The sequence below is a fragment of the Trachypithecus francoisi genome, unplaced genomic scaffold (genome assembly GCF_009764315.1).
Source record: "Trachypithecus francoisi isolate TF-2019V2 unplaced genomic scaffold, Tfra_2.0 Lachesis_group10, whole genome shotgun sequence".
NCBI classification, from domain to species: domain Eukaryota; kingdom Metazoa; phylum Chordata; class Mammalia; order Primates; family Cercopithecidae; genus Trachypithecus; species Trachypithecus francoisi.
Window position 1 is genome coordinate 28,177,645 of NW_022681455.1, and position 144,179 is coordinate 28,321,823.

A 144,179-nucleotide genomic window follows, 5' to 3' on the forward strand; every position below is an offset into this window, starting at 1 on the left:
TTATGTGGCACTAACAAAGGACCTGATGCAGAATGGCATAATGCTGTCCTCCCTCATATCAGCCTCAGCAGGAAGTTGTACACTAGCTTCCCTAATTTCTTTTAAAAAGCTATTCTAGGCCATTCTCATAAAACAAAAGTACCTTTACTTTTTTGTAATATTTTCATAATATATAACTTCATATACCAATCTCTACTACACACTTAGTGCTTTCTCTGTAAAGTAGACTTTACTCTTTTGTCTTAAAATTACCTTTTCTGAATCCCCTGGATCACCTGAAGCCATTTTGTACCCTCTTTTCTGTTCCCTTGTAATAGAAGCTACATCATTGACCTGATCTTTTAGACTCATCTAAACATTTTTATTCTTTAGTCCCTGTTGTCTTTAATTCAAACATTACAAATAATTCTAAAATATCCCTTAGGTCAGTCGTCTTCAGTATTACTTCCTCATTGGACCCATTACTTCTAACTTCGGTATGTTGGAATTTGTCCTGACTCTCAATAGAAACAAATTATTTTTCTCTTACCTATCACTTTCCACATGCCATCTTCAGACCTTCCACTCACTTTCATCCTCCTCTACTTTTGACACTCATTTTTACTCCCATTGCTCAACACAGCTCTCCTCTTGGCTGTTCCTTTATTCTGTCTCTTCCTTTGCTCAGTGGTTTGGACTGAATGTTTGTGGTCCCACCAACAACCCCCAAACAATTTATACATTGAGGCCCTAACCTCCAATGAGTTGGTGTTATAGATGCAGCCTTTGAGAGGTAATTAGTTCTTGAGGGCAGGGCCCTAGTATAATAGGATTAATGCCCTTTTAAAAGCAGACACCAGAGAGCTTGATATCTCTTCCATGCACTCGTGAAGGTAAGGTCTTGTGAGCACAAGAGCAAAAAAGTGATCATCTGAAAGCCAGAAGGAGAGCCCTCACCAGAAACCAACCATATTAGTACCCTGATCTCAACCTCCAGAACTGTGAGAAAATAAATTTCTCTTATTTAAAACCACCAGTATAGTATTTTGTTATGGCAGCCCAACTTAATGCCACTTCATGTCCCAATTCTGTGGCAATAATGTGCACGAGAGGTCTCCTTCCATTTACCAGCTATCTTATTCCTCACTTACAAGGAATATATTCTTAGAGATATCACAAGCAGGGAAGATAGTTATCTGCATGTAGCATAGCTTGCTTGCTTAAAGAAAAGGACAAAAGTATTAATAGTAGATTTTGACTGAAGAACCATTTACATTTTCTAAGGGCCATTTTTTCACAGAAAACCAGTGTGTGCTCCCAAAAGTATAAGTAACCCAATTTAGTATTTTATTCAAAGTGAAACATATACTTAGGAATAGAATTCATGAAAAATTTTAAAAATATAGGATGCATACTCCATTCACAGTGACTATATCCTAGAAAATCCCTAAGTATTACTCTGTACTATATTTCTTTCCCTTAATTTGGGGAAACTTTAGTTACCGAGATTATACCCTTGAGATACGGAGATCTTTACAATTCAAGACTCAGACTTAACTAGCCTAGTTTTCCTTTTCTTTATTCTGGTTCCCCATCTTCCAAATGAGTCTGTAGTTGGAAACTCTCACCCCTTAGGTTCCTCCCAATCAGCACCAGTTTGGGGGAGTTAAGGGATTATTTTTCATTTCCAGCTCTGGCTCTAAATAATGTGTCTCCAGCAATGAAAATGTAGGCCAAGATAGCTCTCTGATATGTAGCTCCTACAAAGGAACCCACTTCTCAGAAGCACTGAAAAAGGCAAATTATGAAGGTTCATAATACAATATAATAAAAATTCTTTAGTCATCCACTATTACAGATAATAAGCCAAATTTTAAATTCATACTGTGTAACAAATTTGAATTTAGAAATAATTCCTCTTTATTCTTTTCATTTCAACCCAAAGTTACTTACTGATATAGTTCAGATATGTGTCTCCACCCAAATCTCATGTTGAATTGTAATCCCCAATATTGGAGATAGGGCCTGGTGGGAGGTGATTGGATCATGGGAGTTGGATCCTTCTGAATGGTTTAGTGCCATCAGTTCTCCTGATAGTGAATTCTTGTGTGATCTCGTTGTTTACAAGTGTGTGGCACTTCTCCCTTCTCTATCTCTCTTGCTCCTGCTCCTGCCATGTAAGAATCCTGCTCTCCCTTTGCCTTCTGCCATAATTGTAAGTTTTCTGAGGCCTCCTCAGAAGCCAAGCAGATACCAGCGTCATGCTTCCTGTACAGCCTAGAGAACCATGAGCCAATTAAACCTCTTTTCTTTATAAATTACCCAGTCTCAGGTATTTCGTTGTAGCAATGTGAGAATGAACTAATACACTAACTCTCAAACATAACTTTTTATGTATCCACATCATTTCCTAAAATTTTGTAGAAGTCTTAAAATATTATATTTTAATCCCATCTTTCTCATCTGAAAGCACTGACATTCCATGTTTTTTCAAGAAAAAATATTTGGTTAGAAACACAGCAAAGTTTGTCTTCTGAGTATGTACATTTTATAAAGACAAAATAAAAAACCCTTTATAACATAAACCCTGGGAAAAGATTTTGGTCCATAGCCTAGAAACACATTTGTAATATGTTGCTTAAATGAGATTCATGACATTTTAACATGTATTTTATTATTGTTTATTTCTTTACTTATATGTCATATAATCTACTTTCCTCAATGACTTAAATGAGGACTTGGTTATCTTAGTTAAAAGACACCAGCTTAATTGGGTGAATATATAAATTCATGAATTAGCAAGCTTAGCAGATCAACTTTCTAAAGCTACTAAGAAAAAAGAAAATAACTAAGGCCTCAAAGAGGCCTTAGTTTGTAACTACGACAATTGACTAGTCAAACTAGGCCTTTTGAGAAAAGATGAATGATCCTCTTTCTAATGACAAAAGAGGCATTTGCTTCTATTGCAAAAAGCCTGGCCATTTTATTTATTTACTTATTTATTTGAGATGGAGTTTCGCTCTTGTTGCCCAGGCTAGAGTGCGATCTCAGCTCATCGCAACCTCCACTTCCTGGATTCAAGCGATTCTCCTGCCTCAGCCTCCCAAGTAGCTGGGATTACAGGCATGTGCCACCACGCCTGATTAATTTTGTATTTTGAGTAAAGACAGGGTTTCTCCATGTTGGTCAGGCTGATATCGAACTCCTGACCTCAGGTGATCCGCCCACCTCGGCCTCCCAGAGTGTTGGGATTACAGGCGTGAGCCACCGGGCCCGGCCATGCCTGGCCATTTTTAAAAGGATTGTGGAAAACTTAAATGACAGCAGGAACAACAAGAGGACAGGGCCTGACAAGATAAGTAGGGTTGCTTCAAGGACCAAAATGGGGCTTTCCCATTTCTCCAAATGTATCTTAAATCTTCATGAATGGAGAACAGACACATACCCTCAAAACACCAGAGCTACTTTTTCTGTCCTCTACCCTACCACCTTAAACTGTCTGCTCCCTCAGAGTAATGAAACTAAATGGTAGGGGTATCTAATCAACCTATTACTGTATGTAAGTCCAAAGCCTTAGAATTCCAGGTAGGCTTACTCAGTGTTGTTCCTTTCTGCTTGTTCCCTCAGCTCCCATATATCTCTTAGGCAAATATTTTTTGGAATTTCAAAATGCGCACATTTTCTTCTCTTGAAAGGGAGAAATGTATTTAAATTTGTAACAGAAGGAGCAAATGAACAACTACAGAATAAGAATGAAACTCCTAAGATTATAAAAAATATATATCCAATAATATTTTTCTACACTGGGACTAATAAATGCCACGGATAATTTATTGCAAACTTTGCCAGACCATTTATGGTCCCGATCCTCCACTGACATTGGTAAAATGTATTCAGCTGCCACCATTAAAGTGGAAGTAAACCCGATTAAATCCTTACCCAATATCAGCCAATACCCTTTGAATGTCTTGCTGGATTTTGCAGTCTCTTGAAGATATACATCTTATTTTTTATTTGAAATGTTAACATCCAAGGAATTAGCCAAGCAGCATTCTAGCTGAGATCCGATTTGAAAGAGTTAAAATTCTTTAGGCCATCACAAAATTCCTTTCCTCAGTGGATATGTTACCAGAAAGGGGTTCTGATCCAGACCCCAAGAGAGGGTTCTTGGATCTCGTGCAAGAATTCAAGGCAAATCCATGGAGTAAAGTGAAAGCAAGTTTATTAGCAAAGTAAAGGAATAAAAAATGGCTACTCCATAGGCAGAGCAGCAGCTTGGGCTGCTTGACTGATAATACTTGAGTATGTGCTAAACAAGGGGTAGATTATTCACGAGTTTTCTGGGAAAGGGATAGGTAATTCCCCAGAACAGAGGGTTTCTCCCCATTTTCTATCATATAGGGTAACTTCCTGATGTTGCAATGGCATTTGTAAACTGTCATGGTGCTGGTGGAAATGTCTTTTAGCATGCTAATGCATTATAATTAGCATATAATGAGCAGCGAGGACAATCAGAGATCCCTTTCTTAGCCATCTTGGTTTTGGTAGGTTTTGGCTAGCTTCTTTACTGCATCCTGTTTTATCAGCAAAGTCTTTGTGACCTGTATCTTGTGCTGACCTCCTATCTCATCCTGTGACTTAGAATGCCTTACCTCCTAGAATGTAGCCCAATAGGTCTCAGCCTGTGTTTTGCCCAGCCCCTTTTCAGGATGGGGTTGCTCTGGTTCAAACACCTCTAGCAGACACCATTAGCTCAGGGGAAAAAAAACAAACAAACATATATTAGAATAAATTTGAGTTATTTGTTTCAAATTATTTGTATGACTCTTGACATTTTGGGGTACTCATTTGTGATTTTTTTTTTTTTTTTTTTTTTTTTTTTGAGATGGAGTCTCGCTCTGTCGCCCAGGCTAGAGTTCAGTGGCCGGATCTCAGCTCACCGCAAGCTCCGTCTCCCGGGTTTACGCCATTCTCCTGCCTCAGCCTCCCGAGTAGCTGGGACTACATTAGCTGGGACTACAGGCGCCCGCCACCTCGCCCGGCTAGATTTTTGTATTTTTTTAGTAGAGACGGGGTTTCACCGTTTTAGCCAGGATGGTCTCGATCTCCTGACCTCGTGATCCGCCCGTCTCGGCTTCCCAAAGTGCTGGGATTACAGGCTTGAGCCACCGCGCACGGCCAGTCATTTGTAATTTTTTCTACTATAGGAAACTAAAATACTCCCCTCTAAAATACTGAGCTAGAAAAGGTAAAAATGCATGAGGACATTCTGCCTCCTTCCTTGCTTGCCTGATGGCAGGAAAGCAATTTTCAAAGACAAAGGTTTTCCTGCCTTTTCCCACCTGAAGACTAGTCCTTTTACAAAGCTTACATATCAGCTCAGAGACAGCCCCAGAGAATCTAGAAGCAGACTTTACTCTTCCCATAAATTTACTTTTCCATATTTTCCCACCTTTGGCACTACCCCTATAGGCACCTTTGGTTTTCCTGTTTTACCAGCTGTCTCTTTCAATCTTCCATTTGGCCTTTATGTGTAGGACATCAGCTGAGAAGCAGAGACCCTAGAGAATATGGCCTGACTAAAACATGGGTTGTATACCATTTGTGGCTTGCAAGAATTTCTTTCTTTGACATTTGAGGTGGTTCTGGGTCTTGTGAGGACTGCTTCGCACCTCTTTGGAGATTTCCTTGTGCATCTTTGGTTAAGATGCACAAGGCCTTAGGTAAGGCTTATTGGTTCAGGTGAGTCACTTGAAAAGGTATCTTTGGTTTAAAAGAAAGAAAAAAAAAAGCTTAAAAGCTAGGAATATTGGCTGTTTGTCCCAGATGAAATCTGATAAAAGATGTGAAAAGAATTTTATTAAGAGCTCTATGGTCAGAAGTCAGCTTAATTAAAAGCTGATAATCAGGCCTGTGTGTGTGTGTGTGTGTGAGTGTGTGTGTGTGAGTCTGTGTGTGTGTGCGTGAGATGTATGTATATATGGCCTTTCTGCTTTTTCTCTTTTGGATTCTATTTCCAGGAATTTTTGTTTGTTTGTTTTTTCCGTCAACATAAACCACCTTTTAATTATATGCTTGGTCCCTCGCTTTGCTTGCATGACTTTCTTTTTCTTTTTTTTTTTAATTATTATTATACTTTAAGTTCTGGGATACATGTGCAGAATGTGCAGGTTTGTTACATAGGTACACATATGCCATGGTGGTTTGCTGTACCCATCAACCCATCATCTAGGTTTTAAGCCCCGCATGCATTAGGCATTTGTCCTAATGCTCTCCCTCCCCTTGCCCCCAACACTGCAACCGGCCCCAGTGTGTGATGTTCCGCTCACTGTGTCGATGTGTTCTCATTGTTCAACTCCCAATTATAAGTGAGAACATGTGGTGTTTGGTTTTCTATTCCTGTGTTAGTTTGCTGAGAATGATGGTTTCCAGCTTCATCCATGTCCCTGAAAAGGACATGAACTCATTCTTTCTTATAGTTGCATAGTATTCCATGGTGTATATGTGCCATATTTTCTTTATCCAGTCTATCATTGGTGAGCATTGGGGTTGGTTCCAAGTCTTTGCTATTGTAAACAGTGCTGCAATAAATATACATGTGCATGTGTCTTTATAGTAGCATGATTTATATTTCTTTGGGTATATACCCAGTAATGGTATTGCTGGGTCAAATGGTATTTCTGATTCTAGATCCTTGAGGAATCACCACACTGTCTTCCACAATGGTTAAACTAATTTATACTCCCACCAACAGTGTAAAAGTGTTCCTATTTCTCCACATCCTCTCCAGCATCTTTCGTTTCCTGACTTTTTAATGATCACCATTCTAGCTGGCATGAGATGGTATCTCATGGTGGTTTTGATTTGCATTTCTCTAATGATTAGTGATGTTGAACTTTTTTTCTTATGTTTGTTGGCCATATAAATGTCTTCTTTTGAGGAGTGTCTGTTCACATCCTTCACCCACTTTTTGATGGGGTTGTTTTTTCCTTGTATATTTGTTTAAGTTCCCATAGATGCTGAATATTAGACCTTTGTTAGATGGATACATTGCAAACATTTTCTCCCATTCTGTACGTTGCCAGTTCACGCTGATGATAGTTTCTTTTGCTATGCAGAAGCTCTTTAATTAGATCCCATTTGTCATTTTTGGCTTTCGTTGCAATTGCTTTTGGAGTTTTCGTCATGAAGTCTTTGAAGTCTTTGCCTATGTCCTGAATGGTATTGCCTAGGTTTTCTTCTAGGGTTTTTATGGTTTTGGGTTTTACACTTAAGTCTTTAATCCATCTTGAGTTAATTTTTGTATAAGGTGTAAGGAAGGGGTCCAGTTCAGTTTTCTGCATATGGCTAGCCAGTTTTCCCAGCACCATTTATGAAATAGGGAATCATTTCCCCATTGCTTGTTTTTGTCAGGTTTGTCAAAGATCAGATGGTTGTAGATGTGTGGTGTTATTTCTGAGGTCTCTGTTCTGTTCCATTTGTCTATATGTCTGTTTTACTACAAGTACCATGTTGTTTTCGTTACTGTAGCCTCGTAGTATATAGTTTGAAGTTAGGTAGGCATGATGCCTCCAGCTTTGTTCTTTTTGTTTAGGATTGTCTTGACTATATGGGCTCTTTTTTGGCTCCATATGAAAGTTAAGGTAGTTTTTTTCCAATTCTGTGATGAAAGTCAATGCTACCTTGATGGGAATAGCATTTAATCTATAAATTACTTTAGGCAGTATGGCCATTTTCACAATATTGATTCTTCCTATCCATGAACATGGAATTTTTTTCCATTTCCATTTCTAGTTTCTTTGTCCTCTCTTATTTCCTTGAGCAGTGGTTTGTAGTTCTCCTTGAAGACATCCTTCACATCCCTTGTCACCTGTATTCCTAGGTATTTTACTCTGTTTTTAGCAATTGTGAATGGAAGTTCACTCATGATTTTGCTCTCTGTTATTGGTGTATAGAAATGCTTATGATTTTTGCACAATGATTTTGTATCCTGAGACTTTGCTGAAGTTGCTTATCTGCTTAAGGAGTTTTGGGACTGAGATGATGGGGTTTTCTAAATATACAATCATGTCATCTGCAAACAGAGACAATTTGACGTCCTCTCTTCCTATTTGAATACCCTTTATTTCTTTCTCTTCCCTGATTGCTCTGACCAGAACTTCCGATACTATGTTGAATAGGAGTGGTGAGAGAGGACATCCTTGCCTTGTGCCGGTTTTCAAAGTGAATGCTTCCAGCTTTTGCCTATTCAGTATGATACTAGCTACGGGTCTGACATAAATAGCTCTTATTATTTTGAGATATGTTCCATCAATACCTAGCTTATTGAATGTGTTTGTTTGTTTGTTTGTTTTGAGATGAAGTCTTGCTCTGTCACCCAGGCTGGCGTGCAGTGGCACAATCTCAGCTCACTGTAACCTCCACCTCCCAGGTTCAAGCAATTCTGCCTCAGCCTCCTGAGTACCTGGAACTACTGGTATCAGTTCGGTGCCCCTTGAGGTCAGAGATCCTAGAGGAAGGAGCAGGCACCCACTTTGTGCTCTCCAGCCTCCTCGAGTGACATCTCACGCTCTGTGTGCTGCACCCACTGTCTAACCAGTCCCAATGAGATGAACCAGTTACCTCAGGTGGAAAGGCAGAAATCACTCACCTTCTGCATTGGTCTCACTGTAAGCTGCAGTGAACCAGGTGAATAGGGCCTAAAGTGAACCCCCAGCAAACTGCAGCAGCCCTGCAGAACAAGGACCTGACCATTGCAAGAAAAACAAATAGAAAGCAACAACAACAGCATCGACAATAAAAAGAAAACTCCCCACAAAAACCCCATCCAAGGGTCAGCAGCCTCAAAGATCGATACTAGACAAATTCATGAAGATGAGAAAGAATCAATGAAAAAATGCTGAAAACCAAAAAGGCCAGAGTGGTTCTTCTCTTCCAGATGATTGCAATGCCTCTCCAGTAAGGGCACAGAACTGGACAGAGGATGAGATGGACAAATTGACAGAAGTAGGCTTCAGAAGGTGGCTAATAAACTCTGCTGAGCTAAAAGAGCATGTTCTAACCCAATGCAAAGAAGGTAAAAACATGACAAAAAAAATACAGGAGCTGGTAACTAGAATAACCAGTTCAGACAGAAACATAAATGACCTGATGGAGCTCACAGCACAAGAAGTATGTGAAGCATACGCAAGTATCAACAGCCAAATCAACCTAGCAGAAGAAAGGATATCAAAGTTTGAAGACCCTCTTGCTGAAATAAGGCATGCACACAAGATTAGAGAAAAAGAATGAAAAGGAATGAACAAAACCTCCGAGACATATGGGACTATGTAAAAAGATCAAACCTACGATTGATTGGAGTTTCTGAAAAAGATAGGGAGAATGGAACCAAGCTGGAAAACACACTTCAGGATATCATCCAGGAGAACTTCCCCAACCTAGCAAGACAGGCCAACATCCAAATTCAGGAAATACAGAGAACACCGCTAAGATACCCGACGAGAAGATCAACCCCAAGACACAAAATCATCAGATTCTCCAAGGTAGAAATGAAGGAAAAAATGTTAAAGGCAGTCAGAGAGAAAGGCAAGGTTATCTACAAAGAGAAGCCCATCACACTAACATCAGACCTCATTCAGGAGGAAGTTGTTCAATTTCCATGTAGTTGTGTGGTTTTGAGTGAGTTTGTTAATCTTGAATTCTAATTTGATTGCAATGTGGTCTGAGAAACTATTATTATTTCAGTTATTTTGCATTTGCTAAAGAGTGTTTTACTTCCAATTATGTGGTTGATTTTAGAATAAGTGCCCTGTGGCACTAAGAAGAATGTATATTCTGTTGATTTTGGGTAGAGAGTTCTGTAGATGTCTCGCAGGTCCACTTGATCCAGAGCTGAGTTCAAGTCCCGAGCATCCCTGATTAACATCGATGTGAAAGTGCTCAATAAAATATTGGCAAGCCAGATCCACCAGCACATCAAAAAGGTTATCCACCATGATCAAGTTGGCTTCATCTCTGGGATGCAAGGCTGGTTCAACATACGTAAATCAATAAACATAATCCATCACATAAACAGAACCAATGACAAAAAGCACATGATCATCTCAACAGATGCAGAAAGGCCTTGGATAAAATTCATCTTTTTCATGTTAAAAACTCTCAATAAACTAGGTATTGATGGAACATATCTCAAAATAACAAGAGCTATTTATGACAAACTCACAGCCAATAGCATACTAAATGGTCAAAAGGTGGAAGCATTCACTTTGAAAACTGGCACAAAAAAGGATGCCCTCTCTCACCACTCCTATTCAACACAGTATTGAAAGTTCTGGCCAGAGCAATCAGGCAAGAGAAAGAAATAAATGGCATTCAAATAAAAAGAGAGGAAGTCAAATTGTCTCTGTTTGCAGATGACATGATTGTATATTTAGAAAACCCCATCATCTCAGTCCCAAAACTCCTTAAGCAGATACACAACTTCAGCAAAGTCTCAGGATACAAAATCATTGTGCAAAAATCACAAGCATTCCTATACACCAGTAATAAACAGAGAGCAAAATCATGAATGAACTTCCATTCACAATTGCTAAAAACAGAGTAAAATACCTAGGAATACAGGTGACAAGGGATGTGAAGGATGTCTTCAAAGAGAACTATAAACCACTGCTCAAGGAAATAAGAGAGGACACAAAGAAATGAAAAAATTCCATCCTCATAGAAAAAAAGAATCAACATTGTGAAAATGGCCATACTGCCTAAAGTAATTTATAGATTCAATGCTATTCCCATCAAACTACCACTAACATTCTTCACATAATTAGAAAAAAACTACTTTAAATTTAATATAGAACCACAAAAGAGCCCATATAACCAAGACAATCCTAAGCAAAAAGAACAAAGCTGGAGGTATCATGCCTACCTGACTTCAAACTATACACTACAAGGCTACAGTAACCAAAACAATATGGTACTGGTAGTAAAACAGACATACAGACCAATGGAACAGAACAGACCTCAGAAATAACACCACACATCTACAACCATCTGATGTTTGACAAACCTGACAAAAACAAGCAATGGGGGAAATGATTCCCTATTCCATAAATGGTGCTGGGAAAACTGGCTAGCCATATGCAGAAAACTGAACTGGACCCCTTCCTTACACCTTATACAAAAATTAACTCAAGATGGATTAAAGACTTAAGTGTAAAACCCAAAACCATAAAAACCCTAGAAGAAAACTAGGCAATACCATTCAGGACATAGGCATGAGCAAAGACTTCATTACGAAACTCCAAAAGCAATTGCGACAAAAGCCAAAATTGACAAATGGGATCTAATTAAACTAAAGAGCTTCTGCACAGCAAAAGAAACTATCATCAGTGTGAACAGGCAACGTACAGAATGGGAGAAAATGTTTGCAATCTACCCATCTGACAAAGGTCTAATATCCAGAATCTACAAGGAACTTAAACAAATTTACAAGGAAACAACAACCCCATCAAAAAGTGGGTGAAGGATATGAACAGACACTTCTCAAAAGAAGATATTTATATGGCCAACAAACATAAGAAAAAAAGTTCAACATCACTAATCATTAGAGAAATGCAAATCAAAACTACAATGAAATAGCATTTCATGCCAGTCAAAATGGTGATTATTAAAAAGTCAAGAAACAACAGGCCGGGTGCGGTGGCTCAAGCCTGTAATTCCAGCACTTTGGGAGGCTGAGACGGGCGGATCATGAGGTCAGGAGATCGAGACCATCCTGGCTAACACGGTGAAACCCTGTCTCTACTAAAAAAATACAAAAAAACTAGCTGGGCGAGGTGGCGGGCGCCTGTAGTCCCAGCTACTCAGGAGGCTGAGGCAGGAGAATGGCGTGAACCCAGGAGGCAGAGCTTGCAGTGAGCTGAGATCCGGCCACTGCACTCCAGCCTGGGCGACAGAGTGAGACTTCATCTCAAAAAAAAAAAAAAAAAAGAAAAAAGAAACAACAGAAGCTGGTGAGGCTGTGGAGAAATAGGAACGCTTTTACACTTTTAGTGGGAATGTAAATTAGTTCAACCACTGTGGAAGACAGTGTGGTGATTCTTCAAATATCTAGAACCAGAAATACTTATTGACTCAGCAATCCCATTACTGGGTATATACCCAAAGGAATATAAATCATTCTACTATAAAGACACATGCACACGTCTGTTTATTGCAACACTATTCACAATAGCAAAGACATGGAACCAACCCAAATGACCATCAATGATAGACTGGATAAGAAAATGTGGCACATATACACCATGGAGTACTATGCAGCCATGAAAAGAAATGAGATCGTGTCCTTTATGCAGGGACATGGATGAAACTGGAAGCCATCATCCTCAGCAAACTAACACAGGAACAGAAAAACAAATACTGCATGTTCTCACTCATAAGTGGGAGCTGAACAATGAGAACACATGGACACAGGGAGGGGAGCATTACACATGGGGGCTTGTCAGGGGGTGGAGACAAGGGGAGGGATAGCATTTGGACAAATAGCTAATGCATGCAGGCCTAAAACCTAAATGACGAGTTGACAGGTGCCGCAAACCGCCATGACACACATATATCTATGTAACAAACCTACATGTTCTGCACTTGTATCCCGGAATTTAAAGTAAAATGTTTTTAAAAATGGTTGCTTTAAAGTGAAAGGCTTAAAAAGAATAATAAACTGAATGGATGCAGAAATTTGGGAATACAGAATAGGAAAAATTGTAAAAGGTTATAAAAAGTTTGTGGAAAAGGTTATAAAAAGTTCATGGTCAAAGCTAATGAGAATAGATGGATCTGTTTATAAGGTATTATTAAAATTAGGTTTAATTTTTTTTTTTTTTTTTTTGAGACGGAGTCTCGCTCTGCCGCCCAGGCTGGAGTGCAGTGGCCGGATCTCAGCTCACTGCAAGCTCCGCCTCCCGGGTTCATGCCATTCTCCTGCCTCAGCCTCCCGAGTAGCTGGGACTATAGGCGCCCGCCACCTCGCCCGGCTAGTTTTTTGTATTTTTAGTAGAGACGGGGTTTCACGGTGTTAGCCAGGAAGGTCTCGATCTCCTGACCTCGTGATCCGCCCGTCTCGGCCTCCCAAAGTGCTGGGATTACAGGCTTGAGCCACCGCGCCCGGCAGGTTTAATATTAATACACGATACAAAGTAGAATTTCATTTTCTTGCTTGAACAATATAGTATTAATAAGAGATATAAGACTGGTGTTCATCTTTTGAATAAACTGTTAAAAATTTAAAAAGGAGAGACAGATTCTTGTTTTGAATCTCCTCTCTTTCAAAGAGTAAAGGTTTATGCTTTTTGAAATATTTCAATTATCACTTTGGCTAAATAAATGATTATTATGACTTGTGATCTTATTTTTGATATCAAAGGTTTTAAGACTTTGATATTTGGCATACTTCCCAAAATCAAATTTCAAATTCTAAAATTAAGTATTTTCTATAAGGAATGCCTGATAGTCCAAGAGAGACATATTAGGCTTATTTGGCATGTTAAAATCACACAGGAAGCATTGTCAAATAAGAAATGGCATTTAACTTTCATTGACTAGAAGATGTGAGAAAAGGCAAAAACAAAAAGAAACCCCAAAACGTTCGGTCACATCTGTATAAATGTATTATTAACATGTGTTCCAAAATCGTATATTCTTAAATTCTGACGTGTCTTTGTTTATCAGTCATAATTATGATTATGGCAAATTTTATAGGCCACAGAAGTAACCAAATTTTCTTGTTAACTCTGTGTTTAACCATGGCTACTCTAAGCCTTTTGTCATCCCCAGACAATTATTGTCTTTCTTTACTTCTCAAAAAGTGATTTACAATTCGCTACAGTCTAAAATTTTATTTTTCTTCAAGGAAATTCATGGAAAGGACACTACCAAGTACTCTTGAATGCAGGTCTCCGATAACTTTGGAAATCACACCACTGGACTAATTAAAAACTTTCAGAACTCTTAAAAAAACAAAACAAAAACTGATGGATTCATGAAGATTACAAACCCAACATCAAGCAGAACAAGAATAAATAACATGGGTCTAATCTGATAGAGGACTGCAGTGATCTTTTATGACTTTTTGTTTGAAACAATTCTGATTCTTTTTTTGTTTTGTTTTCCAGAGTCAAGAAAAACTTCATTTTTACTTTGAGCCATTTATGGTTACAGTGATTGGGAAAAGTGTACTTTTGTGAGAAAACTGAAATTCCAGGTATGTGGACAGGGATGAAGTGGGGGAGGTTCCCGCCTGCCGACCCGAGCGGGGAGGACTGACGGACTTATCGCTGCGGAACTGGCACTCAAATCCTTTGTTTGGGATGAGACAAGTTGTGAAACAAAACCCCATGCCTAAGTGACCCGATTTACAGACTCCGCGGCGCGCACTGGGGACCTCACACGGTGCGCACCTCTTTGAAGCCTCTGGAAGCTGGGGCGCAAGGCCGGAAGGGGTTCGCAGACGCACTTCCGCCGGCGGCCAGGCAGGGCGCAGAGGAGCTAGTTCGAGCTGGGCTGCAGCGGCCACTCGGCCCAGGTAGTAGGACTGGCGGGAAGTGAGCAGGACGCCGCCGCCCGAGTCTCCCAGCTCAGCCAGGTGCAGGCGGGAGGAGCCCCGTGTTTGCTCATCCCCGCGCTGGAAGCGCAGTCCGGAGACACTGCACGGGGCGGACTGGTGGGCGTCCCGGCCCTGGCACCGCTGGGTTGCCCTAGCCAACCGGAGCCCAGCTCCCCACGCGGCCCAGACGTTTCCCCAGACGTTGCGAAGTCCGACTCTGGTTCACAGATGCCGACCTGGTCGGTCTATGCGGACCACCCTTTTCTCCAACATGACCGCCGACTACTGGAATTTTTTTGGGATCTGTCAGGCCCTGATGGCTTAAGGAACATAGCCAGATCTTGTCGAGTCCGAGGCTCGTTATGGTTGTCCACTGATGATCTGCCATTTCGTTTATGTTACAGAGTAAACAGGGAAGGTGTTTGCAGTCTGGTTGGTTAACACTGTATTTTGCCTTATTCTTTCAAAGATCTAAACTAGTGGAAGGCAACCTGTAGAACCCGCTTCCATGTCCTTTATCTTGAATAATTCCTGAAACAGCCTTTCTCCAAACCTGCTCCAGAAGCCCCTGAATTAATCATTAGAGCCCAGGAAGTGAAGATATCTTTCAGAGATGCCGATTGCGTAACAGAAGTTAAGCACAGAGAAGGCAGTAGAAGGCGTTATTGCGTGGTCCTAAGTTGTGTGCCAAAAAACAGAGAAGTGTCCCTGAGCACCAGGTGTGGACTCCCCTGCCAGCCCCTGGATGACCAGGTCATAGCAATAACGGCAGTCCTTTACTGAGGTCTTACTAAGTGCTAGGCACTGAGTCTAACGCTTTCCAGGCACTGCATCTAATGCTTTTTGTAATTTTTCTAAAAGACAACCCTATATTATCAGGTTTGTGGTTTAATCACATTGTACCAATACTATTTTTTGGCCTTGCAATTGTGCTATGGTTATGTAAGATGTTAATATAATAGGAAGCTGGGTGAAGGATATAGGGACTATTCTATACCTTTTTGGAAATTTTCTGTAAGTTTAAAATTAGTTCAAAATAAAAAGTTACAAACAAAATTAGAAGTTTGTTTTTAACAGCGGAAGGGGAATAGAAATTTAGAGAGATTAGGCCACTACACATAAGAGAATGTGACAAGATTCGAGCCCAGGACTTTTGGAATCCTCAGCCCATGCCCTTAACCACTGCCCACCATGTTAATCCTGGGTAACAGACAGGCCCTGCCTAAATCAGTTATTACTTGGAAAATTGGAAACGCCTATACCCACACACAGCCTCTTACCTACGTTGGCATAATTTTACTATTCAACTGTCTTTACTAATGTGATACTACTATTGCACTGTCTTTATCAACATGACTTTAGCATTCCAGGACATTATTGCTGTAGGAGATAAAAATTGCAAATATTTTTGTTTCAAGAACTTCCCCCTCAAAAAATCTATTTAAATGAACATCACATTCTTCAACTTTAAATAATTAGCGTCCAGACTTTTTGAAACCCTCACCTCAAAACCTTCATCTTAATGAATGTGTCCATCAATCTTAAATTATTGTATCACCATCCTTGCCCAGTCCTAATTCTGCTTTGAAAGATCATCATTAAACCTTTCAAATCTTGTAAATATCCTGACTTTGCCTTCCTCCCTCAGAGATGCTACTAAGACTCTGTCAAGGTAGTGCTTTTTATTACCCACAAGAATAAACTTCATTTTGCCTTACCAACATTGTTTCGTTGTTACTTTTGGGAAACAAGCATCCAAAAATTTTCTCAGGACTGTGAAAACTGCTGTTTCTTGATGAACATTCCTTCTATTTGAGAAAAGGTTTGAACTGCTTTACACTTTTATTTTTTCAACTATAGTTTCTGTTACCTTAGGAGTGTGCCTTAACATAACACTTACAGCAGCAATCCTCTTAGCCCACTGGAGCTAGAATGCCCACTGTGTCCCTTTCATGGGTTCCTGAAGAGACAAAGCAGCTCTTTGAAGTAAACAACAAAGAAAGCCTTGCCATGGAGCAGGGATCCAGCCCAAAAAGGAGTAGCCCAAACAAACAGGAGTTATTCTGCCAGCACTTCTGACAGTTCTGATACAAGGAGACTCCTGGACCCTGTGAGGCCTTGAGCCAGCTCTGGATGCTCTGCTGTGAGTGGTTAAGGCCTGAGATGCACACTAAAGAGCAGATGTTAGACTTGGTGCTTGAGCAGTTCCTGGCCATTCTGCCCAAGGAGCTCCTGCCCTGGATGCATGAGCATCATCCAAAGAATGGAGAGGAGGCAGTGGCTTTGCTGGAGGTAAGAAAGGGTCCTATACACTTAGGTAGAACAGCCTGGAGAGGGTATTCAAGCTAGTCCTTTGTGGGATCTCTGGGGATCATGTACACTGTCGCCCCTTCAGATGCCCAAGTGAGCCTGCTAGTCCTCAGGTCCATGTGCAGGAAGTGCTTTCTTTTTTTTCTTTTCTTTTTTTTTTTTTTTTTTTTTTTTTTTTTTTGAGACAGTCTCACTTTGTCGCCCAGGCTGGAATGCGGTGGCACGATCTTGGCTCACTGCAACCTCCACCTCTCAGATTCAAGCAATTCTCCTGCCTCAGCCTCCTGAGTAGCTGGGACTACAGGCACATGCCACCATGCCCAGCTAATTTTTTTGTACTTTCAGTAGATTTCGCCATGTTGGTCGGTCTGGTCTTGAACACCTGACCTCAAATGATCCACCTGCCTTGGCCTCCCAAAGTGCTGGGATTACAGGCGTGAGCCACTGCACCTGGTCAGGAAGTACTTTCTGAGACTTCAGTACCTCTCAATCCTTCCATGGAGACTCAGCTTAAAAGTGACTCTCAGGACTCTCAACAGCAAAAGGATTGTGGTTAGTGTTGACACTTGGGTCATATGGCTCCCCTGGAGACCTTAGAATCATCCATCATTTGGCAAATATATATTTACTTTTTATGTGCTAGGCACTGTGCAAGGCTCTAGGAATAGTGAACAAAGCAGACATGATCTTTGCTTTCATGGAGACAGTCTTGTGACAGAGGTACTAAACACACAAATAAATACACTGTGACAGATTGTATATGGGGAGAGAGAGTAGTCAGGGAACGCCTCTTTGAGGAAGTAATATGGGAGCTGAATCTTAAAGGTGGTGTAGAAATTAGCTAAGTGAATAATAGAAAGGAAAGCATTCCAGACCAAAAGAGCATGTGCAAAAACTGGAGTGGGAAAGAAATTGGTGGGTTTGAGGAATTGAAAGAAAACCAGTGTGACTGGAGCATGGAGGCAGAGCCCCAGAGAAGAGGTGGTCAGGGACCAGGACATGAGAGCTTCGTGGCTCCTGTTAAGAAGAAAGAAAATGTCAGCTACTCAGGAGGCTGAGGAAGGAAGATCGCTTGAGTCCAAGTGTCTGAGACCAACCTGGGCAACACAGCGAGACTCCAGTCCCCCCACCAAAACTTCACTAAATATGTAGCTTTCACGGTGTGTAAAACCTAGCTCTGGTTTCTATGAGGGTCCCTGCCCTAAGGGAGTTGGGTACCAATAAAAAGATTGCCTCATTTGAGGCAATGAATGATTGCCAAATAAGAGATAACAGTTCTGAGAAGGGAGAAATCTGTCTTTTCAGGCCCTGGTGGTAATGTTAGTGGAATGATTGGAATTTGAACTGGATCATAAAGAACTGGTAACATTTCACTGGGCAGACAGTATCAGGAACGATGTTCCTCATACTTATCCCTCTTCTAGCTCTCTGTCCCTCTATTATCTTCTTCTGTCACATTAAGACTTATAGTCATTCATCCCTTTTTTCTTCTCAATGTTTCTTTCCTTCCCTGTCCCATCAGACCCATGGTACGTTTCAGATTTTTGCATCAGACCCATGGTACATTTTAGGTTTTTGCAAATATGGCCAACATTTTTCTACCCCACTGCCACATACATGTACACACACACTTCCACCTTGTTGAGCTAGTCTTGTAAAATACCACCTCTGACCAAACCTTCTCCATTGTTCTGCCAACCCAATTCATAGCTATTCTTTAAGATTCAACTCAGCTGTCACCTTCTTTAGGAAGCCTTTCTTGATACCCGCCCACATGTTTGAGTTATATGATGCATCTTGTGCATACTTCTGTCATAGTATTAGCATACTGTATTACTGCTTCACTTGTCTGAAGTTCCTGTATATCCCCTGCAACTGATATGTAGAAAATGCTCAGTAAAGGTGAATGATGAAGTCTAAGCAGAGGAATACTGTGGAAAAGTACAAACAATGATAAAAGGATATGAGTGTATCAGTTTGGCTGAGACGGAGTAGCCAATAGAGGAATAATGCTAACAAGGTAGTCTGGAACAAAATTGTAGACAGCCTATTTTTCTTTTCTTCTTGACATGGGGGTTGATTTGAGCAGTTGGTTTGGCTCTGTGTCCCCACCCAAATCTCATCTCGAATTGTAATCCCATGTGTCCAGGGAGAAACCTGGTGGTAGATGACTGGATCATGGGGGCAGTTTCCTCCATGCTGTTCTCGTGATAGTGAGGGAGTTCTCATGAGATCTGATGGTTTTAAAAGTGGCAGTGTTCCCTGTGCACTTTCTCTCTCCTGCCACCTTGTGAAGAAGGTACTTGCTTCTCCTGAACTTTCCGCCATGATTGTAAGTTTCCTGAGGCCTTCCCAGGCAGGCAGAACTGAGTCAATTAAGCCTCTTTTGTTTATAAATTACCCAGTCTCAATCTTTATAGCAGTGTGAAAACTGACTATACAAGCAGGAACTAACATGTGCCCTATAAACTAGAGATGAGCTGTATTGCAGAGGGAGGAGAAAAAGGACCACTTTGAAGACTGTTGCTATAGTTCCAACTCAACATTATGAGGGCCAACAGTAGCACAGTTTCAGGTGGTGGATGGAGAGGGAGCAAGAGATGTAGCTAGATCACTTGTCCTAAAGCTCCTGAGGGTACTGGAAAGAGGACAGAATGGCTCTTTCTGACACCTCTCCTGGCTTCAGTAAGGATCCAGGTATCAGGGTTGGAATCTTCCTGTGTCTGATGGGTGGAAATGATGCTCACTTTCCCAATGGAAATGAAGAACATCATTTTTGGAAATAGTGTCATCTAAAAAATATGAGCTATGCTTTCTTCATTATGGTCCTCCTCATTATACCTAAGGAGGACTTTTAATGACTGTAGAATAATCTTACCTATAGGGGTATGTTTGTTCATTCTGGTATATTGTGAAATGCATGTTTTCCAAATTTTCTAGTAAGAGCATTATTAGAAAATAAGGTGTTCTACATGCTAGGGTTTCCCTAAATAACTGAAGCTTGCCATTTGTTGGTCAAACTTTATTATTTAATGGTCATCTTACTGAGATGTATAACATATTCTTGGAGTAGGGTGAACACAAATGATCCTTTTCATGAAGATTTAAATTAATTATAATTAATTAATAATAAAACTATTGTTCATAATTTAGAAATTTTTATAAATTATGGACATGAGTGCTCACTCTGGCCTGCAAAACACTGCTGCCCTTAGAGGCTCTAGGTAGGTAGGTCTATCAGATTTATCCTAAAATGGTATTAGACTGCCATATTAATAGATAGCAGATGTAGAATTTAAATAGCCTGTCTCCAGAGCCCATGTTCTTAACTCTATAGTAGAGATGGAATGTAAAAATGTGAGAGAGGTGAAGAGTTAGGAAAATGAAATTGGAAAGGTAGGCAGGGCAGTCTCACATCAGAGTGATGTGATTGTGCATCTGGATGACTTTAAAAACTTATCAGTGGCTGGGCCTCACCCTCAGAAACTGGATTTTCTTTGGACTACAGTGGGGCCCAGGCATGGGCTTACTTTTTCTTCTTAACTCTCCAGGTGTAGCTAGGGTCGAGAATCCCAGTTCTAGGATCATGAAGGGCTTGTATGCTCAACAGATGAGTTCTTTAATAGTAAATTAAATTTTTTGATAATTTTTATCAAGTTCTGAGGTTACCATTCTTGTATACTAACACCTTTCCTCTGGGTTCACTCTTTTTGAAGTCTATCCTTTAAAAATTATTTTAGTGAGGTTCTTTGGGTGGTAGACTGAGCTTTTGCATGTCTGAAAGTTCTCTTATTTCGCCTTTCCTTTGAAATCATGTAGCTGGGATAAAATTCTAAACTGACATTTTTTTTTCCCGTAGCATTTTGAAGATACTATTAATACTTTACTCTCTTCTAGCTTCTATTGTTTGCTAGCAAAAAGCTACTAGTAGTCTGCCTTTTTAAAAAACAAAAAAGATTCCATTTTTTCTCTTTAGTAGCTTTTTAAATTTACTCTTAACTTTTATGCTCTGAGTTTCACTAAGTATGTCCAATACGGTTTTATCTTTGTTCAGCTTGCTTGGCCTATAAATGCACTTTTGCTCTAATACCCATGTTTTTCTTCAATCTGGGGAATTCTCAGCTATGAGTTCCTTAAATAAGCATCTTTTTTATTCCTTATATTATCGTCTGCTGGAGCTTCCAACATGTACTCATTAAAACCACTTACCAATCATCGATGCCACTTAACTGCTTTTTCATGTTTTAAGTCTTTGTCTCTCTGTGGTACATCCTAGTGGATTCCTCTTCTACTATCTTCCAGTTTATTCTCCCTTTGACTGTCTTCGGCTTATCCATCCCACTGAAGATTTTATTTCAAAAACTATTACTTCTAAAATTTCTCTTCAGTTTTCATAGCAATTATCCTTGTTCTGCTTATTTCATTTCATAAATTTATGTTTATTTGCCATGGATGGTATGTTATTTATCTTTTTTCCCCATATCTTTAATCTATTAATTTCATCAGGCTGTTTGATGAAAGCAATTTCATCTGGATTGAATTCATCTTCCAGTTGGTGATTTTGTCACCATCTTTCTTAGCATTCAATTCATTCGTTTTGAAATTTCTATTTCTAGGCTCATTTGGAGTTCTGGTCATACTTTCTCTTCTTCTTTGTTTACCAATTCTGTTGTACCTTTACCTGCACCTCCTCCCCCAGAACGAGGTTTTATACAGTGATATTTTAGAACTCCTGTTCCCTGTGATATCACAAATATCATCAACATAGTCACAGGCTTCCAGATGGCTTCACATGGTTCTTGGTCACAGAGTACTGTCTTGCTCTGTGCATGTTAAGGTACTTGTGTATGTGGGTGCCTATCTGTTCCACCTAGCCTTTGGCACCATGCAGTGTGATGGTGCCAGTCCTTCCTCTCATGGAGCACTTGCAGTTCTCCAGGTTCCCCTGGTGACAAGACTTCAGTCATTTTGTAAGACCAGGAGCCCAGCAGGCCCAGAGCTTCAGCTATAGCCACCATTCTGTGTTTTTGCTTCCTTTCTGGTACACAGAAATGTTTATCTTGTTGGGTTTTTTCCTTTTCCTTTTTTTTTTTTTTTTTTAGCACAGATGTGTTTACAGATTTTTAATTTTTATCTATTACTTTTTGTATTTGGAGGTGAAGTATGAACTCTGTGGGGAAAAGAAAGAGAGATCAGCCTGTTACTGTGTCTATATAGAAAGAAGTAGACATAAGAGACTCCATTTTGTTCTGTATTTGAGATGCTGTTAATCTGTGACCCTACCCCCAACCTTGTCCTTGCAAGAGACACGTGCTGTGGTGACTCAAGGTTTAAAGGATTTTGGCCTGTGCAGGGTGTGCTTTGTTAAACAAGTGCCTGAAGGCAGCTTACTGGTTAAAAGTCATCACCATTCTCTTAATCTCAAGTACCCAGGGACACGTACACTGCCAAAGGTGGCAGGGACCTCTGCCTAAGAAAGCTAGGTATTGTCCAAGGTTTCTCTCCATGTGATAGTCTGAAATATGGCCTCATGGGAAGGGAAAGACCTGATCGTCCCGCAGCCTGACACCCATGAAGGGTCTGTGCTGAGGAGGACTAGTACAAGAGGAAAGAAGGCCTCTCGGTGGTTGTTGGCGGTTGAGATAGAGAAAAGCATCTGTCTCCTGCCCGTCCCTGGGCAATGGAACATCTCGGTGTAAAACCCGATTGTATGTTCTGTTTACTGAGAAAGGAGAAAACCATCTTAGGGCGAAAGGTGGGACTTGCTAGTGCAATGCCGCTCTTTATGCACTAAAAAGGTTTATGAAGATGTTTGCATATGCATATCAAGGCACAGCATTTTTCCTTAAACTTACATTACAGAGATCTTTATTCATATGTCTTACTGCTGACCTTCTCCCTACAATGATTCTATTATCCTGCCACTTCCCTTTTTCTAAGATAGTAAAGATAATTATCAATAAATACTAAGGGAACTCAGAGACTGGTGCCGGTGTGGGTCCTCTGTATGCTGAGCGCTGGTCCCCTGGGCCCACTTTTTCTTTCTCTATACTTTGTCTCTGTGTCTCATTTCTTTTCTCAAGTCTCTCGTTCCACCTAACAAGAAACACCCATAGGTGTGGAGGGGCAGGCCACCCCTTCAAACTCATTGTGCCATCTTGACTGGAAATACACCATTTTCCTCAACCCTTTTATTCAGTTACTAATTGAGTTTCTATGTTGTGCTTCTTTTTTATAATAATCCATATATTTTCTTCTGATGCTAATATGGATTTTAGTTACTATATCTGTAGTAGTCTTTTGGATGCCATCTATGATAGTCACTTTTTTATCAGCTAATGGTTCTAAAAGACTATGTTCCTTTATAAATGTGTATCAGTGCAATTTGCTTTCAGATTCTGCACACAGATATGTTTCAGGTAGCTCTATGGTTTGAACCTGTCCCCAGAGTTCACATGCTGGAAACTCATTCCCCAGTGCAACAGTGTTGAGAGGTGAGATATTTAGGAGGTGACTAGGTTATGAGGGCTCTGCCCTCATGAAAAGATTAATGTCTTTATTGTGGGAGTGGGTTAGTTATCATGGGAGTAGGTTCCTAATAAAAGGATGAGTTTGGTGTGTTTTTTCCTCCAACACCTCTTTCCCCTTTTCTTTCTCTTCCCCTCCATCTTCTGACATACGATGACACTGCAGGAAGGCCCTCACCAGATGTCAGCATCTTGATCTTGGACCTTTGAGCCTCCAGAAGTCAGGAAATAAATTTCTGTTCTTTATAAATTACCTCATCTATGTATTCTGTTATAGCAGCACGAAATGGACCAAGACAGGTAGCTGTAACATAAAGTTTTAAAGTACCCAAAGACTTTAAGATAACCTTAAATAGCCACTAACAGTGAGGGGTTTTTAAGCAGTGTGGCAAGCTGGTATGGTGAGATTATTGCAGGCTCTGGTGTAAAACAAGGCTCCCAGAGAAGGTTGATCTCACTCTTGGCAATGTGCTTTCTCAGCTCTGCCTCATCCCCTGTTCCTGCCCTTTGCAGAAGTTCCAAGACCCAGATGAGAGTCATTTTCTCAGACAGATTGCTTAGTGAACTTTATTCCTCATCCACGTTCTCAAAGATTTGAATTCACTGTCTCACCATGGCTCCTTCTCTTCTTCATCCGAGTCTGTTTAGTCAACACATTTTAGCACAATGAATCCCACTGCCTCTGCCTAGAGTTAGCTGTGACTTGTCCGTGTCCTAGTGCTTCAACTGTCTTCATGATTTGTTTTGATTTTTTTCCATTTAATGTTCCTTATCCACTCAAAACACTGCTTTTCTCTGTGTTCTTCCTATGTAGTTACAAATTCTCCCCTTTACTCTGGGTCCTAAAAATGGGATTAAGTTCAGGCAAATATGCCTTGGGTATGAAAATCTCATGCTTTCAAAAACTATAGATTACTGAGGATATGGCCACATCTCCTGCCCTGGAGAAATGAGGGTATTGAGACCCTGCTCAGAGGAACCTCTCCAGAAAAGATAGGCAGAGGAATTATAGGAACATGGATCCCCTGGGCAAAGACAGATGCAAGTTGAGGGTCTGTTAAAGAACCTTCTCTCTCTTAGTGACTGTTAGCCGGGGAAGTCTGAAATGACCCACAGAATGCAGCTTCAAGCTTGACAGATCCCCAGTGTTCTCTACAAAAAAAGTAGTGAGGTCTTTAGGGACCAAAGCAATTTCTGTTCTATCCCTGTGATAACATCTTGTTTTGTCTAAGGTGCCTAATCTGTTTGTTCTGCACATGGGAAATGGGATACTTCCCTGTGCTCCGATTCCCTGATTTTTTTCGGTATTCCCAGAGGCCTTCAGGGCAACCTGCACAGAACTATTTCATGGCACTCGTGGGGTATCTGCCACTGTTGACTTCCTGTCTCTCTTTTTATTTTTCTCTACTCAACTTTCAGCCTTTCCTGGTTAACATATTTTTATCTTAGATCTCTTCTGTTGTTTACTGTGCTTGCTCATTGGATCATGATTATCATTCCTCCCTATTTTTCTCCATTCTTTTCTTCAATCATGCCTTCGAAGTTCTGTCCATCCTCTCTTCCATTGCCATCCCCCAATTCCCTCCTCAAATGTTTTAAAACCATTTTGTTGGTATATTTAAGCCATCTACTTCTAGTATATGATTTTAGTTCCTGTATACCCCAGTGACATTTGAATGCTCTACTTTTGATTTCAGATTATGTTATCAGAATCAATAACATAGAACTGATTCAAGGGCAGGAACTTACTGTAGATATAGAATCCCAAGAAAATTTGCCTGGCAAAATCAATGGAAAGGCTTCTGAATGAGGAGAAACCCAAGAACATGAAAGATGGACAGAAATATATCAGATAGCTGAGCACAGTGGCTTGTAATCCCACCACTCCAGGCAGAGATGGGCGGATCACCTGAGGTCAGGAGTTTGAGACCAGCCTGGCCAACATAGTGAAACCCCGTCTCTACTAAAAATACAAAAATTAGCCAGGTGTGGTGGTGCAAGCCTGTAATCCTAGCTACTTGGGAGGCTGAGAGGAGATTCACTTGAACCTGGGAGCTGGAGGTTGTAGTGAACTGAGATCGCACCACTGCACTCCAGCCTGGGCGACACAGCGAGACTCAGTCTTAAAAAAAAAAAAAAAAAAAAAAAAGCAAAGAAGTATATCAGAGAAACACCATCAACTGAGAGAAAATATAAGTGAAGTGTGATAAATGTGGGAAAACATTCACTCAAAACTCAAGCCTCATTAGACATAAAAGAATCTGTACCGGTAAGATGCCCTGTTCATGTATGTAATGTATGTATCAAAACTTTTACTCAGAGCTCACAACTTACTGACCATCAGTAAATTTTAGTTTAGCCAAATAAAACCCTATCAGTGTGATGAGTCTGAAAGTCTTTTATTACACTTCATATCTTATTCAGCATTGAAGGACCCACACAGGAGAAACATTTCCAATGTAGTGAGTGTGGGGAAGTTTTTCATGACAGCTCAGATGTTATTTGACACCAGAGAACTCACACGGAAGAGAAACTATACCAGTGTAATGATTGTGGGAAATCCTCTCTGAGCTCATATCTGAGACAACATCAGAGTTCATACTGAAGAGAAGCCATAGCAGTGTAGTGAGTGAGGGAAAAGCTTTAACTAGTGCTTGGGCGTCTTCTGTCACAAGAAAATCCACAGTGGAGAGAAACCATATGAATGTGACAAGCATGGAAAGGCCTTCAGATACAGTTCAGCTCTTGTTGGACACCAGCGAATCCATGGTGGAGAGAAGCCCTATAAGTGCGATGTGTGTGGGAAAGCTTTCAGTAACAGCTCATATCTTTTGGGACACTGAAGAACCCACACTGGAGAAAAGCCCTGCAAATGTGGTGCATATGGAAAACCTTTCCAGCGGAGCTTACACCTCATTTTACATCAGCAAATCCACACTGAAAAGAAGCCCCGGTGATGTCAAGCGTGGTGCAACATTGTTCATCTACGCTCATTCCTGTGGAACATCAAAAAAGCCCAACTAGGAAAAGATGCCACCAATACAATCTTGTAGGGAACTCTGCAATCACTATTGCAATTTCAGCACATTTAAAAATATAGCCAGGCATGGTGGCTCAGGCGTGTAATCCCAGTAGTTTGGGAGGTAAAGGTGGGGGATCACTTGAGACAAGGAGTTCAAGACCAGCCTGGGCAACATAGAAAAATTACATATAACAAAAAATTACATACAACATACAAAAAATTTAAAAATTAGGTGGACATAGTGGTGCATGCCTGTAGTTCCAGCTACTCAGGAGTCTGAGGTGGGAGGACTGCTTGAGCTCAGGAGTTCAAGGCCACAATGAGTTATAATTACACCACCATACTCCAGCATGAACAACAGAGCAAGACTCTGTCCCAGAAAAAAGGAAAGAAAATACATGTGAAGGCTGAAATGGGCAAGCACCTGCAGGCTTGCTAAACAAGGCTTTCTGATTCTCTGCCATTAGGCACATCACCTGATAAACTGGGACTCTGCAGGGGCTTATTCCATACTCTCAAAATGTCTCTAAAGCAAGTGGCTCAGGAAATCTAAAAATTCTATTAGACATATATTGGAGGTTTTAGCAATTACTATTGTTCTCTTTCCCCTTCCCTTTTTCTCCTCTTCTATTTGCTTTCTTTGAAGTTGGAGTAATAATCTTCTCTAGAGTGTGAAATTAGAACATCTGATCTACATAAAAAAGCCCTGTATTTTTTTAACTTGATAAAATACTATAGCTTTTTACTTACTTACCCTAAAAGCATTGTGAAATACAAAAGCCATTTTTTTTTTTTTTTTTTTTTTTGAGGCGGAGTCTCGCTCTGTCGCCGGGACTGGAGTGCAGTGGCCAGATCTCAGCTCACTGCAAGCTCCGCCTCCCGGGTTTACGCCATTCTCCTGCCTCAGCCTCCTGAGTAGCTGGGACTACAGGCGCCCGCCACCTCGCCCGGCTCGTTTTTTGTATTTTTAGTAGAGATGGGGTTTCACCGTGTTAGCCAGGATGGTCTCGATCTCCTGACCTCGTGATCCGCCCGTCTCGGCCTCCCAAAGTGCTGGGATTACAGGCTTGAGCCACCGCGCCCGGCCGGACAAAAGCCATTTTGTAATATTAGAGTGAATTATTATTTACACAGGTAGGATGGTTCAGTGAGGGTAAAACAAGATTCATCATACAAATTCCCAGTAACCTTTCACATCTTACACAAGGCAAACAGTCCAAATGGGCTGTATTTGGCCTGCACAGGCATTTCCCCCCAATGCAGTATTTTAAAAAATATTTAAAACTATTGCCATTATTTAAGAATCTGGAGATTTCACATAAAATCTAACTTTCCAGATACTCTTACAAAAATGCATGACGTGACTACACTAGACACCACATTCCCACATGGCAACAGTTGACGAGCTGATTCATTCTACTCTCACCTAGAACATAAAGTACTAAAAATACTGCATTGGGTGGGGAAATGCCTATGCAGGCCAAATACAGCCCATTCGGACTGTCTGCCATCTTTAAGATGTGAAAGGTTACTGGGAATTTGCATGACGAATCTTATTTTACCCTCACTGAACCATCCTACCTGTGTAAATAATAATTCATTCTAATAATTCATTCAAATTCATTCTACTCTCCAGGTGGACACGGTCCTCACTGCCACACAGCTTCTGTTGCTTTATACTGTCCCCTTCATTCACCCATTTAAACTGTGTACCCTAAGGATTTCTTAGTGAGGCTTCAAGGACTCTAGATGCTTTACCACCCAAACAGCTTCACTTTCATTAGTTTTATATATTAGCCTTCCAATTAAAGTTTTCTATGAAGAACAGGGTTTTCTGCTAACAAATCTGAAGATTTAGATTAAAAATTTTAAATATATTCTTTGATCACCTGAAGTTAGAGGAAAGCCACTTCGAAATTTTATTTGGATAGAATTTGTAGGTAATCTATGGGAAGTCAACTATAATAGCTTCTAGGAGACTTCTTAGAGACTAGTTCTTTGGGTAAGATAAAAAACACATGAAGGGGGTCAACATTAAGTGTAACAGTGAAAAAACACTGGCCCAAAAGCAGGTATTAAACTGAGGTGAGAATCATTTACATTTGAAGTATTTAGTATTAGGAGCAGTTGTGAAAAAATGGTAGAATGGGGCCAAAGTGGGAAAATGGAGAGGTAGGGGGAAAAAAGCAGCTAAGAATAAGGGAAGGATGGGAATAAACTCTATGAGCAAAGGAAAGTGAAGAGAAATTGGGGGAGGGGAGGGGAAAAAGTGGTTTAAAAGGACAAGGACATGACAAAAACAAACTGCAAAGAGGAAATGGAAGCCAAGCCAGTGAAAGCATAGTAGGGGAGAACGCAGCAACCTTTAGAGAAATGTGAGATGGAAGCTGAAGGTCTCTGGAGGTAGGAGTACTTTATGTTCTTTTTATCACTGACTTCAGAGTAATAATCAACCTTTTATTTCCAAGCCATGTAGGCCAAATGCCTTATATGAAGGATCCTAACCCAAATCTAAGTTTACTACTATTCCTTGAGGGCCACTCAGGATCCTTGTCCTGTGTTAGTCTCTGAGTGTTGACACAGGATACCTCTCCTGTCTACCACTCTAGGCCCCAGTTTGTTGAATCCTGCCCAGCCTAGATGCCACTTCAGCAAAAAGGGTTCTCCTGAGGAGCAAAAATATATGCTTGGCTTCTCCAGAGGCATCCAGAGTGCTCCTTTGTGGGAAGAAGTGTGTCTATTCCCCCTCTCTACCCTGCAACAGGATTTTCTGAGATAATAATACTCATTCTGAATTAAATAAATGATACATGCAAAAGGAAAGCCCTTATAAAGTATAGCAACAGTAGCTGCCATTTGTTGAGCACTTACTGTGGTTCAAACATTGTACCAAGCACCTTATATATTTAATGTAAACTTTCCAATTCTTCTTTTAGGTTCTATGTATTTTCTTAAACAATGTATAGATATAAATTATTCTTATGAAAAGTTTATAATAAAATGACAAGTTTTTATTACATTAAAATGTCAAGTAGCGGGCCGGGCATGGTGTCTCACACCTATAATCCCAGCACTTTGGGAGGCTGAGGCGGGTGGATCACGAGGTCAAGAGATTGACACCATCTTGGCCAACATGGTGAAACCCTGTCTCTACTAAAAATTCAAAAATTAGCTGGGCATGATGGTGTGCGCCTGTAGTCCCAGCTACTCGGGAGGCTGAGGGAGGAGAATCACTTGAGCCTGGGAGAAGAGGCTGCAGTGAGCTGAGGTAGCACCACTGCACTCCAGCCTTGGGAAAGAGCGAGACTCCATCTCAAAAAAAAAAAAAAAGTCAAGCAGCATAGCCGTGCTTGTGTTCTTTTCATCACTGAATATATTACATAATATAATCACAACTATGTAAAATATTTAAAATATTAAAAATTGAAAGGAAATGACAACAAACTCAACTGTATTTAGGTGATGAAAATAGAGTGATTTCCCCCTTTTTCTTCCAATTTCTGTATATTCCAAATGCAAAAGTTAGAAAGAATTCATCACACACATGTAAATGCTTTTGAAAAATTAAAATGCTACAGAATTATCTGAGTCCAGAGATTATTCTTTCATAACATTTTCAATTATTGTCTTTAGGGTAGGGTTGGTTTTAGATTTTTCTACTTCTCAAATGAATTTTGGAACTAATATTTTTTCCCAGAAAATCGCTAATTTCATTGAGATTTTCAAAAATGTTAGCAGGCTATTTTCCTCTGCTATTTGTGATTTATAATGTTTAAATGTTTTCTCTCAATTGGATTTACCATAGGCTTGTTAACAAAGATTTTATTTTTGTATTTATTTATTAATGTCACTATTTTTCTATTTCCTAATCCATTCTCTTCTGCTTTTACTTTATTTTTTTCTAGCTTTTTCCTTGGGGGCAGGGGAGGCTTTCTCCTTTTTGTAATTCCTTTAGTTGGATGCTTAGTTCATTTATTTTCTTTCTTTTTTCTATAACGAAAGCAAGTGAGAATATACATCTACCAAGTACTGTTATTTTTTAAATAGTCCACTGTGGGGATTTGTGTGTGGCAGGGGTGAGAAGGTTGGGGCTTTCTGTTTTTATAGTTTTGGAAGATACAGGGGGAGGAGAGGAAGGTCCTGCTTGTCATATACCAGACTGTATACTTAGACCTTAATGAAGAGGTCAGAGAGGCTTTATCCTAGTACAGGAAGAATACACCTAAGCTGAGGATAGAGCCAGGATTTTAACAAGATCTGCAACAGTGACTGAAATCCCCCTTTTGTCTGGTGTTCAGCCACTCACGTTACCACAGCAGGTGCTCCAAGGTGCTAGCCAGTTAATTCTCCGAAGTTGGATGATGAGCCAGGGGCACATTTGAATATTCTGGGCTATTTAGGAAGTTCAGGAAGGTTGACCTGTGGCAGGTGTCATCCACAAAGCAGGCTGGGCTTGTGCTTAAAAACCTGATGAGATCATTTAATTCAGTACGATATTAAATAAAGAGAGCAAAACATACTGGTAATACACTGTGCACTAAAGGGGAAGCAGGATATTACTAAGCATTGTCTGGATTTTTTATCTGTTCAGTTGCCTATGAGGGACATGTTATGTCACAGTCAAAAAAGGGACTTTGGCTTTTGATCATGTACTTCTAATGGAAAGAAATGCAGGGGTTATCCTTTTTCTAAAATTTTCTTCCCAGAGTGGAGAGTGTTCTAAAGCTTATTTGAAAATTATTTATATCTACACTTTCTAAATGTTCCACACAAATTTATTTGCTCACTTATATTTACTGTTTAAAAGCACAGGGAATTTGAATCTGATTTTCATCTTAAAGGGTGTAATTCCTTTAAGATGAAAGGTATATATCTACAAAAGGTATATATCTACGGAAGGATATACATTTCACAAAAAAAATTGTCAAACTAGATGCTGGGGACATTTATTATTTTTAATAAATTTATGTGAATGCATTACTTATCTTTGACTTGTCAGGCAAAGAATTTCAGAGGAGGAAAATAGATATTGATGAAATTCTTCAAACAGGAAAATTTTTTTGTAGGTTGTGGAGAATAAATAGGGTTTTAAGAATAATTAGCTTTTCCCATTTATACCAGTAGCAAATCTTCATAAGAAATTGAAATATTCCAGAAATATACAATGTATAAAATGCAAGTTCTCCTTAAGATTACCCCCAACTGATACTCACGGTGAATTTTATTTATTTATTTATTTATTTTATTTTATTTTATTTTATTTTGTTTTTCCTGAGACAGAGTCTCACTCTGTCACCAGGCTGGAGTGCGGTGGCATGATCTCGGCTCACTGCAACTTCCACTTCCTGGGTTCAAGTGATTCTCCTGCCTAAGCCTCCTGAGTAGCTGGGACTAACAGGCACATGCCACCACGCCCAGCTACTTTTTGTATTCTTGGTAGAGACGGGGTTTCACTATGTTGGCCAGCATGGTCTCGATCTCTTGAGCTTGTGATCTGCCTGCCTCAGCCTCCCAAAGTGCTAGGATTACAGGTGTGAGCCACCGTGCCTGGCCAACATTTTTAAGATAATAATTTTCACAAAAACAATCATACCATATCTTTTGTAACTTTTTATTTTACTCAATATACCTTTGGCATCTCTTAGTTTCTAAAAACTGGGTGGTATTTTAATGAATAGACATATAGAAATTTAAATTCCAAATAATAGGCATTCAAATTTCCCAATTTAAACAGTGCTTCTTTGTATATACGTTCAAACATTTAAGTAAGCATTTCTATATGGATAAATCCAAGAAGCTAAGTTTTGAATCAAGGGGTATGGACAACTTCTCACCTTCTAAATAAGTCTTACCTTCTAAAAATGTACAACTAAGTATGCCCGTATATCCATACACTTCCTAACACTGAATATTATAAATTGTTTGTCTTTAGCAATCTGAAAGATTTTTAAACATCTTTCTTGTTTTATTTAAATTCTTATTAGTGAATCTTTTCATATTCATTATTCTTAGTTTTGTGTTCTATAAATGTCATGTGAGTTCGTGTGAAGAGAGTCCACCAACAGGCTTTGTGTGAGCAACAAGGCTGTTTATTTCACTTGGGTGCAAGTGGGCTGAGTCCAAAAGGAGAGTCAGCAAAGGGAAATAGGGATGGGGCAGTGTTACAGGATTTGGGTAGGTAGTGGGAAATTACAGTTAAATGTGGTTATCTCTTGTGGGCAGGGGCAGGGGTCACAAGGTGCAGGCTGAGGAGATCATAAGACTCATTGTCAGGGGTGGGGGGAATGTCACAAGGTCGACTGATTAATTGGGGTGGGGCAGGAACAAATCACAATGGTGGAATGTCATCTTTTGTGGTTCTGCAGTTGCTCCAGGTCATCTGGATGTGTACTTGCTGGTCACAGGGGTTATGACGGCTTTGTATCATATTGTCAGAGGCCTGACAATAAATGCATGTAGGTTAAGTACTTTGTCTATTTTTCTATTGGCTTGTTCATATTTTTATTTTTTTGGTAAGATAAAAGGTCTTTGTATATAAGGAAAATCAGCTGTGTCTTTTAGATGTGTGGCATATTTTACTTTTAGTTTATATTTTATTTTTACTTTTTTCATTCAGATATTTTAATTTTACAAGGCCAGTTTCATTTATCTTTTCCTCCATGGCCTTTTCAGTTTTATGTCTTTAGGGTTTTGTGTTATTCTTAAAAAGGCCCTTCCCAGTCCAGTTTTCCAAACTGTCTCCCTGCTTCTGCCCTTGCCCAACCCCTTCACATTCAAGTCTACTGTTAACATAGCAGCCAAAATAATAATTTCAATACCCAAGTTTAATCATGTTACTTCTCTGCTCAGAAATCTCGAATGAGCCATGCTGTGTAGCTTACACCTGTAGTTCCAGCTAGTCAGGAGGCTGAGGCAAGAGGATCACTTAAGCCCAGGAGTTTCAGGCTGCAGTGAGCTATGATCACACCACTCACTGCACTCCAGTCTGGGTGACAGAATGAGACCCATCACTTAAAAAAAAGGAAAAGGAAAGAAAAGAGAAAAGAAAATAAACTTTCAGTAGCTTAGCATTTTATCATTTTAGAGTAAAAATACCCTTGCACTCACAGAAGGTTCTCACTATCTCTCCACCCAATGCTCTTTTGCTCACTCAGCTCCAGAAAAACAAGTATCCTTCCTTTGCCCAGATTACTTAAAACACACCTCACTCCAGGCTTTTGCATTTGTTATCCCTCTCCCTGAAACATCTTTATCCCTGATGGCCCATTCCCTCAGCTCCCTCAATCTTTGCTCAAATGTCAATTTACTAGTCAGGTCCTCCATGAATATCCTGTTTAAACTGTATCACTTCATTCTCACCCCAAATTCTCTATTTCCTTTATTTTCTCCTTAGCACTAATATTCACCATCTATACACTATTTTTTTTTTTTTTTTTGGTTTATTGCCTGCCTTCCCACCACACACACACACACACGATTATAAATTCCATGAAAGAAAGGGCATTGTTTTGCTCAAAATTAGTTCCAGCTTCCACAATAGTGCCTGGCATAGTAGGTAAATCAATATTTGTGGAAGAAACAGGAAGAGGGAGGAAAAAACTAAGAGCATTTTTCAACCATCAGTTTAGCAAAGATCAAAATATTTTATAACACTGTGTTGACAAGTATAGGTAAATAAGAATATTGCTAGTAGATTCTATGATTGGTGATTTGGCATTAACAAAAGTACAAATTTCCCTCTTCTATGCTGTAGTAACTCCCTTTCTAGAAATACAGACTATGGATATATCCTTACACTGAAAAATGTGAGTTCACAGTAAGTTATTGCAGCAATGTTTGAAAAAGAAAAATTGGAAACAACCTCATGATCACCAATGGGGTAGTTTATTAATATATTATGGCACATAATACACAGTTGAATGATGCGCAGTTGTTTAAAAAAGACCAAGATCAAGGAAATACTTATGTACAGTCTTTACCAAGACTACTTGGTAAAAAGAAAAATAAGAAAGTTACAGAAATGCTACTCTTTATGCAGAGGGGGAAAAGCGCGGACAATCTATAACGGTGTAATATATCTATGGAAGGATATACAAGTCACGAAAAATACTGTCAAACTAGACGCTGGGGGACATTTACTCTTTTTAATAAATGTATGTGAATGCATTACTTATCCATATTACTTATTTAATAACTAAACCGGAAAACATTTTTAAAAAGTAGAAATAAGACTTGCTCGCAGGCGCTGCAGTCCCATCAATACGAGGCGTAGAACCCGGGTCCTCCACTGCCTAGGGCTGAGGAGGCAAGCCCTAAAGCTGCCACAGAGGCGAAGCTTCCTAGAGCGGCCCGGAAGTGCCCGGCTGAAGCGGCCGGGCGCTGATTGGTGTCTTTGAGTCTAGTCTTTGTTCGGGGCTGTCCAAAGGACACTAGCTATTGCACCTGTTCCTCCCCGCGTGTAAGGTGAGTGTCTCCCGGCTCCCAGGTGGAGAAAAGGGGACAAGGCGCAGCTGTGGTCAGCAGCAACACCCTCCCCACACCTCCCTGTCGCGGGCAGAGTGTAATACTCCTCTCCCTCCCTCCGTCCCCCAACAGATCTACAGGAGAGGAGTTGGCCCGACCTTCTGGGAGAGGACGGGTGGAAGGGGGACACTGGTTGCGGGTTCCTTTGCAGAGGCATCTGTCTGATCCCCTTCCAGGGTTGGCACACATATCCTATAACCAGTGAATCCTGGGGACACAAATGGCCCATGCATCTCATGGTAACAGAATGAAGAGCCTTTTAACAAAGCAGTTAATAATACTTGGCGTTTATTTAGTGCTTACTAGTGCCTGCTGCCATGCCAGAGACGTTGCATACGTTCTCATGTAATCTATGTATCAACCCTGTAAGACACATGAGAATTGTACATGAGGATCTGTAGTTCTAGTCCAGATAAATAACTTCCTCTAAGTTACACAGATTCAAACCATGTCCCTGTGTCACTGTTTATTGTTTTGTTGTTTTCAGCTTCCTATAAGACTGTTTTCTCTGATTGACTTCTGGTGGCTTGGCTTCATTATGATGTGTTTATGTTCACAGCAATTTTTGTAATTTCTCTATGGTAACAACTTTTTATGCCTTAGGAGTGTCTCTGAGGCAGGATTCTAAGAGATTCTCTTTGACTCAATCCCAGATAGAGGATAAATCTCCTGACAAAGCCCAGAATGACCACAGCCCTGGAACCTGAGGAACGAAAAGGACTTCCGATAATTAAGGCAGAAGACCATTACTGGGGACAGGATTCCAGCTCACCAAAGTGCAGTCCTCACAGGAGGGAACTCTGTAGACAGCACTTCAGGAAGCTGTGCTATCAGGATGCACCTGGACCCCGTGAAGCTCTTACCCAGCTGTGGGAGCTCTGCCGTCAGTGGTTGAGGCCAGAATGCCACACCAAGGAGCAGATTTTAGACCTGCTGGTGCTAGAACAGTTCCTGAGCATTCTTCCTAAAGACCTACAAGCATGGGTGCAGGCACACCATCCAGAGACTGGAGAGGAGGCAGTGACTGTGCTGGAGGATCTGGAGAGAGAGCTTGATGAACCTGGAAAGCAGGTGTGAAGGGGCAGTTATCTGGCTGTGAGTGATCAGGGCATATGGACAGAGCCAAAGCAAAACGCATATGAAAAAACATCTCAAAATATTTATACTCTAAAGAACAAGGCATAGGAAGGGACCTGACTACCTATGTCAAATAATTAAAGTGTGGCTGGGTAAAGAGAAAAGAGTCACTAGACTGATTCTAAGCCTGTTTGGAAGGCTAAGATCAGTGGGAAGTTACCAAAAGGCAATCAGGTATCAGAGGAAAAGAAATAATTTTCTGCCATTCATAGATACCCATAAATAAAATAGGCTACCCCATAAGAAACTCCCTTTCCAAATAGGTATTCAAGCGGAGATTCAAGTAGATGTCAAGGATATTGCAGAATAGAACTGTCCAACAGAAATGTAATGAAAGCTGTATATGTATTTAAATTTTCTAGTAGCCACATTAAAAAAACAAAAACAGGTGAAATATATTTTTAACCCACAATATTTATCTCATTTGTACTAGCCATATTTTAAGTACTCAGTGACCACATTTTGCTAGTGACTACCATGTCAGACAGCATGGTTATAGAAGAAATGCTCCCATTTGCTGGAAGTTGGGCTAGATGATTTTTAAGCTACCTTCCAAATCTCAGTGCTCTGATCCTGGACTTCTGCAGATCAATGAAAGAAGAGACACTGAATTTTACTCTGTAGTGTCCTGAATTGTAGAGATTAGCCTCTGTTCCTTTTCCTAGCCATTATTGCTATTTACAATGAAATGAGAATTTGTCCCCCCTTCCTATGTCCCTGGCAGATGTTTCATTTGATTGTTTTATCTGAAGTTACTTAAGTTTCCATAAAGTTCACCTTACACACCTCATTTTCCCTAGGTCCCAGGCAATTCAGAAAGACAGGACATACTCATGGACAAGTTGGCCCCCTTGGGAAGGCCATATGAATCACTGACTGTCCAGCTCCATCCCAAGAAGACCCAACTGGGGCAGGAAGCTGGGAAACCACAAAGGAATGGTAAGCAGGAACAGCTCTTAGTATATGAGGGAAGTATATGAGGGAAGAGGTGCTTCCTTAGGTTAGGGGAGAACTTTCTCCTTTTAAAGATTCCCTGCTTGTCCTCCACCTCACTATGGATAATTTTATCCTCTTATTACCCTTGCTCCATGATGGAGTTATATTTTAGTTTCTCACTGGACAAAAAAAGCTGTTATTTGGCCTAAGGGATGAGGATGGAGTTTATTTAATATCCTTATAATTCTGTTGTTATCTAATGATTCTAGTTCCAAATCTCCCTAAATTTCCATTTTGAGACAGGAGAACTTATGGCACCCTGTATTGGTCAGCGAGGCCTGCCATACAAAGTATCATAGACTTATGGGTGGCTTAACAATAGAAATTTATTTTCTCACAGTTCTGGAGGCTGGAAGTCCAAGAAGAAGATGCTTACAGAGTTAGTTTCTAGTGAGGCTTCTCTCCTTGGCTTGCAGACTTCTTGCTGTGTCTTCACATGGCCTTTCTCTGTACACACACACTCCTGGTGTCTCTTCCCCTTGTAAGGACACTAGGACTACTGGATTAGGGTCCTACCCTTATGAATTCATTCAACCTTAATTACTTCATTAAAGGCCCTATTATCATATACAGTAATGTTTGAAAGGGGTTAGGGCTTCAATGTGTGAATTTGTGGAGGAAGACAAGTTAATCCATAACACATTCCCATGATGAAAGAAGTAGGGAAGAGAGACAATGGTCAGTCAGTACAGCCAAGTTTCTTGTTTTTATCTGCATGTCAAATTAACTGGGTTTGGTCCCCCATCCCAGCTCCCTAATTACAAACGAGGGTGTCTAGTGTATCCCCCAGGCTACATTAAAAAGCAGGTGAATTTTAAAATCCAGTTTGTCCAAACCCTACCTTTTTCAGTGCTTACTGCCCTTTCTCTAGAGGCTCTCATGTCTAATAATGCCTCTCAGGGTAGTTCCTTATACTCCAGCCTATTTTGTATTCTTACTACTTAAGTTTTACCAATATAGTTCTCCCATTTTGTAGGATCCCTACCAGATGATTTGTCTAATCTGAAAAATTATTTTGAGTGAAGATGTTCCTAGCTGCTATCTGGACAGGATGACATTTAATTATATGTAACATAAAGAAGCCTTTAAGTGCTTTAACTCTAGGAGTGGAGTACTGGTTACTGTTTAACTTTAGAAGTGCGATTGAGAACCTCCTATCTGTTCTTTTTTATTTTTATTTTATTTTATTTTATTTTAGAAGAGAGGTCTCACTATGTTTCCCAGGCTTGTCTCAAACTCCTGGGCTCAAGTGATCCTCCCACCTAAGTTTCCCAAAGTGCTAGGATTATAAGCGTGAGCCACTGTGCCTAGCTCAACCCATCTTTTGATTCATTCATCTTTCATTGAGCATTTACTAAGTAGCAGCTATATGCCAGGCACTATACTAAATCTAAGGAATCCAAAGGTAAGACACATTACTTCTCTTCAAGAAGCAGGAGAGGGAGCACTTACAATGTATAATAATTACTGTACTAGAGATACACTGTGAACTGCAAAGAGGATAGCTATCCCTAAGGTGCACCTGCAAAAGTATCACAGAGTAGGCTTGCTTGAGCTGAGAAGGTCATGTGGGAACTGAAAGGGGGTGACTTTTGTTTTGTTTTGTTTTGTTTTGTTTTTTTGAGACGGAGTCTCGCTCTGCCGCCCAGGCTGGAGTGCAGTGGCCGGATCTCAGCTCACTGCAAGCTCCGCCTCCTGGGTTTACACCATTCTCCTGCCTCAGCCTCCCGAGTAGCTGGGACTACAGGCGCCCGCCACGTCGCCCGGCTAGTTTTTTTTTTTTTTTTGTATTTTTTTAGTAGAGACGGGGTTTCACCATGTTAGCCAGGATGGTCTCGATCTCCTGACCTCGTGATCCGCCCGTCTCGGCCTCCCAAAGTGCTGGGATTACAGGCTTGAGCCACCGCGCCTGGCCGAAAGGAGGTGACATTTTAGGCAAAGAAACAGTGAAAAAAATAGCATCAGAGAATAACATTCTAAGAATAGCAACTGCTCTGAGTTTGATTCTGATAAGGAGTCATCTGTGGGAGGGAAAATCAGCAATCTGTGTTTTAATAAACCATCCAGCTGATTCTGATGCACAGTAAGGTTAGAAACCACTAAGCTAGGATTTAGACAGGAGGAGATAACAGCAAGAACATCAGTTTCAGGAAAAAAATATTTTATCCAGCATATACACTGACTATCCATTGTCATTTCCTATTCCTTTTCATTCCTCTATTTACCCTGACCTGCATGTTGTCACCCTGCTTCCAGCTATTATCCTTCAAACACACGCCTCTCCTTGGATGGTTCCTATTCACTGTATTCCTCTCAGACCCCAAATCCCATTATCCTCTCCATTCACTTTTACTTGATTTTACTTGCCACCTATGTTTCAGGCCCCTGCATGTTTCTCCCAAACTTTTACCTCCATCCCCATCTCTGTTCTCCAGTCTAATTATCCTTGGCATATCTGTAGTCCTCTCATTTATCCTTCTTCCCTTACACAGTATTGCTAGCTTATCTCTTGAACTCTATTTTTGCCTTGTCTTCTTAATCTACTCTCAAACAACTTCTTCTGCTGATATCTTCCTTCTTAATTTCTTCCCTCCATTGTGACTCTGTGCTACAATGATACCAAAAATAAGATGGTACCAAATATTTGATATGCGTGTTGTTATGTTGACTTCTCATTATTTTATAACACATTTATAACATTTACATGTTCTTTTTTCCATAGGCTGTTTGCTTCTCAAACATACAATAGGACCCGTTTGTGTACTGTTTGTTTGTTACAGGTGATAAAACTAGGACTAAGAATGAAGAGTTGTTCCAGAAGGAAGATATGCCCAAAGACAAGGAATTCCTTGGGGAGATAAATGACAGACTGAACAAAGATACTCCTCAGCATCCTAAGTCCAAAGATATTATGGAAAATGAGGGTAGATCAGAATGGCAACAGAGGGAAAGAAGACGATATAAATGTGATGAATGTGGGAAAAATTTCAGTCATAGCTCAGACCTTAGTAAACACAGGAGAACTCACACTGGAGAGAAGCCCTATAAATGTGATGAGTGTGGAAAAGCCTTCATTCAGCGCTCACATCTCATTGGACATCATAGAGTACACACTGGAGTAAAACCCTATAAATGTAAAGAATGTGGGAAAGATTTCAGTGGGCGCACAGGTCTTATTCAACATCAGAGAATCCACACAGGTGAAAAACCCTATGAATGTGATGAGTGTGGAAGACCTTTCCGAGTAAGTTCAGCTCTTATTAGACATCAAAGAATTCATACAGCAAATAAACTCTACTAATATAGTAGTGATATCAAAAGTTCTTTAGACACTCAGGCCTAACTAGTTATCAGAGAATCTAATTTAGAAACCTTGAGTTTCCTCAATGTGGTCAAAGCTTCAGTCATCATTAAACTACTCTGGCACCAAAGAATCTACCTGAGTAAAATGTCCTTTTATTTCAAATTAGTTCAGTTTTGAGGGGGAATCAAGAATTCTTTCAGAAAGCCTTGTCCACTGACAACACTGGTCACCTGCAGTCCAAGATCAATGGTTCCTGGATGAAAGACAGTGAATTAATTCTGTCTTTGCTCTAGATCCTTTTAGTTGACCATTCACTGTCTGACTTTAGGCAAGACATACAGTTTTTCTCTGCCTTCATTTCCCTTTCTGTACAGATGATAATGGAAGCTCACCAGGTATGTTTTGACAAGTTAAAACAGATGAAAACTACTTTTGAGATTAAGATATAAAACAATGCTAATTATTTGTTTTCCATCATTACTCATATAATATCCTAAATATCCTTTTATCTTAAAATGGGGAGTATGATTATTTTTTGGAAATTTTTGTTTGCCAGCGATAAAGAATAAGCCATCAGAAGACAGGAGGCCAGCCTGGTCAACACAGCAAGACCCCCACCTCTACAGAAACTTAAGAAAAATTAGCCAGGGACTACAGGCATGGTGGCACACACCTGTAGTCCCACCCAACTATTTAGGAGGCTGAGGTGGGAAGATCACTTGAACCCAGGAGTTCAAGGCTGTAGTGAGACGTGATTGCACCATTGCACTCCAGCCTAGGCAACGGCAAGACCTTACCTCAAAAAGAAGAAAAAAAGGAGGCTGAGGAAAACAAAATGGAGGAGAAGGCAGTCTGTGATCATTAGGAGTTGCTGGGGAGAGGAAAGGATCTATAACTAGATAAATAACTTCTTTTCTGGATTTCAGGTTATTTTAAACTGAGGGAGATAGGAAGGGGTTGATCTAACTTGGTCCAGTTTGTCCAGATTGGTGGCCAGTACTCACATTAACTCAAATAAAATGGAAAATTCAGTTCCTCACATTTCAAGTGCTCATAGCTACATGATAGTGGCCACTATATTGGACAGCACAGATATACACTTTTTTTGTCTTTTTTTCGCCCAGGCTGGAGTGATCCTCTGTTCACTGCAAGCTCCACCTCCCGGGTTCAAGCGATTCTCCTGCCTCAGCCTCCTGAGTAGCTGAGATTACAGGCATGCACCACCATGCCTGGCTAATTTTTGTATTGTTAGCAGGATTTTGCCATGTTGGCCAGGCTGGTCTCAAACTCAAGTGATCTGCCCACCTCAGCCTCCCAAAATGCTGGGATTAAAGGTGTGAGCCACCGCACCTGGCCACATCTCTAATTTGAGAATCTTATAGCATGACAGGAATTGTGGCCAAAGGCCTTGCACATTCAAATTCACACCACCAATCAAACTGCCCAGAGCAGAACTCTGGTTCTTTGCTTAGTTCTAGGAATAATGATCACCAAAACAATCAGGAAAGAAGTGATCTAATCTCTTCAAATGTCTTGTTTTCAATTAAGAGATTTCAATTGAAGATATCTATTAAGAACACCTGCTTTATCGTTGTGTTTAAGATCAGGAAAACTACAAGAATCATTTTTATGTCTACAACTATAGGAACATGAATCTTTAAAATAATAAAGAGTTTAGCTTCATTGTCCAGGCTGGAGTACAGTGGCACAATCATACCTCACTGCAGCCTGGAACTCCTGGACTCCAGCGATCCTCCCACCTCAGCCTTCCAAGTAGCTGGGACTACAAGCACACACCACTGTGTCTGGGTTTTTTTTGTTTGTTTGTTTAGAGATAGGGTCTGACTATGTTACTCAGGCTAGTATTGAATTAATGGCCTCAAACAATCCTCCCATCCTCCTCCCAAAGTGCTGGATATTACAGGCATGAACCACCATGCCCCGCCAAGAAAATGAATCTTGAGGTATTTCTCATAATGCCCTAAACATAAACTGAGCTTTTATGTCCCTTTAACATAATGATCCTTTTAAAAAAATGTATATTTAAATATCTTACATCAACACATTTTTTAAATGTCAGGCTTCACACGAATACTTGTTTTGTGACTTACTATAATTACCTGAGCAATATTTCAAAGTATTTGAAACAGTCGAAGAAAGGATTTTCTTTAATGGTCCTGAAAAGTAAAATACAAAATATTTAATATTAGTATCAGAAACATCCTTATTTTAAAAATAAAGTTAGGTGCTTTCTGAATAATGGCTTTTCCCCTTTTACCTTTAGTCTTTCTGAGAAACACTACAATGCTTAGAAACTGTTCAGATCTTTAAAGGGGAAACTCACGTTTCTGATCTTATCCTTCCTTGAATTTAGGGAGGCTTCTGCAATGGTAAGAAAGATGATTTTGGCTACCCCAAGATTAGATTTCCTAAAATTGGTAAACACATGACAGACTGATTTTCCTTATCCTCTGTATCAGCAGTCCCCAACCTTTCTGGAACCAGGGACAGGTCTCGTGAAAGACAATTTTTCCAGGGACAGGGAAGGGGGTATGGTTTCATTTATCATTGGATTCTCATAAGGAAAGTGCAACCTAGATCCCTCGCATGTGCAGTTCACGATAGGGTTTGCGACCCTGTGAGAATCTAATCCCACTGCTCATCTGACAGGAGGTAGAGCTCAGCTTTGCTTGCTCACTGGCCCCTCACCTCCTGCTTTCCTGGCCATGGCGGGGACATGAGGACTCCTGCTATATATGACAGAACATTCCATTCAGCTAGTCGTTTTGAATACGTATTATGTACAAAGAGCTGTTCTAGTCTTAGAGTTCTGCACCCTTAAAGGCTGAGTGAAGAGTAGTCTGGAGCACTACAACCATTCTACCCTTTTTAGATTTTGTTGATTCCAAATTGCCACCACAGTGCCCACCACAGGTTTGGTCTAATGTTAATCAGAAGGGTAATGGTAAGAGTCAGGGAGGGACAGAAAGACATGGGGCCAGAGACAGCCTAGCACGATGTAGGTAAGAGAAGAACAGTCAGTGGGATCTAGGATAATTGCAGGCAAAAGGCAAAAGAGGCATGAGGTCAAAGGAAATCGAAGTAGTTGCTGGTACTATGGAGACGCAGGCAGTGTCTTAGTAAGCATGTAGAAACCCCAGAAGAAACGGGTGGGAGTGCAACCAGTTGGAAATAACACAGCTCAATCAAGCCACATTTCTTGGAAGAGGAGGTGTAATATTTTGGACACTGTATCAGTTCTAGAAGAGAGCCATCCCGAATGGACAGCACCTGGTCTGAAAAAAAAAAAAAAAACAAAAAACCCTGAACATCGAAAGCAGTTCCTCAGAGAGTTGTGTCAAAAGCAAATGTGTTGTTGTTCTTCATATCTTTCTGGAGGGTTTTTTTTTTTCTGGGGGAGGAGTCAAGAATTTATATTTTGTAGTTTCATGGACTAACAAGACAGTAATTACAACAGACAGCTATAGGGAATATGGGAGTCAGCTCTCTCAGACACAGATGGGTTGGTAGTGAACTGGCAGTTCTAAGTGAGGGTGTCAACAGGTATGAATGGAACAAATAGATAAGTGTTGAGGGAGGGTCTATAGGAGGTGTCAGTGGGTATTGATGAAGAGGGGGAAAATGAGGAGAAAGGGATGAAAAGAGAATAATTTTTAAAAGAGGGCAAGGGCATAGGGAGAGGAACAACTATAAAACAAGGGATGGAGATAGGAAAGATAGACAAGTGATTCTAATATATTGGCATCAATCATTGTTGGAGACAGTGGATCATCTGATACAAGCCATATAAAGGTAAAAAGACTAGCTCCTGATCCCAAGGTGCTTTGAGTCTTATGTGTACAGCACACACTGTATTAGCTTTATTAAATGGTCTACATTCTTATCCTGAGGATGAAATTATTTTATTATAGTCTCATCACAAAATCCATCAACAGTGGAAACAAATGGAAACAGAAATGCTTCAAAACAACCTGTTTTTCCCATCATAATATTACAAGGGAGTTAGGCTGAGGTTTTAAAAGAATAGGTATCTCAGTCTTTCTTACTCAGATCCTCTAGAGCAAGGTTTCTCAACCTTGAGAAACTATTTCTATTGACATTCTGGGCCAGACAATTCTTTGATGTCAGGGGCTGTCCTCTGCACTGTAGGATGTTTAGCAGTATCCCTGGCCTCTACCCACTAGATGTTACTAGTACTTCCACTTGTGATATCCAAAAACGTCTCCAGGCAATTTGGTGGGCAGGCTGAGTGAGGCAAATGTCCCCTGAGAGGCAAAATCACCCCCAGTTGAGAACCCCTGAACTATAGGAAAATGATCAGATTTCTATGACTGTTCCACATCATATACAATAAAATTCTACTTAGAAATGCTACATGTGTCCGGGTGCGGTGACTCACGCCTGTAATCCCAACACTTTGGGAGGCCGAGGTGGGTGAATCATCTGAGGTTGGGAGTTCCAGACCACCCTGACCATCATGGAGAAACCTCGTCTCTACTAAAAATACAAACTTAGCAGGGCGTGGTGGCGCATGCCTGTAATCCCAGCTACTCAGGAGGCTGAGGCAGGAGAATGGCTTGAACGCAGGAAGCGGAGGTTGCAGTGAGCCGAGATCATCGTGCCATTGCACCCCAGCCTGGGCAACAACAGCAGAAACGAAAGGAAGGGAAAGGGAAAGGGAAAGGAGGGAAAGAAGGAAAGGAAAGAGATGAGGGAAAGAAAGGAGGGAAAGGAAGGAAAGAGAAGAAAGAAATGCTACATGTGACCAGCACTACTGGACCCGTTTCCTACCCCAGAAAATTATTCCCAACATACCTAAACTCAGTGCAGCAATGATGCTAAAAAGTAGTCTACTTTAGAAAGCCTTACCTTATTTACTAGTGAGGACTAGTAATGTGACTTCAATGTGACTTGCATAAAGAGCTTACACTGCATTTTTGCAGACCTTCCCCTTCCCTCCTTGCCACACTTCTGGTGCAATTTTCTTCTTTGCCCCTTGACCCAAACATGAATATAGACATTTTATCCTTGATCTAAATCTGTACTGTCCAGTGTAGTAGCCACGAGGTACATTCGGCTCTGCAACTGAGGAACTAAATTTATAATTTTAATTAAACTTTAAAACTCATAATTCACTAGATAACTTTTAAGTATATTTGAAATAATTTGGATATGTGAATCTATTTTTTCCACTTTAAATTTTATGTAATCTCAATATAAATTATTTATGAAAATGTAATATGTGAATTGAGATGTCCAATAAGTATAAACACACTGGCTTTCAAAAAATGGAATACAGGATATTAATAATTTTTATAATGATTAGATGTTGACATAGTAATATTTTGGATATGATGGTTTAAACTAAAGATAATTTCACCTGTCTTTTTGTATTTTAATATGGCTATTAATAAGAAAGTTTTAAATTACATAGGTAAATCCTATTATATTCCTATTTATTAGACAGAACTGACCTTCAGTTCTGCAGAAGACCATTCCACACAAAGGGGAGAGGTAATGCAAAGTCTCTGATTAGGAATGAATTTGGTGTGTTACAGGAGCTGAAAAAGGTCACGTGTTGAAAGCACTGGATTAAGGGGAAGGTAACATAAGATTAGGTTAGAGAGGTGAGCAGGGGCCGGGATGTGTATTCTAAACGTGATGGGGAACTACTAGAAGGGAGGAACATAATCCAATGTTTGTTTTTAAAAGATCATTCTGGCTCCTTAAAGAGGCAAGAATGAGAAAATAGCAGAAGGAAGGAAATCAGTCCAGAGGCTACCGTAGTAACCCAAGTGAGAGAAGGTGGTGGCATGGACCATGGGTTTCCAGTGGGTATAAAGAGAAACAAACAGATTTAAGGTACATTTTGGAGATGAAAATATAATCTTGCTCATTGTTGTAGATTCCTAAATTCTGCTTGAAAAGATGTTTCTGCATTAGGTTAAACAAATGAAATCCCTGTTTTTGTGGGTCAAAACGGTTAAATACCAAAAAGGTAAAATGATTTAACCCAATAGAAACAAATAATGACAGAGAAGAATCAGAGGCATGAAACTGGAGAGGGGACATTGAAATGGGGCTTGTTTATTAAAACGAAAATTTTTATTGTTCTCTTCTCCTTAAATCTCTCCGTGGAAGGCACCCTTGTCAAAAAAAAGAACAAGAAAAAACAAAAACAAAACAAAAAAAACCTTTGTTTAAAGACAAATTGCCAACAGACCCGATGAGATTCAGAACACTGCTGCAATAACGTATCTCTGTAGAAACATACTTTCATCTGGACAGCAAATTTCCTAAGCTGATAAAACCAGGTTATCAATGAAAGGCGAGAGTACAGAATTTAAAGGAAGAATGCCTGGATATGAATCTTTGTTCTGCCAGTTACTAGTTATATGACCTTGGCTAATACACTTATTCTCTCTGAAACTCAGGTTCCCCATCTGTAAAACAGTATTATAATGATATCTACCTCATAAAGTAGGAATTAAATGAGTGACCAAATGTGAAAGGTTTAGAAGAGTGACTGGCCCATAATGTTATAAAAGTCTTAGTCCCTAACATTAGCGCACTTAGATCTTTTTGTTAGCCTTAAATTCAGCATTTTCTTCCTATCAAAGCTGCTTAAATCAGTTAACTGACATTTGATCTTCATGGACTCATTGTATTGTTGCTGTTGTGTGTATTTTTAAATAATACTCGTAATCTTAACAATTAGCATAATTTTGAACCACTCCCTAATACTTAACCCCAATCTCAAACCGGATGGTCGAGCCTATCCACCGGCAGAGAACACCACCCAACCTCGCCCTCACTCTGACACTCACCGGCCAGACCTTTTCTTCCGTCCGTTTTCTGCCACTGGCCCAGGGCCCAGCTCACGTAGCGTTTTCGTGGGCTGCTTGGGAACCGTTAGCAACCGGAAGTGGCTAGAGGTCTCGAGAGAACTGAAAAAGGGGGCCGGTCTTTCCCAGCTGCCCAAACACTTGGGTTCCGGCCTGGAAGGAGGCCCAGGACTCCCACAAGTAGAAATTAGGGACCTATTTGGATGGATCCGAAGAAAAACTGTCTGGCATCTGATTTGAACGAGGCTCGCCGCAGCCGGGCCCTTTTCGCAAAGCAGGCCCACTGCAGACCTGTGGGAACCTCCGGGATGCCTGGGGACCCGCATCTGCCGCTACCCGCAATTTCCTATCCCGACCCTCTCTGCAGTTACCGACCCCAGCCTAAGGCTTTGAGCGTGGAGTCCCGCAAACCCTGGCACCGAGGGGGCCGAAGCCGAGGTATCTTGGGGTAGAAGAGTGGTCCTATAGAGCTGCCGCTTCGGGAGAGCCCCCAATCGACTGCTGATGGGGAATGGGGGATTTTTTTTTTTTTTTTAAGATGAGGAAACTTTATTTTTTATTTTTATTTTTATTTTTTTGAGACGGAGTCTTGCTCTGTCACCCGGGCAGGAGTGCAGTGGCCGGATCTCAGCTCACTGCAAGCTCCGCCTCCCGGGTTTACACCATTCTCCTGCCTCAGCCTCCGGAGTAGCTGGGACTACAGGCGCCCGCCACCTCGCCCGGCTAATTTTTTGTATTTTTAGTAGAGACGGGGTTTCACCGGGTTAGCCAGGATGGTCTTGATCTCCTGACCTCGTGATCCGCCCGTCTCGGCCTCCCAAAGTGCTGGGATTACAGGCTTGAGCCACCGCGCCCGGCCGGGAAAGGGGGATTTTACTGTTTTAGTGCAGCCCGCCCCCGGAGAAAGGCGAGCTCGGACGTTCTTGACTTTAGGATAGACTGGGGAGGGGCGCCGAGGAGCATTCCTCCCTTTACGTCTCGCGGTCGCAGACTGTATTTGCCGGTGCCCTGCTCACTGTGAACTGGTAGGACCTTGTGGACTTACGGAAACTCAAAATATTGAGTTTCTCTGGTCCTTAGGGGAAATGAGTGTCTAGAGCGAAATAGGTGCAGAGTGCCGTCACTGGAATTCTTTAAACCTGGATTCAAATTCGGACTCCACCACTCTCCAGCTAGGACTTAGGGCAATTTATTTTTTAACTTCTTCAAGCCTCTGTTTACTCGTTTATGTAAGTCAGGCTAATAACGTAGTGCCTATTTCATAGGGTGGCTTTGACTATTAAGTGTGAGAGTGCATGTAAGAACAGTCTAAGGGCATTTCCCTGCCTTTCCCCTTGTCTGCTGTCACTCTCATCCAAGTCAGACAAATGGAATTAATTAACCAACTTCCGCTTTTCTGAAGCACGGGTGAAGAAGAGTGAAGTGCAGGACTTGGGTAAAGGAAAAACCAAGAAGGATACAAAAGATGGATGGATGATCCACAGAGGTGCTCATCCCAGCACTTTCTCCTCACTTGTCGTCTGTCACATGGTGGGTGCTTGATAAGTACTTGGGTGAATGAGGACCTACCTAAGAAGGAATTATTGAATAAGACTAGAATTGAAGGAAGAGGATGAATCAGATTGATTAACTACTTGACAAAAAAAGGCAAACCACTTTTCCTGTCAGAAATGTATGGCACATCTGCATATTTCAAGGACTGCCACTTACTAGAACTAGGAGGGAGATCTCAGAACCCACACCTCAACTACAGAAGCTTTAATCTATTGACAGCAAATGTAACAATAGCAAGTAATATAAGACAGAATGTGATCAGTGCAAAATCGAATAATAAAGTCTTGAGAGGGGGTTATTAGAATAATAGACGAGTGTTTAGATTGAGTAGTGAGCAATGAGGTAAGTCCTTTGACTTGGGGGTACAGAGGAATTGTGACCAGGGGTATGGGATAGGGAGAAGGTCATTCTGGAAGGCAATAAAAGGCAGACTGGACGCTACTGGTATAAAAAAAGGAAAACACTTGTTTATCAATGTCTATCAATGGGGGAAGAATTGCATATGACATATGCTATTGAGGAATACCTTTCAACCGTTAAAATGATAAATGATCAGTGACAAAAGGAGTGTCAGAACAATATATATTCCATTTTTGTTGAACAATTTTGTGTATATAGATGTAATTTGTGGGGTATTTGTACAGGAAAAGGATGCACTCCAAACTTAACAGTGATTACCCCATGTCGAAAATTGTGAAACTTTTACCCTACTTTGCAAGCTAACAATTTAACTTGCCATAAAACTTGCCAGTTTTATGGATACTAACAGAAGACACTGGACTCCTGTGTCAGAGACATAAGACTTTATTACTTAATAACATAGGCAACATAAGCTTTATATTCCCTTGTTCCCAAAGCTTATGTTTCCAAAGCCCACAGAGTGGCCTAAGCTTGGCATTCCTCTGTTAGGATGGAACAGTGGGTTTACAACCTAACAGAGGAATGCCAAGCGTAGGAAGCCCATGCTTTGCTTAGCCTTGCCCCAGAATGAGCCATTATCTTTATTCTGGTCAGGAAACAACTGTGCTCTAAAAGGAGATACAAATATCCTTGAAAAGCTAACCTGAAAGAAAAATCTACCATAAGACTAGGAGTAATTTGAGAGACCATTAAAGAATTATCTCCCAACATTCTAGGTAAATACCATTTGAGGGTAGAGATACCAGCTTTTAATAACTTTATATAATATTAATTTGTATCATGTTTCATTTATTTTTAAAAATACAAAAAATAAAAGGCAAGCAGAGAAGTTTAAATTTTACTTAGAGATAAGGAACCACTCAGGGTTAGTGATTGGAAGAATGATAATGATATTTAAGGACCACGTCTTGGATAGTTAGGAAGACTATCTCAAGGCTGTTGCAGTCACATAGGTATGAAGTAATTAGAACTGAGGATGGTGGTTACATTAATGGAGAAAAGTAACATTTCAAAGGAGAAATCTGGTGCTGATAATTTCTCCTTTATCTCCATATTTCATTGAGTAAGCTAAGGAAGCCTCTCAAGCCTGGATAACTTAGAAATTGGTGATATTATCAACCATTCTAATGGATATGTGGTGGTAACTCATTGTGGTTTTAACTTTGCATTTCCCTGATGAATAATTATTACTTTTTAGTGTGCATACTGGCCATTCTTTTATCTTTTGTAAACAAAGTGTTCAAATATTTTGCCTATTTGTGTTGAATTATCTTATTCATTTAATTGTGAGAGTTCTTTATATATTCTGGATAGTTCTTTGTCAGATAGATGTATTACAAATATTTTCCAGTGTATAGGTGTTTCTTCACTTTCTTAATGGTGCTTTTTTTGAGAAGATTTAAATTCTGATGAGAATTTAAATTTAAAATTTTGAAGTCAAATTTATCAATTTTACCGTTATAATCAGTGTCTGTGTGTCCAGTTTGAGAAAACTGCCTATAGCATGATGCTATTTTACTTCCTATGTGTACACAATTTTATACATAGTATGTGCAGTCATAGTTGTGTGCACATTGAATTTGTACAACTACATATGTGCACAACTTCAGACTTAAAAATTGTTTGTTTATTTAAGATGAGACAGGGTCTTGCTCCACTGACCAGGTTGGAGTGCAACGGCAGGATCTCAGCTCACTGCAGCCTCTGCCTCCCAGGCTCATGTGATTCCCCTGTCCCAGCCTCTGGAGTAGCTGGGACTACAGGAGCCCACCACCATGCCCAGCTAATTTTTGTATTTTTTGCCAAGATGGGGTTTTGCCATGTTGGCCAGGCTGGTCTCAAACTCCTGAGCTCAGGTGATCCTCCCGCAGCTTCCCAAAGTGCTGGGATTACAGTCATGAGCCACCTTGCTCAGCCAAAAAAGTTATTTTTTAAATGTAAAAAAAGAAACTGAAAGTAGAGTTCTAGTCTGTCACCAGTTACTTCCAGTTACCATCCCAGGTGGAAAGCAACAGCTGTGAAATAAAAAGCAAAAATAAGTACTTTGAAGGAGTCCAGAAGCACTGTAGCTTCCTAGTGTTTATTATTATTTACTTGTTTTCATGTGATAATTAGATGACAAAACCCTTAAATCAAAATAACTTTGTCAGTACACAAAATATTGGGGAGTTAGTAATTGGGAAGGGATAGAAACGGTGGTGGTAGCTACCAGCAGGAGCAGATAAAGAGGGAAATTAAGGTGAAAATTGGAGGAGCCCTGATAACTCAATAAATAGGTGGTTGGGAAACGCGCTGAAGGAAATAAATACATGAGACCTAAACAACAAAAAATAACACTTGCCACAACCTCCACCCCTGAAATCCTATTAGTCTCAAAAGTTAAAAAGCTGTAATGCAACAGGTCTGTTCATTACATAGGGCCAGGGTGGTGGCTCATGCCTGTAATCCCAGGACTTTGGAAGACTGAGGCAGGAGGATCACTTGAGCCCAGGAGTTCAAAACCAGCCTGGGCAACATAGTGAGGCCCCCCCGCCCACCCCGTTTCTACAAAAATTTTGTTTAAAAAGCGAAGTTGGTGCACACCTGTAGTCCCAGCTACTTGGGGGACTTAGGTGGGAAGATTGCTTGAGCCCAGAAGGTTGAGGCTGCCGTGAGCTATGATCACACCACCACACTCTGCAATACAGCCCCTGTCTCAAAAAAAAAAAAAAAAAAAAAAGACTAGCAAAAAAAGAATGAACATAGATTTGTTCCCCAAATTTTGTGGTATTAAAACTAGGGTCTACTCCCCAAGCTTACATCATAGGTTTAGCATTAGAACAGCTAAGCAGCAAAGCAGATGTAAGCGATTGAAATTCATTAAGATAGGAAAGAGTGGGAAATATGTAAAGATCCAAAAAGAATATATATTTAATTACGATTTTTTTAATACTTAATAAAGTATGCTATTCCTAAGTGCCATGCCATAGGGATTTCACAAAACTATGAACTGTGATTAGCAAGAATTCCTCATGACGTTTGTACTCTATGTGGGAGGACTGGATGTATTTATGAATCGAGAACAGTAAAGTACAGGGTATGTAACGGGTCCAAACGCTAGTCCAGTTGGAATTCTAAGGAACCATGAAGTGCTCCCTCCTCCAACACTTTCCTAGCCTCCTGTACACAGCTCCAGCCTCCCCACGTCGGATATCTACCCCCAGGGGACCGTTACTATTGTCAGCGAACGCGCGGAGCTGCACGGGCACACAAGGCGGAGGGGACACCGAGGTCCGTTATTCCCCAGCACGTTCACTGCCCCAGCGACGGGGCAAGCCTGAGGCACGCGGACGAACCCGAGGCACAGCACACAGCAGGTGAGGGGCGTGGTACTCCGGTACCCTCAGTCGGCAGACCATAGAGCTTTTAGACCTCCAGGACTCCTAGAGAGCTTCCGGAAGTGCCTTTGGGGCAAGATGCGTGCTGGCCGGTGTAGTGCCTCCTCAGATTTGGAAGTTAGTGGCCGGAGGGGCCTAGTCAGAGTATAGTTTTCATCCCCTTTACTTCCCGACCTTTCTCCGGGTGTGTTTATCCGTTGCAGCGTACCTTCCCCACGCCAGGGCGCCTCTGCAACTCACAGTGAGTACGGTCGGACTCTGGGTCGGAGGAAAGTGGGTGCTTTGTGGCTGGTCCAGGCCGCAGCTGAGGACTGGCCTGAAGGGTCCGCATAGGGGCCTGTGCGGTGGTCGTTGCCGCGGACCGATTCCGACGCCTTAGTTGCTGGTGTAGGCAGAGTACGTCCCCACGCATTGCCCTCGAACTTTTTTGCGAGGGACCCTTTTATGAAGCTTTCTTTTTAGATAATCCTTTTGTGGTATGATTTTGTAGTCGATCGTGTTTATCTTAAAATGGGGAACTGACCCCCCCCATGTTATTTTTTATCCAACTATTTCTAGGGTCTGAATTGTTTTCACTTAGCGCTATTTTGCGTTTCGGGCACAACAAAATTCTCAGTTTTTAAAAAAGACATATTTTGCTTTTGGAAGCCCCAGTTTTCCATGGAAACCGATTTTTGCTGTTACTCTGCATTCTTTAGTGTTTTCAGAAATGGGTGGTGTGTTGACTAGATAATTGTACGAAACTTTTTTTTTTTTTTAATTTCAAGGTAATTCAGAATTCGGCGTTATCAGAATGCCTATTTCATTTGTTAAAGCAAACTGAAGTTAGCCAACGAGAAACTCTGGGAGGTCCTCATTTCCAAAACTCTGGTTAGTCATGAATAATTTTTGTCAGGCTACTTTGACTGCCACCACCACCTTAAAAAACATATTTCCGTTGTTTGTTAGTTCCGTTGAGTATATTTACGTACAGTCATTGTTTTAGCAAATACATACATGTTTGAATTTCTGTTGTGGTTAAATGTAAAATGTGATGTTAATTAAAACTTTCAGCTAATGCAATTTGAGATAACAAAGCATAATACTTGCTTCACCTACTTTTTCTTGGATTTTAAATCCTGGAAAATGTCTTTTTTGTTTTGTTTTCAGTTCCCAAACATTTCTCAAATTAGACTTAGTCTGAAGGAAGAATACATTCCTTCTACAACTATTGAAAAATTAATGCTGTTAAAATTGAGTTGTGCCTTTAGTATCTCACAGGATTACAGCATTTAAAATTCAGAGGAAGCTTTAAAGATGGCATATTAAACTCATGTAAACTTGACTAGGTGTTATTTAAGGAGACTAAAAATCAGTCTGTATCCACACAGTGCTCACCAACTTAATACAGACATGTACGCACAAAACTGAGAGGAAAGTACATAGTGGAGTAATTATGCACTGAGTTATTTATAGGTTGTAATTCTCAAAAACTAGCTGATTAGAGAGGGAAGAGACTTAAAAATATGGAAAATTAGCCACTAAATAGAATAATCAAGATGGGCAATGGGCAAGACCTGTTGGCCGATTTGGTATAAAAAATGAACAAACCTGATAATAGCTGGTTTTCATCAGTATACTATTGAGACTTTTAATACCGCATCAACAATATAAAGTTCTTGAATGCTGCACACTTCACATTAAAATATTTTATAGCCTCCTGTACTGGTAAATGGTGGGATTGCATCTGTGAATAGACACTGCACTCAAGCCTGAGCAACATAGCGAGACCCTGTCCCTAAATAATAATAATAATTATTATTATTTTATAGCCATTATGGATGAGGATTGTTCAGTAATAGATGGCCAGCTGTTCAGTAGTTAAAAATGAACCTTGGCTTTAAGGAAATTTACAAGAAAACATGGTAAGACTATCACTATATAACATCACATTCTAAACAGTTAGAATTTATGTCCCATGTAATGACCTTTCAGTTTTTTAACATTAACCCGTAAGTAGCTATTTTAAGGAAATTTAAGAGTTTGTTTTGATTTGAAAAATTAAATTATTTTAAAATGAGCTAAGACCATTTTAAAATAAATTATCTTAAAATTATAATTTATTCAAACAAAAACAAATAGGTAATTTGTTCAAACCAAATTGATTACCCTTTCTCAACAAAATCTCAGCATCTTCCTTAAATTCACTCGTCCCCCAGATCTCACTATTCTAGCAAATTCCTCCACTTTCCTGTAAAGTCGTAATCAGTGAACTATATCCCTGATGTTAATTGATATATTTAACCATATCTTTTGCTCCTTGGTTCTTCTAATCTGTAGTTTACTCTCCACCCGGTTGTTCCTGGCCTTGTCTAACTTTAAAAATAATTTTCAAATTCGCTTCCTTTTCTGTACATACTCTCTATGTAGGATTTGTTTGTTTGTTTTTAACCTTTCTGTCATACTTAGATGGGCTTTGAGTCTGTGAACCCTGCTGAAATTGAATGTACAATTTTGTATCTGTGGACATTTTGCTGGAAAGAAATTCTGTGTTTTCTTTAGGTTGAAGAGTCTATAAACCAACCCCCACCCCCAACCCCACCCCCGGCCACAACTCCAAAAACTAGAAAGATAAGCACTGCCTTGATGATCCGTATGGGGAACTATATGTACAGTAATCTGATTTTTTTCCTAAGTACCTGTCTCTTCTTTGTGGACTATAGATCTCTAGTTTTATCTTGATGTTAGCATCTTATGACAACTGGTTTTGGGTATGCTACCTTTACTTACACTCTTCTTCATTCTCTACAGTGTTTCCTGAAATACAAAGCTAGTGATCACCTCTGTCAATAAACATTTGCAATAAGGCTATGGCCACATTCTCACAATGTGATAAGTCCTAAATTTGGACCATGTAAAAAATGCTTAGGTAGGAATGACAAATGGCAGGGGGATGACAGAGAAGAACTCATGAAAAAGGTAATAGATAAATTATAGTTAAGAGTTGAATGGTTTTAGGCCGGGTGCAGTGGCTCACACCTGTAATCCCAGCACTTTGGGAGGCTGAGGTGGGCGGATCACGAGGTCAGGAGATCAAGACCATCCTGGCTAACACGGTGAAACCCCATCTCTACTAAAAATACAAAAAAATTATCCAGGCGTGGTGGCAGGAGCCTGTAGTCCCAGCTACTTGGGAGGTTGAGGCATGAACACAGGAGGCAGAGCTTTCAGTGAGCTGAGATTGCGCCACTGCACTCCAGGCTGGGCGGCAGAGTGAGACTCTGTCTCAAAAAAGAAAAAAAGTTGAATGGTTTTAGCTAGACCAAGATTTATCAACCTTGGCGTTGACACTTTGGGCCAAATAATTCTTTGTGGTGGGGGCTGTGTTGAGCATTGTAGGATCCCTGGCCTCTATGTATGAGATAATAGTAGCACCCCTTCCCCCCAAGTTGTGATAACAAAAATATTTACAGACATTACCAAACATCTCTGGGATGGGAGTAAGGACAATATTGCCATCAGTTTTGAACCACTGAGCTAGAGTAAAGAACTCTGTAGTAGAATGGAAGTATGAGAAAGCCACAGCCCAAAAAGGCTTTATGTGAGTTTAAAGTAGATAAAACCAGCCAGGTTTACATTCATAAAGGGCCTTGCATACCATGCTAAAGAATTTGGTTCCTACTGAAATATTTTCAGAAGGTGAGTCATATTACATATTTTTAAAAAATCTCTCTGGCAGTATAGGGCTACTGTAAAAAAAAAAAAAGTATCATAAACCTGGTAGTTTAATACAATGGACACTTACTGTCTCATAGTTAGGGAGGCTAGATGTCCAAAATCAGGGTGTCGCCAGAGCCATGCTCTTCTAGCTTCTTGTCATTGACAAATTTTGGCTTGCGCTGCATAACTCCATCTCTGCTTCTGTAGTCACTTAGCTGTCATTCATCTGTGTGTCTGTGTCTTCACATGACCTTCTTTCTGAGAGTCTCTCTGTGTCTTTTCTCCTTTTAAAAGTGTGCCAGTCTTATTGGCTTAATGTCCTACCCATTCCAGTATAACTTCATCTTAACTTGATTACATCTGCAAAGCCCCTGTTTCCGAATAAGGTTACATCAACAGATACTAGAGGTTAGGAAATCAGCATATCTTTTTGGGGGACATATTTCAACCCACAGTAGGCAATACTGTAGAACATGAATGGGAAAAAAGCATAGCCAAAGTTACCATTGCAATTCTAGGCAAGAGATAATGTCTATACCAAAGATGGAAACCATAGACATATTTCACAAAGAAATAGGATCATGAAATTGAACTTTTTTTGGACATCAGGTCTTGTTTTTAAACCTCACTCTTATAAGAAATATAAACATGTTCTGTGTTTGCTATTGTAAATACAGCTAATGTTCTTCGATTCTATCAATAAGATAAAGATACAGACCTTTGCCCATGGGGAAAATACAATTAAGTTACAAAGTCAGAATTCCTTTACAACTAATAAATATACAGTTATGGGAAAAGTCACATTAAAGCAATACACATTTTAGTAACAGAGGTATAGAATGAGAGGAAAATAATTTAGAATTGGAGACACCAGGAAAGGATTTTAAAGGCAACAGTATTTTATCTTGTCCTTTAAGAAGGTAGTGTCAGTACTGATGAAAGAAGTCAAAGAAGACTTCAACGGAGAGACATATTGTATTCATGGAATGGAAAACTCAGTATTGTTGAGATATCAGTTGTCCCTAAAGTGAGCTATGGATTCAGTACAAATCCAATTCAAGAATTTTTGTAGAAATTAATACACTGATTCTAAAATGTGTATCAAAAGACAACAGAACTAGAAAAGTGAAAATAATTTTGAAAATGAACAACAAAGTTGCAAGACTCACACCTACTTGGTTTCAAGATTTTAAAAGTCACACAAGACTATTCTGTATTGGTGAAAGAATAGATGTATAGGTCAAAGAACAAAATAGAGATTCCAGAAATAGACCCTTATATATACATACATATAGTGAGCTGATATTTGACAAATATACAAAGAGAGTTGAGTGCATAAAGGAAAATCCTTAAAATGAACCTCCATCCATACCTCAAATTCTATACAAAAATTAACTCAAAATGGATCATAGGCCTAAATGTAAAACTTAAAATTATAAAACTTTTAGTAAAAAACAGGAGAAAATATTTGTGACCTTGGATTAAGCAAAGATTTCTTAGATATGACACAAAAAGCACAGTCACTAAAAAAAAATGAACTTTTTTTCTTCAAAAGACCCTGTGAAAAGAATGAAAAAGAGTGAATACTTGCAAATTACATATCTCATAAAGGACTTGTGTCCAGAGTATATAAGGAACGCTTAAAACCTAATTTTAAAATAACTAAATTAAAAAATAGGTAAAAGTTTTGAACAAATACTTCACTAAAGAAGATATACAGATGTTAAGTAAGCATAGAAAAAGATGCTCAACATTATTGGTAGAGAAATGCATACTAAAATCATACGAGATGTTAAAACCATAATGAGTTGCCACTACACATACACCTATTAGAATATTTAAAATTTAAAACAAAAACAATATCAAGAGCTGGTCAGATTGGTGAGCAACTGCAGTTCTCATATACAGGTAGTGGAATGCAAAGTGCTTTGGAAAACAGTTTCGCAGTTTCTTATAAAGTTATACATATATGTGTTTTATGACACAGCAAGTTTACCTCTGAATATTTGCCCAAATAAAATGAAAACTACACTCACACCAGAACTCATGCAGATGTTCATAGTGGCTTTATTCAGTGATAACAAAACAACTCAGATATTGCTCAACTGGGAAATGCATAAACATTTAAACATTCATCCACGTAAGGAACAAACTGCTGATGCATCATTGATTAAAAACAAATGTATTATGCTATGTAAAAGGTGCCAGACTCAAAAGGCTACATACTATATGATTTTATGTGAGATTCCCCTCCAGAATCTCACATCAATAAAATCATATAGTATGTAGCCTTTTTAGTGTAGGAGTAGACTTTTGGATTGTAGGTGTCAATAGGGCATCCCGGTTCCTTGGAGTGCTCCATAGAGAGTTTTTGAGTTGGAGGTCACATCCATAGTAGAGGAAATTAACCTTGAGATAGGAGGAAAGATGGGGGGCACAGGTAGGATAAGGAATGTTGGGTGGAGAAGAGCAAAGTGTTAGGAAAGTTTTTGACAATACCTTGAATTAGATTATATGGAAATTAGTAAGGGAAAGGTTGAGAGCTGAAGTGTGTAGAACCAGGTTAGTACAGCTGGTGTAACAAAGGCTAAAAGGGGTTAAAGGAGCAGCCCTGAAGGCTAGCTGAGATTGAACACTGAATTTCAACTAGACCCAGTCTACATAGTTTCCTGACTTTGCTTAGCCGTGTTCCACATCCCCAAACATGGTGATGAAAGCAGAAGAAAGGGGTTTTTCTGTGGATGGGTTTGGCATGACTGGCATGGCGGAAAGTTAAGGAAGTAAGAAGTTATTTCTGGAACAGTGGGGAGGATCATTTAGTTGGCTGAACCGTGAAGTCCATGTCATGATAAGGAACTTGTTAAGATACCATAGTAAGTTACAGTGACTTTTGACTTGCCTTAACACTATCATATTTTCTTCATGAAGAAGTACCCTTAGAAAGAGGCCCTCGGAAGAGTCTTAAGAAGATAAAGAAGATAGTGGAAACGAGCCTACTGAACTTTTCAGGCTCTAATGGCTGAAGAATCAAGAAAGCCGTCAGCCCCATCCCCACCAGACCAGACTCCTGAAGAGGATCTTGTAATCGTCAAGGTAGAGGAGGATCATGGTTGGGACCAGGAATCTAGTCTGCATGAGAATAACCCTCCTGGCCAAGAACTGTTCCGCCTGCGCTTCAGGCAGTTATGCTACCAGGAGACACTAGGACCCCGAGAAGCTCTGATCCAGCTACGGGCACTTTGCCATCAGTGGCTGAGGCCAGATTTGAACACCAAGGAGCAGATCCTGGAGCTGCTGGTGCTGGAGCAGTTCTTGACCATCCTACCTGAGGAACTCCAGACTCTGGTTAAGGAACATCAGCTAGAGAACGGAGAGGAGGTGGTGACCCTATTAGAGGATTTGGAAAGGCAGATTGATATACTAGGACGACCAGTAAGTAGAAGGAGGTGTGCATGCTGTGACTGTGGGAGTCCTGGAAGCTTGGTAGAGGGACATAGGCATCACAGTGGGAGAGCAGATGCTTAGCATCAGTTTCTGTTGGATAAAGATGAAAATAGTTTTAGTGTAGTATGACTCATACTTGTAGAGTTCTTCTTATGTTTGTAAAGGATATAAATCCATTTTTTTTTTTTTTTTTTGTCGTCATAACGTCCCTACAACTGTGTTGTTCTTATTTGCCAGATGGGAACTTGATGCATAGGAAGCTTATGTTACTTTTTCAGGGACACTCAAATAATTAAAGGTAAATTTGAGACCAGAAATCAGGCTTTCTAGTTCCTTATTAAAAGATTTTTCTACTGCATAGCACTGCTTTAAGTTTGTTATTTTCCTCCTTCCTCTGCCTTAGGAGCACAAAATACTGGTGTTCTGTGTAGCAGGGAAGGCATCAGCAGAAGTCTTTTCCTTTAGTACTAAGCAAAAATGATGCCTTTCTTTCTGTGCTCATCTACATATTGGTGTTCCTTACTGTCCCTAAGGAGTAAGGGAGAGTCTGCTGCTTCCTTCCCCAAGCATATATCCCTATAGATGTGTTCTTCGTCCTCTTTCATTGTTCATTACATTTCGCAAAGGAATTTCTTACTATCCAACTGTCTGTTGTTTCCAGGTCTCAGCTCGTGTACATGGACGTAGGGTACTCTGGGAGGAGGTAGTACATTCAGAATCTGCACCAGAGCCTCCAAATACTCAGCTCCAATCTGAAGCAACCCAGCATAAATCTCCAGTGCCCCAAGGGTCACAAGAGAGAGGTGAGTAGCCAGATTTCATTGATAATAAGGAGGGGAAGTAGAAATAAAAGTCCATTTGGGGCCGGTGTGGTGGCTCATGCCTGTAATCCCAGCATTTTGGGAGGCCGAGGTGGGCGGATCACGAGGTCAGGAGATCGAGACCATCCTGGCTAACATGGTGAAACCCCATCTCTACTAAAAAAAAAAAATACAAAAAATTAGCGGACACCTGTAGTCTCAGCTACTCAGGAGGCTGAGGCAGGAGAATGGCGTGAACCCAGGAGGCGGAGCTTGCAGTGAGCCAAGATCGCGCCACTGCATTCCAGCTTGGGCAACAGAGTGAGACCCCGTCTCAAAAAAAAAAAAAAAAAAAAAAGTCCATTTAGGATACATATCTCGTTCCTGAAGAACCAGGAACTAAAATCCTGTTTACAGACCATTCCCAATGTCTGTGTTTAAATGTTTAGGCTTCAAATATAGATTATTCATTCTAGTGGTAAACTCATGGACAAATTAAATAATTTGGCTATTTTTTATGTAGTTACATATTTCTGTTACCCCAGTACATTTACAACACAGGCGTTTTTGAGGTTATGCTGGTAGTGTCATGCCACTTCATTTGGAAATATTCAGTATGTGTATCCTCAGACAAGAGCATTTCTTAGGTAACTTAAATAAATACATTCCTAAATTTATCACAATTAAGAAATGTAGTATTGCTACAATACCAGCCTAGGCCACAGTTCATATTTTACCAGTTGCCCCAATTATGTTCTTTCTGGTTCAGAGTCTAGTCTGGATTCACACTTTGCGGTTAGTTGTCATGGCTCTTTAGTCTCCTTTAATTTGGAACAGTTCCTCAACCTCTCTTTTTTTTGAACAGTACAGGTGTGTTATTTTGTAGAATGGCTGCAATTTGCATTTGCATGATGTTTGATCATGTTTACATTGAGGTCATATATACTTGGCAGGAACACCTCACCCTGCCAAGGATACAGGACCTAAATCTTAACAAGAGATGTTGTACTCCTTCTTTTTTTTTTTTTTTTTTTTTTTTTTATTATACTTTAAGTTCTAGGGTACATGTGCATGACGTTTATATCATGTATAACTCCCCAATGCAATCCCTCCCTCCTCCCCCCTCCCCATGATAGGCCCCAGTGTGTGATGTTCCCCTTCCCGAGTCCAAGTGATCTCATTGTTCAGTTCCCACCAATGAGTGAGAACATGCGGTGTTTGGTTTTCTCTTCTTGTGATAGTTTGCTAAGAATGATGGTTTCCAGCTGCATCCATGTCCCTACAAAGGACGCAAACTCATCCTTTTTGATGGCTGCATAGTATTCCATGGTGTATATGTGCCACATTTTCTTAATCCAGTCTGTCACAGATGGACATTTGGGTTGATTCCAAGTCTTTGCTATTGTGAATAGTGCCGCAATAAACATACGTGTGCATGTGTCTTTGTAGTAGAGTAATTTATAATCCTTTGGGTATATACCCAGTAGTGGGATGGCTGGGTCATATGGGTTGTACTCCTTCTTAAGGGTACAACAGGAATTTGTCCTATTATTGGTGGTGTTATCTTTGATGACTTGGTTAAGGTTATTCTTGTATAGTTACTGTTTTTCCCTTTGTAACTAATAAGTAATTTGTAACTAATAAGTAATAAATAATTTGTGGAAGATACTCTTGAGTGTATTTAAATATCTTAGTCCTCATTAAACTTTTGTTGCTAGAACACTAGTTTTAGTGTTCATTGGTGCTTCTTGACTGACTTAGTGATTACTGAAATTGTTATGAAATAGTGGTTTTCTAACTGTCATTTCTTCTACATTTCTTTATTGTAAAGGAGAGTGTTCCCTTGTCCCAATTTTATTATTTTTTCTTTATCAGTATGGACTCATAAATTCCTATTTATTCCATAAATATTCTGTTACTGTCTTTATTTTGTTTTTGTTTTGTCTTTGAGACAGAGTCTCACTGTCATCCAGGCTGGAGTGCAGTGGCTCACTGTGATCACAGTGATCTCAGCTCACTGGACCCTCTGCCTCCCAGGTTCCAGCGATTCTTATGCCTCAGCCTCCCCAGTAGCTGGGATTACAGGCACACGCCACCATGCCTGGCTAATTTTTGTAGAGACGAGGTTTCACTATATTGGCCAGGCTGGTCTCGAATTCCTAGCCTCAAGTGATCTGCCCACTTCAGCCTCCCAAAGTGCTGGAATTACAGGCATGAGCCACTGTGCTCAGCCACTGTCTTTATTTTGCTAAATCATCTCAGATTTGGCCACAGAAGGCCCCTTCAGTCTGGCTTTTGTATCCTCTTGACATTTTCCCATCGGTTTTTGAGAATTTTTTTTACTTTATCGCAGAATGAGATGTTCCAATCTCATCTTCCCCTGCATTTCATATTTTTTCATTTATGTGATTTAGCTTATAAATATGAATTTTTAATATTTCTAAAGAAGCATAAAACACTCTTAATAATTCTTGTGTAAAGTCCTAAAGCTTGTTGCCTGAGATACAGTAATCTATATTTTAATAATAAGTTGTTTGATACCTATAGAAAGCAAATACTGGAAGCCATAGTAGACATTTCAGAAAATAATGAATTAATAGAGATTGATTGATTCTAATACTTGGTTTGCCAAGAGAACAGGACCTAAGGAAATACTGTATACAAGCACAAAAATAGAAGTAGTTTTGATGGTAGAGAAAAAATTGAAAAGTGATTCCTGTTAGGAAACCAGTATACTTTCTATTTTTGAGTGTAACTTCAGTCTGACTTCAGGGACATTGGAGTGCATATGTTTTGTGGGCCAACCATAGATATGGGCCCAGAATCCAAGATATCAGCACTTCATGTGCAAAATCTTTGGCATACACGTATATCTGCTGAAATACAAATAATTTGGAATTGGTGACTGCCAACTCCCACAACCACGGGACAGGACTGGTCTCATTCATAGCTCCTTTCTCCTCTCAGCCATGTCTACTTCCCAGAGTCCTACTCCTTCCCAGAAAGGAAGTTCTGGAGACCAGGAAATGACAGCTACACTTCTCACAGCAGGGTTCCAGGTGAGTTGTGCTCCTTCTCACTGAAACCCCATAGCTGTGCTTGTCAGTGTTTGTGGCATCTGCCCTATATCTAGACTGTCTAGTTTGTAGCAGTACCTACCCAAAAACTTGTCCCAAAAATTCTTTTGCCTAGGGACAGATCAATCCTAAATTTCCCCCAATTGATCTCATGCATTTTCCTCTTCTTCCTGTCTATTCAGATCCCTTTACATAGTACATTTCCAAGTTGTAATCTTCTCCCAATACGAGTGGATCTCCCAAGCTCTAGGTTTGAGCTATGGAAGAATCACAGTCCCCAAATGGGTATCTTGTTTTGTTTCAGACTTTGGAGAAGATTGAAGACATGGCCGTGTCCCTTATTCGAGAGGAGTGGCTTCTTGATCCATCACAGAAGGATCTGAGTAGAGATAACAGGCCAGAAAATTTCAGAAATGTGTTCTCCCTGGGTAAGGAGAGCTGTGGTTATTATTGTCATTTTAGATTGTTTGTTTGTTTGTTGTTTATGTATATAGTAGCTACAGCCTTTCTGAAAGACATAGTTGAATTTATGCTCAGGATCCAACGGAGGGATATAATGTTTAGACTTCTTGAAATCTTACATGAAACTTCTGTTCTCCTGTCCAGAACTTCCTTATATTTTGTACTAGGGTACTGGCGTGTTTGCCAGTTGGAAATTGACATCTCACAGGTGCTCTCTGAGTTCATACATTTCTTCTCCAAGTTGTCATGAGATTCCTACATAGACTTTTCTCCCATAAATTAATTGTATCTCCTCCCTTTTGATGACTGTTTGGGGCATTTTCCCATTTCTGTCCTGCTCATTAGTTTTTTTAGTAGTTTCATATTCGTCTCCCCAGCTTTCATCTTACCTCAGTTGATCCTTTCCTGACTTTAGTTCCCCTTCCAATTAACTCTTTTTTTTTTTTAATGGTACCTCTTTCCCAGTTGACTCATATTAAGCAAGGTCACTATTAAGAAGCTGTTTTGGAGACAGAAGTTTTGTGTTTACTTATAGCTGTTCATGTGTACTTTCCTTTTCCCCTATCTTCAGTTCCTTTCTCCTACCATAAAGAATAGGATGTGACATTGGCTTGATGTTTATTTATTACATTTTTATTTCAGGTGGTGAGACCAGGAGTGAGAACAGGGAATTAGCATCAAAACAGGTAATATCTACTGGAATCCAACCACATGGAGAGACAGCTGCAAAATGCAACGGGGATATTATCGGGGGTCTTGAGCATGGAGAAGCCCGAGACCTTCTGGGCAGATTAGAGAGGCAGCGGGGAAATCCCACACAAGAGAGACGACATAAATGTGATGAATGTGGGAAAAGCTTTGCTCAGAGCTCAGGCCTTGTTCGCCACTGGAGAATCCACACTGGGGAGAAACCCTATCAGTGTAATGTGTGTGGTAAAGCCTTCAGTTACAGGTCAGCCCTTCTTTCACATCAGGATATCCACAACAAAGTAAAACGCTATCACTGTAAGGAATGTGGTAAAGCCTTCAGTCAGAACACAGGCCTGATTCTGCACCAGAGAATCCACACTGGGGAGAAGCCATATCAGTGCAATCAGTGTGGGAAGGCTTTCAGTCAGAGTGCGGGCCTTATTCTGCACCAGAGAATCCACAGTGGGGAGAGACCCTATGAATGTAATGAGTGTGGGAAAGCTTTCAGTCATAGCTCACACCTCATTGGACATCAAAGAATCCACACGGGGGAGAAGCCCTATGAGTGTGATGAGTGTGGGAAAACCTTCAGGCGGAGCTCACATCTTATTGGTCATCAGAGGAGCCACACTGGGGAGAAACCCTACAAATGCAATGAGTGTGGGAGGGCCTTCAGTCAGAAGTCAGGCCTTATTGAACATCAGAGAATCCACACTGGAGAAAGACCCTATAAATGTAAAGAATGTGGGAAAGCTTTCAATGGGAACACTGGTCTCATTCAACACCTGAGAATTCACACAGGGGAGAAGCCCTACCAATGTAATGAGTGTGGGAAAGCCTTTATTCAGAGGTCGAGTCTCATTCGACATCAGAGAATCCACAGTGGTGAAAAATCTGAATCCATAGGCGTTTAGGAACAACTTCAGTTACAATTTGAGCATTATTCAGCATTAGAGAAACCACACATTAGTGAGAGGTCTTTCAGTGTACTAAAAGGCAGAAAGGTCATCACAACTTTAGTGTCAGAAATTATAGTGGTGGCAAAATTAGGATAGCTCTTCAGTAATTTGGGCCCAGTGCCTTGGGGTTTGATTAGCTTGACTGTCTTTGAAAGTATCTGATGGAGCTCCTGATGACCTAATGTATCCTTTAGAAATTTAAAATAGCATTAGAGCAAGTTGCTTGTCATGGCTTGAGGCGCTTAAGTTTGTCTTTTGGGTGAGTAGCTATAGGTTTGAGAGAGGCTGCTACTCCTAGTTCCTCTGCTTCTTCCCATCTCCTGTGATCCCCCTCTCCCATTTATTCCCTTGAAGGTGCCCTTGTATTCCTAATCTGATCTAAGAAGCTGCTTTAGAGTCACAAGTAGCTTCTGTGTGAAACTTATATTTGTATGTAGCTTTCTAGGAAAATTTTACAGACACTTAACGTATTTATGCTTAAGTGTGCATTTTTTTATTCTAATATTCCTTCTAGTCAGTGGAAATTTGTATTCCCATACAAACTCAGAATGCTATATTTTTAACAGCACTCCAGCATTTTTCTTCATGTATCACCTTCACTGACTCCATTGAGTCATTGAGCATCTATACATATCCTTCACCACCCCCAGTCTCAGTACCTGTGTCAGCAAAGGAAGTGGACACATTAGTGATGGTTATGGGAGTAATACAGAGAAAGAGGTGAGTGGAGACTCAGCCCAGCTGCTCTTGAGCTTGGATAGTTATACATTTTGCTGACTTCTGACTCTCCTCCTACCTCCCAACTGTACACTGTGGTACAAATAGTTTGCACTATCCTAGTTATGGCATCAGGTAGGAGAAGGAGACAAAAATGCTTTAGGAAGATAAAAACCTTACAAAGAATGTATACTCATCCTTTTTGGCCCATTACAGTACTGCTTTCTCAGGTTTTATCAGCCTGTGCAAACTCCCTGACTAGATGGTCTGTCACTCCTATCATTACCTTGCACCCACCTCTTTAGATGGCCTTAGCACCTCACTCGTTATTCTCCATTTGTTTCTTGCCATTAGTTTATGTGACTTTAATATCCACAGTGGTAATCTAATACCTTACCTCACAGTTTTTCATTCTTTTGAACTCTGGTGCACTCCATCTGTAATCCATGTCTGTAATCTACCAACAGAGATGTACTATTAAACTCGGTATCACCAGGCACTATATTTCATCTTTGAGGCTTTCATTATACCAAGGAATACTATATAAAGTAATGAGACTGGTTTAAAGTAACATGCCAGAACTTATGCATCCAATGTGGGTTGTCACTTGTTATTCCCAAGTACTGTTATTCCAATAGTACTACTGTATTCTTCCAAATATTTGGAACATTCTTAGAATCCCCATTTAATAAACCATATGAGAAAACCCTCTATTACTCTTACACTGTAGTTTTACCATTTGAGTAGCCACTTATTTACCAGAGTTGGAATTAATTTTGGGCTTTCCAAAATTAACCTTCAAACTTAAAATTGATTACTTAAGCCTATTCAGAAAAAAAAATATATAGGTTCTGATGAAAGCTTCATAATTTCACCCTATGACTATCTTGAAAAGAAATAACAATCATATTATTTTATGATTGATGGGTCAAAAATAGCAATCAAAATCTTATCTCATAGAGGACCACCTTTTGGATCATAAATTCTTTCCCTATAACATTCCTTCTCTGCCTCCCTATGGCCCACTTTGACTACTAACAACATCAGAATTACCTACATCAATTTCATTGAGCTATTGGTGAATGAAGGCACCCATCACTTGTCATATTGGTTTGCAACAGTCCTTTTCATTATCCATTATTTTATTATCCTCCCTTCTCTTGTTTCTTTTTTTGATTTATAAGTTACCATTCCTAATTTCTTTGTATTCGAAATTTTAAGAAACCAGAAACGAGTAAATCTGGTTGTATCTAGATCTTCGCTCTGTTTCAGTTGTGCCTTACCCTCTGTAAGATACTGATTCTTCCTGGGGCCAGTACTACCTTGTATGCAGGTATTACATATGATAGGTACATTGTCAGAGGGAAAATACATGTGTGTACACGTGTGTGTAGACACACACACACCTGCCATACACTTTAGAAGAATGCTTCTCTTCTATTCCAATAAAAAGCCCTTTTAGCAAAGCAACATAGTAACAAGATTGGGTGCATTCAGGGTGGTATGGCCATAGACCAGAGCAACATATTGAAATGTGTACATATGTACTAGCTAAAGTCTCTTTATGTGTCAATATTCAGAGTAATGTGTAGCCAGATGACTTAAATCTCAGAATTACTAAGCATCTGGCATAAATTCGAAGAAAATAATGACTAGAAAAATTAGTGTTATATTGGGTGTGAGAAAAGACTGTGTCTTGAAAGAATTATCAAAGCTGATATAGCACATATATAGAATTAGCCAAACGGTATAAGACAATAGAAAAAGGCTGTGGATTCTTTGAGGACATCACTATAAATCATTCTTTGTCTCAAGTTCCCACTCTTAGCATAGAATATTATTGACCAGGTTGTGTGTTATTTTGAGCTCTTAACTATGAATGGCATTCATTAAGCTCCTTTATCCTGTAGATTCTATCTTTATGTTATCTGAAATGAACTATTCATCAGTACTTTTTCCTCCCATCCTAAGCTGCTCATTTTAGGAACTGACATGATGAGGTGGTTCTTTCATAACTCTAATGCCATCCAACATAGCCCTGGGAGAGGCATGTTAGGTTTCAGAGCTTTTCTCCGTGGAGCAATGTGCAGTGCTAGAATATGGTGGTTGATTCCCAAACAGAGCAGTTAACTTTACTGTTGGTTCTGAGTCTCCAGATAATAATAGCCGACATTTATTGAGCACTTACTGTGTGCCCAACCCTGTTATGCCTTTCTCAGGCTCATGATAAGTGTATATTAGTCTGTTCTCATGCTGCTAATAAAGAAACATACCTGAGACTGGGTAATTTATAAAGGAAAGAGGTTTAATGGACTCACAGTTGCATGGCTGGGGATGCCTCACACTCATGGTGGAAGGCAAGGAGGAGCAAATCATGTCTTATACATGGATGGCAGCAGGCAAAGAGAACTTGTGCAGGGGAACTCCTCTTTATAAAACAGTGTGATCTCATGAGACTTACTATCACAAGAACAGCACAGGAAAGTTCTGCCCCCATGATTCAATTATCTCCCACTTGGTCCCACCCACGACACGTGGGAATTGTGGGAGCTACAATTCAAGATGAGATTTGGATGGGGACACAGCCAAACCATATCAATAGGTGTTATTTTATCCCCCATTTTATAGATGAGGAAACGAAGGCTTAGAGAGTTGAGTGAGTTGACCAATATCACACAGCCAGTATGTGATAAAACTGATTCTGACCCACACAGTTTGATTCTAGGCTAGAGCCTGTGCTCCTGACTACTGTGCTATGCTGTGTATAATGTACATGGTAATCTAGTCAGCTGTTTAAAAATATGTAGCCCTTGTCATGAGAGGTACTGGGGAAAAGAATATGCAGTAGAGTGCAAATACATTACAATTACTGGAAAATTGGTTGAAAATGCCCTTTGGGGTTATAGTTATATCATTTTTAAGTGCTGATGCTTTGTAGTACCATAAAGCTAAATTGTGCAAACAAAATATATTTAACAGAGTAACTAGAAGGATACAGCAATAATAAATTCAAATATAATTTTTCTCTAAACTGCCAAAGGGAAAGTAGAATTGTGGAGGGAAATGAAATATCCATGTACCAGGCCAGGCAGATGGTCAGTTAGGATAACAATAGTAAGTTCATCTGCAGCATAAAATGTGAAATGCTTTCAACCTCATTGCCCATTTCTAACTACCATTCTATTTCTCCTCTGTTGTTCATGGTTTTTCAAACATGTCTTCCGTTTTTCAACCCCCCTTTTTCTTTAATCTGTTCTTAAAACAACTTCTTGCTGGCTTTCATACTTGGCATTCCAGTGAAATGTTTGTAGACTCACCAGTGGGCGAATAGTAAGGCCTTTTTTTTTTTTTGATGTCCTTTTTGATCTAATTTATATTTTATATTGTTGAATTCTCCCTCCTTTGGCTTGTGGGAACCTTTTTGTCTAATATCTGGCTTTCTTTTTTCAACTGATCTTTCCACCCACTCCCCCTTCTCTTCTCTGCTGAGAATAATCTCCCTGTCTGTCTTTTATTCACTTCATTTTCTATACTCCTATTTATCCATTTTGATTGTTTATACCTACTATTTGTATTCAAATGACTTCATTTTTCCCACCCTGTGGGTCAGTTTGTGACTTTTGGAATTTTCCACAGGTACCTGTACAACTTGATATTTGAAAATAGGATTCATCACCATATATCGCCAACCCCCGTTTTCTTTTTAAACAGGCCTCATTGCCTAATTCCTTTGCCCTGAAAAGTGTCACCACCTTTCATATTTTTACCCCAGCCTTGGAGTTATCTTTTTCTGCTCTCCATTCTCCATGTCCAAAAACTTGCTGTCAGTCTAGTTTTTCATCAGTTTTCTCCCTGAGGCTTGATCTCCCATTTCTCACATCCCATTATAGCCTTTCATGTAGATCTGAGGCCCAGGTTACTGTAATTATTTTTTTTCCAATTTCCTTGCTCCCAGGATCCCATCTTGTATAAAGTTTCCAAGGTGGTCCTCCTCAAACTCCATTTTTACAATATCTGTATTGTAAAATTTTCATTTTCACTAAGTAACACCCAGTAGATAATTTTTCCAAGGCAATCCTCTTCAAACACCTGTTTTTTACAATATCTCTATTGTAAAATATCATTTCACTAAGTAACACCCAGTAGATAATTCCTGTGGAGCAGTGGTGTTCCAAATTCTCCATTACCTCTATGCTTAATACTCATCAGCCTTCATTACTCTCTAGCATATTCACCTTGATTCAACAGATTCAAACTTCATACAGCCTTCTACTGATGTCTTACAAGCTCTTGCCTCTGTGCCTTTCTCATGCTATTCTTTTTGCTTAGATTGCTCTTTGGTCCCAGCTCATGTTCATCACTCCCTTCAAAGCTTGTCTTTATATCTTCTGAGTTAGCTCTCCCTGATTGACATCACCTCATGTGGTGACCTCCCTCATTCTGTGCTGCCTCAGCACTTATCTTTTGAGTTTATACTGTGGTCCATGTACTTACTAATATGTTGCTTTGTAATTATTTTCTAGCACTCTGTGTTATAGTTTCATATTTGTATTTATTTCCAAAATTAAATTGTAAGCTCCTTGAGGGCAGGAATAATAACTTTTACATTTGTATCTGCACCCCCGAGTGCCTAGTATAGTGCTGAGCACATAGTAGGCGTTTAATAAATGCTTGTTGAAGTATTGTGTGGATTATTTGTGGTGGTATCTACAGAAATTTTTAAGCTGTTTTCAAGAATGTGTCTTACCACTTTGGGTGCTCAAAAATGTACAGACCTATTTTTGTATGCTAGTATAGTATATCAGGATCTGCCTCTACCTAAGAGTAAGGCCAAAAAAATTCAACTTTAGGAAATTATGTGTAAAAAGCTGAAGCTCTCCATTTGGCCAGCCTTATTGGTCAAGAAAGAAAATAAGAAGCACCAAGACTACTGTGTTAAGGTTATAATTCCAAAAGTGCTTGAGAATAGGCTTTGGTATATGAGATTAGTGATTCTCTTTGGGAGAAATTTGGCAGTGTTTGGGGACATTTTGGTCATACCATTGGTGGGCAGCTGGGATGCTACTGGCCATCTAGTAGGTAGAGGCTGGGGATAAGCATCATGTTTGCACAGGACAACCCTGTCCCTCCACATTGCCCCACCCCTGCCCCCGCCCCACAACAAAGAATTATCTGGCCCAAAATCCTTAATGCTGAGGTTGCGAGACTTGATATATTTAAGGTAAATAGGAGAAAGAGATATGAAGTACTGGCAATACAATTAGAAAAATTAGCTATGCCAAGCTTTAAGAGAATCCTAAGTGTGTGCATATTTTGTGGTTTTTAAGACTACAAAAGAAAAAGAAGACTTAGTGTTTGGCATTCACAGCAACATATGTCAGGGTATTGAGAAACAATAAAGTTATCAATGATGTTTTAAGGTTGTTTTCAGCATCAGATCTGCCATCATCCCTATGCCAAGTGTTTCAGCATACAAGTGTTACAGAAGTACTAGTTTTAGTCTTCCACATCTTGATTCATTATAGCATCAAAGGTAAAATGCTGGGGGCTGTCTCTTTAGCAGAGGGGCTATAACATCAAAGATTTATGTTTGAGGTCAATATATGACCCTCAGTCCCTTGGACAGCCACTAGGCAGGAATTACCAGCACGCCAAGGAAACCACAAGCCAGAATATTGTCAGTTTGCTAAGTAAAAGTATTCCAGCTTTACTTGCTTTTAACATAGTTTTTAACATACTGTGTTAATCCTATTTAGGAAGGCAAATATGTAGGAGGAAATGTGATTTCCTAAATTAAATCATTAAAAAGCAGGCCTTTAGAAGCACTAGCTTCCTTTTGCAGTTCAGTGGTACTTAATCCAGCAGGTTTAAAAAGGTTCAACCCCTGGGTGCAGTGGCCCATGCTTGTAATCCCAGCACTTTGGTAGGCCAAGACAGAAGGATTGCTTAAGGCCAGGAGTTCAAGAGCAGCCTGAGCAACAGCAAGACTGTCTCTACAAAAAAACTTAAAAAATAAAAAAATTAATCAGGTGTGGTGGGATGCGTCTGTAGTCCCAGCTGCTCAAAAGAATATGGTGGGAGGATCCCTTGAGCCCTTGCAGTGAGCTATGATTATGCCACTGGGCGACAGAGATCTCAAAAGTTTAACCCAAGTTAGAAAATCAGTTTACATGTGTAATACACCAAAGAAATAACTGCTTGTTCTGTCATATTTAAATATTCATAGTCTAGAATGCTAAGTTTAGTGTTCCAATCCATTATTCTGTAAATGGAGGCTCAAAGAGGCCACTTGGTTAGGTTTCCTGGGCCTTTGCCCATTCTCCCCTAGTTATGCTCTCAGGTGTGACTCTTGTATATTCTTAATTCACGCTCTGCCATAAGATGGATTCAAACTTTGTGCCTCCACCTCTAATGTTTAGTTTTACGAATTACTCCTTTTATCAGCTTTATATTCAAGCCAGTATATTTACTGACTACAGTGTTTTGAGTTAAAATCTTTCATAAATAATTGAATAGCCGGATAAATTTTGCAGTATCACAGTCATGTTTTGAAAAGATTGCTCTTGGTTCTTGTCTCTAATCTTTGAGAAAGCACACAGGATATAGTGTGTTAGCTTTCAGATCACTATTAAGACCAGATTTCTGTGGCCCCGTTTGTCGGTTTAAGGGATCCTGTAGGACCCACACGAGATATTTCACCAGCTGCACTATCTTTAAATTCCAACATACACGGGTGGTCCTGCCCTGGATAAAACTCAGGAAGCAAAAACAACCTTCGGGAGAGGTGAGGTAGGAAGTCATAGCATTGCCGACGGTCCAGAGCAAATCGCTCCCGGGCTAGATCCCGCCTGCACCACAGCCGGGACAGGTTGAGGTTTCAACCCCTCTCTGGCAAACTCGGGCGCAGCCAGGCCCCGCCCAGAGATTTCCGGGGCACGCCCCGGAAGTGCTGAGAGGGACTTCCTCCCTGCGGCGAGGCCTCAGAGCCGGTTGCTGCTCACAGGCAGAGAAACGCTGGTATGCATTTGGGTGCCGCTTGGGTGTGTGTTGCACAGCTGCAACCCCTTAGACCTCCTCTCTCCGCGCCTGCCTGGGTGGAATGTGAGCAGGAACCCCAGGAGAGGCAACCCCTCCTGGGACGGTGGGGATTGTATCCAAATGCAGTCTTCCAGGAAAGGGTTTTTCCTCGAGATTTAGTGCTGCAGAGGCCCAGAGTTGGGACTACTTCCCTTTCAGTTACAACCCTGGTCTTTACTGCCATCTTCAGAACTTCATTGAGTACCAACTACAAGTGTGCTTCTGGTACCAATTGGTATCACTGCCCACCAGATCTTCAGCTTTTTCAAACAAAAGGGGGAAATTGCAAATAATTGGAAATAAGTGTTCGGTGCTCGAAATTCAGGAGAGGCTTCTTCCACCACTTGATTGTGCCCGTGACATTTCATTTTGAATGCAGAATTCGTTCTCTCTGTACTTCAGCTTGGCAATAAATGGCTACCCTTCCCTTTAACAGTCACCTCCATCCACGCCAGGACCACCTTACAGCAACCTTAATGCTGTTCTCTCATGAGCCCTTCCACTATCCCAACCGGTGCTCATAGGCAATGGGGAAGATTACCACTGCAGACCTGCTGCCCCAGCATGTGATCTGAGAGCCCTTTGCAAATTAGCTCCTTATTTAGCATTGCACTTCTTTCCCCCCATAACCCTTAGTAGTGTAACACCTATGGCAATCTGCTTTTTCTTGAGTAAAATAATGTTTCTTTTACAGAAGTGTTCCTGAAGACTTCAATTACAGGAAAAGCCGCTTGACTGCATCTTTAGAGGAGTTGGTTTCGCTGGTTCCAAGGATTCTGTTAATGAGAAAACTCCACAGGCCAGCATTCTGTAAGCTGGCTCCAGCAGTCCAGTTGACAGTGACTGAGACCAGTTCCTGAGTCATCCTATCTGAGGAACACCAGGTCTGGGATAGGGAGCAGCACTGACCAGGGGAGGGAGGATTTTCCTTGGGGAAGTGGCTAAGCTGGATGATTTCAAGGAATTGAGTGAATCCAGACAGCAGGTGGGGAGAGATATTATCAAGTTATCTTAAAACTTTTGGTCCCTTAGGGATTCTTCCCTTTCTTCCTCTACTTTTTAAGCACGTAAGTCAGAAGCCAGACTAACTGTGATTTTGTCCAAGTCATTTTATCTTTCTGTGCCTATATGCCATCTGTCAATGGGGATAATAAAAGCACCTGCCTAGAGTTGTTATGAGGATTACATGAACAGTACCTACTACATAGGAAGTGCTATCCAGGTATTTGTTGTAATTATTTCTTATTCTCCTTACCTCCCTGGGATTAGCCTGTTCTGCTGATTTATTCATTTCTACAGCGATTCTTTCATAAATTCATGTGTTTATTTTTTTTCTGGCCCCAGCTCTTAGATACAGTCAGGAAGTAGGCAAGAAATGCCAGCTCTGGAAGCAGAGGGAGAATAAGATATTCTCTAGTGCCACCCAGGAATATGCCACTGAAGTGTCAATGACAGACTCTTCCCTCTACAGGAGAGCTGTGCTAAACTTGACGTTTTGTGGTCTTCTGGGGATTCTGGAAGTAAGGGACCTGAGGAGACTTAAAAACAACTGCTATAGGACAGGATCAGGATAAGTGAGTTGTGAATGCTTAGCAGAGTCTGATTAAGTTCAGAGTGAGACTAGAGCAGGAGAGAATCCAGCTCAGATCTGCCATTGCCACGTTTTTTATCGTTCAGGAGCTTCATCTTGGCTGCCAGTTTTCAGAAATAGAAATTGTAACTATATTTCCATTTTTTTGTCTTTGACTTTGCTTAAAGTGCTTTTGTTTGTTTGTTTTACCTCACAGTTGTTTTTATTCTATGTGGGTCAAGTTTATCAATCTTTTCATTAATGACCTCTGGATATTGTCTCATAGAGGGGGGCCTTTCTTTTTTGAGATGGAGTCTCGCTCTGTCACCCAGGCTGGAGTGCAGTGGTGCGATCTCTGCTCACTGCAACCTCCGCCTCCCGGGTTCAAGCAATTCTCCTGCCTCAGCCTCCTGAGTAGCTGGGATTACAGGCATGCACCACCACACCCGGCTAATTTTTGTATTTTTGGTTGAGACGGGGTTTCACCCTGTTGGTCAGGCTGGTCTCGAACTCCTGACCTTGTGATCCACCCACCTTGGCCTCCCAAAGTTCTGGGATTACAGGCGTGAGCAACTGTGCCCGGCCAGGAGGAAGGCCTTTCTATTCTGAGGTTATAAAGGACTCACCTCATGTTTTCCTCTGGTACTTTTATGGTTTCATTTATAACATTTAAAACTGGTTTATTTGGAATATATCCTAGTTTATAGAATAAGGTAGAAATCTAATTTACCATCTTTCCAGATGGTTATCCAGTTCTCACCATGCATTTGAAGAGTTCACTTTTTTTTTTAACTTATTTGCTACCTTTATCGTATGCTAAATGTATGTGCCTATTTCTGGGACTTCTGTACCATTTTCATGAGTACTACACACTTTAAGTATTAAAGCTTTATAATATGTAAGTTCTTTAGGACAAGTTCCCTTCTTTCTCAGTTTCCCCAGGTAGTCCTGCATGTTTAGTCTTCTAGGTGAACATTAAAATCTTCTAAAAAGTTGATATTTTCATGGAAATAGTGTTGAATTTACAAATTAATTTGGAGATTACTCTCTGAGTACTAACCCCTGAGGAGCCATAAAGTGGCTTAATCTGGGAAGCAAGCCCTAGATTGAAATTTCATCTTGGCTGTTTTAACAGGTGCCTGACCTCGGAAAATTTATTTGCTTCTCAGTTTTTATATATATGCGAGGAGGACTTGAATGTCTGCCCTGTAGGATTAAATGAGATAAAGAGCATAAAATGCCTTCTTGGGAGTAAGCGATCCTTTCTTCACACGGTCCATTCTGGCCAGCTCACAAACCACTGAGAGGGAAGCCTCCAGGATCCTAGAGTAGATGACCAGATGCCCAGGCGCGGGATCTGTGGAAGGGAAAGTCAAGCTTTCTAGGCCAACAGCTGTCCTCAGTCACTTGGTCAGATAGTCTAATCGCAGTTTTTCAGGTGAGTTCCCTCTTGACTTTCTTCTAGGGTTTTGCATGTGCCCTGCGGTGGACACCCTCGGAGAATGGGAGAAACTATGTACTGTGCCAGGTCGCCTCAGGCCTGCCTTTTCCCTCCATCCTTCCCCACCCCTCCCCTCTTCCACCCACTTTCTCACACTCCTCCTCTTTTCTCTTTCCTCCCTTTTCCTCCCTCTCCATCATCCTCCCTCTCATATTTCTTTCCCTTCACTACCCCATCTCCTGCCTGGCCCTTCTGCACTGGCAGAGTAGACCCTCAGAAACCTGGGAGAGAGGATGGCTGGGGCAGGCTGATGTCTTAAGTCCTGTCCTTGGCTGTCTCTGAGGCTCTTAAAACTCCTAATTAGAGGAGTGACTCTGACTTGCTTTTCTGACAGGGCTAAATTTGTGAGAGTGGGGTGCAGGAATGGAGACCTTATTTTCTCTTGGTCTGGATCCTCAGTTCTGCTTTGTGTTGGTTTTTGTTGTTAATGTTGTTGTTTGTTTGTTTTGTAGAATATCATTCAATTGGGATTTAACTGTTTTTGTCATTATTATACTGAGGTTATACATTCTGGGGAGGAAGGCCACAAAGTTGAAGTGCCATTCTCATCATATCAAGGGTGCATACTGTTAACTTATAACTGTTGAGACATAAAACAATTTGTAAGGTGGAAAAAAGCAGAGAGGCGTTATTAGTGTAATTTGAGTTGGGAGCAAAAATTTTATCAAGTTTGGACACAAAACTGGATTTGTTCCCAAGAAAGTAGCAGCCATCCGTTTTCTTTGGAGAGGTGAAGGGTTTATTCTGTCACAATTCCAGCAGAGACAAAGCATCCCTGTTGCTGAGATACTGTTTATCATAGCAACAACAGCTGCAGAAATAGTAGTGGCATAGCAATGAACAGAGCTTTTTTCATCCCCATGTCTCTCTTCCATCTCAAATAGTATGGACTCCTGTGGGTGGTAAAACATACCTGTTAATGGTGTTATTGTCATTTTTCCAAACTTCTTATCAGTTGAATTTGTGTCTATTGCCATTTCTATTCCCATACTCCTTCATCTGCTCTATCTGCAAATCTCTTGAGTTTCTGTCTTGTTTTCCAATTTAATTAAATATGATTCACCTTTAAAAGTAGGAACTATATATTATTTTTATATTTATTTATATTCCAGATTATATGTGTATGTTTTAGATGCCTTTATAGAGGATATTTTATTTATTAATGTATATTTTTTGAGACAGGGTCTTGCTCTATTGCCCAGGTTGGAGTGCAGTGGCGTGATCACAGCTCACTGCAGCCTCAATCTCCCAGACTCAAGTGATCCTTCTGCCTTTGCCTCCCAAGTAGCTGAGATGATAGGCGTGTGCCATGAAGGTATATTTAAATAGCCGTTTGAGTCAGATATTCATTCCAGCAGTTCTTTGATGTTATTGAGACATGATACAGGCTGAATGAAAACATTTTAGGTGAGTACCATATGATTGGCGTGTCCTGGGATTACTGAACGTGTTTGAGAGCTCTAGTCTGTGTCATATTATATTGCTTTAGCAACAGGGAATAAAGCACATTTCAAAGGTCTGTTTATTATTTTAGGATTCAAGGCCAGAGGTGTGAACAAGGTGTCAACTCTGAAGGGCTGAAGGGAAGGTTTTTCTAAGGATGGACCCACACCAGAAGGTCCCTAGCATATATAATGGGGATACTTTACAGACTCCTGAGTATGAAAAAGTCTCTCAGTATGAGGACCAGTTAGAAAGGCATGAGGGTAGGCGCATGGAAGAAAGACGGTATAAATGCAATGAATGTGGAAAGAAGTTTGCCCAGAGCTCAGGCCTTGTTCGACATCAGAGAATCCACACTGGAGAGAAACCCTATGAGTGTGATCACTGTGGAAAAGCCTTTAGCGTGCGCTCAACCCTTACTGTGCATGAAAGAATCCACACTGGTGAGAAGCCTTATACTTGTAATGAGTGTAAGAAAGCCTTCAGTGTAAGGGCACACCTGATTATACATCAGAGAATCCACAATGGAGAGAAACCCTATGAATGTAATGAGTGTGGCAAAGCATTTAGTGTGAGCTCAGACCTTATCAAACACCAGAGAATCCATACTGGTGAGAAACCTTATGAGTGTGATGAGTGTGGAAAAGCTTTCAGTGTGAGCTCAGCCCTCATCAAGCATCAGAGAATCCATACAGGAGAAAAGCCGTATGAGTGTAAGGAATGTGGGAAGGCCTTCTATGTGAACTCAGCGCTTATTAATCACCAGAGGATTCACTCTGGAGAAAAGCCCTATGAGTGTGGAGAGTGTGGAAAAGCGTTCAGCCAGATCTCAACCCTTATTCATCACCAGAGAATCCATACTGGAGAGAAACCATATGAGTGTGAAGAGTGTGGGAAAGCTTTCCGTGGGAGTTCTAATCTTACTAAACACCAGAAAATACATGCCAAAGGAAAGTGTCATCAGTGATTTATGTGGCAAATATATTCCAAAGGGCTTTTGTTACATCAGAAGATACCATCGAAAGAAGAGTGTGGTTAAAGTTAATCCCTTAATTGACACTTCATCCTTGAAATACTGAAATGAGAAATCACTGAAAAGTAACTCCATCAGCATTGTTTCTAAGGCTCTAAAATCACATCTACTTCTGAGAATGTAATTTTGCAACTCATAAGGTAAAGCCATTTAAAAACCATATAGTATATAATGTAGTTTATGTTGGCTTAGAGCAAACTAGCAATTCAAACATTTTCCTCTTATGAGCAAGCCTTTTGTCGTTGTTTTGTTGCTGTTGCTGTTATAGATAAAACATTAGATTTTGACATGGGAAGCAATTGGTGAGAGAGAAAGGACATATCCTTAGTTGAATCTGGAAAATACCAACCCATTTATCTTTCTTTGCCTTTGATGTACCACTGTGCTCTTAGGATGATTAGATGTGTTTGTGGCTTCTTGGCAGAAGGTAGAGCATCTTTTTAGGTAGGAAACCCAACAGATAATTTTTCAGGGTGATTCTTGCATAGTCAAAAAGCCTTAAACCTTTTTTGACTTACTGACTCAATAAGCTTTTGAGTTTGACTGAGGTTCCTCAACCAACGCAAACAAAACAAAGACGAAAACTTCCCAAGGAGATTTAAGTGTTTCTGACTTCTGACCCTTGCTCATAGCTGATCATAGCTCACTGCTATGTGTGGTGTCGTATATGCAAAGGCTCAGAGGTATGATAATGGGACATTTGGGGAATTTTCGAGGTCGGTGTTGGTTTTAGGATGACTATGTGAAGCTTGATACCTAGTGTCAACCAAGAGTACTCAGATTTGAGAGGTGAGTTTGATTTTGAAAATGTTTTTGCTTTGTCTATGGGAATCCCACTAAAGCTGTCCACCAGACCATAATCTCACTTCCTTACCCTAATCTCCAAAGCCTGTATTTGCACATGTGAAACTCAGGAGAGAAATCTGGACTTTAAAATTACTTTGTTACTATTTTTCTTTCTTTCTTTTTTTTTCGTTTTGAAGCAGGATCTTACTCTATCACCCAGACTGGAGTACAGTAGTGTGATCCCACCTCACTGCCGCTTCAGCTTCCTGGGCTCAAGTGATCCTCCCATCTCAACCTCCCAAATAGCTGGTTCTACAGGTTTGTACCACCATGCCTGCTAATTTCTTATTTTTTGTAGAGACAAGGTCTTACTTACTATGTTACCCAGGCTGGTCTCCACTTCCCCTGCTCAAGCGATCCTCCTGCCTTATCCTACCTAAGTGCTGGAATTACAGGCATAAGCCACCAGGTTAGGCTATTTTTCTATTTTAACAGTGATTTCTCCCTCCTGAGTAATAGTCCTAAAATTTTTTATTCCTGAAATTTAATTAATGTGAGGTTCAAGATTAATATGCCAAATTGATAGAAATTACAGATAGCTTTGGTGGTTCACATTTGAAATAGATTATAGAGAACGCTCTCTGGGAAGGTGAAATGTTATTCACTTCTCAGAAAGAAGCTCTGTGTTGCAAAGGGATGCACAGTTTCCATGAATTATCCTAATCAACACTTCAGGCAAGTCAGCTGTAAAACACACTGGACCTCATGAAGCTCTGAGCCAACTTGTGGCCAGTAGGCACTAAGGTCAGAGATGCATGTGGAAAAGCACATGATGAAGCCTCTGGTATTGCAGTAGTGCCTACAGCCCTGCCCAAGGCCTGGATATGGGGATTGAAGGCAAAGAAGATCATGGTTCTGGAGCTCACATTGAGGAAATGGACCTTACTCAGGGAATGGGGCACATTAGAGAAGGTAAAACACATACTGTACTTATAGCAGAAGTGAAGGGCTTCAAGAAGTTCTCTTTGCTTTGCTGACTTCATGTGTGAATTCTTTTGCCCTGCTTCTTCCTGTCTTTGGCAATTGAAGGAGACTAGGTTTTCCTTGATTTGACCTGTCACCCCATTTCTGTGCTGTTATCTTCAATGTTTTTAGTGTTTACCTTTCTAACCCCAGCTATCTTGGTTTGTTTCTAGAACGGAGGTTAACAGACAGAGACATCTGGGTGGAGGACACCCTTTTGGGATCAGCACTGAATGTGATGCCATATCCCACTCCAAACCAGCACAACTATAAATACTAAGCAGTGAGTGGTATTCTGAAGACTTTGAAGGAGGAGCTATTTCTGAAAATAAATTTATTTTGTTGAAGAATTTAACCATTAAGCAATCAGGATATGTGTACTGTGGTTATTCCTTTTGAGCTCAAAGTAAGGTACTAGTGATTATTTGTTTTAGGTTGGGTCTTGTGCCAGGTGCTAGGAATACAACAATAAGTGAAAAAAGCACCCTAATCTCAGGGGACTTGCAGGTTATTTGGTGACAGGGAGAAGAGAGTAGATAGAAAACAATGAATACTGTGATAAAGCCACTGGATTTGTAGAGTATTTTGCACTGAAGAAGGTTTAACAATGACTCACGAAAACAATTGAAAAGGCTTTGGAGGAGGACAAAAGTTTGGAGGAAAAAAAATGAGTTCTTGAGCCACATGATAAAGAAGAATGAGGGAAGGTACAGTGAGAATAGCATGTGAAAAAGCACAATGCATCTGGGAATAAAGAAGTTTTCACGGACCTTGATTATATTTCGAGAATCATAGAATATGCATATGAAAGTAGTATATTATGACCAGACCATGACATTCTTTGTTCTGCTAAGAAATGTGAAGCATATTCTTTAGACCAGTGTTTCTTCAAACATTTTGTGCAGTAAGAAACCCATTTTATGTTGTAACTCAGTGTACCATTTTTGGGAGAGACCATCCTCCTTGGGCCTTGCACTCCTACATGTCTTGTTGGGTGTGCCAACATTGCAAGGGCATAGCAGCTCTTACTCAGGCCACTTTTTATTGTCATGCAGCTAGTAACCTTGAAAGATGAGGTGACCTCTCTTTACTAAGAGTAGGTTAGCTTGCTTGCTTACTTATTACTGTTTGGTATTCTTTTGAAAAGTTCCTGTTCAATTTTTTTTACATGTTTATAGGAATTATTTACATATTCTGGATATGAGCTCTTTTCATAGAGGATGCAAATATTATCTCCATCTTTATAGCTTGCCTTTTATTCTCTTAATGGTGTCTTTTGATGAATATGTTTTTAATTTTAATATAGTCCAATTTATCAGTCTTTTTGTTTCGTGTGTGTCTTGTGTCTTTTGAATAATTCTTTCTCTCCCTTAAGATCATGAAGATAATCTCTACCACTTTAAAAAGTTTTCTAATTTGCTTTCTCATTTGTATCTGTAATCCATTTGAAATTTATTTTTCTGCCTGAGTGAGGTAAAGTCTAATTTCATTCTTTTCCCATATGGATATTCTTTTCATCCTTCATCACTTATGGGAATGCCTGTTATTTCCCACTGTTATACAGTGCCAATTTGTCATTAATCAATTTTCCAAAAATGCATGGATCTGTTTCTAGTTTCCCTGTTACATTCCATTGCTTTATTTGGCTCTCCCTGCATCAATACGAGATTTTCCTAATTATTATAGCTTTACATTGTTCTGGTATCCAGTGGAGCAAATCATCCTACTTGAAGAGTCAGACTCCATGCCAAATTTTATGTGTCATTTTTCAGGCCCAACCATAGGCAGTTACAAAGTCCGTACACCTCATGAAGGAAAGCTACGCTCCCCATGCCAGACTTGGGGCACAGCCAATGCATTGCAGTCTCTGAAGAAAGTTGCAGTCAAGGACCCAGACCCCTGGCCCAGCCATGCTGTTAGGCATATCTGCATACCTAGTCCAAGCACCTCTATTTGGAGGTGTCTTTATTGGTGGCCTCCTCTAAACAATTCTGAGACCTTTTTACTGGGATCAGGAACCTTGATGCCACTTGTCTTCACTTTCAATATTTAGTACTTTTCCACTCCTAGCAATTTTCCCTCTTTCTCCTCCCAGCCCTTAGGCCCATAAAATGGATGGAGCCTTTTATTCAGGTTTGTCTTAGTAGTGAGATGATCCCCATACTTTGCTGATTCTTTTGACGCTTGCTTGACTCTGTTCCATGGGTAAGAATGTAACACTGCAGGAGCCAGCACTTTTTCCTGCTGAGCCTCTTGCTAATGCTACTGCTGATCGAATGCTACTGCTGATCGAATGCTACTGCTGATCGAATGAAGGCTTGACTGATACCTTATCGTTTTGGCATATCGTTTTAACTGACCACCACAACACCTGACAGCTCACTTCTTACTGCATCAGCTTAGTTCTTAACACCACCACCTTCTCCTACTTCATAAGTGTCTTGACTGTTCTGGTTCTTTGCATTTACATATAAATTTTAGGATCAGCTGTCAAATTTGACCCACTCCCTTCTAAAAAATTATTGGGATTTTGATTGAGAGTGTATTGAATCTATAGATTAATGAGGAGAATCAACATTCTTGCATGAATTTTCTAATTCATGAACATGGTATAGCATTCCATTTCTTTAGGGTCTTAATTTTTCCCAATAATATTTTATGGTTTTCTGTGTTGGTCTTAATGATCTTTATTAGATTTATCTCTAGACATTTGACATTGCTTCCATGTAATTGTTAGTAGTGTCATTTTTAAAAATTTCTGTTTACAGAGACTTAGCATTGATTTTTCTATATTGACTTTGTAGCCAGCATTCTAACAACGTATAGATATTTTTGGTCTTTACATATACCATTTGCAAATAATGACAGTTGTATTTCTTCTTTTCAAATCTTTATACTTTTGTTCCCCCTTATTACATTAGCATGACCTCTACTACCATGATAAAAAGAAGTAGTAATAGCTGGCGTCTTTGTCTGGAAGGCCTGCTGTGACCTCAACTGTAGGTTCCTTTCTCCAGTGACTCATCTTGAGATTACCCTTCTCTCATACCTCCAACATTTTTGAGACTTGGATATTCCAAGCCTTTGCTAACCATTCACTTCTTTGGATACACTCAGCAGAAGAGAAATAGAAGGCTGCCAACCTCTTAGACTCAAACGAAATCATTTTCCCATTTGTTACCCTCAGAAATTGGCTCTTCCCATCCACAGGTTCCACATCCATGGATTCAACCGTGTATTGTCAGCATTCAGAAATAATAAAAATAAAAAAACAAAAATAAATAAATAGTTATCTTGATCCTGATCTTCACAACCTGCCTTGCCTGAAAATTTAACATTTTTCACACTACCTGTGTGCGAGCCAACCAGCACTAGCTGAGAAGGGTTTCACATTTTCTTGACTCTGTTTAACCTGCACAAAAATAAGACTTTAGAACAAGTGTTACTTGGTGGTTGCACAGTTCATTAAAATATTTTAGGTTGAGCTCTGTTGGTAGATGATTTCTAAAATAATAGAACATTTTTAAAATATAGTATAGCAACTATTTACATAGCATTTTCATTAAATTAGGTATGATCAGTAACCTTGAGATGATTTAAAAGTATATAGGAGGATGTGTGTAGTTATATGTAAATACCATGTTGTTTTATATAAGGGACTTATGCATGCTGAGGTGTCCTGGAACCAGTCCCCAACAGATACCGAGGAACGACTATATACAGTCAGTTTGCATTACTTACAGTTAGTTGGGTCCTATAATGTTACCACAAACACTGAATTAATGAGTACTGAACTGTTGTTCCTAGAGTTAATGGGGGGTTAAATTCCCATGAGCCTGTAGTCATAATATTTTCATCAATCCATATGTCATTTGCATTGTAAACATTTGTTCGCCAACATCCTTGTAAAATAAACCAGTCCCATCAGGGTTTGAAAGCAGCTCTTCCTTGGCTGAGCAGGTAGGTGGCTCACACCTGTAATTCCAGCACATTGGGAGGACAGGGCAGGAGGATCACGAGCCCAGAAGTTTGAGACCACCCTAGGCACCATAACAAGACCCTGTCTCTAGAAATAAAAAATAAAAATAAATAAGGAAAGCAGCTCTTCCACATAACCCTTTTCTGTATAATACTACACAGGTGTTTTAAAAATATTCCATAGCCTTCTAATCTTTAGAACCTGTCTTGCCTGAAACTTTAACATTTTCCCTACTATCAATGTGGGAGCCAGCCAGTACTAACTTAGAAGGGTTTCACATGTTCTTGGTTTTTTTCTTTAATTAGTTGTCATCTCATGAATTCTCAATTTTTTTTTTGAGATGGAGTTTCACTCTTGTTGCCCAGGCTAGAGTTCAATGGTGCAATATTGGCTCACCGCAACCTCCGCCTCTCTGGTTCAAGCAATTCTCCTGCCTCAACCTCCTGAGTAGCTGGGATTACAGGCATGCGCCACCATGCCTGGCTTTTTCCTAGCTTCATCTCACACTGTAGATGTGGCTTTTTAGCATTTTCCCTAGTGACTTCATGTACAGATGACCAAATTTTCTCTTCCTTTTTCTGGATGTACTGAATTGTTGAATCATTAACATTGTATTTATAGCCAACAGCACTATCACTCATGCACGAATGAAGCTTATCTAACACACCTGTTTTCTCTGTAAGACACATGACAGTCTTGTTGCACTTAGGAACACTAGACAGCACTTTACCAGTATATTTGGGTACAATTTTAAACAAAAATTACCCCCAAAACGGGGCACTAGTTATGTCCCAAAAGGAAACTTGCTGATGAGAGCTAAAATGAAGGCAGAGTGTCCCCTTGTTTGAACTCTTCAGATGGTATTAGTTTCATAGGGTTGCCATAGTAGATTACCACAAACTTGGTGGCATGGAACAACAGAAATTTATTTTCACACTGCTCTGGAGGCCAAAAGTCCAAATTAAGTTGTTGGCAGGGCTGCACTCCATCTGAAAGCTCTAGGGTACTTCCTGGCCTCTTCCAGATTCTAGGAACCCTAGGCTTGTAGCCACATCACTCAAATCTCAGCCTTTGTATTCGCACAGCTTTTGTCTACTCTCTGTCTTCTTTCCTATCGCTTATAGGGATCCTTGTCACTGGATTTAGGGTCCACCTGGATATTCCAGGCTGATCTGATCTTGAGATCATAAACTTAGTAATTATCTGCCAAGACCCTTTTTTCAAATAAGGTCACATTCACAGATTCCAGGGGTTAGGACATAGACATTACTTTTTGGGGGCCACCACTCAACCTACTGCAGATGATAAATTTTTCTCTTCTCAGAAATAATTAATATGCTTGAGCACTGAAGTGGAAGTTTTCTGGCAATTAGCAAAAGGGAAAATAGGTTGTTTTATATTGTTTTTTATTTGCCTAACAAAAGAAAGCAACTGTCTTTGACTGCAGAGGTAAACTTTTTCCTGGAACTAAATTCAAATAAACATATTGCTTGAATCCCTGTGTAAAATATATTAAATAATAGATATTGTCTTCAACTATAGTTTTAAAAAGAGAAAAAATGGGTCATAGTGAACCCTAAAACAATCCCACAAAATCTTGTGTTAACTTCTATTAAATTACAACACACCTACAATATACAAATCATAAGCATACAATTTTATCACTTAAACTAAGTGAACACACTTGTGTAGCCTACACCCAGGTCAAGAAATAATATTTTCAGCCTTCCAGAAGCCTTTATCCCCATGATTCCTTGTAACACCATGATGAATTATGCCTGTTTTTGAACTTTGTGTATACCACGTAACTCCTTTGTGGCTGACTTGTTTCTTTTGACATTGTGAGATGGATCCATGCTATTGAATATAGTTTTAGTTCATTCTCCCATGAAATTTCTAACTTAGTGAAGCATTTCTACATGATGCTAAGAGTATGTTCAGGGATTTGCTTTATATAATCTTGATTTTGATAATCAAAAGGGTTCAACTTCAAGAATCTAGATGGAAAGTTAAATGATAATCAAGTAGTGTCTCTCAGATTTCACATACATTAAGCAAGTATTGGCTTAAGATTCATGATTGAATTCTGTGACAAGTATCTGATCACATATTCTTTATGGCTACCTCAGATTCTTTTTGTGATGATTTAGGGGATGGATGTGTGAATAGATAGCTAAACTTTATTCTTGCCCAGCTATAAAGCCAACCCACGTCAGCGTGAGCATGAGTAGTAGACGAATTTCTAAGTAAAGACAATTTATTCCTCAGGAAAAAACTCTGGATCTTCTACATCACAGTTTGGGTGCTTAGTTGGGATTCTAAACTTCTTTATCAAAAAGTAGGAAAGCTTCAACCTGGAAGATGTTTAGAATAAGTTGCACAGTTCATTAAAACATTTTAGGTTGAGCTCTATTGATGTCTGATTTCTAAACAAACATATTTGCATTTCTGTAACTACTTCCAATCTTCCCCTTCTTTCACCTCCCATAGCACATTGTTTCTTTCTTAGAACATTCATCTTCTCTTTTGCTTTGTTTGTTTTTTTTTGTTTTGAGCCAGTTTCTCACTCTGTTGCTTAGCCTGGGATGCAGTGGCACAATGTCAACTCAAGGCAACTTCCAATTCCCAGTTTCAAGCGATTCTCATGCCTCAGCCTCCTCAGTAGCTGAGACTATAGGCATGCGCCATCTTGCCTAGCTCATTTTTGTACTTTCAATAGAGATGGAGTTTCACCATGTTGCCTGGGCTGGTCTCAAACTCCTGAGCTCAGCTAATCCACCTGCCATGGTCTGCCAAAGTGCTAGGATTACAGACGTGAACCACCGCACCCGGCCCTGTTTTACTTTGTATCTGTCTCTCTTGTCCTGCTCCTTTGATTGTGAGTTTTTTGACTGCAGGGATTATTATTATTATTCTTTATGAATTCTTTGCAGCCCTTAGTATGGCTTGAGATTGTACAAGCCATCTTGGACTAATTAGGATCAATTAACTTTTTGTTATGTAACCAACAACCTCCCAAATCTCAGTGGCTTGCAATAACAAAGGTTTATTCTTACTGCACATCAGTTATGGGTCAGTTGCAGCTGTGCAATACATTGTCTCTATTCTATGATCCAGGCTAGAGGAGCAGTCCTACCTTGAATGTGTTGCTCTTGCAGCAATAGAAAAAACAGTTGTAGGACTATGTGATGGATTTAAATTAGCTACTCTGGAGGAGCATATGTAACTTCCACTTCATTAGCTAAAACAACTCAAATTACCAAGCCTAGTATCTGTGGGGTGGGGAAAATAATCCTTACAAAGAAGTCAGTATGTAATAACAATAATCTATTATTGAGATAGCATATCTACCCTGATAGCCAATATTTATGGTATGCTTTCTATACCAAGGCTTTTCCTGAATGCCTATATATAAATTTTTTTCTCAATGCATAACAATGCTATGAGACAGATACTTCTATATTCCCATTTTACAGCTGAAGAAGTTGAAGAACAGAGACATTGAATAACCTGTCCATTAGGAAATGGTAGAGCCAGGAATTGAAACCAGAAGTCTGACTTCACAATCTTTTCTCTTAACCACAGTGTTGTATTATGAGAGTTTTAATCTGAAGGTTTATGTCTATGTACCATGTTGGGCTTTAAAGAGTCATGAGGTGTGCTAGTAAAAACTCTAAAAGTGAAATTCAGGAGCCCTTGGTCTCATCCAGTCGTTACCTCTGAGTAACCATATTACCTAGGCTCATGCCCCATACCTGGGCCTCAATTTCTATATCCTTAAAAATGGGGTAAACAGACCAGATATTCTCTGATACCCCATCAGCTTTGAATTTCTTATCCTTTCTCCAAGTACATAGTAAAATACATTGTTGATGTTGATATGACCTCTTTCATCTTCTGCTTCCTATGTTATTATCTTCATAGTAGATCTTGTATCAGTATTGAATCTCCCCAATCCTCTTACTTCTATTTTACTTCTCCTGTTTTACTTTAATGATACTACTACTACTACTACTACTACTACTACTATCTACCATTTATTGAGACCTACTGTTTCAGAACAGGAAAATAAACCCAAAGAAAGCTTAAGGAAGAAAGTACTAAAGATAAGAGCAGAAATCAATGAAAAAGCAAACATATATCCTTATTTAGAGCCTTCATATATAAAGAGTGTGTTTTAGGTAGGTTCTCTCTGTAGGCTACTCATATATGTTACATTAGAATTCCCATTTCTGTCTCCAGTAAAAAGGTGCTAATTGCATAATCAACCTGTTCTTTTAGATGGTGACTCCTGGCCTTAAACAGGAGTCTGTTTCAAAGCAAGACTTTTCCAGAAGAAGTCCAACACAGAGTGATGTCCAGGGGACTAAATAGAAACATTTATTAGGGACCCAACACTGAACAAGTTCATGGGCTTCTGAATAGTTTTCCCAAGTGAGGGGAGATCCCCTTTGAAGAAGCACAACAGACATTGCCTAAAGCTAAGGAGAGTATCACTGATAAAGGAACCTGAGACACCTGGGAGAATTTGCTCTGAAATTCAGTCCTGCCAATGCTCTGAGAGTAGGAAACCCTCCTTTCAGTTTGCACATGATTTTCAACCTCAGCAACTGTAATAAAACAAGCAGGCTCTCAATGTAAAGTTAGTGGGAAAGTCATTTTTCTGAAAATATCCCTCCCTATTTAAAAAACCCTTAAAACACCAGCAGCCCTGACTTAAACACCAGCATGTCCAAACTGGAGGAAAGCCCTATGTTTATCCTCAACATGGAAGGACCTTCAGTGTAAACCCAAGTTCCATGAAACAACAGAGAAGCCATCCTGAAGAGGGCTTGCATGAGAGTAAAGAATGTGGCAAAATCTTAAGACACTGGATCTTGTCAGACATCAGAGAGCTCTTATGGATATCTTCAGTGTGGAAGGCCTTCTGTGTGAACTCAGTATTATTGAACATAAGTAAATTCATTTTGGACAAGAGCCTTATCTATATTCGTGGGTGTAGCAAAGCCTCAAAATGCTGTGACAGCCTTATTAAACATCAGAGAATCTGCACTGGAGAAAACCCCTATTGGTCTGAAGAAGATAGTAAAAGGTTCATTGTGGTTCAGCTCTGGTCACCCACCAGAGAATCCACACTGGAGAGCAGCACCATTATGAACGTAGTGTGTGAGGGAAGGCCTTTATTTGGAAGCTAGCACTTTCCAATCATCAGAATACCCATGCTGAAGTGAAAATTTATAAATGTAAAAATGTAAAAAACCTCAATCGTATACATCAGAAAATCCACACTGGAACAAATCTGTATGCATACGACCATAGGGAAGCTAACAGTATTAGCTCATTGCTTAAAGGGCATCAAGATTCCCATAGGGGGGAAAAGCTCTTTGTAAATTATGTGGGAAAACCTTCAGTCAAAGTTCAGATCTTATCCAGCATCAGAGTCCACACTAGATAGAAGCTTTATGACTTGGACAAATGTAAGAAAACATTTCGATGAACTCATCCTTTACTAAGCAACAAAGGATACACAACAAAAATGGACCTCAATAATCAAATATGTGGTAGAGAGATAGTAATTTTTCAATGTCATCTGTCATGATTAAGGAAAAGACCATTAAATAGAAATGGTGACAGTAAAAAAAATAGACCAAATGCATATTATCACTTTGACATTATTTTATGGAATTAAAGACAATTGTTATTAGAAAAAGATTGGCATGTCACTTCATGGGCAGAGTTGAGGAATTAATCTGTGACCAATCTCTATGGATATTTAACTGTCTTTGATACTATTAACTTTTTATTTTCTGTAGTAGAGGTAGAGAGTAGAGGGTAAGTCTTTATAACTAATCACATAACTATAACCTGGATAATCCAAACATTATTGACTACATTGTTGTTTGCTTGGAATTCATAATGCTCACTAAAATTTTTCTAAGAATGATTTTGACATTTATTCCTGGGACCCAATAAGTGTATCACTTCTTCCAGACTTACTCCCTTTTGTTTTTTATGATGTTAGTCTCAGAAATGCTGCAAATAAATATGTGTGTTTTGGCAAATATTTCCCAAAAATTCCTATTCCTTTGTTTAAAAAAAAAGGCGTAGAAATGTGCATAGACTGTGTGAACTTGCAGTATGATGAACAACAGACCTTATTGCCTTGTTCATCTTTGTGTATCTAATATACAGAATAATGACTGATACAGAAAAGGCCCTCAAAACATGCGTGTTGATTGACTACTCCAAGGGTTCTGTTTATGGGTTGGTCTCAATCCAGCCTACAGAGGGGCCTCTAATTATGTTTGCCATAGGATTCTACCCTCTTCCCAGACCTGATCAATGAATAACTTCGGGTACTCAGTGTGGACTGACTATGAACTCACTTCCTGGCACATCATAATCATTGGTCTGTGTGAGGCCTTGCTTTCATTATTACACACTTTTTCTCCTTACTTTCATCCCAGTCGTGTTTCTCCCATCTTTAAATACTTGATTTACAAAACTGGTCTTGTGTTAATATGTCTCATTTTATGCCATTCTGCTTTTTGAGGTTTATTCATGTTAATATATGAAAGTCTAGTTCACCCGCTTAACTGCTGTGCAATGCTTAGTCATTGATTCATTCCTCTAATGAAGGTGATTTTAAACAACTCTTTATAGTAAACAGTCTTGCTCTGAACACTTTTGGGAGTGTTTTTCTGGAGAACATACCCAGGAGTCAAATTGCTGGGTCACAAGTATGCACAGTGTCAATATCACTAGCATGTAATGGTTTCTGTTCTTTGTGAACTAAGAGACCTGTCTGGCAGCTTAGCCTGATCGTGATAGCCCCTTTTCTGCATGAATTTCTGAGAGCAACTGACAACTAAACCAGGCAGGCATATTCTCATCTGCTAGCAGCCCGGAGTGAGATGAATCTCCAACATAAAAGAATGAGAAAACCTCAACCTCAGAAATAATGCCTGACTTTTCAGGGTCTGGTGATGCAAACTGATTATACTACTTAAACTACAATGTAAACTAAGAAGGCACATATCAGACTATGCTATGAGCAAAGGGAAAATAAAATATTTTTCCTTTTTACCTAAGAGCATCATCTCAGAAAGGGAGTACAGCCATTGCAAAGATGCTGACATTGGAGAAACAGCAAGGCCAGTGAGACAGTAGTAGGAAATGAGGTCAGAGAGACAGGGGAGAGGGCCTGTAGAAATAGACTTGTAAGCAGGCTAGGCATGGTGGCTCACATCTATAATCCCAGCACTTTGGGAAGCCGAGGTGAACAGATCACTGGAGGTCAGGAGTTCGAGATCAGCCTGGCCAACGGGGTGAAATCCTGTCTCTACTAAAAATACAAAAATAAGTCCAGCGTGGTGGTGCACGTCTGTACTCCCAGCTACTCAGGAGGCAAGAGGATCACTTGAACCAGGAGGTAGAGGTTGCAGTGAGACAAGATAATGCCATTGCACACCACCCTGGGTGACAGAGTCAGACTCAGCCTGAAAAAATAAAAAAAAAGGAAAAGAAAAAGAAATAGACTTGTAAGCCAGTTTATGGACTTTTGAATTTTATCCCAAGTGAATTGAAAGTTATTACAGGATTGTAAGGAAAGATATGACATGTCAGTTTTTAAAAAGTCAAAACTTATAATAGACTATATGGGGCCAGGGTAAGAGCTGGGAGAACAGTTATGAGCTATTTAGGCTTTCTTTAGTTTTTAGTTTTTATTTGCATTAATGAATTAAAGCTAATCCAGAAAGGAAATGAGAATGGCTTAGATAAAGGTAGCAGAGGTGGCGAGATGTGATCAGATTCTAGATACACATTGAAGGCAGTGCCAAGAAGATTTTGTTGATGGATTAGACGTAGAGCTACAGAGAACGAGAAGAGGCAAGAATGTCTCTTAAGGCCCAGCTTGGTAGCTCATGCCTGTGATCCCAGCACCTTCGAAGGCTGAGGCAGGCAGATAGCTCAAGCTCCAGAGTTCAAGACCAGCCTGGGCAACATGGTGAAACCCTGTCTCTGCAAAGAACAACAACAACAAAAAAAAATTAGGTGTGGAGGCATGCACCTGTAGTCCCAGCTGCTCACAAGGCTGAGGGGAGGATCACCTGAACCCAGGGAGGTCAAGGCTGCAGCAAGCCATGATCTGGTGACTGTACTCCAGCCTGGGTGACAGAGCAAGACCCTGTCTCAAAATTATTTTCTTTTGACTCATTTTTATTTAGACTCTTAATGTTTTGGCACTGAGCAACTGAAAGAATGAAAGAATGGAGTTACTTTAACAGTGATGGGAGAATGCAGTTGGAGCAGGGATTTTTTCTATTTGTTTTTTATTTTCATTGAACATGTTAAGTCTGGGATATCTGTTAGTACCTCACACAAAGTTTGGCATTTAAGAAAAAAGGGAGGCCGGGCACGGTGGCTCAAGCCTGTAATCCCAGTACTTTGGGAGGCCGAGACGGGCGGATTATGAGGTCAGGAGATCGAGACCATCCTGGCTAACACGGTGAAACCCCGTCTCTACTAAAAAATACAAAAAACTAGCCGGGCGTGGTGGCGGGTGCCTGTAGTCCCAGCTACTTGGGAGGCTGAGGCAGGAGAATGGCGTGAACCCGGGAGGCGGAGCTTGCAGTGAGCTGAGATCCGGCCACTGCACTCCAGCCTGGGGGACAGAGCAAGACTCCGTCTCAAAGAAAAAAGAAAAAAGAAAAAAGGGGCATTCTTGAGACAGCTTCTGCCCCTCAGTCCAGAAGCATTCCCCAGCTACACCTGTCAGTCCCGGTGAAAGTTTTAATTACAGGCAATCCCCTTTTCTCTTCACCCCCGACACTGCTAAAGACCAAGAGTTTAAGAAAGCAATATTTTTCTCAACTGGATTTTTATTTTTATTTTTTTTAAGACAAGGTCTCTCTCACCTAGGCTGTAGTGCAGTGGTGCGATCTCAGCTCACTGCAGCCTTGGCCTCCCAACTCAAGTCATCCTCCAGCCTCAGCCTTCCAAATAGGATAATAGGCGCACACCACCATGCCTGGCTAATTTTTGTATTTTTTGTAGAGATGGGGCTTTGCCATGTTGCCCAGACTGGTCTTGGACTCCTGAGTTCAAGCTGTCCTCCCACCTTGGCCTCCCAAGGTGATTACAGGCAATTGCAGACTGGGATTACAGGCATGAGCCACTGCACCCGGCCCTCACTTGGATTTTTTAAAGGATTTAGGCTTAAAATGCTGAAGGACATTCTGAAATTATCTGGTCTAAAATTAGAGAATTTTTTCAAAATTGATAGTTTCTCAGGAAGAATTGCTTATAATATATTCTTTTTTAAAGAACTTTTAATCAAATAAGTTAAATGTAAATGTTTCCTTAAGTTAGAATGTCAAAATAATTCATAGGAATTGGAGCTGAAATCACTTTTCTAATTACATCTACCCTGCAAAAACATATGACCAGAATTCTGATTCTGATAATAGCAGACAAGGTACTATGAACCAACTCTTCCACTGAGGAGAAGTGGAAAAGCTGGGAAGAATGCTTTAAAAAAAAAAAAAATCTACCTAATGGCATTAGAGAACTAATTAGAGAGTGAAAGATTGCTAGATTAGAGGAGCATGGAGATAGACGGAGATGAGCCCTGTCTTTGGAGCCATTGTTTTTCTAGGTATCTTCTGATTCTAGGAGGGGCACCTGAGAAAGTGAGTCAAATGTTTGATAAGTTCACAAAAGAAAAAGACACCAAAGTTGAATTCTGGGAACTTCCAAGTTGTGGTTTGGGGAAAGACAGGACTGACTAACTTCCTCACTGATGATGTGGGACCCCAAAGGATGAGTAAGGGTGAACCAGACAGGCAGGCTTTCCCAGGACTGTAGCTCAAATTTGAATATTCTTCTGCAGTTGAATTTCAGTGATTCCATAATGCTATAGCTTCCTGGAAATCCTCTCTATGAGGAAATATTATCATAGCTCTCAAATTATTTCTCAAACAATTTTGCAAAACATTTTAAAAGCTAGGCATATGAGAAGAAAAAATGACACAAAGGAAAACCCAACAGAAGCAACAGATAATAGAAATACATTGAAGAGGAATATAGAATTATAGTTATCATACAAGATTTTTAAATAACTATGTATACAGTGTTCAAATATAAGTGACAGGATTAAGAAGTTTAACAGGTCAGGCGCGGTGGTTCACACCTGCAATCCCAGCACTTTGGGACGCCAAGGCGGTGGATCACGAGGTCAGGAGATCAAGACCATCCTGACCAACAAGGTGAAACCTCTCCTCTACTAAAATACAAAAAATTAGCCGGGCATGGTGGCACACACCTGTAATCCCAGCTACTCGGGAGGCTGAGGCAGGGGAATCGCTTGAACCTGGGAGGCAGAGGTCATGCCACTGCACTCCAGCCTGGTGACAGAGTGAGACTCCGTCTCAAAAAAAAAAAAAAAGTTTAACAAAATGCCGGGGGGAGGGGGAGGCAGGCAAGGGGGGCAGTTGGGGCGGACAATGAAATGGAAATCCTGAAATTGGAAAACAACTGAAATAGTAGTGGATGGATATAGCATCAGATGAAACAGCTGAAGACAATAGTTTAGAAAAAAATATCCAGAATGAGGCACAAGGGGACAAAGTATGGGCTATATAGGAAAAGGGTAAGACACAGAGAATATAGATCCAAAATATTTGTCATTAGGATTGCAGGAGAAATGAGAGGAGACAGACACAATATTTGCAGACAAAATAGGTGAGAACTTCCTAAGATTTATGAAGGGTATCAAGCACAGATTCAGGGACCATAAGAACCATATGAACCCCAGATAAGATAAATGAAAAAAATTATTTAGATATATCATAGTAAAACTACTAAAAATTAAAGACAGAAATATCTTGTTTTTTTCTTTGAGACAGGGTCTTGCTCTGTTGCCCAGGCTGGAGTGCAGTGGTGCAATCTCTGCACCCTTTACCTCCCAGGCTCAAGCAATGATCTCCTCAGCCTCTTGAATGGCTGGGACTATAGGTGCACACCACCATGCTTGACTAATTTTTGTATTTTTTGTAAAGACAGCATTTTGCCATGTTGGCCAGGCTGTCTTGAACTCCTGAGCTCAAGCGATTTGCCCACCTCGGCCTCCCAAAGTGCTGGGATTGCAGACGTGAGCCACTGCACCCAGCAGAAGTATCTTAAAAGCAAGAAAAAAAAGTACCTTAAAAGAAGCAACAATTAGATTGGCAGCTAAGTAAAAAAAAATCAGTGCCAAAGACACTGAAATTTGTGGAAAGTAACTGCCAACACAGAATTCTGTACTAAGCAAAACATTTTCAGAACAAAAGTAAAGACATTTTCAGATAAATAGAAGCTGAGATAAATCAACATCTATAGGTCCTCAAAACACTCAAGACAAAGCTGGAAACGGTACATATTCCCACCAGCAAGATGGAAGAATCTCCTAATTCACAAAGCACTGGGTAAAGTACTTGGAAGGGGTCTGCCTCAACAGTGAGTAATAGGTAGCTATATTAGTTTCCTATTGCTGCTACAACAGATGACCACAAGCTGTCACTTAACACAAGTGTATTATCATACAGTCCTGGAAATTAAAAGTCCAAAATGAGTATTACTGGGCTAAAATCTCTTTTTTTCAGAGCAGAAGAACTTGAGGGGTAAAATCAAGATGTCAGCAGAGATGCATTCATTTAGGGGACTTAATGAGGAGAGTCTGGTTTATTGTCTTTTCCAGGTTCTAGAGGTTGTTCACATCCCTTGGCCCTATTTTTCCATCTTCAAAGCCAACACTGAGTTGAGTCTTTCTCATGTCATATCATTCCAAGCTCTCTTTGGACTCCCCCTTCTACTTTTAAGGATACTTGTAATTACATTGGGCCTACACAGATAATACAGGATAATCTCCCTATTTTAAGATCAGGTGATAGCGAACCTTAAACTTCCCTCTTACCACATAACATAATATTCACAGATCCTAGAGATTAGGGTATAGACATCTTTGGGTGGGTGGGGAAATTTCTGCCTACTACATTTCCCTAGGCTAAAAATGTGGTTTCTGGTGAGGGTTGCCTTCTTGCTGTATACTCACGTGGCAAAAAGAGTGAGAAAGCTCTTAGGTGTCTCTTAATATAAGGGTACTTATAATCCCATTATAAGTGCCCCACCATCATGACTCCATCTAACCCTAGTTACCTCCCAAAGGCCCCGTCCCCAAATGCCACCCCAGTGGAGGTTAGGGCTTCAATATGTGAATGGGAGCAGGGGACAAAACATTCAGTCCATAACAGCATGTAATGGAAATACCATAAGGAGAAGAGAAAAAGGAACAGAAGAAATATTTGAAGCAATAATGACTGAGTTTTTTCCAAAGTTAATCATAAACACCAAGCTACAGATCTAGGAAGCCCAAGAGAATGTGAAGCAGAATAAACAAAACATCTACACCTAGGCATATCATATTCAAACTGCAGAAAACCAAAGAAATAAAATCATAAGCTAGAGGAAAATTTACTTCACCTATATGGAAGCCAGAATAAGAATTACATTGGCCTTCTCTTCAGAAAGCATGCAAGCAAGAAGAGAGTAGAGTGAAATATGTAAAATGTTGAAAAAAATCTCACCAACCTAGAATGCTATATTCAGCAAAATTATCCTTCAAAAATGAAGGAAAAAACAAAAGATTTCCTCATACAAAAAGTGGGAGAATTTGTCGCCCATACACATCATTTGCAAAAAAAAAGTTCTTTAGAAAGGAGCATAATGATATAGGTCAGAAACTGTAATGTGCATTGAAAAAAAAAAGAGCCAGCCAGGTGCAGTGGCTCACGCCTGTAATCCCAGCACTTTGGTAGGCCAAGGCAGGCAGATCACCTGAGGTTGGGAGTTCGAGACCAGCCTGACCAACATGAAGAAACCCCATCTCTTAAAAATACAAAATTTGCCAGGGATGGTAGTGCATGCCTGTAATTCCAGCACTCTGGGAGACCAAGGGGGGTGGATCACAAGGTCAGGACCATCTGGCTAGCACAGTGAAACCCTGTCTTTACTAAAAATACAAAAATTAGGCGGGCATGGTGGTGGGCACCTGTAGTCCCAGCTGCTTGGGAGGCTGAGGCAGAAGAATGGCCTGAACTTGGGAGGCGGAGCTTGCAGTGAGCGGAGATTGCGCCACTGCACTCCAGCCTGAGCGACAGAGCGAGACTCCATCTCAAAAAATAAAAATAAAAATAAAGAAAATAAAGCATTATATTCTACCACCCAGAGATTATGATTGATGACTTTTATATCTGTACATCTTTTTCCATGTTTATATATGTGTGTGTGTGTATATATGCATACACACATATACCTTTTACAAAAATGTATGGTATTTTATAACCGATTCTCTTCAGTTTATAATCTCCTTTCCCCGTCATTACATTTTTTTTTTTTTTTTTTTTTTTTTGGAGACGGAGTCTTGCTCTGTCGCCCAGGCTGGAGTGCAGTGGCCGGATCTCAGCTCACTGCAAGCTCCGCCTCCCGGGTTTACGCCATTCTCCTGCCTCAGCCTCCCAAGTAGCTGGGACTACAGGCGCCCGCGACCTCGCCCGGCTAGTTTTTTTTTTGTACTTTTTAGTAGAGACGGGGTTTCACCATGTTAGCCAGGATGGTCTCGATCTCCTGACCTTGTGATCCGCCCGCCTCGGCCTCCCAAAGTGCTGGGATTACAGGCTTGAGCCACCGCGCCCGGCCCGTCATTACATTTTAATGTTACCTAAATTCAGCCCAAATTCAAATTAGCCCAGTTTTTCCATAATGTCTTTAAAATTGATTTGCCCAAACCAGAGCTACATGATACCTATGGTTGTTATGCCTCTTAATTTTTTATTCTAGAGCAGTCCTACTGTCTCTTGCCTGCCCCCCTTCCCCCCATTAAACAGTCTTTTTGATGAGTCCAGGCTAGTTGTCTCACCCTCTGAAATTTTGTTTGTTTCTTCATTTATGTCACTTCCTTTGATACCCACGTTCCCTATATTTCCTATAAACTGCAAGTTAGATCAAAAGGCTTGAAGGATTCAAGTTAAACGTTTGGGGATAAAATTAATATTAGGTGATAGGAGACACTGATATCTGGGTGACCCACTATTAAATCACTTTCTTAGTATGATGAGAGTCTGATCCCTCCATTGAACAGCTAATTTTTCCCCTTGTTACTAACTTTGTGGTGTCACTTTGGCACTATGTGAATGGCCAGTTTCTCATCAAGAAAATACATAATGTTGGATAATCTTTTTATGGGTCAGTCATTTTATCAAGGGTGACAGAATGATTTTATAATTATTTCATTCCTTCTACATTATTAACTGACATTTTTATTTATAGTAGAGTTTCCCTCATCAAATATGTCAGTTTGGTCACTTCCTACTAGGAAGTTATGATTAGTACTTAGTTTTTTTCCCTTTATTTACCAATGTTTAGTCCAAGGAGTGGTTTAATAGGCACTTCAAATTGTGACATGAGATTTTAGGACTTTCTCTATGTTAGTATTGTAATAGAGTTACAGATTTTCATTGAATCAGGGTTTTAATCCACCATAGTCATTACTTTTTTTAATGCTCAAATTGACACATCTTTGGCTTGTGTAGACATCTTAAGTTTTGCGTCTACATCTGTTTGCCATGACCCTACTAATTTTTGAATGCTTGCTTTCTGAGCAAAATTAATTGTTCCAGGCTCACTTTGTACCTCCCCTGTTCTCAGATCTGGTCTCGAGCATTTCTGAAGGAGCTTTGGTTCTTTTTAATGGAGACTAGTACTGGAAAACAAAATCTGGGTGCTAGGGGTGTCCTTATCACTAGGGTAACACTGCTTTTAGGACATTTCCTGGACAGAGCTCAATGGACATTTCTTTTCTAAAAATTCATGAGTTCCTATTGATGTATTCAATTCAGTTTTAACATGATAGCATTTATTTTTCATATTTAATTTGTTTCTGCATTTATTTTAGTTAATTCCTTCCATGTGTTCTCCTTTGGTTCATTTATTTACATATTTTAAGTTGTAGTAGATTGTATCAGAATTGATTCCAGGAAGCACAAGGAGGGATTATTGAAACAGGAAAGGGGAAAAAAGTCAACAAAGTGTGCATTAATGAGCAGGCTATCTTGGATTATTCTGTTGTGTGTTTTTTTCCTAACTTTTAAGCTGGGTTGGTTTTATTCTCCCTCTGTTTCCACTCTCCCTCTATTACTGATTTATATGGTGCTATGAATATTTCCTTGAACACTGATTTAGATGAATCTCAAATGTTTTAAATGTAGTATTTTTATTATTTTCTAGAAAATATGAAATTTATATTTGTATTTTGCTTTTGAACCAGTAATTGGTTGAAAATTTTGAAATTTTTAAATGGAAGGACTTGTTTGTTTTCTGACTGTGTTATTAATTTTAGATTTGTTGCATTGTTATCTGAGAATATTTATGTTCTTGGTACCTTTTAGAATTTATTGTGGTTTTTTTGTGGCCAAATAAGTAATCAGTTTTCATTAATGTTCACTGTATACCTGAAAAAGATAATTCTCTATTTTTAGGGTATAGAGCTTGACATATGTAAATATTCCATGAGATTTAATTTATTGATTTCATTCACTTTTGTTCATTTGGTGTTTTTTTAGGTGGAGGACAAAGTCTATGTTTTTTTTATCTCCTATAATTTTTGCTTTAAGAAAGTTACTCCTGTTATTTTCTGCATAATTATTCATATCTGTTCTATCATCATTTAAACTGTATTCTTTAACATTATAAAGTACTCTTCTTTATCTCACTTTATTCTTTGGTCTTTTTCTGAAATTGAGATTTTGATGAATTCTTTCTTTTTATTTGTATTTGCTTAATTTACCCTTGTTCATTCTTTATTTGCAACTTTTCTCAATCATTTTATTTTAGTTATATCTCTTACATACATAATAAAATTGGGTTTTGTTCTGATCAAATCTAATTTGATCTAACAGGTAGATTAAGCCTATTTGCATTTATTGATATGACAGCTAAGTGTGATCTTAATATAATTTTCTTCTGCTTTCTGTTTACATGTCATACACATGCAAATATATAAACATAAGTATAAATGTATATACACACACATAGATATGTATTGTGTGTATGTATACATGCATATACATATATATGCTTTTTAATGTGTGGTTTGTTTTTCCTCATTTTTAAAAAATTATAGTTCTTATAGTTAGGAAACTTTGCATTTGTATACTAGTGGTGTATTAGTTATTTGTTGCTGCTTAACAAATTACCACAAAGTTAGCAGCTTAAGAAGACACACATTTATTATCTACAATATCTGTGGGTCAAGAGTCTGGGTATGGCTTAGCTGGGCCTTTTGCTTCAAGGTCTTTTATGAGATGTTGGCTAGGGCTGGCATCTCATCTGTTACAAGGGAAGCATCCATTTCCAACGACACATGGATGTTGGCAGGACCCAGTTTCTTGAAGGTTGTCAGATAGAGGGCCTCACTCTCCTGCTAACTGCTAGCCAGAAGTTACCCTCAGTTCCTTACAACATTGGTTTCTCTATATAGTGGCTGTCTACATCAAAGTCAGTAAGGGAGTATGTCAATGGAAAGAGTTTACTAGCAAGATAGAACTTGGAATCTTCTATAATCACAGAAGAGACATCCTATCAAATTTACCATATTCTGCTGGTAACTCAGCTGTGCTTTATTCTTTCTCACTTCCATACCTGTGTTACTACCATTCCTACTGCCTTGACTGACATATTTCTCTGAACTCCAAATAAAGAGACTATATAATATCCACTGTTAAAATTAACCTAACATAAAGACTGTCCTTTCTAGCTGTCTGTCTCTTAAACTACTATTTTTGCGTTGCTTTTTCTCCTCAAGTTTTGTGGTTTGTTGATTCAGATGATGATATGAAGACTGAGATCACAATGTTAGGCATGAAGCAGGAATTTTGTGAAGTAACAGAACCACATAGGGAGGAGTTTGATGGATGTAATGAAACTGAGTCTCAGCATGCCAAACATAGAAGAGACAGTGAGCCTAATGGCAATTTGGAATTGCACGATGAGGATGCCACAGGTGAAAAAATATATAAATGTGATGAGTGTGGGCAAACTTTCACCTGGATCAGAGGCCTTCAGATACATAGGAGGATCCATAATGGAGAGGAACCATACCCATGGACAGAATGTGGAAAGGCCTTCATCACACGTACAGAACTTACCCAGCATCAGGGGCTTCACAGCAAGAAAAAAACCCATAAATGTAAAGAGTGTGGGAAAAGCTTCAGTGAAAAGGACTCTTCCAACATCTTAAAATCCACCCTGGAGAAAAGCCCCATCAATGTAGTAAATGTGGCAGATGTTTTAGTTGTAGATCAGTTCTTACGAAGCATCAAAGTCTCCACACTGGAGATAAACCTTTGAAATGTATGAACTGTGGGAAAGCCTTCTGCCATAGTTCACACCTCACTGAACATCAGCAATTCCACAACAAAGAGAAACCTTATGAATGTAATGACTGTGGGAAAGCCTTCAGGCAGTTTTCACCTCTTATTAAATATCAATGAATTCGGCCGGGTGCGGTGGCTCAAGCCTGTAATCCCAGTACTTTGGGAGGCCGAGACGGGCGGATCACGAGGTCAGGAGATCGAGACCATCCTGGCTAACACGGTGAAACCCTGTCTCTACTAAAAAATACAAAAAACTAGCTGGGCCAGGTGGCGGGTGCCTGTAGTCCCAGCTACTCAGCAGGCTGAGGCAGGAGAATGGCGTGAACCTGGGAGGCGGAGGTTGCAGTGAACTGAGATCTGGCCACTGCACTCCAGCCCGGGCGACAGAGCGAGACTCTGTCTCAAAAATAAATAAATAAATAAATAAATAAATAAATAAATATCAATGAATCCACAGTGAAGAAAAGCCCTATGAATGTAAAGTATGTGGAAAAGCCTTCACTCAGTATGCCGGACTTAACCAACACCAGAGAATCCACACTGGAGAGAAACTTTTTGAATGTCCTGTATGTGGACAAGCCTTTAGCTGGAGCTCAGAACTAATACATCACAGAATCCACTCAAGGGGAAAATCCTATGAATGCGCTGAGTGTGGAAAAACCTTTAATGTGAGCTCAACCCTGATCATACATCAGAGAAGTCACACTGGGGAAAAGTCCTATAAATGTGATGAGTGTCTGAAGCCTTTAGTCAATGTTCAGGCTTAATAAACACAAGTTAGGAGGCAAGCATGGAAACCCTCCTGAGCCTAGAAAATATAAATGTGATAAGTGTGTAAAGACCTTTACTCAGTCAGCTGGCCTGAGGAACCACAAAAGAATCCACACTGGGGATAAGATATACCAATGTCCTGAGTGTGGAAAGGCCCTCACAAGGGGAGAGGATCTTACAGAACACCAGGGGATTCACAACAAGGTGAAGCCCTATCAGTGTCAAGTGTGTGGCAAAACCCTCAGTCAGAAGACAGGTCTTAGTTACCATCTCAGAATGCCCCCAGGAGAGAAACCTTTTGAGTGTTCTGAATGCGGGCAAGCTTTCTGCTGGAAGTCAGATCTCAACAAACATGAAAGAGTCCACTCTGAGGAAAAACCCTATAAATGTGAAGAGTGAGGGAAAGCCTATAGGCAGAGAGCAACCCTGGTTCAACATCAGAGAAGCCACATTGTGCCAAGACCTGGGAGTGGGGTGAGTGGTGGCAAGCCTGGAGTGGAAGCTCAGCCCTGATTAATCACCAGAGAATCCACTACAACTGAATACCTTGCCCATGTGTTTGGTGACAACTTCAAGTAGTATCCAGGATTTTTTCTTACTGAGATTAACTGTTTCTTGAACTTCATTGTTTAAGAACATCACAGATGCCACACTGAAGACTTTTTATAAAAGTCATAAATACGAAGATGGCCGAATAGGAACACCTCCAGTCTCCAACTCCCAGTGCGAGCGACACAGAAGACTGGTGATTTCTGCATTTTCAACTGAGGTACTGGGGTCATCTCACTAGGGAGTGCCGGACAATCGGTGCTGGTCAGCTGCTGCAGCCCGACCAGTGAGAGCTGAAGCAGGGCGAGGCATCGCCTCACCTGGGAAGCGCAAGGGGGAAGGGAATCCCTTTTCCTAGCCAGGGGAACTGAGACACACAACACCTGGAAAATCGGGTAACTCCCACCCCAATACTGTGCTTTAAGCAAACAGGCACACCAGGAGATTATACCCACACCTGGCCGGGAGGGTCCCACGGCCACGGAGCCTCCCTCATTGCTAGCACAGCAGTCTGCGATCTAACCGCAAGGCAGCAGCAAGGCTGGGGGAGGGGCGCCCGCCATTGCTGAGGCTTAAGTAGGTAAACAAAGCCACTGGGAAGCTCGAACTGGGTGGAGCTCACAGCAGCTCAAGGAAACCTGCCTGTCTCTGTAGACTCCACCTCTGGGGACAGGGCACAGCTAAACAACAACAACAAAAAAAAAAGCAGCAGAAACCTGTGCAGACGCAAACAACTCTGTCTGACAGCTTTGAAGAGAGCAGTGGATCTCCCAACACGGAGGTTGAGATCTGAGAACGGACAGACTGCCTGCTCAAGTGGGTCCCTGACCCCTGAGTAGCCTAACTGGGAGACATCCCCCACTAGGGGCAGTCTGACACCCCACATCTCACAGGGTGGAGTACACCCCTGAAAGGAAGCTTCCAAAGTAAGAATCAGACAGGTACACTCGCTGTTCAGCAATATTCTATCTTCTGCAACCTCTGCTGCTGATACCCAGGCAAACAGGGTCTGGAGTGGACCTCAAGCAATCTCCAACAGACCTACAGCTGAGGGTACTGACTATTAGAAGGAAAACTATCAAACAGGAAGAACACCTATACCAAAACCCCATCAGTACGTCACCATCATCAAAGACCAGAGGCAGATAAAACCACAAAGATGGGGAAAAAGCAGGGCAGAAGAGCTGGAAATTCAAAAAATAAGAGCACATCTTCCCCTGCAAAGGAGCGCAGCTCATCGCCAGCAACGGATCAAAGCTGGTCAGAGAATGACTTTGACGAGATGAGAGAAGAAGGCTTCAGTCCATCAAACTTCTCAGAGCTAAAGGAGTAATTACATACCCAGCGCAAAGAAACTAAAAATCTTGAAAAAAGAGTGGAAGAATTGATAGCTAGAATAATTAATGCAGAGAAGGTCATAAACGAAATGACAGAGATGAAAACCATGACACGAGAAATATGTGACAAATCCACAAGCTTCAGTAACCGACTCAATCAACTGGAAGAAAGAGTATCAGCGATTGAGGATCAAATGAATGAAATGAAGCGAGAAGAGAAACCAAAAGAAAAAAGAAGAAAAAGAAATGAACAAAGCCTGCAAGAAGTATGGGATTATGTAAAAAGACCAAATCTACATCTGATTGGGGTGCCTGAAAGTGAGGGGGAAAATGGAACCAAGTTGGAGAACACTCTTCAGGATATCATCCAGGAGAACTTCCCCAACCTAGTAGGGCAGGCCAACATTCAAATTCAGGAAATACAGAGAACACCACAAAGATACTCCTCGAGAAGAGCAACTCCAAGACACATAATTGCCAGATTCACCAAAGCTGAAATGAAGGAAAAAATCTTAAGGGCAGCCAGAGAGAAAGGTCAGGTTACCCACAAAGGGAAGCCCATCAGACTAACAGCAGATTTCTCGGCAGAAACTCTACAAGCCAGAAGAGAGTGGGGGCCAATATTCAACATTCTCAAAGAAAAGAATTTTCAACCCAGAATTTCATATCCAGCCAAACTAAGTTTCATAAGTGAAGGAGAAATAAAATTCTTTACAGATAAGCAAATGCTTAGAGATTTTGTCACCACCAGGCCTGCCTTACAAGAGACCCTGAAGGAAGCCCTAAACATGGAAAGGAACAACCGGTACCAGCCATTGCAAAAAGATGCCAAAATGTAAAGACCATCGAGGCTAGGAAGAAACTGCATCAACTAACGAGCAAAATAACCAGTTAATATCATAATGGCAGGATCAAGTTCACACATAACAATATTAACCTTAAATGTCAATGGACTAAATGCTCCAATTAAAAGACACAGACTGGCAAACTGGATAAAGAGTCAAGACCCATCAGTCTGCTGTATTCAGGAGACCCATCTCACATGCAGAGACATACATAGGCTCAAAATAAAGGGATGGAGGAAGATCTACCAAGCAAATGGAGAACAAAAAAAAGCAGGGGTTGCAATCCTAGTCTCTGATAAAACAGACTTTAAACCATCAAAGATCAAAAGAGACAAAGAAGGCCATTACATAACGGTAAAGGGATCAATTCAACAGGAAGAGCTAACTATCCTAAATATATATGCACACAATACAGGAGCACCCAAATGCCTAAAGCAAGTCCTTAGAGACTTACAAAGAGACTTAGACTCCCATACAGTAATATTGGGAGACTTCAACCACTCCACTGTCAACATTAGACAGATCAACGAGACAGAAAGTTAACAAGGATATCCAGGAATTGAACTCATCTCTGCACCAAGCGGACCTAATAGACATCTATAGAACTCTCCACCCCAAATCAACAGAATATACATTCTTCTCAGCACCACATTGCACTTATTTCAAAATTGACCACATAATTGGAAGTAAAGCACTCCTTAGCAAATGTAAAAGAACAGAAATTATAACAAACTGTCTCTCAGACCACAGTGCAATCAAACTAGAACTCAGGACTAAGAAACTCAATCAAAACCGCTCAACTACATGGAAACTGAACAACCTGCTCCTGAATGACTACTGGGTACATAACGAAATGAAGGCAGAAATAAAGATGTTCTTTGAAACCAATGAGAACAAAGATACAACATACTAGAATCTCTGGGACACATTTAAAGCAGTGTGTAGAGGGAAATTTATAGCACTAAATGCCCACAAGAGAAAGCAGGAAAGATCTAAAACTGACACTCTAACATCACAATTAAAAGAATTGGAGAAGCAAGAGCAAACACATTCAAAAGGTAGCAGAAGGCAAGAAATAACTAAGATCAGAGCAGAACTGAAGGAGATAGAGACACAAAAAACCCTCCAAAAAATCAATGAATCCAGGAGTTGGTTTTTTGAAAAAATCAACAAAATTGACAGACCGCTAGCAAGACTAATAAAGAAGAAAAGAGAGAAGAATCAAATAGATGCAATGAAAAATGATAAAGGGGATATCACCACCGACCCCATAGAAATACAAACTACCATCAGAGAATACTATAAACACCTCTATGCAAATAAACTAGAAAATCTAGAAGAAATGGATAATTTCCTGGACACTTACACTCTTCCAAGACTAAACCAGGAAGAAGTTGAATCCCTGAATAGACCAATAACAGGCTCTAAAATTGCAGCAATAACCAAAAAGAGTCCAGGACCAGATGGATTCACAATCGAATTCTACCAGAGGTACAAGGAGGAGCTGGTACCATTCCTTCTGAAACTATTCCAATCAATAGAAAAAGAGGGAATCCTCCCTAACTCATGTTATGAGGCCAGCATCATTCTTATACCAAAGCAGAGACACAACAAAAAAAGAGAATTTTAGACCAATATCCCTGATGAACATTGACGCAAAAATCATCAATAAAATACTGGCAAATCGAATCCAGCAGCACATCAAAAAGCTTATCCACCATGATCAAGTGGGCTTCATCCCTGGGATGCAAGGCTGGTTCAACATTCGCAAATCAATAAACATAATCCAGCATATAAACAGAACCAAAGACAAGAACCACATGATTATCTCAATAGATGCAGAAAAGGCTTTTGACAAAATTCAACAGCCCTTCAGGCTAAAAACTCTCAATAAATTCGGTATTGATGGGATGTGTCTCAAAATAATAAGAGCTATTTATGACAAACCCACAGCCAATATCATACTGAATGGGCAAAACTGGAAAAATTCCCTTTGAAAACTGGCACAAGACAGGGATGCCCTCTCTCACCACTCCTATTCAACTTAGTGTTGGAAGTTCTGGCTAGGGCAATCAGGCAAGAGAAAGAAATCAAGGGTATCCAGTTAGGAAAAGAAGAAGTCAAATTGTCCCTGTTTGCAGACGACATGATTGTATATTTAGAAAACCCCATTATCTCAGCCCAAAATCTCCTTAAGCTGATAAGCAACTTCAGCAAAGTCTCAGGATACAAAATTAATGTGCAAAAATCACAAGCATTCTTATACACCAGTAACAGACAAACAGAGAGCCAAATCATGAATGAACTTCCATTCACAATTGCTTCAAAGAGAATAAAATACCTAGGAATCCAACTTACAAGGGATGTAAAGGACCTCTTCAATGAGAACTACAAACCACTGCTCAGTGAAATAAGAGAGGACACAAACAAATGGAAGAACATTCCATGCTCATGGATAGGAAGAATCAATATCGTGAAAATGGCCATACTGCCCAAGGTTATTTATAGATTCAATGCCATCCCCATCAAGCTACCAATGAGTTTCTTCACAGAACTGGAAAAAACTGCTTTAAAGTTCATATGGAACCAAAAAAGATCCCGCATTGCCAAGACAATCCTAAGTCAAAAGAACAAAGCTGGAGGCATCACGCTACCTGACTTCAAACTATACTACAAGGCTACAGTAACCAAAACAGCATGGTACTGGTACCAAAACAGAGATATAGACCAATGGAACAGAACAGAGTCCTCAGGAATAATACCACACATCTACAGCCATCTGATCTTTGACAAACCTGAGAGAAACAAGAAATGGGGAAAGGATTCCCTATTTAATAAATGGTGCTGGGAAAATTGGCTAGCCATAAGTAGAAAGCTGAAACTGGATCCTTTCCTTATAATTCAAGATGGACTAGAGACTTAAATGTTAGACCTAATACCATAAAAACCCTGGAAGAAAACCTAGGTAGTACCATTCAGGACATAGGCATGGGCAAGGACTTCATGTCTAAAACACCAAAAGCAACGGCAGCAAAAGCAAAAATTGACAAATGGATCTAATTAAACTAAAGAGCTTCTGCACAGCAAAAGAAACTACCATCAGAGTGAACAGGCAACCTACAGAATGGGAGAAAATTTTTGCAATCTACTCATCTGACAAAGGGCTAATATCCAGAACCTACAAAGAACTCAAACAAATTTACAAGAAAAAAACAAACAACCCCATCAAAAAGTGGGCAAAGGATATGAACAGACTTTTCTCAAAAGAAGACATTCATACAGCCAACAGACACGTGAAAAAATGCTCATCATCACTTGCCATCAGAGAAATGCAAATCAAAACCACAATGAGATACCATCTCACACCAGTTAGAATGGCAATCATTAAAAAGTCAGGAAACAACAGGTGCTGGAGAGGATGTGGAGAAACAGGAACACTTTTACACTGTTGGTGGGATTGTAAACTAGTTCAACCATTATGGAAAAGAGTATGGCAATTCCTCAAGAATCTAGAACTAGATGTACCATATGACCCAGCCATCCTACTACTGGGTATATACCCAAAGGATTATAAATCATCGTGCTATAAAGACACATGCACGCGTATGTTTATTGCAGCACTATTCACAATAGCGAAGACTTGGAATCAACCCAAATGTCCATCAGTGACAGACTGGATTAAGAAAATGTGGCACATATACACCGTGGATTATTATGCAGCCATAAAAAAGGATGAGTTTGCGTCCTTTGTAGGGACATGGATGCAGCTGGAAACCATCATTCTTAGCAAACTATCACAAGAAGAGAAAACCAAACACCGCATGTTCTCACTCATAGGTGGGAACTGAACAATGAGATCGCTTGGACTCGGGAAGGGGAACATCACACATCGGGGCCTATCATGGGGGGGGGAGGGAGGAGGGATTGCACTGGGAGTTATATAAATGACTGATATAAATGACGAATTGATGGGTGCTGACGAGTTGATGGGTGCAGCACACCAACATGGCACAAGTATACATATGTAACAAACCTGCACGTTATGCACATGTACCCTAGAACTTAAAGTATAATAAAGAAAAGTCATAAATACTGTGAAAGTTGAGAATTTAGGAAAATAAACAACAAGGAATTTACCTGCAATTACCTTTTTTAAATGCAGTGAAGTATCAGTGCAACAAAAAAGTATACAAGGGCAGTTGTTTAAGAAATATATTTTTCTACTGAATTCTGTTTATTTTGTTTTGAAGTCATTTCAATTTCTGACTAACTTTAGCATAGCCTAGTGTTGAAATTACTTATTTGAGTATCAGTTGAGGACAGTGGAATATCTAAGAGCTTGGAATGTGCGAGATACGTTGTCTCTGTTTCTTTCCTACTTTGGCTACCTGACCAAGCAAGCCACAATCTAGAAGATGGGTTAAAGACCCTTCCACATCTCAACTCCAGAATCATCATTTCCTAGTGAAAAAGGGATGTGTAATATTCTAAGTAGTGTGGAGGACATAGCAATTTTGGCCCCTAGTAACTCAAAATTTAGTGGGGCCATCATGGCTAAAGCCCAGGGGATATATTTTCCATTGTGAACACAGCTCCTTGAGTTCAAATGGAGATGGACAACCCTTCATTTCAGCATTTTCACCCTCCTACAAATTATATTTCCTCAACTGAAACCCCTTTCAACTTCAGCACTATGTCCCTCACTGGTCAAGGATATGAGGGACTTCTTTGCCGAAGCTGATAATCATTTTCAAACGCTGGAAGAATTGCATTTCTTTGTGCTAGTCACAGTGTAACAGCTCTAGACATGACATACTTTTAAGTTTACTCTGCATTGTTAACATTTTATCTAACATTTTCCTTAATCTGCACAGCCAAGAAAACAATAAACCAAGCCCTGATCTGAAGTGTTTGCCAACATCCAGCTTTCTGTGGTGTACAGTACTTGCACCATGGCTGGTTACCAGTGAAATCACTGAAGTCATGGAGTTGAGAAGAGATGTGGGGTAGCACAGGATTATAGATTCTTTCTACTATATAGATATGCAGGCAACCTCAAGAGCAGAAGTAATAGTAAAATGTAGTAAATTGAGAATTGATATATTTTGAGTATATATTACCTTTTAATAATTAAATTGTAGCTAAGGGTGGTGGTGCACCCCTGTGGTTCCCAGCTACTTGGGAGGCTGAGGTGGGATGATTGCATGGGAGTTCGGGGCTGTAGTGAGCTGTGATCACACCACTGCACTCCAGCTTGGGTGACAGAGTGAGACCCTGTCTCAAAAAAATATTAATATTAATAATTTAGTTGTCAGTTTTAATAATGTATTTTTTAATGTCTTGCAGAATTCTGGAAAATTTAACACTCAAGCTCTGAGTCTCCTTGGTCAGGCTCCTACCCACCACTAATTCATGTTGCCTGTATTTGTTCCTTTTTATGGCTGAGTAGCATTCCATTGTGTGGATAAGTTACAATCTGTTCTGCCCTGCTATCATTTTGTCGTTTCAGTAGTATTATATAAATCATGTAGTATGTAACCTTTTGCAATTGGCTTTTTGAACTCACTGTAATTTTTTAGAGATTTATCCAGGTTGTTGGGTATATCAATAACTTGTTCCTTTTCGATGCAGAGTAGTATTTCATGGTATGTGTGTACCAAAGTTTGTTTAATCATTCATCATTGAAAGACATCTGGATTGTTTTGAGTTTTGGCTATTATGAATAAAGCTGCTCTGAACATTCATGTACAGGTATTTGTGTGAGCGTAAGTCATCATTTCTCTGCAATAATGACCAGAAATGCAATTGTCAGGTCATCTGGTATAGTCACATATTTAGTTTTTTGTTGTTTGTTTGTTTGTTTGTTTTGAGACTCTGTCACCCAGGCTGGAGTGCAGTGACATGATCTTGGTTCACTGCAACCTGCGCCTCCCAGGTTCAAGCAATTCTTCTGCCTCAGCCTCCTGAGAAACTGGGATTATAGGCACCTGCCACCACACCTGGCTAATTTTTGTCTTTTTAGTAGAGATGGAGTTTCACCATGTTGGTCAGGCTAGTCTCAAACTCCTGGCCTCAAGAGATCTGCCCACCTCAACCTTCCAAAGTGCTGGGATTTCAGGTGTGAGTCACTGCGCCTGGCCACATGTTCAGTTTTTTTTTTTAAAGAAACTACCAGACCTTGGCGGGTGCCTGTAGTCCCAGCTACTTGGGAGGCTGAGGCAGGAGAATGGCATGAACCTGGGAGGCAGAGCTTGCAGTGAGCCGAGATTGCACCACTGCACTCCAGCCTGGGTGACACAGCAAGACTCTGTCTGAAAATAATAATAATAATAATAATAATATAATAAAAAGGAAAAAGAAAGAAACTACAAGACTTTTCCAGAGTAGCTCTACCATTTTACATTCCCACTAGCAAAATATAAGTGGTCCAGTTTCTCTACATTTTTTTCTAGCATTTGGTGTTTGTCTCTGTTTTTATCCTAATAGGTATTCTGATAGAACAGTAATTTCTTACTATGCTTGTAACTTCCATTTCCCTAATTGTTAATGATGTTGAACATTCTTTGGTAAAATGTCTTTTCATGTCTTTTGCCATGTTCTTATTGCTATCTTACTATTCATTTCTGAGGGTTTTTTATATATTATAGAAACTAGTATCATCAGATATGGGTTTGTAAGTATTTTCTCCCCGTCTACAACTTTATCTTTTTATCCTTCTAAGAGGACCTTTAACAGAGCACAAGTTTTAAATTTTTATCAAGTTCCAGTGGTCAATTCTTCCTTTTATGGATCATGTTGATGGTATCAAGTCTAAGAATTCTTTGCCTAACCCTAGATCCTAAAGATCTTCTATGGCTTTTTTTCATAAAAATTTTATAGTTTTACATTTACTTTTTTTTTCTTTTCGTTTTGTTGAGACAAGGTCTTACTCTGTTGCTCATGTGGGAATACAGTGGCATTATGACAGCTCACTGCAGCCCTGACCTTCTGGGCCCAAACAACCCTTCCCTCTCAGCCTCCCAAATAGCTAGAACTACAGATGTGTGCCACCACAGCTACTGAAATGATCCTCCAGCCTCAGCCTCCTAAACAGCTGGGACTAGAAGTGTGCACCACCATGCCTGGCTAAGTGTTTTAATTTTTTGTAGAGACGGTCTTACTATGAACCTTGACCTACATGCCTTATATACAAATTAACAAAAAATGGATCATGGATTTAAAAGTTAAATGTTGGCCAGGCACGATAGCTCCCACCTGTAACCCCAGCACTTTGGGAGGCTGAGGCAGGAGCCCAGGAGCAACCTGAGCAACATAGAAAGACCTCATCTCTACAAAAAATAAAAATAGCAACATGTGGTTGTGCATGCCTATAATCCCAGCTATTCAGGAGGCTGAAGCTGGAGGAGTGCTTAAGCCCAGGACATCAAGGCTGCAGTGAGCTGTGATCACACCACTGCACTCCAGCCTGGGTGACAGTGAAACTCTGTTTTGAAAAAAAGTTAATAATTTTGAGCCCAATTTCCTTGGTGTTTATTAGGACATTAAAATTATTTCATATTGGATGAGTTGCGATAGTTGGTGTTTTTCAAAGAATTGGTCTATGTTGTTAAATTTATGTGTACAGTCTGGGCGCAGTGGCTCACGCTTGTAATCCCAACAACTTGGGAGGCCAAGGCAAGAAGATTGCTTGAGGCTAGGAGTTGGAGACCAGCCTAGGCAACACAGCAAAACCCCCATCCCCACAAAAAAATTTAAAAATTAGCTGGGCATGGTGGTGAACACCTATAGTCATAGCTACCCAGGAGGATGACAAGAGGATCGTTTGAGACTAGGAGTTCCAGTCAGAAGTGAGCTATGATCACACACACCACTGCACTCCAGCCTGGGTAACAGAGCAAGACCTTGTCTCAAAAATAGAATAAATATATATGTAGAGAGTTGTTCATAGTATTCCCTATTATCCTTTTGGTGTTTGCAGAGTCTGCTGTGATAGCTCCTGTTTCATTGTAGTTATTGGTCATTTGTGTCCTCCCTAATTTTTTATATATCAGTCTTACTAGAGGTTTTAATTTATTGATCTTTTCAAAAAACCCGCTTTTTGTTTTATTGATTTTTTTATAGTTTTTAAAATTTTCCATTTGATTTTTGCTCTTATTTTTATTATTTGATTCTTTCTGCTTGCTTTGTGGTTTTCTTCTTCTTTTTCTAGGCTCTTGAAGTGAAAGTTTCAATTATTGATTTGAGACTTTTCCTCTTTTCTAACATATGCACTTAATGCTATAAATTTGCTTCTTCTGCTTTAGCTGTGTCCTACAAATATTATTGTTTTACAATTTTCATTTAGTTCAATGTATTTTTTCATTTTCCTTAAGACGTCCTCTTTGGTTATTGACTTATTTAGGAATGTATTCAGTTTTCAAGAATTTGGCAGTTGTTCCCTATCTTTCTGCTATAATTCCTAGTTTGGTTTCCTTATGAATGCAGAACACATTCTAGTTCTTTTAAACTTGTTGAGGTTTGTCTTTTGGCCTAGGATATGGTCCATATTGTTATATATTCTATGGGTACTTAAAAATAAATATGTGTTCTGCTGGTGTTGAGCGGACTGTTTTATAAATGTCTATTGGTTGGCTGATGGTATTGTTCAGTTCTTCTGTATCCTTGATGATTTTCTGTCTAGTTGTCCTATCAATTGTTCTCTAATATGATTGTGGATTTGTCTATCTCTCTTTTCAGTTCTATCAGTTTTTGTTCACATATTTTGCCTACCTATTCTTTGGTACAGATACATTTAGGATTATTACGTTGCATTAGTGAATTCACTCTTGTCATTATGTAATGTCCCCTTTGTGACTGGTACTTTTCTTTGTTCTGTAGTCTACTCTATCTCACATTAATATAGTTGCTCCTCCTTTGCTTTAACTGATATTTGCATGGTCTACCTTTTTTCATCCATTTACTTTTTTTTTTTTTTGAGAGGGAATCTCACTCTGTCACCCAGGCTGGAGTGCAGTGGTGCGATCTTGGCTCACTGCAAAGTCCACCTCCCGGGTTTAAGTGATTCTCCTGCCACAGCCTCCTGAGTAGCTGGGACTACAGGCGCAAGCCACCACACCTGGCTAAATTTTGTATTTTCAGAAGAGACAGGGTTTCACCATGTTGGCCAGACTGGTCTTGAACTCTTGACTTCAGGTGATCTACCCGCCTCGGCCTCCCAAAGTGCTGGGATTACAGGCATGAGCCACTGTACCTGGCCCCATTTACTTTTTTTTTTTTTTAGATGGAGTCTTGCTCTGTCGCCCAGGCTGGGGTGCAGTAGCATGATCTTGGCTCACTGCAACCTATGCCTCCTGGGTTCAAGTGGTTCCTCCTGCCTTAGCCTCCTGAGTAGCTGGGACTACAGGTGCCTGCCACCATGTCCGGCTAATTTTTGTATTTTTAGTAGAGATGGGGTTTCACCATGTTGGTCAGGCTGGTCTCGAACTCCTGACCTCAAGTGATCCTCCTGCCTCAGCCTCCCAAAGTCCTGGGATTACAGATGTGAGCCACTGCATCTGGCCTACTTTTTTTTTTTTTTTTTTTTTTGAGGCGGAGTCTCGCTCTGTCGCCCGGACTGGAGTGCAGTGGCCGGATCTCAGCTCACTGCAAGCTCCGCCTCCCGGGTTCACGCCATTCTCCTGCCTCAGCCTCCCGAGTAGCTGGGACTACAGGCGCCCGCCACCTCGCCCGGCTAGTTTTTTTGTATTTTTAGTAGAGACGGGGTTTCACTGTGTTAGCCAGGATGGTCTCGATCTCCTGACCTCGTGATCCACCCGTCTCGGCCTCCCAAAGTGCTGGGATTACAGGCTTGAGCCACCGCGCCCGGCCTGGCCTACTTTTATTATACTTATATCATTATATTTGAAGTGAATTTCTTGTAGACAGCATATACTTGGTGCCATTTTATCTTTTGCTTTTGGTTTGTTCTCTGTGTTGCATTTCCTTTTTTTTTTTTTTTTTTCTGCTTTCCTGTGGGTAACTGAGACTTTTTTTTAAAGTCCATTTTGATCTGTATATGTGTGTGTGTGTGTGTGTGTGTGTGTGTGTGTGTATCTTTGTATGGCATTTTTAGGGGATTCTCTATATATTGCATTTTATGTATATAAGTTGTCACAGTCTACCAGTGTCAAGTTCACATAAAGTATTTCCATACTTACCTTTCCCAACTTATAATTTTTGTAAATACATACTCTACATACATTTAGAATTACTTTAGACAGTGTTATAGTTTTTGCTTCAATCATCAAACACAATTTAGAAAACTCAGGAGGAGAAGGAAAGTCTATTACATGTGCCAATTCTTGTTGTTGTTGTTGTTGTTGTCGTTGTTTGCTTTTTAGAGACAAGGTCTCACCCTATCAGGGCAGAGTGCGGTGGGATGAACATAGCTCACGGCAGCCTCAAGCTCCTAGGCTCAAGCGATCCTCCAGCCTCAGCCTCCCAAGTAGCTAGGACTACAGGTGAGTGCCACCACACCCAGTTAATTTTTGTTGTTGTTGTTGTATAGATGGAGATCTCACTATGTTGCTTAGGCTGATCTTGAACTTGTGGCCCCAAGCAATCCTCCTGTCTCAGCCTCCCAAAGCACTGGGATTACAGTGTAGGCCACTGTGCCCAGCCCAATATTTTTGCTTACTGTGTTTTGTCTTCTTTTCTGGTGTTACAAGGTTCCTTTTTTTTTTTTTTTTTTTTTTTAATCATTTCCTATTGTTCAGAGACTTTCTATTAGCCATTATTTTACGGTAGCTCTGCTGATAACAAAGTCTATTTTTCTTCATCTAAAAGTATCTTGATTTCACCTTCGTCTGTAAAGGATATTTTCTCTGGATATAGGATTCTGGACTGACAGTTCTTTTCTTTCATCACTTGAAAAATATTGTGACACTTCCTTCTAGCCTCTATTGTTTCTGATGAAAAATTCCTGTCATTCTCATTGTTTTTCCTCTATTTTTAAGGTATCATTTTTCTTTGGCTACTTTTTTTTTTTTTTTTTTTGAGACGGAGTCTCACTCTGTCGCCCGGGCTGGAGTGCAGTGGCCGGATCTCAGCTCACTGCAAGCTCCGCCTCCCGAGTTTACGCCATTCTCCTGCCTCAGCCTCCCGAGTAGCTGGGACTACAGGCGCCCACCACCGCGCCTGGCTAGACTTTTGTATTTTTTAGTAGAGACGGGGTTTCACCGTGTTAGCCAGGATGGTCTCGAACTCCTGACCTCGTGATCCGCCCTTCTCGGCCTCCCAAAGTGCTGGGATTACAGGCTTGAGCCACCGTGCCCGGCCTTTGGCTACTTTCAAGAGTTTTTTCTTTGTCTTTGGTTTTCAGAAGGTTAATTATTACCTGTCTTGGTATGGATTTCTTTGGGTTTATTATGTTTAGGATTTTCTCAACTTAATTGAATTTAGTAGGTTTATGTCTTTTGACAAATTTGGGAAATTTTCAGTCATTTTTTTTTTTTTTTTTTTTTTTTTTTTGCTTTTTCATCCTTGCCCCCCTCTTCTTTCCCTCTGGTACTCCAATGATATGAACATTAGCTCTTTGGTTGTAGTTCACAGATTCCTGGGGCTGTTTTTAATTTCCTTAAGTCTGTTTTCTCTGGTGTTCAGATTGGTTAATTTCTGTTGTTCTCTTTCAGTTCAGTGATTCTTTCCTTTTCCCCCCTCAGTTCTGCCATTCTGCCTATCTACTGAGCTCTTTTTTATTTCAGTTATTGTGTTTTTCATTTCTAAAGCTTCCATTTGGTTCTTCTTTTATCTCCTATTTGCTGAAATTTTCTGTGTCTTTGCTGTGTCTGTTTTTTCTTATTATTTGTTTCAGACATGTTAGTAATTGCTTGGTCAAGCCTTTTTGTTATGGCAGCTTTAAAATCTTTGTTAGATAATTCTAATATTTGTCCCCTCAGTTTTAATATTAATTTTTTTTTTTTTTCATTCAGTCTGAGAATCTCTTGCTCCTTGGTATGAAGAAGGATTTTTGACTGAAACCTGGAAATTGTTATATTATGTTCTGAAACTCTAGATCTTATTCAGAATCTTTTGTTTAACCTGGCTTTCTCTGATACTACTCTGGCAAGGGGAGTTTTTCTGTCATGTTTGGCTGGAGTAGAGCAGTTATTATCTAAAAGGGTTTTTTATCTTGCTAAGCTGCCCCTTGCTTGATCCTTGGGCTGCAGCAGCAAGCTTTTGTTACTGTTAAATCTGCTTCTGTTGGCATTTTCAGGTTGCTACTGTCTTCACTTTCAAGTTTAGGATAAATATGGCCAAAAGAAAACCTAGGGAACTCATTACTGGGTAATTCCTTGAATCCTGAGGTTCCTATCCAGTCTGCCTTCTCTTCAGCTTTTAGAGACTTCTTATGTTTGTTTTATATATAATCTCCAGAGTTTTTAGTTGTACTTAGTAGAAAGAACAGGGAAAAGTACATCTACTTCACCATCCCAGAATCCTCACTTTATTTTTAATGAAGTACTCTCATTAATTCATCTTTTTAACTTATGTCAATTTTAGCAAAAAATTCAATTTCCATTTATCATTTACTTCTTGTTCCTCAGGGTGCTCCTTTAACATCTCCCGACCAAGACACTGCTGAGGTCACAACTCCTGTTGTCCCAGATGGTTGTGGACTAGCAGCTCCTCCTGGAAGGTTTTGTGATAGTAAAGTTGAAGTTTGAGGAAGACCACCTCAGGGATTAGGGTTTTTACCTTCCAGAGAACCAGTTTCTTGCCTGGGAGACCTTCAGCCAGCAGTTTAGACACTGCTGCTACTAGGATTCCATAGGACCCTGTCTGAACCTGAAAATTATGACACCTAGCAGTCTCAGGGGTGCAATGTTCAGTGAGAACTTTAAACAAGGCTGATTTTTTCTTTTCTTTTCTTTTCTTTTTGTCAACATGAGAATCAGTCACTACGAAAAGGCTTATCCATTATATGACTCAATGTTATTAATCTCTTATTAAATAAGGAACATCTTTGGTGCCACATTGGAGAGTGAGTCTGCATGGGTAATAAATTCTGAAAAAAACAAGGATTTAGAGAACTTTATTTGTGATTTGACCCTATTCAGTACAATAAAGTGTTCATGCAATAAAATAGCTACGCTGAAACTGCCATAGAAAATTCTTTTTTCTTTTGAAATTTATGTTATTTTGTGCACACTATATTTATTTCTAATTATTTTTGGTGTAGTCAGTACTGGTACTACTTTTTTTTCCCCCTTAATAGTGATTGATGGTCATTGACATATAAAAAGAGTTTGGTGTTAGATCATTTGTCTCTCTTTCCATCCCACACTGGAAACCTAACTGAGCTTTTGTGGGTGTGTAGCAGCTCCTCCAAACACCCATGACCCACATTTTTCACCATATTACATTTATTTCACCCCCTGGTATCCTATTATATGTAGGTTTTATTTTCATTTCTCTTTGCTACATATTTCATCATCTTGTTCTGATGACTTCTTGTATTAATGCCACCTGACCTAGTCACCCAGGCTCCAAATCTTGGAGTCATCCTTGTTTCCATCTATCTTATTTCTCCACTCCACAATCAAGCAGAACTATTCTATCTCTACAGAATGCTTGAATATGTCCCTTATTTTCCATTTGTATTGTTATTCTTTCTCTTATTGTATAAACATGTATTAAGTGCTTATTATATGTCAGGCACTTCTAGGCAGTGGAACTAACAGTGGCATACAAAACAGACAGTCCCTCCATGAAAATGGAGCTTATACTCTAGTGAACATGAAGTAAGAAGGAGAGATAAATAACAAATAAAAGCATTTTTGGCACTAATAAATGTCATGGTCAAAATACAATTGGGTTATAAGACAGAGAGGCAAAGATTTAAAGGTGTTGAATAGGTAGAAGCTGTATTAGTCTGTTCTGTGGTGCCATGAAGGAATACCTGAGACTGGGTAATTTATAAAGAAAAGAAGTTTAATTGGCTCACAGTTCTACAGGAAGCCAATTGGCTCACTGGCTTTACAGGAAGCAGATGGTGCTGGCATCTGCTCAGCTTCTGGTGAGGCCTCAGGGAGCTTTTATTCATGGTGGAAGGTGAAACAGGAGAAGCATGTCACTTGGCAAGACAGGAAGCAAGAGAGCCATGGAGGAGGTGCCATGCTTTTTAAAACAACCAGATCTCACATGAACTCAGAGCAGGAACTCATCATAAGGAGGGCACCAGGCCATTCATGAAGGATCCACCCCCATGACCCAAACACCTCCCACCAGGCCCCACCTCCAACACTGGGATCAATTTTCAATATGAGATTTGGAGATGACAGACATCCAAACCATATCAGATGCTGAGAGGAAAGCAGTCCAGGGGTGGGTCAATCACTCTAGGAGCATTAGGGACCCATTCTCCCTTTATCTCTGCTACACCATGGTTTGTAGCTCTTTTTCTCAGTATCACCTCATAGTCCAATGAAGTTCTAGAACCTCAGTCCACATATCTGTTCTAGGAAGGGGGAAAACAGGAGGGCCACTTATTGGAGGCCTCACATAACTTTTTAATATTTAATTATAATAAAAGACAGTAGTCCCCACTTATTTGCAGGTGGTACATTCCAAGATCCCCAGTGTATGCCTGAAGCTGTGGATAGCACCAAACCCTATATATACTATGCATGAATTTATTTTTCCTCTTGACGATTTCATATATAGAAGACTCATTCTCACTGTAGATCTTAATAACGTCAGCATATGATCTTTTTTCTTATTAAGTCAAGGACTTTCACCTCTTCACTTAAAGAAGGCACTTTATGGCTTCTATCTGTCATATCCAAATTGCCAGCATTACTACTCTTGCACTTTAGGGCCATTAAGTAAAATAAGGATTAGTTGAACACATGCACTGTGGTACCATGACAGTCAATCTGATAAGCAGAACAGCTACTAAGTGGCTAATGGGCTGGTAGCATCTGCAGCTCAGATATGCTGTACAAAGGGATCATTTGCATTCTGGGTGGGATGAAGCACGGCAGTGAGAGATTTCATCACACTACTGAGAAAACTGTGTAATTTAAAACATATGAATGGTTTATTTCTGGAATTTTCCATTTAATATTTTTGAATAGAAGCTGACCATGGATAACTGAAACCATAGAGAGAAAAACTGTGGATAAAGGGGCACTACTGTGCATGTAACACAAATGTATCATCCTGTTTTTCAAGTGTACAGTTTAATAATGTTAAGAATATTCACATTGTTCTGCAACCAATCTCCAGAATTCTTTTTATCTTGCAAAACTAAACTCTATTCCCATTAGAAAACAACTGCCTATTTTCCCCCTGCCTTCAGCTTTCTACTTTCTATCTCTATGAATTTGACTATTCTAAGTACCTCATATAAGTGGAATGATATAGTATTTGCCTTTTTGTGACTGTTTTATTTCATTTAGTGTAATGCCATCAAGTTTCATCCCTGTAGCATATGTCAGAATTCTTTTCCTTTTTAAGGCTGAACAATTATCCATTATATATGCATATACCACATTTTGTTTATTATTCATCTATCAATGGACACCCGGGTTGCTTTTACCTTTTGGCTATTGTGAATAACATCGCTATGAACATGAGTGTACAAATACCTCTTTAAGACCATTCTTTCAGTTCTTTTGGGTGTATACCCAGAAATGAAATTGCTGGATGATATGGTGATTCTATATTAAAGTTTTTTAAGAACCACCATAGTGTTTTCTATAGTGGCTGCACCGTTTTACATTCCCACCAACAATGCACAAGAATTCCAATTTCCGGCCGGGCGCGGTGGCTCAAGCCTGTAATCCCAGCACTTTGGGAGGCCGAGACGGGCGGATCACGAGGTCAGGAGATGGAGACCATCCTGGCTAACACGGTGAAACCCCGTCTCTACTAAAAATACAAAAAATTAGCCGGGCGAGGTGGCGGGCGCCTGTAGTCCCAGCTACTCGGGAGGCTGAGGCAGGAGAATGGCGTAAACCCGGGAGGCGGAGCTTGCAGTGAGCTGAGATCCGGCCACTGCACTCCAGTCCGGGCGGCAGAGCGAGACTCCGCCTCAAAAAAAAAAAAAAAAAAAAAAAAAATTCCAATTTCCCTACATTCTCACCAACACTTGTTACTTTCATATATAGGTATATGTGCGTGCGTGCGTGTGTGTGTGTGTGTATATCATATCTGTTAGAATAGCATATATATAATATACATGAAAGTAACAAGCGTTGTGTGTACAATTCTCTCTCTCTCTCTCTATATATATATACACACACACACATATGCTATTCTAACAGATGTGAAGTCACATAACATTTTTATTTATACATGTCATTGGTATACATCTGGTGGTGATGGTAGTGATGGGGCTTTCCAATAAATGTTCTTGTTGCTTAGGAAAGATGTAATAAATATTGGAATTGGCACTTGGAAACTCTGCCTCACTAATGGCAGGCACTAGACAGTACCTAGTTTTTCAGTGTTATTTGTGTCTGCTTCTCCTACACTAACTTTTAATCCCAACAGAATTCAGCTCTGTTACTTGCACACCTAAGCCTATGTGGTATGTTCTGGGGCATGTAAAGATTAATCAGTCATTGAAGGTCTTGCCTACAAAATTTTTATAGCTGTGTACAGAAAATGAGACATGGGCAAAAATAACTATAATATCCAGAGAATGTTGTACATACTATAGTAGGTATAGATAAAGAGCTTTGAGAGTTCAGATACATGATAGATTTAGCTTCTAAAAGGTAAGACAGAAGAAGACAGAGGTATTTTTAATTTTTTAAATTCTTCACAACTGTACATTAACTTGATTATTTTATGTTTTATAGGCTTTACTACAGTCTTGGAAGCATCATTGTCCTGGATAATAGCTGTTATTTTGACTGTTGAGTTAGAATAAACTTACTACTCTCTTATTATTTAGAGAGAAAGAAACTCTGGGAAGAATGTTATATTGTTGCCAATTTATCTGGGATTTTAAAATTTATTGCAATCCATGAAAGACATTATATTAAAAATAAGAAAACTGGGCAAGACAGTGGTCATGGATGTCAGAATCTGCTAAGGAGTATGTAACAAACCATCTGCTGGAAAGAAAAAAAGAAAGAAAACTGGAGTGCCTAATCATGGTATAACAGATGACTCCTCAGAAGCCTGCAACCTTTGGCCTAGGCTTGCCAAATTACTACCTGAATAGGAGGGATGGCTATTTCAATGCCTAATTTTGGCCCTGCTAGCATTTATGTGCCTCTAATGCTTATGCTATGGTGGTAGGATTGTAGCTACCCAGTTCACATAAATAACAATTCAACTCATACGATTACATAACATCACACTGAAGAAGACAAATCAGAAGGTAGCATAACAAATGCATTTAGCCTCATTTATACTTTACTGATATGTAAGAGAAAGACAAGTTGATTTAAAATTTTGTTAAATTATCAACAGTCTGATTTTTAAAACATTTTAAAATTATCTTCTTAGTTCCATCTGTCTCCAAATAGATGAAACCATGGGCCTATTTCCTGTGAAATGTTGCCCTAACAGGAAATGATGCTTAATTGACTCCTGCAATGCTAATCCTTACAAATATGTAAGCACGATGAGGAACTACCGCAGATCCACTAAGAATAAGAATAATTGAATGGAAAAAGACTCAAAATTTTATCTTTTTTTCCTTCTGCTTTCACACCATAGCAATCAACACAGAAGACTTCTGTGACCAAATGTGTGGGAATTTCTCCCCACCAACAAGCAAGCAATCTATCCTGTAGCAAACGTCAGCTGGGTGTCTTCTAATCCATTTCAATTCTGACACAATTTACCTGGAGTTAGAGTTGGATCCCATAGGTTAAAGGCCCAGTCCCATAAGATTGCAACCAGCTTTAGATGCCAAACACCAGTAGTAGATTGTCACCCATACTTCTGACCAACCAGTTATAAATTGGGGTTCCCTCTACTCACTGCTTGGGTTTAGTTTGCTAGGATGACTCATATAACTCAGGAAAACATTATACCTATGCTTACCCATTTATTATAATGGATATTATGAAGGATACAGATGAATAGCCAGATGGAAGAGGTACATAGGGAAAGGTATGTGGGAAGAAACATGGAGCTTCCAAGCCCTCTTCAGGAGCACCACCCTTCAAGAACCTCCACATGCGCAGCAACAAGGAAGCTCCAGGAACCCTGTCCTTTTGAGATTTTATGGAGGCTTCATTATGTAAGCATGATTCGTTACATATATCACTGGCTACTGGTGATCAACTCAAACTTCAGCCCCTCTTCCCTCCCTTGAGGTAGGGGGTGGGGCTAAAAGTTCAAACTCTAAAATAGTATGGTTGGTTGCCCTGGCAACCAGCCCTCTTCTTGAGGTTACCTAGGAGCTCACCAAGATTTTTCTCGTTAGAACAAAAGATGTTCCTATAACTCAGGAAATTCCAAGAGATTTAGAAGATTAGTGTTAGACACACTCCTATCATTCAGGAAATTACAAAAGTCTGAGGAGCTCTGTGTCAGGAACCCAGGTCAAAGACCAAATATTAGCTCAGGAACCAGGGGCACAGAACACAGATATATTTCTTGTTATATCACAGTATTCAAACTTCATAAAATCAAAGATTTTTTAAAAATCTTAAAAGAATCCAAAGGAGGAAAAAATACCTTATCTATAGAAAAATCAAAGATAACAATTATATCCAATTTTCCTTAAAAACCATGTAAGCAAGAAGATAGCGAAATAAAATTTTTACACTGTTGAGAGAAAATACTATCAACCTAGAATTCTGTACCCTGCAGAATTATCCTTCAAAACTGAAGGAGAAATAAAGATTTTCTGAGACAAAGAAAAACTGAGGGAATTTGTTACCAGTAGACTTGCCTGGTAAGAAATGTTAAAAGAAGTTATTCAGAGAGAAGGAAAATAATATAGGTCCAAAATTTGGATCTACTTATAGAAAGGATGAATATCAAAAAATGAATACATTAAAGTGAAATACTTTTTTTAATTCTTAATTTATCTAATAGGTAACAGTTTGTTCAAATAATAATAGCAATAACGTATTCAATTATGTATGCTTATGTATAAGTGAAACCAATGACAGCAATGATAAAAGGACAGGAGGGTTCCAGGAATTAGGAATATTTTGTTATTAAAAGGTACATACACTACCCAAGAAACAGTATAGTGTTATTTGCAAGTGTGTTTGGATTAGCTATAAATGCATATTGCAAGCTCCAGGGCGACCACTTAAAAAAAGTAAATACAGGCTGGGTGCGGTGGCTGATGCCTATAATCCCAGCACTTTGGGAGGCCAAGACAGGCGGATCACGAGGTCAAGAAATCGAGACCATCCTGGCCAACATGGTGAAACCCCGTCTCTACTAAAAATACAAAAATTAGCTGGATGCGGTGGCATGCTCCTGTAGTCCCAGCTACTCAGGAGGCTGAGGCAGGAGAATCGCTTGTACCCGGGAGGTGGAGGTTGCAGTGAGCCAAGATCACACCACTGCCCTCCAGCCTGGTGACTGGTGACAGAGCGAGACTCTGCCTCAAAAAAAAATAAAAATAAAAAAAATAAGTACATAGAGAAAGATAATTGATATACTAAGAAAGGAGAGAAAAGTAAATCATATAAAGTGCTCATTTAAAACCACAAAAAGTTAAAACAACAATGAGATGCCACTACACATCTATTAAAATGGCCAAAATCCAGAATACTGATAACTCCAAATGCTGGTAAGGATGTGAAACAACAGGAACTCTCATTCATTCCTGAAAGAAATACAAAATACAGCTTGGTAGTGTCTTACAAAATTAAATATACTTTTACCATATGATGCAGCAATCACATTCCTTGGTACTTACCCCAAACTTATGCCCACACAAAAACATGCACATGAATGTTAATAGTGGCTTTATTTGTAATTGCCAAAATTTGTAAGCAACTGAGCTTACAAAACTGTCCTTCACTAGATGAGTGGATAAGTAAACTGTAATACATCCAGACAATGGAATATTATTCAGTTCTGAAAAAAAAAAAAAAGAGAAACTATCAAGCTGTGAAAAACATGGAGTTTTTCATGTGGAGGAGACACATCCACATTGCTGAATGAAAGAAGCAAATCTGAAAAGGCTACATACTTATGATTCCAATTAGATGACATTCTGAAAAAGGCATAACTGTGGAGATAGATAGTAAAAACGTCAGTGGTTTCCAGAGTTTAGAGGGGAGGAAGTGATAAACAGGCAGAACATAGAGGATTTTTAGGGCAGTGAAATTATTCTTTATGATACTGTAATGGTGGATACATGTCATTATACACTTGTCAAAATGTACAACACCAAGAGTGAATGGTAATGTAAACTGTGCACCCTGAGTGATAATTATGTGTCAATAAATGTTCATTGATTGTAACAAGAGTAACAATCGGGTGGGAGACATTGATAATGGGGGAGGTTGTGCTAGTATGGGAACAGGGGATATGGGGGAAATCTCTGTATCGTCAGCTTAATTTTGCTGTGAACCTAAAAGTGCTCTATAAAAAGAAAGTTTATTAATTTTTTAAAATGTGACTGTCATCACTCTACAATAGGGCATGTGTGAGAGAAACAAATCCAAGATCACCGATGTGGGAAGCATGCTATCTACTTTCTCTTTCAACACACACACACACGCACACACACACACACAAACACACACTCCTAGTCTTTCCAGATGATCCTTAACTGGAAAGAGAAATATCAGAAAATTTCCTTGCTGACATTATGCTATACTGATGCGGTCTCAAGTTGATGTGGAAAGGAGAGAAAAATAGAAAACAAAGGCAAGAAAATATTGGATGCCCAGTTGTTTAATGCTCAATTCTTTGAGCTTCAATTGTTTAAAGCTCAATTTTTATTTTGGCCATCTCCAACAGAACAGTCTTGGGCATGGGTAAAATTGAACAGAGATTGTTTTTAAAGAAAATTAATTTTTAGAAAAAGAAAAGAGGTGAGAAAGACTCCCAATTAGCAGAGGCTATTCTTTCAGAGAGAATCCATTACGAAATAATTACCCTGTTAGGCAACTAGTAAAGAGTGTTGCAAAACAAAAATGTGAAAAGTGTCAAGGATCTGCCAACCCTTTGCTGGACAAGCTATCCTATCACTATTTTAAAAATCAAATTATACTAGTGGAACAATTTGAAGACTGGGTAACATTAATTGAATGAATTCTTAGTCTCTAATACAAGTTGCATGATGACGTAACTTTTCTTTGATTGACAGCTACCTTCTTATTTAATCATCTGCTCATTTCAAGCCAGTTAGGAGAAATTAGCACTTAAGAACATCTACAACCAAGCAAAAGTCTGGCCCAAACTCTAGAGATCAGGAAAAAGTAAGGTAGCGTCTACTTAGGAGAGCAACTGCCATCCACAATTCGAAAGACCTGAATGCAAATCCCAAATAAAGACAGCGTTTTGAATGAAATTGGGGGAGATAAAAAATAGTGGAAAATATCAAAGATTCATTGCTGGAAGACCAACTGAGAGAGGGTAAGAAGAATGTTTGGCTTATTTCTTGCCACAATTTATTGAGAAGCAGACATTTTCTCTGAGAATTGTCTCCAAACAGTAAATAAGACAAATAGTCAAGGGTCAAAGTTTAATGTAATTTCTTCTAAGGGATTCTTATCTCCATGGAAATGCTGGTTCCCAGCCTTCAGCACTGGATTATCAACCGATATACAATCGTATAAACTATATCAAAGATCCTCACCAAGGGCAAACAGACACTCCCAGAAAACGGAGAAAGAAAAAATATTTTAGGGTTTTATTACTTAACTCTGGGTATATGACAGTTTTGTATTCTCCTAAAAGGGATGTCAAAGGAAGAATTTTAGGAATGTTTGTAATTTTTTTTTTAAGGTAACCACAATCTTAAAAATAAAAATAAAAAACTAGGGCAAAATCACAAGTGAGCACTGATTCATTAGAGTCTGGGAAAGCAATTGCTTCCACTACAGAACGGGCCTCATCTGGCTGACTGGATAAGGGCTCTTAAAACCAGCACTCAGGCAGTGCTCCAGTACTGGATCAATTTCCACAAAGCCCTTCTTGCATCCACCTTCTTCGCGTTTCTGGTGAGACAGCAAGTCAGCTACGCTCCCCAACAGATTTTAACAGAGTAGGAGGACAATTTGAGAGGAACATCTGTGGTTTTGGAATGTCCAAAAGCTACTTGGCACCAATCACAAGTGAGTGGAAAATTATGTCCCTGCTAGGCTCCGCATCTTAAGACGGAAAAATGTTGGAAACTCCTCCTGGTCACCATCCACCCTAACATCCCCCTCCCGCACTCACGGCTTTGAATAGTTAAAAAATTTCAATTTCCTCTACTAACAGTTGATTTACCCACAGAATGAATCGAAGGGTACTCAACAAACGGGAGGACTCGGGCAGCTTTCCTGGGATATCACACCATAGACTGATAATTTCAGAAACGCAAAGTGTGCGTCCCAGCAGGGCGAGAATGGCGTTAACGATGTCGCCACCGCCCAAATTCCCTGATTTATCACTTATCCTTCTCGGCGTTATTCTCCATGTGTGCAGGGACATGTAATCCTCTAGGAGACGGTGGTCAGGACTTGGTCCCCGACTCCCTCGCGGCTGCAAACAGGGGCAGCTGATTTGGGTGGATGCGGAGGTTGTGGCCAGCTGAAGGGCCGCGGGGCAGCGCGTAGAACTGATCATAAACCCAACTTCCTCCTCCGAGCGCGCCGCAGCTCGGAGTAGAGTGGTTCGAAAGCCACCGGAGATACCGAGGGCGCTCCTTAGCTGCTCACTGAGCAAACTTAGCTTTACAGCTTTTGGGTTGATATTTGGGAAACTGAGTCCTAAAAGCGGCTTCTGGTCTTCAAAAAGCTTTGTTCCGCTTTTGATTTTTTGACACCACAGGTTTCACACCCCACCCCCACCCCCAGACTCAAACCACTCAAACTCGATTGCGTCTCCATTGCGCTTTGGGGAAAAATAATTTAAGATTCTCGCGTCTAAAATGTGGCGTGATGGTTAAGAGCATGGCCGTGGAAACACACCCGGGGAAAGCCTCAGCTCGGCCACTTTTTGCCGCGTGACCCTGGACAGGCACTCACCTTCTAAGGGTGATTCTGGGATTCTATGAATTAATGCATGGAAAGCGCTTGCGAGAGCGCTAGCCTGAGTCCGCACTATTTAGGTGTTTGCCATTATTATTGTTTTTGTTAACCTATGAGGGATCTTGGAAGACAGAAGCCGGGAATAAAGTAAATCTACAGAGAGGTCCCTCCCCAAACCCCGGCCCCTACCCCTGCAAGACCTCGTGGAGCATGTTAGGTTTCGTGGCGTCGCCACCAGGTTGTGCACCTCCACCTCCTGCACTTCGACACACATAAAGCCCCAGCTTAGAGCGTGGGGTCGCAACTATCGAGAGCCTGCAGGCCAGTGAGAACTTTCTGCACAGGTTTGAATCCCATGAACAGCGATGTTTCTTCAATTTTGTAGTCTCATTTACTTTTTTCTTTTTAGATTGTCGAGGAATTTCCGACAAATAGGGTATTAAGCCTCACTCAGCCTTTGCTTTTCTTGTCAGCATAGTGTATTTGCTTATCTACTGACACTCTCCCTGACCATTTTATTAATTCTTTCTGTGCAGAGACTACAACATTTGGGATATTCAACGAAAAAAAAGGTGTTAAACATATAACTTTTCACTATGGAAATGTAAAATACAAAAAAAAATGGAAAAAACTCATATGATGTAGCCTCGTATATCCATCACCCAACCTCAGAATTAACAATATTTTGTCAATATTTTATATATATTTCAAACTTTTTCCTTCTGCATTTTAAAGCAAGCATATAATTTTATTCATAAAAACTTCACTGTGTAAAAGTGAGAGCTTTTTTATTTTATTTTGAGAAATAGCATTTTAAAACATTATATATTAAAATACTATATCTTACTGCTTATTTACTGGGAATGTCTAATTTTTAAAATGGCTTTCTCAGATTTGTTTTTCCCTATTTTGACCAGTGTGTTAATTTGCTTAGAATGGACTTAAAGGATTAGATGAATTACTTCATAGCACAAAGTTGCTAGGGCAGACTTTTACTTTCATGGGCAGCAAGATAGTTTTCCTTCTATTGGCCAATGTTAAATACTGATCTTATCCCTATTTAATTTGAACATAATCAACAATATTGTTCAATAACAGAGTCACCTAAATATAATGTCTTTGACAGAGTGTGGTATTTCCCTCATCTCTCTGCTCCAATTGAATGCCTTGCACTTGTCTCCTAAAAATTTCCTTTCCCTGGATTTCACATAGTACTCTTTATAATTAACCTAGAATATTGCTTTGGTGAAAACATACTCTTTTCAGAGGTTTGCACCTAGGATCTTTAGTATTCAAGGCTCACCTGTCACCTTTGCTAAGAAGACGTCTGCTAATAAATTATTTTTATTCCAGTTAATGTGGATATGAAAAAATTAGCTGTCAAAACTTGTGCAAGATTGGAGATATTTTGTTTTTAAGATTTTATTTTTTTGACTAAACTAAATATGTACAACTTACCCTTGTAGTATTTAGAAAAATGGACAAAATAAAGAGTATATTTATTTAAAATGGGAAATAAGCCAAGGAATCAGCAAATGATTTCCTGAAAATTAGATTTACTCCGAGAAATAGAAATTTCAGAATATTAATCATTTGTAGTTAAAATCTTGAATAAGGAGAGTTCCCCATGATGGATATAAATCTCATATTTCCTATAGTCTTTTGAAATAACAAATTCTTCTCCTGACTCAAAGTTGAAGGAAAAAACATTCTACTGCAGACGGCCTGCATAGGTTGGTTTATATGAGTCTTAACACGTAAAAGCTAAATTGTCATTTCCACAATACCTACCATTTCCTCAGTCTTTCCAGTTTTAATAAACACTACTTCCACTTGCCCCACCACTCAAACAAGAAGCAGGAAACTCATCATTGGTCCTTCCCCGTCACCAACTGTTTAGGTTTACCTGGGACTGGGGGGTCTTCCAGAGACATGGAACTTTCTGTGCTGAAACAGAAAAGTTCCCAGCAAACTAGGGTGAACTGTTCACCCTACTCATTGCTCACAGTGTGTGTCCACCATTTTATCTCCAATATATGTCTTGGACCCATCCACCTCTCTCCATTCCTATTGCCACTCTCCTAGTCTGAGCCACCACCACCTCTCATGACAACTGCTGTGCTGGCTTCCCAACTGATTTACTCACAACTATTTCTGGACACCTAGTCTCTCCAGAACAGCTAGAATGATCTTTCAAAAAAATTAAACAGGGCTGGGAGCGGTGGCTCATGCCTGTAATCTGAGCACTTTGGGAGGCCGAGGTGAATGCATCATCTGAGGTCAGGAGTTCAAGACCAGCCTGGCCAACATGGTGAAACCCTGCCTCTACTAAAAATACAAAACAAACAAACAAAAAAAGCCAACAATGGTGGTGTGTGCCTGTAGTCTCAGCTACTCAGGAGGCTAAAGCAAGAGAATTGCTTGAACCCAGGAGGAGGAAGTTGCAGTGAACCAAGATCACACCATTGCACTCCAACCTGGGGTCACAGAGTAAGACTCCATCTCAAAAAAAATTAAACAGGTCACATTCTTCCCTACTTATAAAACTTCAGTAGGTTCCCATTGCAATTTGGGTATTATAATATTTATATCCTAAAGATGGTGTTTATTGCCTGTGAGATTTGGCCAATCTCTCCAGTCCCATTTCCTGACTGTCTCCCTTGTTCAGTTCTGTTTAGATCACACTGACCTTCGCTCAGTTTTCTAACTTTCCCAGTTCCTCCTGCTTTGGTACCTTCACATATGCTTTTCATTCTGCCTAGAACACTCTGTTTCACTTTCTTCCACCCTATCTTCTACTCTTCTCTCCGGTTTTGTCCTAATATCGCTCATTCACCCAAAGGATATCTATTTGGAGAGAACTTTTCTAATCTCCCAGTTACATTAATTCTCACCTGTAGTTTTTCTCATGATATTTTGTACATTTTCCACATCTCTCAATGAAATTTGTGATCATGTATTTATTTGTGTTCTTTTTGTTTCATGTCTGTCTTCCCCACTATATTGTATAAACTTTGCATAGCACAGCACCTGGAATAGAAGAGGCATTTATTAAATAGCTGTTGAGAAAACAGATATAGATGGTGTGATTTCATCACGCACAAATACATATTTGTTGTCCAGTAGATATGCAGCAATCTCTCATTTTTCTGAAACTATAGAGTGTTAAAAAATGATCTTAAGATGGTCCAAGCTGGAACAGTAAATCCCCCAGACCACTTAGTAATTTAGCCACGTTTGTTCATGCCAGGAAAGAGGAGAAAATCAGAACAAACACAGAGGACAGTGAGATCATCTGAACGCTCTCAGAGTTGAAGGGTTAGGTATCAGGTTACTAGGGGAGGAACTGAAACGTGGGAAACTAATGCACAGTGATGAATGAGAATTCTGCTGAGACTTTGCTTCAAAGGGGTTTGTAATCAAATGTTTTTTCCTGGAAATCATTTGCTTTTCCTGTGGAAATGGGAAATATACCCCAGATCTGCAATGAAAAAAGGAGGGAAACTATAGTCCTGATCCCCTGTAACTTAGTGAGAATTTGAAAATGAAGTTAGAAAGCTTTGGTAGGAAGAAAGCCCAGGCAGGACCTGGTGAAAAAAATAGCAATTAGAATCACTATACTAGAGAACATGATTAAAAGAAGGATTTCCACTGTCCTGAAGCAGTCTGTGCAATCAGACCCTTTATAGGTAGTGTCTGCCAGCTTGAACTGCAAGATGTTAGGGCAAAACTCTATCTTGTCCTACATAAAATGGTTTCATTGGTAAATCTAATGGTCATTTCTTAATATTATACTTTATTTATCAGCTGCATTTGACTCTGTTCACTTATGCCTTAAATAATTTGTTTAAATTTATCTTTACTTTAAAAAAATTAATTACTAAGTAACGTATTCATCATGAAAAAAGTAAAATCTTGAAAAAATGTTTAATATAGAAAGTTAAAAAAGCTTCATAGTCCCACTCTTAGAGATACCAGCTATTAACAAGTAGTATATATCCTTCTGGATTTTTTTTATGTTTATATCAAGCAGAACCTTCCAGAAGTCCAAAAGGTTCATGACATCTTCGTTTTCAGTGTATAAAAAAAAAATCCCAAATAAGATTTGAAAATATTGGGAATATTGAAAACCTTTAATTTCACTCTTAAAAAATACACAGTAGTTGTATGTATAATACGTACACAGATATACATACACAATACTCCTTTAAAGATAACATGAAAAGTCTATGTTCAGAACCTTTATAAAATTGAGGCTGAAGTTAATGCCCCTCACCAATATTAAATATCTAAACTCTCTATCATCTAAAACAAACAACTGTACTATACACACTGTTCTGCAACTTGCCTTTTTTTTAAAACTTAGAAGTGGGAAAATAGGCTGGGCACAGTGACTCATGTCTGTAATCCCAGCACTTTAGGAGGCCGAGTGAGGCGGATCACTTGAGGCCAGGAGTTGGAGACCAGCTGGCCAACATGGCAAAACCCCATCTGTACTAAAAATACAAAAATTAGCCAGGCGTGGTGGCATTTGCCTGTAATCCCAGCTATTCGGGAGGCTGAGGCAGGAGAATCGCTTGAACTCGGGAGTTGGAGATTGCAGTGAGCGGAGATCACACCACTGCATGCAGCCTGGGCGACAGAGCAAGACTCCATCTCAAAAAAAAAAAAAAAAGGTGGGAAAATATTTACAAACTACTATGTATAGAACAGCATTATTTTTATTAATAATCACATACCACTTTAATATTTTGCTTAATCATAATTTATTTAACTAAGTATTCCACTTTGGTGGACATTTGGTAGTTTTAATGTTTAACACGGGTGTGAGAAAAAAAAAAGCCTCTCCCAACAAAACTGAGAAGAGAGGTAGGACATTTCACAGGGAGGGAAAAAAGCACGAACATTCATGGCCGGGCGCGGTGGCTGAAGCCTGTAATCCCAGCACTTTGGGAGGCCAAGACGGGTGGATCACGAGGTCAGGAGATCGAGACCATCCTGGCTAACACGGTTAAACCCCGTCTCTACTAAAAAATACAAAAAACTAGCCGGGCGAGGTGGCGGGCGCCTGTAGTCCCAGCTACTCGGGAGGCTGAGGCAGGAGAATGGCGTAAACCCGGGAGACGGAGCTTGCAGTGAGCTGAGATCCGGCCACTGCACTCCCGCCTGGGCGACAGAGCGAGACTCCGTCTCAAAAAAAAAAAAAAAGAAAACTTTCCCCTCCAAAATTCTGCACCAAATATCAAAAAGCACACAAACTCTAACAAGTTTAAGAGTCTTCTTTCCTTCTCTCCCTCCCTCCTTCCTTCCTTCCTTCTTTTTTTTTTTTTTTTTTTTTTTTTTTTTTTTTTTTTTGACAGGGTCTCATTCTGTGGCCCAGGCTGGAGTGCAATGGCTGCAATTAGGGCTCACTGCAGCCTTTACGCCCTCAGTGCTCCAGCGATCCTCCGCCTCAACCTCCTGAGTAGCTGAGACCACAGGTGCGGCCCACCACTTTCGGCTGATTTTTGCAATTTTTGTAGAGATAGGGTTTCTGCCCCGGCTGGTCTTGAAATTCTGAGCTCAAGCGATCCAGCCGTCTTGGCCTCCCAAAGTGCTGGAATTACAAGCGTGAGTCACCGCACCTAGCCTCAGGCTTCTTTTCTTGATGATCATTTTATAATTGAGGTTGTCAGAGCTGGAAGGAACGTTAGGGGTTACTGTTCTGCTTCCCAAGTTGGGTTGGATTTAGTGAGGTGGCTTAGTTAAGAGCCACAATTAGGACCATGCATCCTGACTCCCGCACCAGGGAGTTACCCACCCCACAGGCCCTTCCCAGTGTCGGCAGCAACTGGACTGAGCCAATCTTGTGCTAGACACAAAAAGATTTTCTTTCTTTCAGTGTCCTGACCAAAGCCAAGAAGAGCACCCTTGGGGCGCCTGTGCGCCTCTAATTTTTGTAAAAAAGCATGTTCTCACCTGTTGCTGATTTATCATAGACTGATCAATAACAACACCTAGAGAAAGTAACAAAAGAGAAAGGAGGGCATCTCCTGGCCCTCGGGGATATTACAGAAGCAATTGAAAAGGAATTACAGTCAGGTTTCTGGTACGTCACATAAAACAGGAATCTAAGAACAAAGTTTAGATCGGGAAGCAAATCAATCTCTCGAATGCAGAATAAAGAGGCAGAAGGACCCGGCGAAGGTCCAAGCGTATGTCTCGAGGGGCATGCAGGTCAGCCAACTGGAGCCGGGTCAACAGTAAAGCAGCTGATTTGTGTCTACCAATGAATGCCGGCACTGGTTCAACCTATTATTAGATATTTGCCAAGTAAATTCACTACTCTAAGTGACATCCGTCATCTTTATGGTGGTTGTGAAATGTGCCTTAATTAAGACACCTGAGTCAGAGTGTAGTTATGGGGATTAAACCAGGAAAAAAAGATTAGATCGTGTTGCTACAAGACTCACTGGGAGCACTACACAGAGGAAGAAATTCAAGTTGTCAATCCTTTGTGTGACGAGGTGGCCGAGTGGTTAAGGCGATGGACTGCTAATCCATTGTGCTCTGCACGCGTGGGTTCGAATCCCATCCTCGTCGGCTGCTTTGCAACCGTTTTGTTCCAGGAATTATAAATGATGTGGTAAGCACTTTATTTGGCGAATTCATTCCCCGTTCACCAGCCATTTCAATAATTCCCTCTGATCTTTCCTGTTCTCTGCTTCTTTATAACACTTGTCTTCGCTGTGAATGTAACTTGTTAGTTGATTTATTTGATTCATGTTTCATTCTCACCCAAATTTTCATTCCTTCGCAAGTTTTACTTAGCATGATTCCCCATTGAGGCAACAATTGAAGATTTAATTGAGGGCTATAGAAAACCATTGCCTAAAAAAGTTAAAGGTACTTATAAAATCATAAAGAGTTACATACACAACATTATGTATATTGAACCATATGGGTTACTTAAGGCATTTTCAGCCTAATTGTATACCTCTACTACAATTTTCATTTGTTATCTTAATGCTAACTTTTAAAGCAGTCACTATTGTCTAAGGATCCCTGTCTTTGAAAAAGGAAGGAGAGTGACAGTGTCTCATAGAGATATAACAAAGCTTACAAATACATTCCGTAGAACATTTCTAGTTAGTACTAAAGTATTTCCTCTTGAGAAAGGAAAGAAGAATGTCAGTATTACATAGTTTCTATTTGCAACTTCCATCTTGGCTGATCTTTTGAGAGAAAAAAAGGAACACACATAATTTTATTCAATTTATTCAATTATTTTCATTTTTAAAATAAGTACTGCATTCACATGATTCAAAAAGTATGAAAAGTTGTATAGCAAAGTTTTGTCACTAATTAGCCTTGACACCAGTAGGACACTCTTATTAGCTTTCATGTATCCTTCCAGAAACAAATTAAGACTATTATTTATAAGACTTGCATATATAAGACTACTAATCTCTCCAAGATACACTATTAAGTGAAAAAAGCATGATGTAAGACAATACATATAGGTGCTACTTGTAAAAAGCAATAAACATACCTGTATCTGAATATATATATACACACACACATAATTTTGAACATAGCATTTTATGTGTGTGTCTATATTTACAATACAAATGTCTAGTAGATATACTGTGTCCTAGGCAATATTCATTTGTAAGATATGTCAAATTTCTTCCATATAAGTTGTGTTGATTTACCCTCCCAATAAAGTGAAAAGGAGGTCAGACCACACCTGCTTATGCAGCCCTTACCAGAGAGATTGTTGTTTCAACTAACATTGTCCCAGATCATCTAAATGGAAGCTTAAGTACTCACAGTGAGGAGGAAGTGATTGAGAATCCTAGATTCTCATAAACTCAGTGACCTTAGTTTATTTCAGATTTTCTGGGTAACTACTGGCAGTTTATACATTGGGCTTCATAAATATTCAATACTTAATGGACTTTTAGGCATTAATGGTGTTGAGCTTTGTGTGATTTGAGAGTACGACTCATTTGATTTTTTTTTTTTAATGGGAATGATTTTTTGTTGTTGTTTTTTGAGACGGAGCCTTCCTCGTTGCCCAGGCTGGAGTGCAGTGGCGCGATCTCCGCTCACTGCAAGCTCCGCCTCCCGGGTTCACACCATTCTCCTGCCTCAGCTTCCCGAGCAGCTGGACTACAGGAGCCCGTCACCACGCCCGGCTAATTTTTTGTATTTTTAGTAGAGACGAGGTTTCACCGTGTTAGCCAGGATGGTCTCGATCTCCTGACCTAGTAATCCGCCCGCTTCAGCCTCCCAAAGTGCTGGGATTACAGGTGTGAGCCCCCGCGCCCCACCAGGAATGAGAATTTTAAAGCGTCTTAAGTCAGAGGTCTGAAACTGGATCACTGGCTTCATAGCATTATTAGCTTTTGGCCTGATGTGATGGCTATAATGCCAGAATTAATCTGTCTATAATTAATTATAAAATTAATCTGTCTATAACGCCAGAATTAATCCCTCTAACTCCTGCACTGTCGGTGTCCACAGAGTGGCAATGTGGTGTTGAAGACACTAGCCGAAGACCACCAGGAACAAACCAAAATCAGATTTAATACATAGATGAAGTGACAAGGTATTCCAGAGTAACGGAGAAATGCAGTTCAACAAGAGGCTAGAGAGAGCTGTCTTGTGTAAGGTTGGGGTTCCTATTCGAGGATTCTGAGGAGTCTCTAAGAGAAGCGGGATCAGTTCTGGGTTGCTTGGTGTTTCCGAGGCGGGGTTAAGAGTAGCGGGGATTAGCTAGGGATTGGGCGTGGTCATAAGGAGAGGGTGATCTTCGATATCCCCAGTAGTACATGGATGGGTGTGGCAAAGCGGGTCTGCGCACTCGTAAAAAGGCAGCAATTGCTCAAAGAGGGGTCATTTCTACATTTTACAGCTGCTGCATGATCTTGGAAAACAGTGTTTCCTGTTTACTTTGCATCTGGCTTTACCTGTCCTCCCAGTCCCTGGTTAACAGCTTTTGGTTTTTGTTTGTTTGTTTGTTTTCAATTGGAGACTTCCTTTCTTTTCATGGTGACAGGTTTTCACTCTTCCCAACACTTAGGAAACTGTTCTCTGGCTCAGTGGGGTAGGAAGTTACACTGAACGCAATTTCTCCTCCTCCGGCCTGAGGTCGGGTTCGCGGTAGGATTGCCAGATAAGATACAGAATACCCAATTAAATTTGAATTTCAGATAAAGGACGAACAAAATTTTTGCATACAAATCAAGCAACACGTGACCTGGTGAGGCCGGGCGTCTGTGAGCGGGCTAAGGGGCAAAGCGAGAGGTGAGGATCTTCGGAAGATGAGGCCATGGGTGTCGCATCCTGAGAAACCTTCCCATTCGGGCTTTTCCACCTGGCTGCCGAGCAGTTGATAAACCTAAGATAGTGTCCTTTTCTGAGGTCTCCAGGGCTCAGCCCAACTTGATTCACAGAGAAAAGGCATTAAATTACAACGTGAGAACTCTTTCGTTTTGAAACATAACATTCTCACTCCTTGGAATTAAATATATCAAGTTGGAAAGGAGTTTTACTCAGTAAAGGAGAGAAATGAGCAGTTACTGGAGAGGTAAACGCAAAACTAGACCCCCAGGTCCGGTTGAGTCTTGAACTCACATCCCCAGATTCCAAGCGCAGTAATAAATCCTTACCCAGCCCAAGAGCAGTTGCCTCCACAATATCTAGCATAGAGAAATGAATTGGCTGCTTCATAAAGAGTTTCTGGCGAATATAGAAGTTGCTATGTTGTCTGCTACCAAGCTGTGCAGTGGCATCAGTTCATGAGACTTTAAGAAGAGCTGGGTTTGGGCTGAGGGAAGAGAAACTGGAGCACAGGGTACTACTTCTGTTTCTGATGAGGAAGAGGCAAGGGTCCAAATGAACTGGGAGTCAGTTGTAAGGCTGATGTCACACTTTTCTGGTGGGGATGGCAAATTTGCCTATCATTTATCACAATTTAAAAGTAGATATTAGAGTTCAAAAATAGACTCATGATACCAACTGATTTTCATCAAAGTTGCCAAGGTGATTCAGTTAGTCCTTTAGAGGGGAAAGGAAAGTCTTTTCAGCTAATGGAGGTGTACCAATTGGACAAGAGCCATGTGCAAAAACAAAACAAAACAAAAACATGAATCTCCATCCTTACCTAACACTGTATACAAAAAATAACTCACAACAGCCCACAGACCAAAATAAAACCTAAAACTAAACCTATGACTTTAAGATTTCTTAAAGTAAACTTCAGAGAAAATCCTTATGACTTTGTTAGACAAGGATTTTAAAATAGAAAAAACCATAAATCATAAAAAATTGATAATTTGACAGTCAAAATTAAAAATTTCTGTTCTTTGAAAGGTACTGTTAGTAAAAACGGACAACTCTCTGACTCAGAGAAAACATGTGTAGATTTTGCACAACAATAGGAAAACAATTCCACCCTCCCCAGTAAAAATGGGGAAAAGATTTGAATTACACTTTAACAAAAATGATATACAGATAGCAAACAAGCACATGAGAAAACTTCAATATCGTTGTCATTAGGAAAATTCAAATTAAAACCACTACATGCCTATTACAATGGCAAAACTTTTAAAAAAAATTAAAAACCAATACTAAGTGCTGATGAGGGTATGGAAAAATTGAAACTCTCAGACTTTGCCAGTGAGAATGTAAAAATGGTATGGCCACTTGGAAAAACAGTTTGACAGGTTTTTTTTTTTTTTTTTTTTTTTTGAGACAGAGTCTCGCTCTGTCACCCGGGCTGGAGTGCAGTGGCCAGATCTCAGCTCACTGCAAGCTCCGCCTCCCGAGTTTACGCCATTCTCCTGCCTCAGCCTCCCCAGTAGCTGGGACTACAGGCGCCCACCACCTCGCCCGGCTAGTTTTTTTTGTATTTTTTTTAGTAGAGACTGGGTTTCACCATGTTAGCCAGGATGGTCTTGATCTCCTGACCTAGTGATCCGCCCGTCTTGGCCTCCCAAAGTGCTGGGATTACAGGCTTGAGCCACCGCGCCCGGCCTTGACAGGTTTTTTAAATAAAGTTAAGTATATTCTTACTCCATGACCCAATAATCCTCCTGTAGATATTTACTCAGAAAAACTGAAAACATGTCCACCTGTACACAAATGTTTATAGCAGTTTTATGTGTAATTGCCAAAACTGGAAACAATCCAAATGTCTATCACCTAGTGAACAGATAAGCAAATTGTGGTACATCTATGTAATGGAATATTATTCAGCAGCATAAAGAACAAACCAGATAAACACAACATAAATGAGTCTCAAAAGCAGTGTGCCAAGTGAAAGAAAGTAGAAACCAGACTTAAATGCTTGTACTGTATGATTCTATTCCAGATAAGACAAAAGATAAAGTAAAAAATCACATTAGTAATTGTCTGGCTGGGAGTAGAGGGAAAGATTGACTAAAGAGAAGTGAGGAAGAATATGGTGGAGGGGTGCTGGAAATGTATATCTTGTTATTGTAGAGATCTTTACATGACTACATGTGTCTGCCAAAATTCATCCAACTACATATAAAAAGGTAAATTGTACTGAATGGAAATTAAACTTCAATAAACTGATTTTTTAAAAGGTAGATATCATCACTTCGCTATTCCACTTCTAAAACTCTATTCTACAGAAATATTTGCATAAATTCAACAAGGTATGAACAGGAGCATAAAAGAATGTTCAAGGTAGCAGCCTTTGAAAGAGGGTTGGTATAAGGTTGGTTAAACAAATTATGGTACATCAACTTAATTGTACTACTATACAACCATCAAAAAGAATAAAATAGACAGGTAGTAACTGACATAAAAAGCGTGCTGCAGAACAATATTGTGTAGCAGTTTCTGTTTTTGTAAATATAAGTCTAGAAGTACACATACAATTATATATTCATTTTTAAGTAGCTTTGAGGAATACATGCCAAAGCCAAACTCTGGCAGATTATTTTTTTTTATTTTTAGGAATTGAATGGGGGGGGGTGTGCAAGGGCTTTTTGGTTAATACTAAATTTGCTTTTGCAACGTCTGAAGGGGTTGGCAGGCAGAGGAGCATATAACTTTATATCATTTTAAAAATTGTGGTGGGGCACGGTGGCTTACCCGAGAAATCCCAGCACTTTGAGAGGCCTAGGCGCAAAGATTGCTTGAACGCAGGAGTTGGAGGCTGCCCTGAACTAGGATTGCACCACTGCACTCCAGCCTGGGCGACTGTGCGAGATCCAGCATTAAGTAAATAAATAAATAATCTATATAATACAATTAATAGTCACTTACATAGGACTCCAGAGTCAATGTTACATTCGGCGCTGACCACCTACTGCGTTGAGCTTAGTGATGACGGTAGTGTGAAGACTGTGAAAAAAGTAAAAGGTAGAATTTCTACCTGCAAAGGATTTGTCATGCTTTGCCTGGCAGAGATGGGGGTTGGGAGTGCTAAAAAGCACGGGGCGGGGGTGGGGGTGAGGTGTTAGTAGTGTCTGGGCAAAGGAATTGGGAGATCTGATCTTCGTCTAGCGGGACCATTTGGGTAGCCCTTTAAGGATCTGAGGAAAGACTCTTGAAATTCACGGGTTGGGAGATTCCCTGGCGACCATCCAGGAACCTCAAGGTAGGACACTAAGGTGGGATTGGGGGATGGAATCTCAGAGCAAAGAGCAGTGGGTGCGCCGACGTGTAATCTTTACTGGATGCGTTCCCAGGTCCTTCTAGGTTTAAAATGTCTGAATCAGAAAGACCAAAATTTAAGAATCGGAGTCCAAAGCAGAAAAACAACAGAGTGAGGAAGACCTACTTAATAAATATTCCTCAAGCACCTCTTACTCGTTGGAGTGTGCAGTGAGAGCAGGCGGTGCAATCCGGGCTGGCCACGCAATGGATACTGTGCTTCCCCACTCTTGGCAGAATCTCGCGGCCCGGACCTTTTTCTATCGAGGAATTTCCTTTTTGATCCAGATCTAATTTCATGATTTTTGTTTGTTCGTTTTGTAGAGACGGAGTCTTGCCAAGTTGGCCAGGCTAGTCTCCAACTCTTGGGCTCAAGTGATCCTCCCACTCGGCCTCCCTAAACGCTGGGATTACAGCCAGCCACCCGCGCCCAGCCTGTTGGTTTTTCCTCCTTTTGCACCTCTAGTTCCCGCGAACTTTAAATACCCTGACTGACAAAGCGCGCGCTGCCAAAACCGTGTGTTAGGTGGAAGTTGAGTTCCCCCTCCGCTTCAGTTTCTGTTCTGAGCTCTGCCTTTCTCTCAGTGGTTAGTTCCCGTAATTGCTCTCACTCCAGCGAGTCAGTGCTGGTAGCAATGCTTGTAACTGCAAATGCAGATGAAATTAAAAGATATTATTTTGTTTAATGCTCTGCAATATGATTGAAAAACCTGGTTACAAAGTATTTCTACAAAACATACCAGACAACCTTTGGAAGAAATGGAAAATCAAACATACCAATTAGAATAGAACAAATAAAAGTTGTCAACAGACTTCCCCCAGAAAAAGCATTAGACATAACAGTTTCACAGATAAATTTTAATAAACCATTAAGGAACAGATAATTTCAATGCATTTAAAATGATTCCAGAATGTAAAAAGCAAAGGGAATATTCGATTTTTTTCAGAAACAATTCTAAGAGTGATCACAAAACTCAAGATAATTACCAATAGGAAAACCCCATTTTTCATTCTTTCTTATGCCGAATCCTAAATAAAATGATAGCGAACAGAATCCAGCAGCACACTAAAGGAATAAATAATTCACAATGACAAAATGGAGATGAGCGTAAGTATTATTTAAAATAGAAAAATCTTTAAACATAATTCACCACATTAGCATACGTGAGGAGAAAAAGCATATAAGGATTTAGGTAAATGTGGAAATGGCATTTGGTTGCATTAAGATCCATTTTTTTGGTTGTAATTTTTGAAACTTTTAATAAAAGAGGATAGCTCCTTACCTCACATTAGAAAACATATCTAACTTACATCAATGGTCATCATCCTGCTTTTCAGAGAATACATTATATGCATTGCCTTTGAAGTTAGCAACAAGTTAGAAAGATGTCCACTTTCATCACAAGAATTTTGTAGTGTTTTGGGTTAGTCAGAATTATTTAAATAAATAAATTCAAAAGAAGGGGATAAAAGTATCATTACATTGGATATATGAAGGTACACAGGATTTGTTTATGAAATTAAAGATATTTATACAAATAAATAAGAGAAATCACTTGCCTTCCTATCCACACACAATGGAAGAAAAGACCCCATTTACAATAGCAACAAAAGAGATAAAACATTGAGAAATAAATTTAGAAGGAAATTACGAGATGAATATAAAGAACACTTTGTCAATCTTCTCTACAAGTTAGTCTACATATTTAACATAATGCCAATACAAATTAAAATAGAGTTTTGTTTTCAAACTGTATATATTGCTTCTAAAGTTTACATGGAAAATAAACAACATTAGTAGCCAAGAAAATTCAGAAAAGAATAATGAGGCAGACATACACCTTTTGGGTATTTAGACATATTTTAAGGCATAGCGAATAAAACATTGTAGTACAAATAGGATAGAAAATCCAGAAGCAGGCACAAATATTTAAGCGTTTGATAAAGTTGACATTTCAAGGCAGTGGAGAAAAGATGAATTATGCTATAAAGGGTACTGGAATATCTAGATAGACATCTGAAAAAAATAGAGCATAATCCACATCTCACATCTCACAACCAGGGAATTCAAAATTTAAACAGAAAAAAAAAATCCCATAGAAGCACTAAAAAAAATAAATAAAAGAGAGAATTTTCTTTTATAGTTTTGTCATGAGGAGGTCTAAGTATCACAGAAAACCTAGAAAACATAAAAGATTATTAAATTAAACTACTTAAAAATTTAAAATTTCTCGGAGGCTGAGGCAGGAGAATGGCCATAAACCCGGGAGGCGGAGCTTGCAGTGAGCTGAGATCCGGCCACTGCACTCCAGCCTGGGCGACAGAGCCAGACTCCATCTCAAAAAAAAAAAAAAAAAATTTAAATTTCTGTATAACAAAAACCACGAACAAAGTTAAATAGAAAAATTCTGTGTTTATCACAAAGGACTGATTTCCCTAATACATGATAATCATACAAGTCAACAAAAGAAATACTATCACAGGCCGCCTGCAATGACTCACGC

The 144,179-nt window shown here is 39.9% G+C and overlaps 3 protein-coding genes and 1 non-coding gene across 18 annotated transcripts; all 4 read left to right on the forward strand.

Moving 5' to 3' along the window:
• The first annotated feature begins 34,775 nt into the window (after window positions 1-34,775).
• On the forward strand, window positions 34,776-40,528 carry ZSCAN16 (zinc finger and SCAN domain containing 16). Of its 4 annotated transcripts, none has more exons than XM_033216494.1 (4): window positions 34,776-34,897; window positions 35,611-36,028; window positions 36,895-37,033; window positions 39,871-40,524. In XM_033216494.1, the coding sequence occupies exons 2-4, from the start codon at window positions 35,642-35,644 to the stop codon at window positions 40,389-40,391; spliced, it is 1,047 nt and encodes a 348-aa protein (XP_033072385.1). In that variant the 5' UTR covers window positions 34,776-34,897; window positions 35,611-35,641; the 3' UTR covers window positions 40,392-40,524. The 4 variants fall into 4 exon arrangements, with proteins under 4 accessions (XP_033072385.1, XP_033072387.1, XP_033072386.1 ...); XM_033216496.1 differs by having other exon boundaries at window positions 39,813-40,520; XM_033216495.1 differs by having other exon boundaries at window positions 34,829-34,897; window positions 35,561-36,028; window positions 39,871-40,528.
• Window positions 40,529-48,123: 7,595 nt separating this feature from the next.
• Window positions 48,124-69,515, forward strand: LOC117086887 (zinc finger protein with KRAB and SCAN domains 8). 4 transcript variants are annotated; one of them, XM_033216492.1, is made up of 6 exons: window positions 48,124-48,790; window positions 59,239-59,742; window positions 60,416-60,557; window positions 63,522-63,613; window positions 63,936-64,059; window positions 64,736-69,515. In XM_033216492.1, the coding sequence occupies exons 2-6, from the start codon at window positions 59,326-59,328 to the stop codon at window positions 65,695-65,697; spliced, it is 1,737 nt and encodes a 578-aa protein (XP_033072383.1). In that variant the 5' UTR covers window positions 48,124-48,790; window positions 59,239-59,325; the 3' UTR covers window positions 65,698-69,515. The 4 variants fall into 4 exon arrangements, with proteins under 4 accessions (XP_033072383.1, XP_033072381.1, XP_033072380.1 ...); XM_033216490.1 differs by lacking the exon at window positions 48,124-48,790 and adding an exon at window positions 51,932-52,590; XM_033216489.1 differs by lacking the exon at window positions 48,124-48,790 and adding an exon at window positions 52,655-52,852.
• A 2,996-nt stretch (window positions 69,516-72,511) lies between these two features.
• On the forward strand, window positions 72,512-80,134 carry LOC117086889 (zinc finger protein with KRAB and SCAN domains 8-like). 9 transcript variants are annotated; one of them, XR_004438611.1, is made up of 5 exons: window positions 72,512-73,476; window positions 74,231-74,420; window positions 76,242-76,544; window positions 77,790-79,223; window positions 80,067-80,124. XR_004438611.1 is itself a non-coding variant. In XM_033216500.1 (5 exons), the coding sequence occupies exon 5, from the start codon at window positions 78,208-78,210 to the stop codon at window positions 79,015-79,017; it is 810 nt and encodes a 269-aa protein (XP_033072391.1). In that variant the 5' UTR covers window positions 72,512-73,476; window positions 74,231-74,420; window positions 76,242-76,544; window positions 77,790-77,922; window positions 78,142-78,207; the 3' UTR covers window positions 79,018-80,134. The 9 variants fall into 9 exon arrangements, 7 of the variants coding, with proteins under 7 accessions (XP_033072391.1, XP_033072392.1, XP_033072390.1 ...); XR_004438610.1 differs by having other exon boundaries at window positions 80,070-80,121; XM_033216500.1 differs by having other exon boundaries at window positions 77,790-77,922; window positions 78,142-80,134.
• Window positions 80,135-135,500: 55,366 nt separating this feature from the next.
• On the forward strand, window positions 135,501-135,582 carry TRNAS-GCU. Its single transcript has one exon. It is a non-coding gene; the product is annotated as a tRNA-Ser (tRNA).
• Window positions 135,583-144,179: the final 8,597 nt, after the last annotated feature.

What these genes read in the sequence shown, in the direction of transcription:
- ZSCAN16 (XM_033216494.1), top strand. Translation starts at nt 35,642, where the DNA reads ATGACCACAGCCCTGGAACCTGAGGAACGAAAAGGACTTCCGATAATT. An exon ending in TTGATGAACCTGGAAAGCAG is followed by an intron (nt 36,029 to 36,894) that starts GTGTGAAGGGGC and finishes CATTTTCCCTAG; the next exon opens with GTCCCAGGCAATTCAGAAAG. An exon ending in TGGGAAACCACAAAGGAATG is followed by an intron (nt 37,034 to 39,870) that starts GTAAGCAGGAAC and finishes TGTTTGTTACAG; the next exon opens with GTGATAAAACTAGGACTAAG.
- LOC117086887 (XM_033216492.1), top strand. Translation starts at nt 59,326, where the DNA reads ATGGCTGAAGAATCAAGAAAGCCGTCAGCCCCATCCCCACCAGACCAG. An exon ending in TTGATATACTAGGACGACCA is followed by an intron (nt 59,743 to 60,415) that starts GTAAGTAGAAGG and finishes TGTTGTTTCCAG; the next exon opens with GTCTCAGCTCGTGTACATGG. An exon ending in CAGAAATGTGTTCTCCCTGG is followed by an intron (nt 64,060 to 64,735) that starts GTAAGGAGAGCT and finishes TTTTTATTTCAG; the next exon opens with GTGGTGAGACCAGGAGTGAG.
- LOC117086889 (XM_033216499.1), top strand. Translation starts at nt 78,208, where the DNA reads ATGGACCCACACCAGAAGGTCCCTAGCATATATAATGGGGATACTTTA.